This window comes from Ursus maritimus, unplaced genomic scaffold, assembly GCF_017311325.1.
Source record: "Ursus maritimus isolate PB19 unplaced genomic scaffold, ASM1731132v1 scaffold_36, whole genome shotgun sequence".
NCBI lineage: Eukaryota > Metazoa > Chordata > Mammalia > Carnivora > Ursidae > Ursus > Ursus maritimus.
This window is the reverse complement of record NW_024426230.1, coordinates 11,188,649-11,332,827: the sequence shown is the minus strand read 5'-3', so window position 1 is coordinate 11,332,827 and position 144,179 is coordinate 11,188,649. Positions and strand designations below refer to the sequence as shown.

The 144,179-nt window shown below is 37.6% G+C and overlaps 1 protein-coding gene across 4 annotated transcripts; it reads left to right on the top strand.

The window, feature by feature from the left end:
- The first annotated feature begins 43,546 nt into the window (after positions 1-43,546).
- Positions 43,547-136,018, top strand: BAZ1A (bromodomain adjacent to zinc finger domain 1A). Of its 4 annotated transcripts, XM_040620830.1 has the most exons (27): positions 43,547-44,095; positions 44,582-44,752; positions 56,797-57,075; positions 78,088-78,231; positions 89,749-89,850; positions 92,549-92,636; positions 96,943-97,077; positions 98,073-98,172; positions 98,865-99,031; positions 101,164-101,259; positions 101,899-102,037; positions 103,292-103,438; positions 108,264-108,359; positions 108,485-108,709; positions 109,648-109,813; positions 110,077-110,190; positions 113,162-113,286; positions 116,451-117,047; positions 118,677-118,840; positions 119,553-119,707; positions 120,636-120,784; positions 127,846-128,093; positions 128,186-128,412; positions 129,977-130,446; positions 132,741-132,883; positions 134,495-134,582; positions 135,030-136,018. In XM_040620830.1, exons 2-27 carry the CDS (start codon positions 44,640-44,642, stop codon positions 135,224-135,226), a joined length of 4,674 nt encoding a protein of 1,557 aa, XP_040476764.1. In that variant the 5' UTR covers positions 43,547-44,095; positions 44,582-44,639; the 3' UTR covers positions 135,227-136,018. The 4 variants fall into 4 exon arrangements, with proteins under 4 accessions (XP_040476764.1, XP_040476766.1, XP_040476765.1 ...); XM_040620832.1 differs by lacking the exon at positions 56,797-57,075; XM_040620831.1 differs by lacking the exon at positions 134,495-134,582 and having other exon boundaries at positions 135,030-135,208.
- Positions 136,019-144,179: the final 8,161 nt, after the last annotated feature.

The following is a 144,179-nucleotide window of genomic DNA, read 5'->3' as shown; positions in this document are numbered from 1 at the left end:
AAAGATCATCAAATTCGTAGATTTTGCTTCTGTTGACATAGCTTCTTAATCAATAGCTTAAGTAAAAACTGTTAACATATAAAAATAAGTCTTTTTTGTCTGGTAAAGTGATAAACCATGATAAAAACCTATTCACTTGGGGCGCCTGGGTGGCTCAGTTGTTAGGCGTCTGCCTTTGGCTCAGGGCCTGATTCCATGTCCCTGGGATCGATCCCCGCATGGGGTTCCCTCCTCTGCTGGGAGCCTGCTTCTTCCTCTCCCACTCCCCCTGCTTGTGTTCCCTCTCTCGCTGGCTGTCTCTCTGTCAAATAAATAAAATCTTTAAAAACAACAACAACCTATTTACTGTTGGCTGGGTTGGTTGGACATATTTCACTTTGTCTACTGATGTCTGTTGCCAACATGTATTCAATTAAACTCTGTGCTTTCGAACAAAAAGTTTCCTATTGCTCCTCTAGTCACCTTTCAACTTCTTTGTAGACGTCGTAGTCCGGAAGCTCTTACATAAATAAACATTTAAATTGAAAACTATGAAGTGTATTTTGTATTACCTGATACTGCTTCCACATATTCCACCTGCTCCATTCCTCTCACGTGCTGAACGGGCTCTTCGCAACCCTTGCTGTCAGTCTCTGAGGAGGCGAACCTGCCACACAAACCCGCCGCCACCAGAACCTCCAGGCGGCTCCGGCTGGAAGTCCCCGCAGCGATGGAGCGTTGAAGGATTGTAAGGAAGGCGAGAGGGGTCAAAAGACTGCAAATTCAGAACAGCATGCTGTTCAAAGGAAGATAGATTCTGCGTACTGTGTTCTGGCGAACTTAACATTGAAAAAAGTTCAGAAAAAGGAAAAAGTTGAGGATGGATTTTCTTCAGTGATGTGAGCGCACTTAAAGGATAGGACGCGGATCACTCAGAGCCGGCGTGAGTTTACTGAAAACAGGGTAAGCCACGCTAATTTTATTTCTTTTTCAGATGATATTGGTAGATTGGTAGTAAAGGCAAATGCTACATGAAGAGTGTAAAACACTGAACTCCTTGTGGACAAGACGAAAAACTATGGATCAGATCGTAATGCAGTTAGATCTTGCTTGAATGACTGTGGCCCAAAAAAGCAGATAAATGGCCTCTTGGGCAAGTCCTTCAGTTATGCTGCAAGGGTCTGTCATGGACTCTAATTCGCTTCACACTTTTATTAATGGTTTGATAGAAACTCACACATAATTAAATTTGTTGATCACATGTGGTTAAGGATTACTAACTTGTTCATTGACACTAAAGAGCTATTTGATAAACCTTTGTAGATGCCAGCATTTCAGTTAAAAATCAACTCTACAAGTATAGTTCAGGAAAACACGTCCTGAAGGACAAGAATTTTAGAAAACTATAATCTTGGGCTTCATTAATTAAAATTCAGTGTGTAGAATGAGAGGGACATTGGCCCTGTCTATTCTTGCTTGATTAGACAGCATCATAGTTTCAAAAAAGTATTGATAAACCAGAAGTATCACAAGAGGCCAACCAGGGTAATAGGAATTTGAATCTATGTCTTATGAAACTGCTTAAGAAACGACATGTTTTCAGATATCTGAAGGAGAGTTATGTGGCAGATATTAAACTTAGTATTTGTGACTTCAGAGAACAAAACCAGGATTGATATATAGAAACTACATGTAGACAAAGCTTAGCTCAAGATAAGAACTTTCTAGCCATTAGGGTTGTGGGCTACTTTGGGGGTGTGGTAATCATACAAATGATGTCTATATCTTAATCCCCAGAGCCCCTGCGTGTGATGCTGTACATAGCAAAAGGGACTTTGTAGATGTGGTTAATTTAAGAATCTTAATTTAGGGAGATTATCTGATGAGCCCAATGTAATACCAGTGGTCGTTAAAAGACAGAAGAAGGAAGCAGAAGAATCAGAGAAGGAGAAGTGATAATGGAAGCAGAGGGCCAGAGCAAACGGGAGATATGAAAATGTTACATTGCTGGCTTTGCAGATGAAGGAGGGGCCGTAAGCCGAGGAATGCAGGCAGCCTCTAGAACCTGGAAAGACAAGGAAATAGATTATACCTTCTTGCTCTGGAGGGAATTCAGTCCTATCGACACCTTGAATTTGGCTAGTAAAACTTATTTTGGACGTTTGACCTCCGAGACTGTACGATTGTATTTTTGTGTTATTTAAGCCACTAAATTTGTGGTAATTTGTTACAGTGATAAGGGGAAACTAATGTAGGAGGTTACTGAGTTTCCATTACCACAGGTATAGTAGTAAACTGGGATCATTTTATTTTGGGGAGTTGACATTTGTGTAAAGGATTGGACTAGAAGGATCTACTAAGTCTTTTCTACCTGAACTGAGCCCTCTTTTTTCCTTTTTTGAATATTTTTCCTTGGAGATCTTAATTATTTCCCATAACTTCAACTATAACCTCTTTATTATTAACACCCAAATTCGTATTTCTATTCCTAATTTCTCTCGAGTTCTAATTACACGTTTTAGCTGACATATTCATTTGGACATATTAAAATCCCTTTAAATTCAATATGCCCGCAGGGAGGAACAAATGCAGGGATTGAGAGTTTAGGATGCAAAGAGGTAAATGTGGTGTTCCCTTGAAGGAGGGAAAAAAAGGCCAACTTCTCTTCTATAAATGAACAAATCCAAAACTGAGAAAAATCAGTCATGAAGCCTTATGATGACAAAATGTCAAGAGCTTTTGTGCAGCAAACTAGAGGTTTTAAACCACAAAGGGGATAAAGATGTTTTTCCTTAAATTGTACTTCTTTAAGTTTTTTCTTAGATGTTATGTTCTTAACAAGAAAAATTAGACTAAATAATATCTGGACCTGATATGCATGTCTTCAACCATCTCTCTCAAGATTAGGCTGAGCCCAGTAAAATGACAAAATGATAAACATGAGTTCAGATGGCAAAGAGCCATGTAGTATAGTGGTTTAGATTGCAGGCTCTGGAGTCAGGCTGCCTAGAATGGAGTCCCAGCTATACTCAACATTGGATGAGTAACCTTGGACAAACTGGTTAACCTTCTTTGCCTCAGTTTCTTCTTCTATAAAATGCGTAAGATAGATTACCTACTCCATAGAGTTGTTGTAAAAATTAAAAGAGATAATACAAGCAAAGTGCTTAGAAAAAAGTGACGGCACGTAACAAATGCTCAATAAATATCAGATTTTTTAAAAAGAAGATAACTACGGAAAGTTCTTGTCCATCAACCCAAAAGGAGATTCTGGTTTCCAAGAGAGAGATGTTTGCATATAAAAATTCAGTCCAAGGATACACTGGCTTTTCCCCATGGCAGCCTGACTCAGCTTAGTCCCTAATTCCTGCCCTGGTGAGACATCTTCTTTGGTTTCCTAATTCCTGGATCATTTTGGTTCTGACTTAATGTCAATATTTTCCCTGTCATCCCAGTGACTAATTTGGAGCACACCACAACTCCTTTCTGGTTCCTACCCTACCTGCCCTACATTGGCAACTTGACCCACCTGTTCTTCAGGAATGCACCACTCCGGCAGCCCTCTGCTGCCTTCACCTTTCACCCATCCTAATAGGTGCAACATCCCAGCTCTGATAGCTCCAAAAGAAACTTTGGTGATTTTGGTAAGGTGCTATTAAATAGTTGAAGTTGACTGAGGGAGGGGTTTTGTATATGAGTGCTTATGCTTCTTTAAATGTTATTGAATATGACGTTCCACATATGTCATTAGTAATTAGAGAAGTCATACTTAAAGGTTATTATTCTTTTTTTATTTATTAAGTTTTTAAATTTTAATTCCAGTATAGTTAACATACATACAGTGTTGTGTTAGTTTCAGGTATATGATAAAGTAATTCAACAATTCTTTTGTACTCTTAATCCCCCTATTTCCCCCATCCCCCACCCACCTCCCCTCTGGAAGCATCAGTCAGTTTGTTCTATGTAGTTATGAGCCTGTTTCTTGGTTTCTTTCTCTCCCTCTCTCTTTTTTTTTTCCTTTGCTCATTTGTTTCTTAAATTCCACATGAGTGAAATCATATGGTATTTGTATTTCTCTTACTTATTTTGCTTAGCATGATACTGTCTAGCTCCATCTATGTTGTTGCAAATGGCAATATTTCATCCTTTTTTATGGCTGAATAGTATTCCATTGTATATCTATACCACGTCTTTATCCATTCTTCTATTGATGGACACTTGGACTGCTTCCATAGTTTGGCTGTAGTAAATCATACTGCAATAAACATAGGGGTGCATGTATCCCTTTGAATTAGTGTTTTTGTATTTTAGGGGTAAATACCCAGTAGTGTGATTGCTGGATCATAAGGTAGCTCTATTTTTAGCTTTTTGAGGAACCTCTATGCTGTCTTCCACAGTAGCTGCAGCAGTATGCATTCCCACCAACAGTGCACGAGGGTTCCTTTTTCTTTACGTCCTTGCTTACACTTGTTGTTTCTTATATTTTTTATTTTAGCCATTCTGATCTCATTTTAGTTTTGATGTGCATTTCCCTGATGATGAGTGATGTTGGACATCTATTCATGTGTCTGTTGGCCATCTGTATGTCTTCTTTGGAGAAATGACTGTTCATGTTAAGACTATTATTCTTAATAAATAGATATGAAAGAATAAATTAGCTGGGTTATAGACTACTCTATATTCTCTTATCCAAATCAGAGAATAGACTAAACGGTAAGCCCATGCAGCCATAAACCAGGCACCACCATCCACTTGGTGGCATCTGAATTACAAATACCATGGCTCACAGAAAACAATACATTTTCATAAGGTTGGCCTTACCAAAATTAAATCTATAACATGACAAGAAATAGCCATTTTAAAGTGGTGTCCAGTGACCAATATAATGATGTAAAGAAAATGAAAGATGTTGATATTGACTATAAAGATAAAAAATAGAAATAAATGGCCATAGAAGGGATGACCTTTTGTACAAGTTGTTTACAAAACACAAATTTATTGAAAGATTAACATTTGTATAGCACTTTACAATATACTCTTCATACACTCTACCTCATTTATTTCTTGTAACACTATTACAACACTGATGCTATTGCTATTCCTATTTTAAAAATGAGAAAATTAAGGGTGGGAAAGATTAGGTAACTTACCCTAGGTTAGGTTCACACATTTAAAAAGAAGCAGACGGGTGCCTGGGTGGCTCAGTCGGTTAAGCCTCTGACTCTTGATCTCAGCTCAGGTCTTGATCTCAGGGTCATGAGTCCAAGCCCCACATTGGGCTCACACTGGGTGTGGAGCCTGCTTAAAAAAAGAAGAAAGAAAGAAAGAAAGAAAGAAAGAAAGAAAGAAAGAAAGAAAGAAAGAAAGAAGGAAAGAAAGAAAGAAAGAAAAGAAAAGAAAAGAGAAAAGAAGAGAAAAAGAACAAAAGAGGCAGAACCCTAATTCCAAGTCTTGGACTTTTCCCATTATATCCTCCTGCCTCACTAGTGCAAGGGCTCCATTTAAATGTGTATAAAAACTATCTAAATAAGCTTTTTTTTAAAAGACCCTATTTATTTATTTGACAGAGAGACAGCCAACAAGAGAGGGAACACAGGGAGGGGGAGTGGGAGAGAAAGAAGCAGGTTCCCAGCAGAGGAGCCCGATGTGGGGCTCGATCCCAGGACTCTGGGATCACGCCTTAAGCAGAAGGCAGACGCTTAACGACTGAGCCACCCAGGCGTCCCTAAATAAGCTTTTAGAATCTCCATCCTTAGGAATCTTCAAGAAGAGAATACGTTTTAAATAATCTTAACCAGTCCATAAGCAGACTTTTAGGCATAATCATTTTGAGGTTATTCTCCACTTTTCTAGGTTTTCCATTACTATGAGCCCACTTTTCACTTAGTTTACGACTTATATCTACCCCACATGTAACGAACGTATTTACCAAGGTAGCCAGAGCACCTGCTTTGGAAAGGTACCATTCAATCAGAGTCAGTAGTGTGTAGGTGACCAGGTAGATGATTGTCTCACTCCGCCACAACCGTTTGACCAGGGCTCCATTCATAACCTCCCTCGAGGCTGGGTTTGTAAGGTTTCGGGTCCCTTCTGCTTCCCCCTCAGCCCCACCCCTGCAGGGACCCAGCCCCTTCTGCACTCTGCTGGTGGGAAACGCAGACTTAGGCCGCTGTTTTGCTTTTGGTGAGAGCCGTTCAAAATGTTTCCCGCAGAAATTCTGTCCTGAAGCTTAAGCCGTGATCTCAAGAGAGCTGAAGGTCTGTTCAGGTCGGCAGCCATCCTTCAGGGGCACAACCCCGCGGGCTTGCCCTAGGCGAGCTGGCTGGCCTCAGCACTGTGGGGAGGAGACGAGTAGGCGGCCACCAGGGAGAATGCGAGAATGCTTGGACCAGGCCAGAGCCACGTTGGCTCAAGGAGGGTGCACGCCCCGTGGGAGGGTGGTCACCTACCCTGGGTGAGGATCAAGGTCCAAAGGTTAACACTGGGCAGAAAACAAAAATAATCTGCTGGGAAATGCCTCTATTCCACAGAGCTTTAGAAGACCCTTCTGGACTCGGTTTCTAATTATCAAAGTCCGTACTGGTATAACCCTGGGCAGGTTCTCGCAGCTCTCCCCAGACTGATTGCTGAAGCACAGGGCTTATCTTTAGAGCTGGGTCCTTTTGGTAACATCCTCTTTTTTGAAATTCAGCCCCCAGTCCAGTTCTCTTTCCCACACTGATGTCTTTCTTTATAGGCCCCTGAAATGCTGTGGTATAGTAGAGTATACTCAGCCTGTGAAATACAATCAACAACAAGAAAAGGCATTTTATTGAATTAAATCTACTTTTTAAATTGTCCACAGTGTAGTTATCTTATTAACAATAGAATAATAGATAGAATAATTTTTAAAGACAAATATAGGATGTAGCTACTACAATCTTAAGTTTATAAACAAGAAAAATAAATATAACCAAAAGGCATAGGAAAATCTACATGTTAAAAAATGAAGTTGGGTTTTTAACTTACAGCATATAAAAAAACAACTCAAAATGGATCAAAGCTCTACATACAAGAACTGAAAGTATAAAACTCTCAGAAGAAAATATAGAAATATAGAGGGAAATCTTTATGACATTAAATTTGGAGAGGTTGTCTCAAATATGACACCAAAAGCACAAGCAACAAAGGAAAAAGATAAATTGTACTTTATAAAAATTAAAGCCTTTTGCACATCAAAGGACACTATCAAGAGAGTGAAAAGACAACCCATTGACAGAAAGAAAATATTTGCAAATCGTAGATCTGAAAAGGGATTAATATCCAGAAAATATAATGAATTCTTACAACTCAGTAACAAAAAACCAACCTAATTTTAAAAATGGGCAAAGGACTTAAATAGACATTTCTCCAAAGAAGATATACCATGGCCAATAGCACATGAAAAGATATCTGTTTAACATCACTAGTCATTAGAGAAATGCAAACCAAAACTACCATGAGATACTGATTCACACCCGTTAGGATGGCTATTATAAAAAATAAAAGATAATAATAAGTGTTGGTGAGAATATGGAGAAATTGGAACCCTCCAATATAAAATGGTGCATACCATTGGGAATATAAAATGGTGCATACTGGAAAACAATATGGCAGTTCTGAAAGAAAGAAAGAAAGAAAGAAAGAAAGAAAGAAAGAAAGAAAGAGAAAGAAAGAAAGAAAAGCAAGAAAGAGGAAAGGAAAGGAAAGGAAAGGAAAGGAAAGGAAAGGAAAGGAAAGGAAAGGAAAGGAAAGGAAAGGAAAGGAAAGGAAAGGAAAGGAAGAAAGAAAGACAGGAATGGAGGGAGGGTGGGAGGGAATTGCCATATAATACAATAATTCCCCCTCTGGGTATATACCTAAAAAATTTTTGAAAACAGAAATTCAGATACTTGTATACCAGTTTTCATAGTAGAATTATTCACAACAGGCAAAGGTGGAAACAACCCAAATGTCCATCAACAGATGAATAAACAAAATGTGGTATATACATAGCAATGAAGTATTATTCAGTCTCAAAAAGGAATGAAATTCCAATATATATGGTGAAGCTTGAAGGCATCATACAAAGTACAATAAACCAAACACAAAAGGACAAATATTATATGATCCCACTGATATGAACTACCTTGAATAGGCAAATTCATAGAGAAAGAAAGTAGAAAAGTTTACAGGCGGGGGGGGTGGTGAGGAAGGAATGGGGAGTTATTGTTTAATGGGTACAGGGTTTTTATTTGGGGTGATGAAGAGGTTCTGGAATGCATAGTGGTGATAGTTGCACAACATTAGGAGTGTACTTACTACCACTGAATTGTATACTCAAAAATGGTTAAAATGGTAAATTTTGTATTATGTGTACCTTATATCACAACAAAAAATCTATTTTTAAGCACAGGAAACATGAGTCCTTAGCTTTATTACTGAAAGCCTTTGTGACCTCCATGTTTTTGCTATAGAGTGAATGGATAAGCCACCACAGACGGAAACACTAGGAACAAATGCGAATTTAGTTAAGAAACTGTGTGAGTGTAGACAATAGGTGTTTTGTCTACATTAAATATGACTTTTCTTCTAACTGGCTTGTCAGAAGTGTCACAGCCTCTTTGCTTCCTTTCTTCGGTATATTGTGGTTCCGTTTTTACAGGGAGGGATGGAAAAGAAATTGCCAGTGATGCGGCGAGTAACTTACTTCAACTTCTAACCTGGAGATGGGTTGAAGGAAATTTCTTCTTCCCATTAAACAATTTCTGTTACATTTCGTGACAGCGGCTCTGCTGGCCATGCTTCTCAAACATTTAATTCCTCCCAGGGTCAGGCGTGCCCCACAACCACACTGCTTATGGATACTCTAACCGTCATTTCCCCCTCAAGGTTTAGCTTCAATGTTTGAATCCAGCAAACTGGATTATTCGTTCCTGGTGAGTTTTGGCGTATACTGAGGTTTATTGTAGACTGTTGACCTTGAACAATAATTCTACACAAAACCTTCATCATGCTTGGCAAAAGGAAATTTGTTTAGTAAGCACTAAATAAAGTGGTACAGACGTGTATTAAAACGAGTGCCCTTATTTGATTAAAATCTATCATTTCGATCATTGTTTTTGGGAAGCTGGAAAGCATGCATCATTTATAAATCGTGGTGATGTTTATTATAAAGATTGTTTTAAACAGAAACAAACCACAGTGAAGAGAGGGATAAAGATGATAGATAGATAGATAGATAGATAGATAGATAGATAGATAGAAATACATGCCTAACACAAGATAGAGGTATGAAAATAAAATAAACAAGGAATTTTAATGTGGCTTAGTCCTATCCAAACATTAGTGGAAAGTAGCTGACACCTGTAGCTTAACCCACAGTGTCACTAAATTAATGAGACACTATCAGCTATCTTTTCAGGATCCCGTGTTGCTCCAGGGGTTTAGAGTAAGATTAGAATAGGTGTGAGGGACCTAACTCAAGGGAGTGGAAGCAGAGGTACCATATGCCCAAAAGGTCAGAAGCACTATAGATTCTCCAAGGGGTTCTGATCAGTTTCATAAAGTGTGTGCTACCAGGGGATTCCAGTTAGCATAAGCGTAATCAGTGATAGGACCAAACTGGGTTGTTTTGGAGTCACTAGAATTGTTCTGGCTGGGAATTTTTCCAAAATTTAAGAACAACCCCAATGATACATTAGAGAGGCAACTTATCAGATCAAGTGCCCTAAACCTCCTAAATCATCAAGGACTAGAGACTGAATTTCTGGTTTTGCCAACAGTATTAGGTTGTGCTTATGACTGAGATTTCTGATACTAGTATCAGATTCAGATATAGACTTTTTTCCTATCTTAAGTGTTTTATACTTAATTAATGGTAATCATTTACATTTGAGGAAATTAAGGTTCAGATAGGTTACATAATTTATATGAAGTTACACAGACCTGGGATTTCAACCCAGGCTGTGTGGCTCTCGTGTCCCTACTCTTAATCGCTGTACTCTGCCGTCCATGCCACTACGATCGTTTTATCAAATATGGATGTTTAAATTAAATCTTACATGGTTCTAAGACAGGAGAAAATAATGTGCTTTTTCTAAATAAGTTTGTAAGATTCAGGGCCAGAATACATGCATATCCACATACAAGTGGTCAACAAATAATTTTGTATGTTTTCAGGAAAATGTATATGACAGCTGAAAAGTATTGCAGATTATAAAGTTTTCTTTTTATAAAGCACCAAAAGAAGAATGAGAATGCAAATGTGTGGCTCTGCTAGATTAAAAAGTAAAAATTAGAGGGGCGCCTGGGTGGCTCAGTTGGTTGGGTGTCCAACTCTTGATTTTGGCTGAGATCATGATCTTGGGTCCTGGGATCCAGCCCCAAGATGGTTCTACACTCAGCATGGAGTCTGCTCATCCCTCTCCCTCCCCCTCTGCTCCTCCCCCTGCCTGCTCAGCTATGGCCCTTCTCATCCTCTTCTCACTCACCTAAGCTTGAAAGAGTTGAGTATACTTACTAACTACACTTCATTTCCCACTCATTCTTTGGTCCACTGCAATCTGTCTTTGACCAGCAACCTTTACAAAACTACTCTTGCAAAGGACATCAGTGAGAACCTAGTCTCAAAAATCCAGTAAATGCTTTTTAAAAGAGATATAATTAAGATACCAGAGAAAGCACAAGTTTAAAGTGTACAATTCAGTGACCTTTAGTATATTCACAAGGTTGTGTGACCATTACTTCTGTCTAATTCCAGAATATTTTTATTATCCCCAAAGAAAAACCCCACGGCCACTTAGTAGTCACTTTCCATTTCCTCTTCCCCACTGGCCCTGGCAACCGCTTGTCGACTTTCTGCCTCTATGGATTTACTCATTCTGCACATTTGCGATGAATGGAATCATACAATATGTGAGCTTTCGTGAGTGTCTTCTTTCATTTATCATCATGTTTTCCAGGTTCATCCATGCTGGGGCATGTATCAGTACTTCCTTCCTATTTATTGATGAAAAATATTCTGTAGTATGCCACAGAATAGATACTGTGTTTATCAATTCATCAGTTAATAGACATTTGTGTTGTGTCCACTTTTGGCTATTATGAATCTGTTTCTCTGAACATTTGTGTACAAGTGTTTGTGTGATCATATGTGTCAGTTCTCTTGAGTAAATATGTGAGTGGAATGACTGGGTCATACGATAACTACTTAACCTTTTGAGGAACTGGCAAACTGTTTTCCAAAGCAGCTGCACCATTTCACATTCCCACCAGCAATATATGAGGGCTCCAATTTCATCGACTCTTGTTATTATTTGATTTTTTGATTCTAGCCTTCCTAGTGGGTGTGAACTGATATCTCATTGGAGTTTTGATTTGCGTTTCCCTAGTGATGAAAAATGTTGAGCATCTTTTTGTGTGCTTATTGGCCATGTGTCTATCATTAGAGAAATGTCTGTTCAAATACTTTGCTCATTTTTAAATTGGGTTATCTTTTTATTATTGAGTTGTGAGAGTTCTCAATATATTCTAGATACTAGACCATTATCAGATACATGATTTGCAAATATTTTCTCTCTTTCTGTGGGCTGTTTTTTTCACTTTCTTGGTAGTGTCCTTTGACACACAAAAGCTTTTTTTTTTTTTTGAGAGAGAGAGAGAGAGAGAATATGTGAGCAGGGAGTGGGGAGTGCAGAGGGAGAGAGATAGAGAGGGACTCTAAAGCAGGCTCCATGCCTAGTGAGGAGTCCAATGTGGGGCTCGATCTCACAACCCTGAGATCGTGACTTAAGCCAATATCAAGAGACAGACAATTAACCGACTAAACCACCCAGATGCCCCAACACACAAAAACTTTTAATTGTGATAAAGTCCCATTTATTTATTTGTCCTTTGGTTGCTTGTATTTTAGGTGCCATATCTTAGAAACCATTGCCTAATCCAAGGTCATGAAGATTTATACCTATTGTTTATTCTAAGACTTTATAGTCTTAGCTCTTACATTGAGATCTTTGATCCATTTTGAGTAAATTTTTATATATAGTGTGATGTATGGGTCCAAATTCATTATTTTGCATGTGGATATTCAGCTGCCGCAGCACCATTTGTTGAAAAGACTATTCTTCCCCATTAAATTTTCTTGGCACCCTTGTTGAAATCAATTGACCACAGATGTATGGGTCCGATGGGTACTTTTCATACTTGACCTCTCATCAGCTTTTGACTGTTACTGATGATCACTTCCTCCTTTTGAAAATGCTTCTTTTCTATGACTGCTCAGTTAGCAGGCATCATGGGAATTTGCCTGCTTTAGAGATAATACAAAGCATATCCATGGATAACTAGTTGGGAATCAGAATGTCTTAGTTGAATAAGCACATTGGTAGAGGAATCATGAGACGTATTTCTATCATTTTCTGTGAACAGCTTGGTCACATGCTTTGTCCATCTTTCTTGGGGGTTGTTGGTTTTTATTATTATTCTTTTGTGGGAACTCTTTAATATTGGAAAAATTAATTATTTGTCTATGCTACGAGTGGCAAATGTTTTTCCTCAGCTTGATCTTAGTCTTTTGAGTTTCCTATGAAGGTTCTTGCCATGTATTTTTTTTCTGGTTAACTTATTAGTTTTTTTTATGGCGTTTTGGCTCTATATCATGTTAAGAAAGGCTTTCCCCCTTCAGACATTAGCAGCAAAAACAAAAAACAAAAACAAAAACAAACAAACAAAAAACCACTTCTCATAGTTTCAAGGGTTTGGATTTTTTTTTTATATTTAAATCCTTGATTTATTTGAAACTTGTCCTAGAGTTAGGTGTGAAATATGGATCTTAATTTTTTTTTCTGGATGGCTGGTTTTTTTTCTTTTGTTTCATTTCGATTACATGTAATTGAATAATCCTCTCCCAATTTAATTAACCACTTCTATCATGTTCCAGATTCTCCTGTTTTAAAATGTATTTTCTGCTTACTACTCAATTTAATTAGTATTCCACACTGTGAAATTAGTTTGCTTTCTAATGTATTTTAATATCTCCTCCTTTTTTTCAAAATTAGTTTAGATGACAGACTTCACTTATTTTATTTTATTTATTTTATTTTATTTTATTTTTTTAGATGACAGACTTTAAATGGTCCCTGTTAAGGAATAAATTCATCTTGTTTATTTCAGCCTGTGAAAATATTTTAAAATCTTAATTCTGAGGTAAACTGTTTGCTCTCTCTCTTTCTTAAATTATCATATTTAGTAACCATGCCTATAGATCTTAACCCAATATAAAATTTTCAACAGAAAAGGGCTAGAAATAGATTTGTAGCATTGTCTTAGAGCCTCATTACTCTAAGTATGGTCTATGAACCAACTCCACCAATACTACTTGGGAGCTTGTTATAAATTTTGAATCTGAGGCCCCCGCCCAGACTTACTAATTCAAAATCTGCATTTTAACAAGCTCCCCCCAAGTGATTTGTATGCATGTTAAAAGTTCGAGAGCAGTATACAATAGAGATTTCCCTCTAGGATAGTAATCCACAACCTTCACTGCACATTAAATTCATCTGGGGGAGCTTTTAAAAAATACTGAGGACTGGGCTACACCCCTAGAGATTGATTTAATTGGTCTGGGGTTGGGACCCTTAGCATTGTATTTTTAAAAACCCATAATTGCAGCCAGGGTTGAGAAACAGTGCTCTAGAATTACAGTTTGCCATTGTTAGGATCCTGATTCCTCAAAAACCAAGAAGGATGCCTTTAATCTGATGGGGTGTCATTAGAAAACAACCATGATCCATAAGCATTATCTATGCGACTTGCATACCCAGAATGTCTCCCTTTCTTTCTTTCTTTCTTTCTTTCTTTCTTTCTTTCTTTCTTTCTTTCTTTTCTTTTCTTTCTTTCGATTGTATTTATTTGAGAGAGAATGCAAGAGAGAGAGCATGAGCAGGGGGAGAGGCAGAGGCAAAGGGAGAAGAGACTGTCCGCTGAGCAAGGAGCCCAACATGGGGCTAAATCCCAGGACCCTGAGAATGTGACCTGAGCCGAAGGCTGACGCTTAACTGACTGAGCCACCAGGTGCTCCATCCCCAGAGTTTCGTAGGTGTTGCACCAGCTGGGCTTGACTTTGTCTCCCACTCTTTCTTTGGTTTCCTTCATAAATGACTCTTGCTTCCTGATAACCACCTCTTCATCCTTCTGTTGTGATGCCCAATGAAAGTTTCTGACTTGTCTGCTTATGCTAGTAAGAAGCCATTAATTGGTTCCAGCCTGTTTCTGTCCTACCTTAAATGTTCCAGTGCACAAGCCTGGTTTAATTCATCCCTGCCTGCTAGCTCCACTGTTCACTTAAGAGATTTTAGGTTTTTTGTACAGTTAAAATCCTATACTCATAAATAGCTATCACAGTGGCCAGTTCATCTTACTGTGCAGCCATGGTGATTAGCAAAAACAGGCTGTAGAATTCCTCTGATATACCATCCCGGTGGCTTTAGCAAAAGAGGAAAGGGGATCCCTTTTGAATGACATTGTAATGTGTTGGCTTGTAATGATCACTATGTACTTCCATTAACACTCATAAGCCAATGTTTAATAAGCTGCTACAGAATGTTGCAGGCTCCCAGAATCAAGCTTTCCACTGTGTAATATACATTATTGAAAATTTGTAAAGTTATCAGTCTAGTTTCTAGAAACCTGCTCCCCCCACCCCTTTTTTTACATTGTTTCTCAGAGATTACTAACACTGACTCTGAAATCAATGGGCTAATTCTTTCAGCACCTAAGGGTGTAATTCTCAGGAGTCCTGGAGTCTTGAACTCTATAGAAGTAAGAATATAAGAATAGTCATTATTTCTTCTCATATTGTAGGCTTCTTCTCATCTATGTCTCGTTTTGTTTATCTAACATACATGAATAAGCACCACGATGTGCTGAACGTGGATGAAGTTGAACAATCAAGGAGTTTACTCTCCATTTGGAGAAGGTAATATGGATGTCTTCAACCAATACACACTGTGTGAATGAACTGGACTGGATGAAATTCTGTATGTGAAAGTAGCTGGTCTTAAGGTTCTGAATTTTGAACACTGATATTATGGATTTGCAGGTTTTAAAGCTTGTCCCAGTGATGTGGATTATGTTAACAGTTTTATCTTGGAGGGACTGGAGACCAGTTTCCAAGTAGTATTTTGATTTTTCTTTCCAGCTTGAAAATATTCTTGTTTAGAAGAATATTTCTTCTAACTTGATTATGCTATGAAGTAATCAAGTAACCCATCTCTCTCTCTCTCTCTCTCTCTCACCCTCTCTCTCTCTCTCTTTTCAGCTGTTACAATCATACCATTTCTCTCACACAGTGGGCCTATTTTTTGTTCTGAAGTGTTTCCTCCCACAAACTTCTAAAGAAAATCTACAGGTGAAATATATTCTTTAATTATATTAAGATAAAGATTTAAAATGTTTGGTATTTGGGGCATACAGTCAAGAGTGTTAAGGCAGAATTGGCCCCACAAATATTTAGCAGAAAGTCACTCATAACCTATTTTATGATCTGCCTCAAAATCTGTCCTTTTGACTCCAGAACAGTGGTAGAGAAGAGAGTTAATAATGATGACTGTTTAGCTCATTTATGCCAGGCACCTATTTTATTTGATCTTCACAACAAGCGTCTGAGGTAGGCACTATTATTAACTCCATTTATAGATCAGGAAATAAGCACAGGATCAGGAAATAGACTTTTACACGTTGTTTAGTGGCAGCTCTTAAGTGCCAGTGGTAGGATTCAAACCCAAGCCCGCCTGACGCCAAGGCTTAAGTGAGGAAGCGCCACACAAACCGCTCTCTTGTCTGCTGCTGTTCTCTCTACTCTTGGGTAAAGCTTGCCTCTCTGCCTTCCTTAGGTTGTCAGTGGGATATTGAAGCCTCAGACTTGAGATGGTTCTTGGAAGCCACGGACTAATTTCATCTCTTAAGGCCAACCCTATTATGTGTCTGTGGTGATGGGTGGTTTTTAGTTTGCTTGTGCTTTTGTTCGTTGTTTTTTTTTTTTAAGATTTTATTATTTACTTGAGAGTGAGAGCACACAAGGTGGGGGGCAGAAGAGGCAAAGGAGAAGGGGCAATCAGGTTCCCCACTGAGCAGGGAGCCCGATGTGGGACTCGATCCCAGGACCCTGGGATCATGACCTGAGCCGAAGGCAGACGCTTAACTGTTGGAGCCACCCAGGTGCCCCATTGCATTTGTTTTTTAATAAAACACTCTGCTTTCCTTCAGTGACATATGAAAACAAAACAAAAACAACAAAAATGGGAATGGTCCTTTTCTGGCTCCTCTGCCCTACTCTGTGAGAAGAAGTTCGTGGACTCAGTGGTGCCCATAGGGCCCATTTGAATATTTGTTTTCTTTTCTGTCTTTGACAGCCCTGCACATATCTGAAACACCCAGAAACATGGACATACATGCTTCCCCAAATACTTTACCTTATATTACTTTCTCAGATTTTGAACTCAACACCTGATCATAGCCCATCTATTGGAATTGTGCACAGAGAATAAGAAAGGAGGATAAAAATACATGTTTTTTTCAATAATTTAAATGTTCTATAATCTCATATTTCCAATAACAGAGGTTAAAAACACACACATGTATCTTTACTTCACTATAAATTACAATAAATGACCTTACCACTTCAGTATTGACCCAGCTCCTGATTATGGTCAACTTTACGGAATGTTGAGATTATACTACTGTTTTTCTGTAGGTTACTGGTTTTTAACTGCTAGGAGGAGAAAACCAGTACAATAAATAGAATACATTCACAGCAATATGAAATTCAACCTATAACTTTTCAACACCACAAAAAGGTAATTATTTAAGTATTTCTTAGCCATTTAGAACTTTTGTTATCTTTATTCAATATTTAAGATCTGACTGTTTTGTTTGAATACCGCTTGGGATCAACTGTATAAATGAAATACTTTTGATTATTTGAAAAACGGGGAAATATGTGAAGTTTTCCTCCATGAATCCTTGATCTCCTTTTCTGTGGCATCTTTCTGCATTCTCCATTCTTCAGGGACTGGGGTCCTGCTGCTGCTCCCCAAACTGCCTACAGTCTCCACCACAAATTTACTAGCCTGGCAGTTGTCCTTTCTTATCCTTTCTGCACTGAGCTCCTCTTTCGTACAGGTCTTGCACAGGTTGGTAACTGATAAACTAATTCAAACTAACGTATTAATGGCTGACAGCAGTCTTGGGAATTTGGGGAAGAGGTTTGAGAAAGGCCTCTCCCTGTGGCTTTCAAATCCCACCTGGGCAACAGATTAATTAGCTTATCTGCAAGTGTGGTCTTTTTCCTAAACAAATTAATTGACAAGTCCCGGGGTACATTTGGAAATAATATATTGTTTAAATACAAAATAGTTCTGTGCTCGCTTTGGCAGCACATATCCTAAATATAAAATAGTTCTTTATTTAGGGGGCTACTGCTTAATTGTGGCTGGGAATATGGGAATTTTTTTTTAACATCTAGAGTTAAAGTAAGAACTAAGAGACTAATTCCAAAATCATATATCAGAAACTGATCTTTTACCTAGCTTTGTTGCTACCACATATCCTATATGCATTCCTATGTGAGTCATTTATAAATAGGAATGAAATGTCATATTTTATAGGAATGTCACAGAACTCGATGAATATTTACTACATTATAAGTATAAAAAGTAAATAATAATTATGATATTTAAAGTCACAATCTTATACAAATTATAAAATTATGCAGGTATAAATGTAGCATTATAAATTTATAATTTAAAAAGTGTGTGAAATGTTAATTCATATAAACATTAAATCAAGATGGATAGAACTTTTGGAAGCATTAAACATTCAAAATGGATAAAATAGAATTTAATTTTCGTGTGTGAAATTTGTCCCTAATGAGCAAGTCAGAATAAAATAAGAAAACTACTGGCACTTTACATCAGTGCTAATTATAGGTTCTAAATCAATACTGCTGATTAATATAAACTGAGTTATAACTTTTAATTTATACAGTGTATAAACCACATACTATTTCAGTTGCAGATCTCATGGATTCTAGTTTTAAACTATACTACTTAATTTGGATGTCTCCCTGAGGTTTTAGAATTGGGAAAAAGAATTGGCATACCTTTAAAAGCAGAATTGTCTTTAGTAATTATGTTGAAAGGCCCTTATATATGTTTACCATCATCCAAATAGCTCCATTAATTTTCAACACTTTCATGGACAATCTGAATCATATGTATTTCTTTTAATTAAATAAGTCCTTTTGTTTTCACATGAATGTGATTAAATATTATGCATCATTTTAACAAACATTATATTTGCTCATTTATTTTGCTTGTACAGGTAGTGAGTCATAACTTTTTGACTAATCAGTTAACTATAGACTTAAATGTACAGACAGTGATGTTGCTTTTTCATTATTGCATCAAATTGCAAAAATTAAATTGGACCTGTATTTTTACAACTTAATCAGAGATAAAACTCAGAGATAATCTGTGAAAGCTGCTTATTCTTTCTCCTCTGTTTTAAGTAGATTTTTCTGTTTACCTGTGAATTCTTCATGTATTTGCTTTAAACAATCATCTGGTTATTTAACGTAGATATGGTAGGTATCTTTAATAGGCTTAGTACTCAGCTACATGATACTTGAGTATAATAATCCTATTTTCTAAACTAAAAAAATAGGACACATGCTCTGACAAATATATCTTTGGTGACAGTGTTTTCGAATTATAGAAAGAGGACTATCCTGAATAACCTAAGCCACAATGTTGCCAAATACAAGTTACTTGAAACAAATAGACATCATATAAAATAACAATAACAAGTGAGTTCTTGAATACATACTGTGTGTCAGGCACTTTATAGTATACCTGATTTTTACAGCAACTGTGCAAGATCGGTGCTATTATTTCCATTTTATACTTACAGAATTCTGCTGAGGTTTAGGGTGGAAGTGAGGTGGTTATGTAACTTGTCTAAGATCAAATGGCTGGTGTGTGCTAGAGCTGGGTCTCAAACTCAGAGCTGGTCTAACATCAAAGCCTATGATGATCTAGTATCTCTTAGCATACAGATATTCGTGGTTAAGAAAGGATGAGGAGGGGAATCAGGAGCAGACAGATCTGGGTTGACTATTGGCTATATTGTCTCTACCACTCAGTACTTATAAGACTTTAAGCAAGTCAGCTTCACTTCTCTAAGCCTGAGCTTTCTCATGAGTAAAATGGGGTTAATAGTACCTATCTCAAGGGTTTGTGAAGATTGAGTGAGATAATGCATGTATAGTGCTTAACACAGTGCTTATACATGGTAAGCACTCAATAAATGCCATCTGTTATTTTTATTATTATTTCACAGTGACAGTTCAAAAGACAGAGTGACATTGATAGGGACTAGTAAAAATGTTGGTGAAAATTTTTATGACATCTATCTTCTGATTTTGTGCCCTTCTCCATGATCAGATTTAATGATTTAACAAATAAAAATAATTTCTGAAGAGTGATTTCATTTTTTTATGATTCTACTTTTTCAATTCCCTCTTTTAAATCTTTAGTATTTTAGTGCCTGTGGTAAATCTAGACGAAGCATTCATAGAACAGAATTTACAACTATTTATTGTGCATCTGGGTGCCAGGCTCTGTTCTAAGAGCAGAGGATCTAACAGTGAACAATAGTAGTCTATGTCTTCATGGAAGAAGCAAAGTAGTCAAATAATTACACAGATAAAGGTAAAGCTGTGCTTGTGGTAAGGGCTACGAGAGAGAGAGAGAGAGAGAGAGAGAGAGAGAGAGAGAGACGCAGAGTGCTCTGAGAGATTATAGCAAACTGGTATTGAAATTAGCCAAGGAAGGCTCAGTAGGCTTCCAAGAGGACTGCAGGGATGATCTCTGAAATACGAATACAAGTAACGTGCCGAAAACAGTGGAGAGAATATATCTGGCAGAGAAAACAGCTCCCAGAGCAGGGATGGAATGAAGGGGAGTGTGGCTGGAGAAGGTACGGTGATAAGAAGCTGAAGAAGAGATAAGAGGTCAGAATGTCTAGGGTTTTGAAGGCTGTGCTAAGGAGTTTGGACTTTAAGAACAATGGGAAGACATTGAAGGGTTTCAAGCTGAAAATGGCATGGTTAGATCTTATTAAACAATAACAGACCATGAATTTGTACCGTGATTGTGGTGATAGTAGGAAAATTAAACTGATTTGAGTGATTTTTTTTTAAAAAAGGGATTTTTATGAATTAGATACTGGGAATTAAGAAAGAATTAAGTGGTTTTACTGTGAAATATAGTCATGTTTTGGAGATAAAGTAATTTGAGAGCTAATTAGATTAACAACCACCACAATTATCAAAACAAAGACCTTCCTAAAATATAACTGAAGATTAAACTCTATTAACAAAGATGAAGGGGCACCTGGGTGGCTCAGATGGTTAAGTGTCTGCCTTCGGCTCAGGTCATGATCCTGGGGCCCTGGGATGGAGCCCAACATTGAGCCCAACATTGGGATCCCTGCTTGGCAGGGAGTCCGCTTCTCCCTCTCCCTTTGCCCCTATCCCCCTGCTCATGCTCTCTCTCTCTGTATCTCTCTGTCTCAAATGAATAAATAAAACCTTAAAAAAAAAAAAAACCAAAGAGGAAACATTTTAGCTAGAAACAATGGACTAAAATAAGCACTAATAAAAATCTAAATTATTTCTAATTTTGTTTGTAGCATAATATGGCACATTTGCATGTCTTTACAGAATTTGAAATGGTATTTTAGATCTACTTTTAAATTTGTGTGCATAGATTGTGGTTGCACTACTGACGATGATGCATTACTCTTGAACGTCTTTCATCCCCACATGGTAAAAGCCTTTACAGACATTAAAATTCACGACACCTCTGACAGTTTATAGGTAATTAAATTCTGTGATCTACCCACTTGATATATGAATCAGCTCCTAGTTAATATGCTCTTACATATTTAAAATGAAAATATAAATTTTAAATAACAATAATGGCACAAGCCACAGAGAAATAAATACAAATGAATTTAAAATAACCATGAAGACTCCTAAATTTAAAAATAGAGCTCATTTAGAAATACGTGAAATTTTAGGCTTGAAATAATTCAAGGTGGACCTAAAATATTAAAATTTAATTCATTCTTCAAAAAATATTTTTGGAGGTCCACCATGCATTAAACATGTCTAAAAGTGGTTTATCCAATGATACCTAAGATATGTCAACACTGGCACCTGGCCTTGAGGAGCTAACTATTGAATGAGAAAGCATCAAGGAAGCAAATAATTGTGATGCAAAGTGACAAGTGCTATAACAGAGGTGTTTACCAAAGTGGTATTCTGCTAAAGCATGAGGACAATGGCATGTAAAAGGCCAAAGATCTTACATTAATAACAATCACTCCAAAAACTATGTTAATAACACCAATTTTTCTAAAGGAAAAATACATTTCTGTGCTATGGAATAATGAAGGGCCTCACAAAATCTGTAAATAAGCTGGTTCCAGGGGTGCCTGGGTGGCTCAGTCGGTTAAGCGTCAAACTCTTGATTTCGGCTCAGGTCATGATCTCAGAGTCTTGAGATCAAGCCCGGGCTGGGCTCTGCACTGGACATGGAGCCTGTTCGGAATTCTCTCTCTCCCTCTGCCCTTCCCACCCCCTTCTCTCTGTCTCTGTCCCTCTATCTATTAAAACAAAAAACAGAAAAGGCGGATTCTGTGGCAAGCATCTAATTTAAACCTCTTCTTTTATAGATATGTCAACCTCACCCTGAGAAAACTGGGTCCCCTTCACCCCACCAGAAGTTTAGTGAATGATGGTAGAAACTAAACCTCCTGGCTGCTATTGGGGTTCTTTCTATCTTACTTCTTTTTTCCATCCCACTTTTAACATGATTTTATTTCAACCTTATTCAAGATTCAAAAAAAGAGAAACTCTATTTCACATCTCTGTAAGTTCATACAATGGAGTTGAAAAAAAATTGAATCCAGGGGCGCCAGGGTTGCTCAGTTAAGCGTCTACCTTCCTCTCAGGTCATGATCCCAGGGTCCTGTTCTCTGCTCACTAGGGCTCTCTGTTCAGGGTCAGCTTCTCTGCTAAGCAGGGAGGCTGCTTCTCCCTCTGCCCCTCTCCCCTGCTCATGCTTGCACTCTCTCTCTCTCTTTCTCTGAAATAAATAAAATCTAAAAAAAAAAAAAAAATACAATCCAGATTTTCCTTAATATCCATTCATTCATTCATTCATTCATTTAATATATTTAGGATATATTAAATAAGGGACTACAGTGTGTCACCTATTGTCTTAGAGGAGGAAGGGAATGTCTCTGCCTTCCTCCATCCCAGGATTATTAACATAGAAACAAATGGGTACAATGTGTTACAAAAGCTATGTAGGGGAATAAGGGAACCAAGAAAGAAGTATTCAGTGTTTGGTATTTCCGTGTGGGGGTACAGGAAGTGCTTCCTTGAGAGGATATGTGCTTAATCTAGTATGTTTTAAGATTACTAATCTTGATCGTGCAAAACAATGGCTTGGTCTACATAATTCTATCTGACTTGTACAAAATAGAAGTTTTTATTCTGGCCAATTAAAGTTACATAAGAACTTTTGGACCCCTGAAGTTTTTCCCGGGTCCTGCTTATTTTGGAAATTTTCGCACTACTTGTTGCAATTTGTTTTCTTTGACTGTTGAGACACACTAATGAGATTTTGTTCTTGAACGGACTGGTTGCAACAGCCTTGGAATGTGTTTGCAAAATTAAAAGACAAACAAAAACACAAAACGCTACAGTTCAGAATTTGCTTTTTATTAGATCTGCTACTTTGCTTCAAACTTTAAACTGTACACAGATAATACAAGAAACAGATAAAAGCAAGTTGCAGAAAACTTTCTGTGCTGATTGTCTCTTTGGAATCTTAACATTTAAATATACTTCCCAAGGCCCAATCATGCAACCGGGTAGACTCCGGAAGGTACAGGGGTTGACCTAGTTGTGTATCCCCATTATTATGGAGAACAAAATTACAGCATCATTAAATTTTAAGCTATCTTTGAGAACACGCATGGAAGCTATGTGTCACTAACAGTTTGCAAACCTGAAGACATTTAAAAGCCAGAGAAGCAATATTCAGACTAATTCAACTCGCTACTTTGTTAGAACAGAGAGACTATACTTTTTGCTGGAGAGCTAAATCCTAGGAGGGACAGAGACTAAACACTCGTTAGATAGCAAGTCCCGAGCCTTCCTTTCAAAGTGAGTGGGATCGAGCCCCCTGTGACCCAGGGACCTTCCTAGAAAAGCTGAGCGTTGCCCCAGTGTTGCTGTTGCTGTAGCATATAGGCATCAGAGGGGGTTTTTCAGTGAGTTTGGTCAGAAGTCCTACATGGGCTCTAGGGAAGAAGAGAAACAACATAGGAATAGAGGTGAAATGTGTGGGTGGGGCTGTAACTTTCAGGGGAGGCCACTAGGACAGTTTTACAGAGAGAGATGGGCCCAGATCCCATTATACTGGGCGCCCATCCAGCATTTTTATTTTTATTTTCTTAAGATTTTATTTATTTATTTGACAGAGAGAGAGACAGCCAGCGAGAGAGGGAATACAAGCATGGGGAGTGGGAGAGGAAGAAGCAGGCTCCCAGCGTAGGAGCCCGATGTGGGGCTCGATCCCAGAACACCAGGATCACGCCCTGAACCGAAGGCAGACGCTTAACGACTGAGCCACCCAGGCGCCCCCATCCAGCATTTTTAAAAAGGCAAAATCAAGTTAAAATGAACATCAAAACCTAAAAGTAGAAAAGTGGTCTCTCGGGTTATACGGATAGGACATGATCAGTACCACTCTTGGTGGGAGGGTGAATGACAACATTGACCACATTGATTTTGAGGCTGTTTAGAAAGACTCTTGTTATAAATACAAATATTGCTTAAGGAGAAGAGAGAACAATACTAAATGCTTGTTATGGGCAGATACCGTGCTTAGTACTTTCTCTGAAAGGTAACAATTAACTATCTCAGTATAAACAAGCAATTAGAAGACTGAGAAATTATCAATCCGTAGGGTCATCTGAGCTTTGCTAGCCAATAGACTTAATGATCAAATTAATTTACTAGAGCAATAATTTTTCAAAATCCATTTTTCCTTGTGTTTTCCTTCTGTTTTGTGTTTTTTGCCTGTCTCATCAACAGAAAGAATTGGAAAGGAGAAAGAAAGTGATATTGAGTTGTGTTCTATCACCTAAAAGAGCAGTGTGGAGGCAGGTGCAATCAAGCAAATTTTAGGGACTGGGATGGTGTTGCTTGGGGGCATCCATACTTGAATTTTGTATTCTTCATATGTAATAATATTCCCAAAGACAAACTATTTCATCGTGTATTGTAAACACTTTTTCACAAACCCACCATAAAGTTTTCATGATGTATTGTCTTCCAGATGTCATAAAAATTACTGATTTGCAGTAGTTAGAGACATAAAAAACCTAGCTAACCTTATTTTTTATTCTTTTTTAAATTTATTTTTTTTTTAAGATTTTATTTATTTATTTGACAGAAAGAGGGAGAGAGAGAGAGCAGCAGGCAAAGGGAGAAGCAGTCTCTCCGCTGAGCTGAGAGCCCCACGTGGGGCTCGAACTCAGGACCCTGGGATCATGACCTGAGCCGAAGGCAGATGCTTAACCGAATGAGCCACCCAGGCACCCCTGTTTGTTTTTTTTTTAAAGATCTTATTTATTTATTTATTTATTTATTTATTTATTTATTTGAGAGAGAAAGAGAGAGAGGGCACACATGAGTGGGGAGGAGGCAGAGGGAAAAGCTGACTCCCCTCTGAGGGCGGAGCCAGAGGCGGGGCTCTCTCTCAGGACCTGGAGGTCATGACCTGAGCTGAGGTCAGACACTCAACAGACTGAACCACCCAGGTACCACCCCTTAGTTTTTATTCTTTTTCTTTTTTTTTAAGATTTTATTTATTTATTTGCCAGAGAGAGAACGCAAGAGAGTGTGAGAGAGAACAAGCAGGGAGAGTAGCAGGCAGAGGGAGAAGCAGGCTCCCCACTGAGCAAGGAGCCCAATGCGGGACTCGATCCCACACTCTGGGATCATGAGCTGAGCCAAAGGCAGGCACTTAACCGACTGAGCCACCCAGGCGTCCCTAGTTTTTATTTTTATTGTAAAAACAATATATTATTATTATAAAAACAATCCATTCAAGGAGTCTTTTTAAACAGCAGCCAAACCAATGTGGTCAATGTTGTCATTCACCCTCTGCTGATTCCAGAAAAGTAAAACAGCAAAGAAAATATTTAATATAAAAATTAAAAACACCAATTAACACATCAATCCAGAAATAAATGCTGGCCAGTGTTAAAATTTTGATACATCTTTAATACCTATCAAACATACTATTTTGTAACTTCTTTTTTTCATTTGAACCATACATTAAAAATATCTTTCCATGGGAATAAAACACACTTCTACGACATCATGTCTAATGGCAGGCAATGCATTAGTTAATTGTTTGGATATACCATAATTTATTTAATCCCTTTCTGCTAACTATCTGAATTGTTTTCTTTTTCTTTTGTTTTTTTTTTCTGTTTTTACTAATATAAATAGAAATTTAATGGACATTCTTATATATAAATCCTTGCCTACAGTACCCAAAATTTCTGGGGAATGTAATTCTAGTGGGAAAAAAAAGTGGGTGAAATTTATTCCTTGAAGATTAATAAATGAAAATTGGTGTCCACATCTCTAATGTCTAATGAGACAACATCTTTCCCCAAACAGCTAGTCATCTGTATTTCTTCTTTTATAAGGGGCTTCATGTCCTTGGCCCATTCTTCTATTGGGTTTTTTTCCTTTTCTTTGTAAGGAAATGACATTAGTATAATCCGTAGAGCTTATTCAGATTTTATATGCACTCGTGTATGTGTGTGTGTGTGTACGTGTGCATGTGTATAAAGTTCTATGCAATTTTATCATATGTAGATTAATGTAATCACAACCACAATCAAAATATAGAACTGTCCCATCACCACAAAGCTCACACCTCTATCATCCCCATTCCTAACTCCCAGCAACCACTAGTCTCCATCTCTATAATTTTGTTATTTCAAGATGGTTATATAAATGGAATCACACAGTATGTAACCTTGTGAGTTTTTTTTTATGCTCAACATAATTCCCTTGAGATCCATCCAAGTTGTTATACCAATGGTTTTATTGTTGAGTAATATTTAATGGTATGGATGTGCCACCAATGTGCCACATTGGTTTTGTTGAGCCATTCACCCACTGAAGGACATCTGGGTTGCTTCCAGACTGGGCCTATTACAAATAAATCTGTTATAGGTTTTTGTGTAAACTTAAGTTTTCATTTCTCTGGGATAAATGCCCAGGAGTGCAATTGATGGAATGCATTTTTAGTTTTGTAAGAAACCACCAAACTATTTTCCAGAGTGGCTGTACCATTTTACATTCCCACCAGCAATGTAAGAGTGATTCAATCTCTCCACTTCTTTGCCAGCATTTGGTCTTATCATTTTTCATTATTTTAGCCATTCTGATAGGTGGGTAGCAATATCCCATTATAGTTTTAATTCGCATTTCCCTGATGGCTAATGATATTGAACATCTTTTCATGTGTTAATCTGCCTTCTGTCTATCCTCTCTAGTGAAATGTCTGTTCATGTCTTTTGCTCATTTTTCTAACTGGATTGTTCTTTTAACTGTTGAATTTTGAGAGTTCTTCATATATTTTACATACACACACACACACACACACATAAAATTAAAAAGCTTCTGCAAAGCAAAGAAAATCATCAACAGAATGAAAAAGCAGCCTTCTGAATGGGAGAAAATATTTGCCAATCATATATCAGACAAAGGGTTACTGTCCAAAATATTTAAAGAACTCATACAACTCAGTAACAAAAAAACAATCTGATCGAAAAATGACAGGGGATCTGAAAATTGTCTTCTTTTTCTAAAAGCTTCATAGTTTTTATGTTTTAAATTTAAGTCCATGACCCATTTTGAGTTAATTTTTATATAAGGTGGAAGTTTTAGTTTGAGGAAAGTTTTTATTTTATAGCCTATAGCTGTCCATAATCACTCCAGCACCATCTATTAAAAAGGCTTTCCCTTCTCCATTGACTTGCTTTTGCACCTTTGTCAAAAATCCGTTGGGCGTGTCGTTGGGATTATTTATAGCTCTATTCCATTGATCTGTGTGTCTACCTGTCCTGTTTATTCCTTTTTATTTTTAGACATTTGTAATACGTTTTGCTTCTGGTAAGGTAAGGAAGGTCATCTTCATGCCTCTTCTTTTTCAAAAATGTTCTTGCTCTGGTGAGTTAGTATAGCCTAGTGGTAAAGAGCTTCGGCTCCCAAAACAAACAGTGGCCTCACCGCTCAAGTCGCTATGGCATCTTGGGCAAGCAAAGTGAGATGGAAATGGAACTGTGAGAACTAAATCCTGAATGTCTGCAGAGTGCCGTAATGTTTGACACACAGTACATGTATTAGTCTGCTTGTCTAATGTTGTAAGAAAATACCCAAAGACTTCTTACTTAAAAGAAATAAACTTACTTCCTGCTCATGCAACAAACCAACGTGGGTGTTCCTGATAAGGTGACTTCCTTGAGCAATTCTCTTCTAAACTGTGACTCGAGGATGTAGGCTCCTTAATTCTTACTTCCCTCTTGTGGCTCCAACATCTCTAGGTCTTTGGAGTATTTTCGTTTTCTTGGTGGGAAAAGAGAACAGGGAGCAGAGAAGTGGTTGAGAGATTTGGGTTTTTTTCCCCTGCTCCAGAAGTGGCACTTTCTCCCATATGACATTGGTCAGAATTCAGTCACATGGCCCCAACTCACACAAGGAAGGCTGGGAAATGTGTTCTGTGTACGCAGGAGGAAAAGTAAACACATGCAAACACACATAGCAGTCATCTCTGCCTCTGGAAATGAGTAAGAGTGTTAGGGCCTAGAATGGGGAGAAGTCTTAAAAAGAACCGGAAATTGAGAAGAGAAAGGAATGATGAGAGAGTGGCAGACACACAGAGGTGGAGGGGAAATATTTCAAGCAGAAGGACCAAGGCAAAGGCCTCAGTCTAGGCTCTTTTGAATGGGATCTTTCTTACATTTTCCAAATGGCTACTGCTACCTTAGAGGAAAGTTATCTTATAACCAAACATCTTTTTGAACCTCTCTTATTAGTGGTAATAGTTTTTGTAGTTGAGTCTTGGTTTTCCAATTAGACCATCCATACTTAATGACAAATTTCCCTTATTTTAAAATAGCTATATCTTGTTTCTTTGTCTTGTCTCATTTATTAGCTAGCTTCCTGAACAGATATAAATACTAGCAACAATAGTGGGGCTTTTTTATTGTTCCTGATTTTGATGAAAACATAACTGAAGTTTTAATGTTAGGTTTGAAATTTGCTGTTTATGTTTTATTGTGGTTTTGTTTATACTTTTGCGTTTTTACAAACCAGGAACAGACATTGAATCTTACCAAGTTCTCTTTTGTTCTCTCTCAAAGCGATCTTGGATTTTTACTCTTTTGATGCATTTCTATGGGAAATTTATTTGTTGATCTCTTAATGTGGAACCATCAATACATTCTTAAAATAAGCCCTTCCCAGTTAGGCGTGTTATTCTAATAACATACTACTGGATTCGATTGCCGATACTTTATTTGAGATTTTTTTTTTGCATCAGTTTTCATAAGTGATATTAATCTGTGGTTTTCTTTTTTGTGTGTACTAAGTGTCTCAGATTTTGTTCTCAGGGTTATGCTCACTTTGTAAAATGAATACTAAAGCTTTCTGTAGCAGTCTGTTTTCTAGAGTGGGTTAGATACTATGGATTATGTATGCCTTGAAGTTATGAGCCTGGAATCTATCTCCATTCTTTATAGATGAGGAAACTTTTTGTTTCTCGAGCCTTTATAGGCTGAATGGAAACGTAAAACCCCAGTCATGAAAGACATTTGCTTTCTGCAACAGCCTATTGTTTCTCTAGCATGATTTATTATCCCTAACTTTTGTAGAGATGTTTTGCAAATGAGGGATTCTTCTCATTTGATAGAACAGAATTTACAAAAAGCCTCAATAATCTGACATGGAGGGGAAATGAAACTCTTCTATATTTGTGAATTTCCCATATATGATCAACCAGCGGTTAGCTGTCCCTCCCATTTCAGCCCCCACTGCAGCTTCACTTTTAGACTGGGGGGAGGCTTCCAATGTTAGGCTTACAATCTGTCAAAAATATTCTTTCTGGTTATGAGACTCTCTACCGCTGCCAAAACCCACTAGACACACTGGAAACTGATTGAAGTCCATTCTTTGAACTAATGCCTTCTGGGTCCTGAGACCTAGAAGGAAATGTGATAGAGCAGGGTCCCTCTGGTTCTAGCCTCCCTGTTCCTTTAGACTCCACAGAACTTGCACATTATATTGTAAAACATAAATTTCTCCAAACCTTATTGAGAAAATAATATTCTCCCTCTATTTGCTGGCCTCAAGCTCACTCTGTAGGAACAGTAACTCTCCATTGCTCTATGGTAGCTTTTGGTCTTTTCTTGCCTTGCTCCGAGAGCCCAAAAGCAAAATTGAAGACCTTTAGTAGCTGTTCTTTGTCCCTGTTCTACTTAACAAAATTCATTCTGTTTATTTTAATTACTTAATATCAAAATCCTTTAAAATGTAAAGGGGATATCCCCAAAGAAAAAATCTAAATGGCCAATAAACATATAAAAGTTTGGGGCGCCTGTGTGGCTCAGTCGTTAAGCATCTGCCTTTGGCTCAGGGCGTGATCCTGGCGGTCTGGGATCGAGCCCCTCATCGGGCTCCCTGCTCTGCTGGGAGCCTGCTTCTTCCTCTCCCACTCCCCCTGCTGTGTTCCCTCTCTCGCTGGCTCTCTCTCTCTCTGTCAAATAAATAAATAAATAAATAAATAAATAAAATCTTAAAAAAAAACATATAAAAGTTTAATTAACCTCATTAGCAATCAGGAAAATGCAAATTTAAGTCACAATGAGGTATTACTACATAGCCGCCAGAATGGCTAAAATGAAAGGCAATACCAAGTATTAGTGTGGATACACAGTTACTGGAACTTATATAATGTTGTTGGTGGGCGTGCCAATTTGTATCACTACTTTGGAAATTGGTTTGACTATCTGTTAAAGCTGAAAATATGTATGTCCTATGACCCAATGATTCTATTGCTATCTATACATTTGCATGTCTAAGATGCATGTACAAGAATATTCATAGACAAAAACTGCAAACAACTCAATGGTAATTAAAGGAAAATGGATAAATTATGGTGAATGTATAGAATACCACATTGCAACAAAAATGAATAAACTACAGCTATGTGTAACAGCATAGATGAATCTCGTAAATATTTAGGCATACACTATGTTCTCTTTCTTTACCTAGGCGGTGTTTTCTGTAATAATTCCTTAGACTGTGTACTTCTTTTGTGTACTGTTCTGTGTATTTTGCAATGGAAAGGGTAAAAATGTGTGTGTGTATGTTACACATATATACAGGGTATACATTCTCAGACTCCTTAATAGTATATTGAACATAATTTTATTTTTTCTTAATAACTTAGAGGCCCTATAAACACTTATTATGGGGCTATAATACAACTGATTTATGTGGGGCTTTTTGTCCTAATATTAAATTACTTCAAATCCAGGCTTTCAAAATTCTTGTATCTGCTTCTGGGTGTGTCTTGAGTAGGAAATAGTTCTGAGTCATCTTCTGAGTGGTAGAAATTGTGTCTGACTTTCACATCAGTTGGAGTTATCGCTGCTCTTCACTGAAATACACAATACAATGAATATGAATGTGTATCATCTTGTTTCTATTAGAAAGATCTTAGAGGCGCCTGGGTGGCTCAGTCTGTTGAGCGTTGAACGGTTGAGTGTCTGATTCTTGGTTTTGGCTCAGGTCATCATCTCAGGGTTGTAAGACTGAGCCCCACGTCAGGCTCTGTGCTGAGTGTGGAGCCTGCTTCAGATGCTCTTTCTCCGTCTGCACCTCCCCCCCTCCATGTGCATGCTCTCTCTCTCTCTAAAAAAATTAAAAGTTTTAAAAAAAAAGTTTGAAAAGAAATATTTTAAAAACATGGAAAAAGGGGCACCTGGGTGGCTCCGTTGGCCATGATCTCAGGGTCTTGGGATCAAGCCCCACATCAGGGAGCCCGTTTCTCCCTCTCCCTCTTCCCCTCACCCCACTCGTGCTCTCTCTCTGTCAAATAAGTAAATAAAATCTTTTTAAAAAATGAAAAAAAAAATTCCTCTAGATAATTTCAAGAAAAAATTAGCCAATTTTGTGACTTATTCAGTGTATCACTGTGATGGCATTATTCACAGGAGAAGATGTTATTTCTTCTTAAAGATAGTTTTATGGAGTAGAAACACCATTCATTCAAAGCCAGCATAAGGTGACTTCACAGCAATCAAGGAAGGAGTTTCTAGGAGTGGTCAGCCTCATTAAATGTTGTAAACAAATCGAGAGGCATGAGGACTGCAAACAACCTGTGGAAGGACAATCAGGTAGCAGGGGGTTAGAGAGAATTAGTGCTGTGGAATGTGGGGGATGGTGTGGAGCAAGAAAAAAGAATGTAAGTAAGGACAAGTAGAGGCATTTTTCAAGATGCGACCTGTGTATAGTTAATGTAGTTGAATGGATCCAGTGGAAGAGGTAATAACTGATCAAGCCAGGCTCAGTAAAGGTGATAAAATCAACGACCTAGGTAGAAGCGTTAATTTTGGGAAAGTAAATGTGTGTGTGGGTGGGTGGGTGGATGGTTGGGTGGCAAGAGAGAAGACAGAGTTGTCAGCTAATGAGTGTAAACACCAAGAGTGCAGGGATCTTCTGTTTTCTTCCCTAATGTAGCCCATGTCTCTAGAACAGTGGCTGGCATATAGAAAGCACTTAGAGGGGCGCCTGGGTAGTGCAGTCCTTAAGTGTCTGCCTTCGGCTCAGGGCGTGATCCTAGTGTTCTGGGATCGAGCCCCGCATCAGGCTCCTCCGCTGGGAGCCTGCTTCTTCCTCTCCCACTCCCCCTGCTTGTGTTCCCTTTCTCGCTGGCTGTCTCTCTCTCTGTCAAATAAATAAATAAAATCTTTAAAAAAAAAAAAAAAGAAAGCGCTTAAAATATTTGTTGCATGAATAGACTTTGACATCTAATCAATCTCAATTCAAATCCCAGCTCTACCACTGGCATACTGTCGGAACTTGAACAATTTCTTTACTCTGCTAAACCACAGCCTTATTATCTATAAAACAAGAATAACAATATAGAATGTATTTCTAGACATGTTTGTAACACAGACCTTTAAGCTGAGCCATTATGACTTTATAATATTATACTTAAATATTAAGCTCAGTGCTCAGCAAAGTGCTTTATACCAAGTAATTGCTCTCACAATGATTTTTTTAAATATTTTAAGATTTCATTTATTTATTTGACAGAGCACAAGCGGCGTTAGCAGTAGAGGGAGAGGGAGAAGCAGGCTCCCCACTGAGCAGGGAGCCCCATGAGGGGCTCGATCCCAGGACCCTGGGATCACAACCTGAGCTGAAGGCAGACATTTAACCATCTGAGCCACCCAAGCACCCCTAAATGATTTTTTAAAAGGTTTATTTATTTATTTTAGAGAGAGTGGGGGGGGGGGAGCAGAGGGAGAGAGAGTCCCAAGCAGACTCCAAGCTGAGCGTGGAGCTGGACGTGGGGCTTGATCCCATGACCCCGAGATCACCACCAAAGCCAGAACAAAGAGGTGGACACTCAACCGACTGTGCCACCCAGGCACCCCTCTCTAAATGATTTTTAATTGAATTTTTATACTGAACTGTGAGGAATAAACTTACTTTACTCGCAAATCGCAATCTTTAAATTTTTTTGGAAGTTTTCTAGTTGTGGGGCCTTAATTTTGTTAGGATGACATAAAAGACGTATTTTATTTTTGTGAAATTATAAAAATAACTTTTTCTGAAAGTTGGTTATAAAAATTAATTTAAGTTTTAAAATATTTTGTTCTTTAGCTCTTAGATCCAACTACGTAGCATCACATTCTGGTATTTGCTCTAACTTCATCAATTAGGAAGGCAGCTATAGTGGATCAGGGCTAAAAGCTAGCTTTTTAGGATAGAAGGAGAAATGTAGGTTTATGTATAGAGTATAGAGGGAAAGCACTGTTAACTTTCCTGCTGGAAAGCTCTAAAACATAAATAACTTTACTGAAGATTGATTATATCTAAAGTAATAATGGAAAAATGTAGTGTTCTCATGGTGCCTTCTAAGTTTAAAACAGGACTGCCTGTTTCTCATGAGAACATCTACATTCGTTGCCGTAGGAATTGTCCAAGACTCTTACTTATGGCCTTAAATGAGTGTAATTGCTCTTGTTATAGATATCAGAAAAATCCGGACTTATGACTAAGAGATAACCATTACATGACTACTCTATGTGCATTTACAATTGTAACTCCTTGGAAACAGCTGATGGCAAAGTAGTAGTATATTATTTATTGTTTCTCAGAAGTCAGCATCCTGAATCTCACAACTATTTCTTGATTAGTCATAGCTGAAAACATTTTATGATTAATTTACTATATGCCTTTTGCCCTACAGAAACTCATATTTTCAAGACTCTGACATAAACATATAGGACATATGAACACAAATAGCTCTAGCAAGAATTTAAGCCACTATCAAGACTACACATAGTTGTAAAGTTTATATTACTTAGTAGCACACAAAAAAAGAGTAATAAGGTCATAGGAAGCTCTGAGGAAATCAAAGGGAAGGAAAAAAATTTTTAAACATAAGGTGGGCTTGAGTATGTTAGTAGCCCAAAAGAAAGGAGCAAATGAGGTGGGGAGATCTTGAGAAGGAAGTCAGGGAATAAGGTCCTGGAGGTTGAAAGAAATGTGATCAAAGGCACAGATATAGCCTTGGAAAAGAGGAGGCAATGGGGAAAGAAAAAAGGGTGGGTTGGAAACATAAGAAAATTTGGGTTGAGAACAGAAGTAATATTGAATGGCCCAGATTTAAATTAGGAGGCAAGGTGAGTGCCAAAATCCAGGTAAGGCTAAGAAAGAAAGATCAGGTTGGAAGCTTGAGAAAAATGAAAAAAAGTTTAGAAAACCTATCTTAGGGTCTTCAATAGAATGTCAACATGAGAGGACTTACAAGGAATTTAGTGTGTCTCTGAAGGCCCCTAAAGTCAAACACCACGTTTTTGTAATACCTTGCGACGATCAATCAGGAAGAAGCAACAGAAAAAGCAAATGCTGGGGGCTATTCATGGTAGGACAGTGAGATATTTTGGAGAGCTGGTGAGTGTCTTGGGCATCCTGGTACTTCGGATGGGTACTTGAATAGAGGAAATAACATCAAGAGATGTATTTATTTAGCAAATATTATTTACATATTAATATTTATATACAAATATTATATAGTAATATAGTAGTCCCCCCTCATTCACGGGGGATATGTTCCAAGACCTCCAGTGGGTGCCTGAAACTGTGGATAGTACTGGACTCTATATATACCATGTTTTCTACTATACATACATACCTGTGGTAAAGTTTAATTCATAAATTAGTCACAGTAAGAGATTAACAGCAATAGTCATAATAATATAGAATAATTATGACAATATACTATAATAAAAGTTATGTGTATATGGTCTCTCTCCCTCAGAATATCTTGTTATACTGTACTCACCCGTCTTGTGATGATGTGAGATGATAAAATGCCTACCTGATGAGATGAGGTGAGGTGAATGAGCGAAGTTGGCATTAGGCGACTACTGAACCTCTGATGATTCATCAGAAGGATCATCTGCTTTTGGACCACGGTTCACTGTGGGTAACAGAAACCGTGGAAAGCAAAACTGTGGATAAGGGGGGGGATTACTGTATCCATCAACGTTAGTAGCCTTTGTTATCCTGTTTCTGGAAACTGTTCCTTGATCTGTAGCCTCAATCCCGATTTCTCTTTTGATTACAGAGCCCAGTCTTCCCCCTATGGGGCATCTCTCAATCTTCCATACCTAAAATTAAACGCTTCACCTTCCTCCCAAACCTATTTCTATACCCGGTTACCCCATTTCTGTTAATGAGGTTGTTACCTTTCTAGTCTCCCAGACCTGAAATTTCTGAGTCATCTCTGACTTTTCCTCTCCTTGCTTAATGTGTCATCAAGTACTGGCCTTAAATACTTCCACCGAAATATTTCTCCTGGCTTTTCTTCCTTTCCATTGCCAGGGCAATAATTCAGGCTGTTGTCATTCCATTCTGGTACTTCTATGCCTTCTCAGCTGGTTTCCCTGCCTCCAGGCCTACTCAATCCCTCAGTCCTACATATCCCACCCAGATTAATTTTTATAAAAGGTCAATTTGATGAGTCATTCCTCATCGCAAAAACCTTCAAGAGCTATGGTAGAGTCTCTAAGGAAACAAGAAGACCCTAGAAGACATCATAATTGCAAAGAGAAAGGAGCAGTTTCTGTAGCCAGGAGGAGATACTCATTTGGAAGAGGCTTCCCTGAGGAGTGATGAGAGAGGAAATGTATGCAAGAACGATGAGATATATCAGGGTTTAGGAAGTAGGTTGAGGAGGAAGAGGTGATGCCAAGGAGACTCAGGGAAGTTAGAGGGGTTGGAGGGGAACAAGGGGGAGTGTGTCACAGAGACCAAGGTAGGAGAGGATGTCAAGGAACAGAGTGAATAAAGTGGATTCTTCCCTGGGGAGAGTCCATTGGATTTGGCAATTAGGGTTTCAGAATCAAGAGCAGCTTTAGGGGTTCAGAGGGAGACTACGGAGGGTTGAGAAATAAAGAAATAGAAATGAGGAGCATAAGCTTCCTTTTTAAATGTTGGTTAAGCAAAGAGAAACAATGCTGAAGATAAAGAGAGGTGAACTTAAAAATTTCCCCCCAAGGGAAGAGACTTGCACTAGCCTAAGGGTAGAGATCTCAGTAGCGGAGAGCTTGATATTAGATAGAGGGAAGGTGATTGGGCGAGATTCCCAAGGAGATCTGGAGAGATCCAGTCTCATGAGGAAAAAAAGTCTTTGTCCGTTTATAATCATTCCCTTGCTATATACATAACTCTTGACTGTATGTATGTTATGGCTGTATATGGTTAAGGTAATGAGGCATTATGAAATGACGACATGAATTTTTGCAACTTGAAGGGGTAGAACTGGATGAATCATTTCAGAAAACTTAAGGAGTTGCTAATAACCTCACCTTGAAAGAGCTAATCATTCATGAAAGTTCAAAGGTGTCAGTCACTATTGCCATGAAAATCAGCTGAGGATTAAGAGTGTTTCCAGACTGAAAAGTGGATGCATCCATTTTCTGTCGCTGCTCTCACAAACTACCAGAAACTTAGCGATAGGTCAGAAGTCCAACACAGGCCGCACTGGGCAAAAACGTGGATGTTGGTGGGTTAGGTTCCTTTCCGGAAGCTTCTAGGGGAGAATCTGTTCCCTTCCCTCTTCCCACTTCTAAGGACCACAGAGTTCCTTGGTTTGTGGCCTCCTTTTTTCTATTCCAAACCAGCAACATCTCTCGAACCTTTCTTCACTTCCATCATCTGTCTTTGGCCCCACTCATGAAAATTTCTTCACTTTTAAGGACTCGAGTGATTTGATTGGACCCACCTAGATAATCCGGGCATACCTCCCCATCTCAAGGTCCTTAACCTTAATCACAGCTGAGAATTTCTTTTCCCTTGTAAGATAACACATTCACAGTTTCCGAGAAATAGGCTGTGGGCTTCTTTGGGGGCTATTATTCTGCCTACAACGCTGTAACTGAGAGTGAGGTCTTTATTTTAATAGGGAAATTTGAAATGGGAAAAAGAAGGATGTTTAGTATTTGTATTTTATTCTCGAAATAGGGAAAATGCTTGCTCTGGTAGATAAACTGGTTTCTAGATGCCAGGTATGTAGTGTCTAGATGCTAAGAAGTTATTGAGAACAGTTTGCTGGTAGCTTAGAGTGAATTTCCAGTTGTGCTAAGGAAATAAGAGATGGGTGTTTTGACCTAAACATTTAGACTAGAGAAAATAAGGTAGTAACCCGTCTCCTGGATCTGAGGTCTTATGATGGCAACAGAAATAAAAGGAAGAAAACCCTAAATGTGTTCGTTTATAGGCACTGTAGCATTAGAACATGCTTCAGCAGGACTTGTTAGATTAGAATTTAGCAAACTATTCAGAATTGGATTCTGAATTGTAAGTCTTAATCCTCTTTCTTCATCCATAATTGCTAAGCAGCCTATAGATACATGAAATACGGTGTTAGTTATTGGTGTCAAACTTGCAGTATTTACAGTGCTAATACCATGCTTCAATCACATAAGGTAATTGGTTAAAAAAAGATATGGTCCTGGGGCGCCTGGGTGGCACAGCGGTTAAGCGTCTGCCTTCGGCTCAGGGCGTGATCCCAGCGATCTGGGATTGAGCCCCACATCAGGCTCTTCTGCTATGAGCCTGCTTCTTCCTCTCCCACTCCCCCTGCTTGTGTTCCCTCTCTCGCTGGCTGTCTCTATCTCTGTCGAATAAATAAATAAAATCTTTAAAAAAAAAAAAAAAAGATATGGTCCTAAAAAACATGGTTAAGGTTCTAAGTACAAATATTACAAATTCATTATTATAAATATTAATTATTTAAATATTATAAGAAATAGAAACATGTGTAGTATATTATCTGCTATTATATACTATTATTATTATACTATTATATCCTATATATATTAATATAATATATTAAATACTATTATATTTTGAGGGCCTGCTGTATTCCGGGCATTGTAGTATATACATTTTTAAAAGATTTTAAAAAATATTTTTTTAAATTGTATGGTTATACTTACAATGATATCTGAGAGTAGGTTATAGCCTGAACACTAAAGAAAAGGTAAAAGAGAAACAAAATATATTCCAGTATTTTATACTCCAGTACTAACAGAAATTAGTCAGTAAATGAGATGATAAATATTAGTGCAACTTTTATCTGATGGCTAGTTTACAGATAAACTCAAACTTAAAAATTAGTATTGCAGTTGGTAAAAATAAGAAAAAGAGCCCTCTATTTCACATTTTAAAAACTTCTACTTGTTCCTTATATGTCTTTTTAAAAACAATAATAAACTATTTGAACATAGTATGATTTGGTCTGTAAATTGGTATATAACTCATTATTAACATAAACAATCTAGAGAGACTGTTTTTGGTAACATATAATCTAAATTCTATCTCCACATTAAGATGAAAGCAGCCATCCATCTGACTCTATTTCTTTCACTGTAATCAAATTAAATTTGTATTTTATATATCCCTCTAACCATTCATTCATCCAACAAAAGTGTGTTGAACTCCTGTCATGGGAAAGGCACTATAGTAGGCCCTGTTAAACACTGTAAAATATTTAACATAGACATTTGTACTTTTTATTTGCAGTTCTAAACTTATTTCCAATTGTGAGTGGAAGACTTTATTAGCTATCTGTCCTGACCTGCCTCTTTACCATCTAATCTCTGTATCTTACACATTTTTATTCGTCTTTCTACTGTGAGAAGTCTCCCTTCTATTCCTGTCCCCTAGCAAATCTTCTCCCAGAGGGAATCAGTGTGTTATTTTTCTATATATCCTTCCAGATGTATTTTATGTATCAAGCAAATGCATATACATATTAAACTCCCCATACATATTTTTCTACATCTTATCTTTTTGTCCCCTCAACTTCCTCATTCTCTTACATGGACATATCATTTATTTAATTATGGGCATTCCATTAATTTTAAAATATTTAATTTTAATATTAGTCTATTCTTAACAAAGCCAAATAGTCTTATATTCAAATATATTTTTTGATATCTTCCTAGAGATTGAACTTGTAAGGTACTTACAAGTATTTACTTGTAATGTAATACATTCCTAGAGATGTATTTGTAATTTTGAATAAATATTGTCAATTTGCCCTTCAGAGAGGTTGTACCTGTTTCCCGATACACTTACCAACAAATGATGGTGATCTTTGCAAATCCGAAGGATGAAATATGTCATCACAGTGTTGTTTTAATTGCATTTCTCTTATGATGAGTGAGGTTGGGAATCTTTTTATATATTTTAAACCATTTGTATTTCCTTTTCGGTTTCTCTTGGGTTGTTATACAATAAGGCAATAGGAAATTACTTATATATTAGGGAAATAAGCCCTTTGCCACTGAGTTGGAAATAGGTAATTTTACCCCAGTTTGATAATTGTCTTTCAACTTTGTGGTACCTTTTATCATGTAAAAATTTTTCATTTTTATTTTAGAGAATTATTTTTATAGATGGGCTTTGTGTTATACTTAGGCTTTCCCCACTCTGAGACAATTTTTAAAATTCTCCATGTACTTTTTTTTTCCTTTAGTACTTTTTTTTCCTTTAGTACTTTTATGATTAACATACATTCTTAATCATTATAAGTTCTAAATTGTTTAGTGCATAGGATCAAGTTCCCTGCTTCAATTTATATCTGAGCTAGATTACCAAATCAGTCCCATGAAATATAGAACAGTAGTAAGGAGCGTGGACTTTGGAGTTGATAATTCGGGGTTTTCTGCTTCTGCACTGTATGATCTTGAGTATGCTACTTAATTAACCTCTCTGAGCCTCAACAGCTTCATCTGTAAAATGAACATGATAAATAGTACTTAGTTTGTTGTGAGAATCGTGAGATGATTCATTTAAAAGCCCTTATTTAGCCCAATGCTTCACAAGCTAGAATCATTCATTAAATGTAAACTATTGTGATAATGATGATGGCCACACACTCTTCTTTCAACTGCTAATTCCATCCCATAATTCATGACTTTGATCACGAAGGTTGAATAAAAAAATGCATCCCAAATTTGCCAATGTTACCACTTTGGCTTCAACAATCCAATCGCCTCTAAGCATAGTTTTCAAGTCCCAGGGCCTGGGTCCCTAGCCCAGATATTGTTTTAACTGGTCTGATGTATGCCTCAGGCATTAGAATTTTTCAAAAACCCCTCTGGTGATCTCAATGGGCAGCTAAGATTTAGAATCATTATCCTAACACTAGGCCAATGGTTTCAGATATTAAGGAAAACATGTTCATTGCTCCTAAAGAATAATACATAGTGAGGAAGACATTAAAAAGAGAATATGAAGAGTTGAGACTGATGTCAGATACAGATGTTAAGGAGCTACAAAGTTAAAGATATTCCTTGTATATACTTCTAAGACCTGTTTCTCAGAAGAGCTCAGGGCAGCTATACTTAAGTACTGCTCCTTAGGGGAAAGGGATATAAAATGTTTATATTTGTTAGATGTTTTAACCGAAGCAGGGAGACAGGACTCGTTCGTTGGCTCTTCAAATTTAGGATTCTCATTATGCCCATTCTCAAAGATAAATTCCTGGATAATTCTCAAAAAAAATTATTGTCTCTGATCATGAGTAATACAGCTTATCCCTTTATACATAGTAGCAGCTTGGGAAGGATTTGGAATGGTATTTTAGCTCACTTATAGATACAGTGTGAGATGGGTATACAAGAAAATTAGATATTATCAAATCCAAGGGGGAAAGCAGTATGGTCTAAAGAGACTGGACAGAGTCAAGGGCCTAGATTTTAGTTCCTGAGCTTAAGTTTCCTCAGCTGCAAAATGCAAGAATTGAGAGTTCCCAAACGTTTCTTTCAGCTCTAAATAATTACTGTGTCACCAAGCCACCTAAGTAAAGCCTTTCTTAGTCAATACAAGATAGGAAAAGTATTCTAGCTCAACCTTTAAAATACGTATTTCATAGATTTGTCTTGTTTTACATACATAAGGCAGTATGCTTTTTCAAATATTAAACTATGCCTTGATGATATTAGGCTAATATATGTCCTGCCTAACTAGCATATTTACATTTTACATTTAAGCGGGGGCATTTGATGTCTTCACCCAGAGGGGTGACTAATGGAGGGTGGGGGGCTGCATCCTGAGACCTGTGAGGAAATGTTGGAACACAGGCTTTCTGTTGCCTTTCAAATCATGCCCTGTGGATGACTTCATTTGGGACAGATCATGGGTCCTCCTTCTATATTTTCTTCTAATCTTTTCTACTTCTCTTTTTGCATTATATTACTCATGATCGTTAGTACTCACGCAATTCTTGTTTTCGTTGTCTTTACATCATCTCTTTCCTGTAAGACTGTACTTTTTTAAAAAAGATTTTACTTGGTTTATGTGAGAGAGAGTGAGAGAGTGAGAAAGTGTGAGTGGGGTCGGGGGGGTGGCCAGGAGAGGGAGAGGCAAAGAATCCCAAGCAGACTCCACGCTGAGCCCAGAGCCCCGATACAGGCTCGATCCCACGACCCGGAGATCATGACCTGAGCCAAAGCCAAAAGTCTGACACTTACCAGACTGAGCCATCCAGGCACCCCAGATTGTATAATTTTTAAAGGCCAGGATACATTTATAGTGTATCCCATAAGCTAGTAGTGTCTTAGCACATAAGAAAAGCCTGATAAATGTTTAATTAAGTTAAATTATTAAAGAATTAAATGATTTTAATTTCATTGTTTTCTCTTTTTTTATGTAATACTTTAATTTTCAGTTTAGTTACAATATTTCCAATTTTTTCCTTACACAAACTCTTATTTCATGGCAGTATCCTTAACTACTTCCTGAAATAGCAATGAGCTTTTCATTCTCAAAAGCCTAGAAGTAGTAATAAAGAAGTAATCATGGTATCAAAATATTGAAATAAATACATTAGGCAAGCTTTCAGTAATAAATGTGTAGGATAACTTTAAAAGAAGTATTATTTTGAGGTAACTTAGAAAGGCTATCAATTTGATCAAGAAGTATAAATACATCAAAACTAAACTAACATGTTAATTATAATTTACTAAACTTACATTATTGTGAATTAACAATGAACAACTATATAACATTATTAAATATCACAAATCATTAAAATAAATCCTATGTATGTAACTCAGAGAATTGAATTATGATAGTATGATAGTATTGAAATGTGCATATGGTAGTAGGGAAATAGTATTCTGATAAAGTAGAATAAAATTTCAATTTGAAGTCAGTACTAAAAAGAATCCAATTGTTTAAAACTTTGTATTTAGTAAAAATAAAATCAACAGTTTTGATCATGATTTTAACAAAATTTTAGCACCTTATCAAATAGTGAGCTCTAAGACTCCAGGTGATGTATGGAAGTATTGAATCACTATATTGTACAACTGAAACCAATATTACACTGTATGTTAAGTGGAACTTAAATAAAAACTTAAAAAACAGTGAGCTCTAAGAAATACAAATATTATATATTCAGAGAAAACGTCCTCTGTTTTTAGCTTAATAGTTAAGTTGGGATTTTGAATTGTGAGAGTGATGCTTCATTAGCACTTATAAATTTATCCATCCTCCATGATCCCTTTTGAGATTACCTTTATGGGTTCTAAATTTTTCACCTTGAAAATTAAATACTTTCTAGGTAGGGAATTCTAAATTGTCACTCAAGTACAAGGTCAGTTTAAATGAGTGCATAATTTTTTGAAGAGTTTATCCAGACTAAAGACTATAGTTAGTACTGAGAACATTTCCAAGCCTCTGTGACTTCTCTATTCGCACAGTAAGGTGCATTACTTTTATTAATGATTTTTTAAATACTCAAAGTATATTGTGTCTTCCACAAAATTTTATTTTGCTAGCTGCCACAAAAGTATCTTAAATGAAGTTTAAAAATTATAACTCTTGCAATTGGAATAGATTCCTTACATTTTCTGCTCCAATGTACGCATATACTTAATTTGAAGATAAAAAGATGATCCTACATTGTTTCTATAACTGTGATCATTTCACAATATTGGTACTTGTATCCTTCGTTGAATGACTGTTCTTCAAACTTACCGTCTTATACACTCATTCTTACATGTTAATCCCCAAATAAGCAAATGTCAAGGGCAGTAGCAAAAAAGACCATTTAAAACAAAGCTGGCAAACATTTGGAATTACTTGCAGTTTCAAAAATTCCTTTTAATTCAAAAGTCACATGTATTATGTGCATTAAAATTAGTTTCACAAATGGATATGGTAAAGTTGCTTTAGGGGAAAGTTCACTAGTAAATCCATAACCTTTAAAATTCTGTGATTGAATTGAATATTGATACTTTGCAAAACATTTTCAGCGTTGTATAACAAATATTACTTTTTAAAGGTTAGTTTTAAATATGTGGGGGTCCTATTGGCACGATGACATTTTCTAACATACTTTTTTGGTCTTTTCCTCTGCTAAGTCTTTGAGTTACCCTCTTTAAATGTTAACGAGAACTGCTGTCAAGAAAGGTATTTTCTTTTCAAGGAGGATGTTTACACAAGCAAAGTATTTTTTTAGACATGAAAATTTTTTAGAGGAAAATATCAAAATACTTTCTATTTTTTATTCCTCACTTCTCTTCCCATCTTTCAAATAAAAGTTAAATCTTAATTGGAATCCTTTTCCCACCGTGAAAAAAAGGGATGGTGCCAGACTTGAAGATGAAGGTTTTACTTTGTTAGCCATGTGTTTACGAAACCCCAGCGTCTTCCCTAGATCTCTTGGCTGATAATCTCAAACATGGAGGATGCTTCTGATTCTACACAAGGGGTTGCTCCATTAATTAATAATGTAGCTCTCCCAGGCTCTCCGCCGTCTCTTCCTGTATCAGTGACAGGCTGTAAAAGTCATCGAGTAGCCAATAAAAAGGTAGAAGCGAGAAGTGAAAAGCTCCTCCCAACAGCTCTTCCTCCTTCTGAGCCGAAAGTAGATCAGAAACTTCCCAGGAGCTCCGAGAGGCGGGGAAGTGGCGGTGGGACGCGATCCCCCGCGCGGAGCCAGGCCGTGGCAGCGGGAGAAGCGGCGGCCGGCGGCGCGGCGGGGCCGGCGAGAAGCGACCCCCAGGGAGGACAGAGACTCCCCTCGCTGCCTTTGTAGTTGAAAAGGTGGAGAAGTGGCAGTCGGCGTGCTCGCAGGTGAGGGGCTCCGTGTGGTCGCTCGGAAGCCGGCCGGCGCCGCCAGGGAAGTGTAGGCGAGCGGGGGAACAAAGCGGAGCGGCGCCGGGGTCCGCCCGCAGCGAGCTCCTCGCGGCGTCGGGCCGGCCGGCTGCGCGCCAAGCACGTTGCGAGCCCGAGGCGGCGGCGGCGGCGGCGGGCTGGGAGCCGGCGCTGGGGGAGGGGGCCGCCGCCGTTCCCGCACCGCCCGCCCGCGGCGGGGCGTGCGGCCCCATTGTGAGCCGGCCGCGGGGCGTGCGGAGGTGGGGCGCGCGGGGAGGGCAGAGGCGGCGGCTCCTCTCGCTCAGTACCCCAGTAGCGGCAGGAGCGACCTCGGCTGCAGTGGCAGCCCGCGGGCGCGTCAGTCACACAAAAGGCAGTCGAGCTTCCCCCGGCGCGCGGACTGGCCCACGCCGCCGCCGAGCGCTCCCCACCTTACCGGCTTTCCTTTCCCTCCAATTTTGATAGGGAAGCGGGGCCGGCGCGGGCGGCCAAGGGTCCGGGTGAGCCCGCGGGCGGACAGGAGATGCCGCTGCTACACCGAAAGCCGTTTGTGAGACAGAAGCCGCCCGCGGACCTGCGGCCGGACGAGGAAGTTTTCTACTGTAAAGTCACCAACGAGATCTTCCGCCACTACGAGTAAGGGCCGGGCCGGGCGCGGGGGGTGCGAGGGAGTGTGGGGACTCCCTCCCCAGCGTCCTTTTGTCTCTCTCCTTTTCCTCGCCTTGGGCTTCTGGCGGGGCGACTTGAAAGTGACGGCTTGCCGCGGGCCCGCGTTTCTCTGTCCCCCGAGCCCGACCCTGTGACTGCGCGGGGTCCCCGGGCGGCGCGACCGGCCGTGGCGCGCGTGGGGAGAGCGGGCCGGGGCCCGAGGAAGCTAGGGTCCTCGGCCGGCCGTGGGGACCGCTTCTAGCCGCGGCTGCCGCCCGGCCGCCGAACAGCGGAAACTCCCCGCCTCGCCCCTCCCCGCCTCGGCCACACGCGCACTCCGGGGCCAGTTCCGGGATCCCCGCCCGGCGGCCGAGGGGATCCCCGCTCGGGTCAGCGGCACGGGGCCGCCGTCCCCCGGCCCGGAGAGGGAATCCCCGCCCCCGGGAGCAGGAAACGGCCGGGCACGGCTCGGCTCCTCGGTCGAGAGTGGAGCCTGACGTTGGAGCTGCCTAAGGGAGGGGTGAGGAGGGAGGAAGGGAGGGAGCGGAGTTGAGACTTGGGCAAGGAGGGGGCTCCTCGGCTGGCCGGGGAGCAGTGGGGCCCGGGACACGAGAGCCTCCACCGGCGGCCTCTGGTCCGGTGCGGCTAGGCCTCGGAGTGTGCGACGCGAGCTGAGTGCTCTGTCACCACCTCTTCTTGGTGACTAACTCCCGGCCCCGGAGAACTCAGCGTCTCCGCCTGCGGGAGACCTTGGTGAGGAAGAAGTCGGGTTCGGGCGCGGGCGGGGCTGGGGGAGGGTGGAGAGAAGGGGGAGAGAGCGGGGCACTGGGCGCCCTTAGTTATCACTTTCGCGTAGCCCCAAGGGCGGCGGTGGCTGATGGGGGAGGGGGTTAAGACAAGTTCAACTCCAGCCTCAGCCAGTCTCCTCTTTTTATCCGCTGCGCATGTGGGCTGCCTGACATGTGCCACTCGCTATTGTTTTGAAAAGAACCCGGAGCTGCTGCGTGTGTAGTTTCAGCTACTAAATTTTCAGTACCTCGCCTGGTTTATCCCAAGAGATCCCCTTGTCCTGTGACACCAAACACTGGGGTGTTTTAGAGACGTGTGTTTAAACAGGATCTCCAAGTGAGAACCTGAATTGGTCGATCAGTGAAACAGTCTGATCCTCCCTTTTTCTTGCGCTTTATCCTCTCCGCTCAGAAGCAATCCCTTTGTGGCTTAGAAACCAAATGTTACAGCAACGAAATAAATTGTGTGTAGCAGGCACCTTTTCTGAGTGGGGGCTTGATCGAGGGAGGGCTGTAGGCAAAGTCTGCACCTGTCCGAGAAATGAGCAGTGAGGTTAGAAAAGTCGGTTCCTTTGAGCTTTTAAAGTAAGGCTTCTTTTTCTTGAGCTCCACAGAGAGTTACACATAAACGTGTTATATCTGGAGAAGTTTTTCAGCCGACTGTACTTTTAAATAGGAGTGCACATCTTAACTCTGTTCCTGTACAGACTTGTTTTGTTACTCAAATAGAGTTCACTCTTTTAACTACTTAAGTGAATTTGGATTAGGTAACTTGACAAGGATGATGTCTTTTTTCTTTTTTAAGTTTAAGTTAAAATCCTTGGTAATAATTCCCAATTTATATTTAAGAATGCCAACAAAATAGAAAACAGGCTTGAGTTTCAAACTTTTCCCCTTTGATATAAGCAATCTTATCTTTTTAAGAAACTTTTCTCACTTTAGAAGGGAATATGAATATGGCTGTTTCCTTTTTGAATTAAACTTTTTATGTACTTTGGTTCTTGATAATTTACTATAATCATGGAGAAATCTGAAATATCTGAAATGCCAAAATAAAGAGATTTTTGGTATTCCAAACCTACTACCTTCCACTAATATTAAGGAACTGTGTCCTTTGTGGTCTTATAACATTAACAAATTTTAAAAAAATAGTTGGTTATTTGGTTTTTGTTGTTCTCTCTGTGATGAAGTATTTGGATTTTTGGAATTTACAAGCAATTCAGGAAAGGCAGTTGGTTTGGGAGCAAAGATATTTACCCTGAACAAAGCAGAGCTACTAGTGTTCTTAGGTATTAATTTTTATGATTTTGAGTTGGCAAAAATAGAAGAAGACTGACATTTAATTGTGTTAAATTTTGGATTACTTCCTCTCTCTTAGATGATTACAGAGAGATCTTTCCAAAACTGCATTCATGGTGTATGGTATATGGTGATCCTTAGTATTATGATAATGTGACCCTTTGCCCGGTCTGGAGAAGGAAACCCCTTTGCACTCATTAAATCACCAATTGGTTTGTGTGAATTTGTTTGAAAATTATCCTTTAAATGCATTATATGAATATTTGTCTTTTATACTGGTGCGAAGACCACTATGCTCACTTATTTGCTCAGGTTTTGATTTCTCCAATATAACCTTTTCTGCCTTAATCAATCTCAAAGAGATTTTCTACACCTCCTTGCCTTGTTCCCTTTGCAACACAATGCAAAGTAACTTTTCCCTCTGACTCTGGTTAGTAGAAGTTGCCAGTGACCTTTTAATTGTTAAATAGTTGTCTGTCTTTATCTTACTTGATGTAATAGCCTAACACTTTCTCCTTTGTCCTAGGCAGCAATGATCCTCTCTCCATTTTATTTAGTGTAAGATTGGCTATTATTGCATGGTAATGCAATACATTTGTTGCCTCAAATTTTCTCTTTTTCTAGACCCTGAATTTTTTGAAAAAGGGACTGTGACCAGGATGGATCCTTAGCGATTATACAGTACAAACTCCTTTTTCTGTTTGTTTGAAATACATGCTCTTTAATTACTAACTCTTGTTTGACCTGCTTTCCATAAGTAAAGAAGACTCGTTAAAAATAGCACATTAACTGTAGGCAGATGCATACACTAAAGTATAAAAGAATAAACTGGACCCCTGTTTTTGTGTTATACACAAAAATAAACTCAAAACGAATTAAAGACTTGAACGTAAGTCCTGAAACCATAAAACTCCTAAGCGGTAAGCTCCTTGACATAGTTCTTGGTGATGATTTTTTTAATCCAACACCAAAAGCAAAAGCAACGTGAACAAATGTAAACAAGTGGGACTGTATGAAACTAAAAAGCTTCTGCAGAGCAGAGGAAAACATCAAAATAAAAAGGTGACCTACTGACTTGGGAGAAAATAATTGCAAATTATTTATCCAATAGGGGCTAATATTCAAATTATAAAGAACTCATACAACTCAATAGCAAAAATAAAAAAAAACCAATCTGACTAAAACATGGGCAGAAGATCTGAATATTTTTCTAAAGGAGACCTATAGATGGCTAACAAGTACATAAGAAGACTCTGTACATCCTTAATCATCAGGGAAATGCAAGTCAGAATCCCAGTGAGATCCTGCCTTACACCTGTTAGAATGGCTGTTTTCAAAAAAACTAGCGTAACAGTTGCTGCCTTGGATGTTGAGAAAAGTGAACTCTTCTGCACTGTTGGTGGAAATGTAAACTGGTGCAGCCATTCTGGAAGACAGTATGGAAACTTAAAAACTTAAAAAAAGAGAACTACCAAATGATCCAACAACTCTGTTTCTGGGTGTTTATCCGAATTGCAAAAGCCACTAATTTGAAAATATATATGCCCTCCCATGTTCATCGCAGCATTACGTACAATAGCCAAGATATGGAAGCACCCTAAGTGTTCATCAGTGGATGAATGGATAAAGAAATTGTGGTATATATACAAAAGAATATTACTCAGCCATAAAAAAAATGAAATCTTGCCATTTGGAACAGCATGGATTGACCATCATTATGCTAAATGAAGTAAGTCAGACAGAGAAAGGAAAAATACCAATGATCTCTCTTATATGTGGAATCTAGGGAAAAAAATGTTAAAAAAAAAAGTACTAAGCTCACCAAAAAATCCTCAACTGTATAGTCAATGATGTTGTAATAGTGTTATGGGACAGATGGTAGCTACGCTTGTAGTGAATATAGCATAATGTTTAAATTTGTCAAATCACTAAGTTGTACACCTGAAACTAACTTAATGTTGTGTGTCAACTGTACTTTAAAAAATATTTTATTCCCCCTCCACCTCCAAAACTACAAAAAAATAAAAAACTAAGCTCATAAGCAAAGAGAAGAATAAAGCATGTACGTTGATCTCTTAGAAAAGATAAAATTTGGGGCGCCTGGGTGGCACAGCGGTTAAGCGTCTGTCTTCGGCTCAGGGCGTGATCCCAGCGTTTTGGGATCGGGCCCCACATCAGGCTCCTCTGCTGTGAGCCTGCTTCTTCCTCCCCCACTCCCCCTGCTTGTGTTCCCTTTCTCGCTGGCTGTCTCTATCTCTGTCAAATAAATAAATAAAATCTTTAAAAAAAAAAGATAAAATTTATTCTGTAATTTGGTTAGCTGACAGTTTTGTTTTTATTTATTTATTTAGGATTGGATTGTTAAAAAACAGGTCTGAATACTGGGAATTCTAGAGTTGTGGGATAAGGAAGGTGATTTGTTGTATTACTGAATGACTTAATTTCCTAAATAAAATAACTTATTTTTTTAGCCATTTAGACCCTTGGAATTGGAATGTTTTTACCATCTTTGAGTGAGTTACACTTTTCATACAAAATGTAGGAACCTCTTAATTACTTATAGGCCGGCTTATGTTTCAACCTGGCTTTCTAGTGAAAGGTGTTTAACCTGATTTTCATGGTTCATTAGCTCCCTATTTGTTAATTCAGTCCTTTCAATAGCCCTCTTTTACAGATAAGGAAACTGGATTGGGGGTAAAGAGTGTAAGTCTGGGATCAATGTCAAAAACTACTTATCTAGCAGTTGGTGACACTAGACTACTCACATACCTAAGACTCTAGAGTTTATGTTCTTAATTTACTACCCACATGGTACATATTATGGAGAATTTTTCCTGATATTTGTTGAAGCTTTCAGAAATGTGCACCAAGAACATAGGGGGCACTGCTTCAAATGCAAGCTCTCTGCCTAGATGTTTGGGTAAGCCCACTCTGTTGTCTTCCCAGACATTTGACTTCTTTACTATATGACCAGTGATTAAGCTCTAGATATTAAATATACAAACTAGAATGCCATCAGTTTACAGTGGGGGAAAATGTCTTTCACACAGACCAGTTCTTCTACTGATAATTAGGTATGTATGAAATCTAATTATTATCTGAAGGCCATTTGGTGAGCATGGAATTTTTAAGGAAAATTGGATAATCTTCATAGCTAATGTCTTCAAATTAGGTTTTCAGCTCCTCGTTATGAATCAGTCTGCTACATGGTCCTGATATTTAGGTCCATGAGTCTTTTTTTCTTAGATGGTATAGCAGAGATTCATAAATGCCTTCCCTTTACTTTTTATCCACTTAGTTAGGCTACCATGTTTTGTGTTAATACATGCTTTCTTCAGACAGAATAGGTGTTATCAGTTGTTGTGTAACAAGCCATCCTAAAACTTAATGGCTCAAAGTAATCATCCATTTTATTTGCTCACTATTCTGCAGATTGCCAGTGTGGTTTTTCCTGGCCTGTGTGCTCGCTCATGTAGCAATAGTCCGCTGAAGGCGAGGCTGAGGCTGGATGGAATAAGAGGTAGCCTCAGTCATATGTCAGGGACCTCAGCTGGGGTGGCTTTTCTTTCTTTATGTGTATGTGTTATTTTTTTCAAGCTTTATTGAAGTATAATTTACCAATAGATTAGTAAAATATTTAAAGGGTACAATGTAATAAATTAATACTGAGATGACTTTTCTTACCATGTGGTTTTTCATCCGCAGAAGACTACCGTGAGCTACTTCAGGTGCTGGTCCCAGGGTTCCAAGAGGGTGAGAGCAGAAGTCTCTCAGTGTCATTTCTGTATTATGTTGGTCAAAGCCAATCTCAAGGCTAGCCCAGATTAAAGAGGTGGTAAAATATAAACTCCATCTCTTGCGAGAAACAAGTATCAGTCATATTTCTAAGGAGACTGCATACCTTCGATTCTCTTTGGAGATAGTCTACCACCGAGCAGCTGGTAGGATTTTATGCGTGGGTCATCCTGATTGGATTTTGGGAGTTCACTGGCAGTCTCGCTGCAATTCATCCCTCTTGCTTCCCTTCTTCCCAACGTCAAACTTTTTCTTCAGAGATGCTCAGGTCTTTCATGAGTTCCTCTGACATTGTTCCTGTACCACACTGGTTGTTCTATGTATTTTTCTAGGATCTCTTTGCAAATAGGGTACCTGAACAGTTAGAATTGATGTGCACACACAGTATGCTGGGCATACAATATTACTATCTTATTTCATTTTCATATTAAACTGTTCATGGAAGATATCCCCATTTTATAGAGGGGAACCAGGTTCGGTGAGGTGTAATTTATCCAAAGACACATTGTACAAGTGGTAAGCTGAGATCCAGACACTCGTTCACATGTGTACTTTCTCTGTTCAGATACACATAAAAATAAATGTGGGCTGCCAATGGAGAATATGTTTGTTTATTTCTCTTGACACGATGCTTTGGAGAGTCTGGAGATACTGAGATAATCTGCCCCTCTAGTGAGAAATGAATGTGTAACACAATGGCATAAATCACGTGTGCTATGGAGCCTGTGTAAAGGTACCATAGAAAATGGAGCTGATAACTGCTGGGGAGTTGAGGAAGCCCTCGAATAAGGAGAGAACATCTGAGTTGGGTCCTGAAAGATGGAGCTACCAAGACCCAGAATGGAGAAAAAGGACATTCTAACCAGAGAATGCTCTAAATACTTTCTAAGCTAAGGAAACTACAGAAAGGCATAGAAGTTTGAATTTGCAATTTCACTTAAAATTTGCCTTTTTCGTATTCATTATTGTTAAGCTAGGACTTTTGTTAAGCTACTATGATGTTTTACTTTTGTTGATTTCTATTTAGGGTTTTAGTCTCTAGATTTAAAAAAAACCTTTATTGCTATCCCCCACCTTAGCGTCATCTGCAGATTTTAGGAGCCTGCCTTATATGTCATTATCTAAATCTGAGGCAGCACTAAGTAAAGTGCAAAGTAATATGTCATTAAATTGTTTTTAAAACTAAACATTATATTTTTAGTTAATCTAACTTTCCTTCTGACCATTTATAAATAAATGTAATGTAATTTTCATCTAGCTGATTTTTCTCTAAATAACATAAGGCATGTTAAGTCAGCCTTACCCAAGATCTCCTAATCTCCTGCTTTGTAATCCTCTCAGGGAGGGAGTTATTAGAACAATCTATGCTGTCTTGTAGCAATTAACTACTTTTCTAAGTTTATAAACTATATTTTTCCATCTCTTGGTATTATATGTTGTTAAAGTCAGAAATTATGTTAATTTTTTGGAGCGCCTGGGTGGCGCAGTCGTTAAGCGTCTGCCTTCGGCTCAGGGTGTGATTCCAGCGTTCTGGGATCGAGCCCCACATCAGGCTCCTCTGCTAGGAGCCTGCTTCTTCCTCCCCCACTCCCCCTGCTTATGTTCCCTCTCTCGCTGGCTGTCTCTCTCTGTCAAATAAATAAATAAAATCTTAAAAAAAAAAAGGAAATTGTTAGTTTTTAACCTGTGGCTGCATTTCTAGTTATACTATTTAGTATAAAATATAAAATATATAAAAAATATAAATAAATAAAATATTGATTTTATGGACAGAGGACTCTGTTTGCTTTTATATCCTTTAGATCTTTTCTGCAGTATTGTGCTGGGTCTTTCTTATAAGTTTAGTTGATAAAGCTTTGGCCCTTAAGGAGAGTACACTTTGCATTTATCTTTTCTAAATTGTAATTAGCTTCTGGTTTTTATGTCACTTCATTCTTTTTATTTGTTTTGGTTTGGTTTGGTTTTTTTAGTTCCAAGTTTTTATTGAAACTCCAGATAGCTAACATTAATATTAGTTTCAAGTGTACAGTTTAATGATTCAGCACTTAGATACAATACCCAGCACTTGGCACAAGTGCCCTCCTTAATACCCATCACCCATATAAACCCATCCCCCTGCCCACCTCCCTTCCAGCAACCTCTCAGTTTGTTCTCTATAGTTAAAGAGTTTTATGGTTTGCTTGTCTCTTTCTTCCCCCATGTTCATTTATTTTGTTTCTTAAATTCTACATATGAGTGAAATAGCGGTATTTGTCTTTCTCTGACTTATTTTGCTTAGCATAGTATTCTCTGGTTCCATCCATGTTGTTGCAAATGGCAAGATTTCATTCCTTTTTATGGCTGAGTAATATTCCTCTGTGTGTGTGTGTGTGTACACATACCATATCTTCTTTATCCATTCCTCAATTGAGGGACATTTGGATTCTTTCCATGATTTGGCTGTTATTGATAAGGCTGCTATAAATATCAGTTAGTATCCCTTCGAATCTGTATTTTTGTATCCTTTGGGTAAGTACCTAGTAGTGCAATTGCTGGATCATACGGCAGCTTTTTGAGGAACCTGCATACTGTTCTTCAGAGTGGCTGCACCAGTTTGCTTTCCCACCAACAATGCAAGAGAGTTCCCCTTTCTCTGCATCCTCGCCAACACCTGTTGTTTCCTGTGTTGTTAATTTTAGCCATTCTGTATGTCATGTCATTCTTAATCTTATTCTACTAGATGTTTAGTTTTCCCGATAACCCTGTAAATTAACACTATATTGCCCTTTGTTCCTTCGTTTGTTCACCAGAGTGTTGGTTGACTTTATATTAATTAAAGGTGTGTTCTTGCCGGCTGTTGAGCTGGTAACTCAGAAGCAATTTTTTCCTTAAGAAATGATGATAAAGAGCAGAAGTCATCAACCTTTTTCTTAAAGGGCCAGATAAAATCAAATTTTAGACTTTGTAGGCAAGAGTGTCTACTGCACCTGCTCAACTCCACAGGACATAGTGAGAAAGCAATCACAGACGATACCTAAAGGTGTGGGTGTGGTGTGTCCAATAAAACTACAAAAACAGGTGGAAGGCTAGATTTGGCCTCCAGGCCAGTAGTATATTCATTTCTGGTAAAGAAGATAGTTGAAGGAATGTAGTAATAAATTGAGCACATAATCTGTATTAGCCGAAACATATTCATATAAAACAGTATTTTGTTTTTTTAAAAATTTTGTTCACAGTAGTAAAATGTGCTTCTTGTAAATTTTTCATGATTCTTATATTCTTATAGAAATTGAGGAGGCCCTGTTACCTAACTCCCAGAGTTCATTATTATTAACAAAATCCTGCATGTTCTAATGTGTGTGGCAAATGGATGAAGAGCAGAATTACAGTAGTATGAGAAAGTGAAGGTATAAAATGTTACAGATGGTGCCATGATGGTAGGAGGTAATGAATCAGGAGAAATCTTCCTTGGGCTTTTTTTTTTTTTTTTTTTTGGCTTGCTTGCTTGCTTTAAAACGGCCACAGGCCACGGTGGTAGTGTGGGTGGTAGTGTCCCTGTCTCCCTGTCTCCCTCCTCCTGAGGGTAGATCTTTGTACACAGCAGGGCTATAATATAACAGCTTTGCAGAGTAGCTGGACACAAGGGAAACAAACAGTACAAACACTTGGCAAGAGGAAGTAGAAACCTGGGTGTAGAAGGAGAGCCACATGTACAACAATGGTTACTGACTATCCTATTTTTCTGCATAGTAACAGATGTTTAATGGAGGTTTGTGTGTGGCACTTGTGCCATTGCTCTTGGGTATTTTGAAGAATGTCAACACATCCAGTGTTTATTGCAGCTCAGTATAAAGTCTGTCTCCCTGACATGGCACGAAATACCCTAGGCTACCAAATACCAAATAACTATGGTTAGAGCTGTGTTGTCCAACACAGGAGCCCTTACTTGGCCCCGGGGGTTATTAAGAACTCAAAATGTGACTAATACAGAATTAGGATAGGGACAATAAAGGTAAAATACATACTGGAATTTGAATACTGAGTACCCCCAATAAAGTAAAATATTTACATATTGAATTTAAAATTGATCACATGTTGAAATAAAACATTTATGGATATACTGGGTTAAATAAAATTTGTAAAAGTAATTAATATATAAAATTAGTGTTTCTCTTTAAAACTTTTTTAATGTGGCCACTAGAAAATTTAAAATTGTGTGTGTGGCTGGCATTCTGTTTCTGTTAGCACTGGCTTAGAGACTAGTTAATGTAAGATATATAAATTTGAAATATATTTTTCTTAAACAGTATTAAATATAGTTTAAACTATTAGAAGTACACCTCACATATATCATGTGCTGATTATGTGTTGGCTTGTTAAGCTAAGTCTACAGATATGTTTGTTCCAATAACAAAAAGTTTAAAACTTACAAAGCTTTCTAAGTGAACTGCAGTTTCAGGCAGTAAAATTTAAGATCCCTTTCAAGATCCATCCATTCATTCATTTTATTCTGCACCACTGATAACCACCTATTGGGTATATCTGTTGTCAATCTCTTAACTCATCAATTGTTTATCTGACATAGATTTTCTTGCTTATGAGACCCATATTACGTTCATCTTTTCTCTCTCTGACATTTCTTTCTTCAACCCTACTTTTCCTTTATAACCTAACTCTTAACACCACTTCCTCCAAAAAACTGTTCTAGTATTTCTTGATCATTTTTGCCTGTCTCTCCTCCTTCCCTTTCTCTCAACTCCCAAGGATATCTGCCTATCTTTTAATTACTTTGTAATTTTAATTTTAATGATATACATCCATTATCTCCTCTACTAAAAGGTACTTACTTCACAGGATCTTCTTGGTACTGAATTAGACTCATGTAACTTGGCATATATGCATCTACCTCTTTAGATCTCATTTATGTTAGGATATGATTGATTTCTCTTTATTTCCATAGATTTCATTTTTGTTGTTGTTCGTTCTACAAATATACAAATGAAACTATGTTAAAGTACACCAAAGTATAGAGGAAGGAAAGACATTTACCCATATCTTACCACTTAGAGGCAACCATTATTACCCTTTTTTCTATGTCTAACATTTTCTAAAATTTGTTGATTGTAAAAATAATACAAGTAAATGTTCATTATACAAATTCAAGCAATATAGACATATTCAGAATAACAAATTTTACTTTTCCTTCCTTGGCAGTCCTTCCCTTTCTCCTTAGAGAACATCTATTTATAGTATTTGTATAAGTACACATTTTTGTTATTCTAATTAATGAATATGGGATTGTGTTATTTGGTGATTTGAGTTTTTTTCTATTTAACATACCTTAGAAGTCTTTCCATGTTAACGATCTCTTGCATTTTAAAAGTGACTGGATAGAATTTTTGAAAAGAAATAAATGCTCATGGTAAGAAATTCTAACAGTCAGAAGAGCACTCAGTAAAATGGTCCCCCAGGCCCATCCCTACTCTGTAGCTATTGCCTTGATTTTTATATAACATTGTAGAAATCTATTATGCTTCTTAGGCTGTCTTTCTTTTCCTGCCTTCCTTTCTTTTTCTTTCTTTCAAGTGGGACCGTATTATGTATATTGTTTTGGTAAGCTTTTACTTTCAAAAATGTAGGAAGGAATCAAACCAGGAAGTTTTTTTTTTTCTGTGAGCATGTTATTTAAGAACTCTCCTTATACTGTTTAATGAATATGATTTTTCATTGTATCAAGTACTGTAATTTACGTAATCTTTCTCATCGTTAGATGCTTAGATTTGCCAGTTTTTCACTATTATGTTAGAGCTTTTTAAAGTTCATAGTTAAGTGCTTAAATTGTCCCTCGTGTTTTTGCTGCTTTGGAACAAAAAGCTTTAAAATTAGAAGAAAAAAGAAAGGTTGCATTTATTTTCAGTTTCACTCCCAATTTCAAAAGTGATGGAAATCGAAGTCCAGTTTTAGCTGAATTGCAAAATATAAATGTCTCGTTTAAATATACTTTTTCTTAGGTTTGTATTAATGTGTAAGTTGACCAGTTAGTAAACCCTTCTTTGTTCTGTGATTCTATGTAAAATTTTGCGATGAAGGCACAATCCTTTATCAGCTTCTAATGTAAAATTTGTGAAATGAGAGGTAATGAATGGATTTTTGTTTTTGTTTTTTAATCAGTGACTTTTTTGAACGAACCATTCTGTGCAACAGTCTTGTGTGGAGTTGTGCTGTGACGGGTAGACCTGGACTGACCTATCAGGAAGCACTTGAGTCAGAAAAAAAAGCAAGACAGAATCTTCAGAGTTTTCCAGAACCACTAATTATTCCAGTTTTATACTTGACCAACCTTACCCATCGTTCACGCTTACATGAAATTTGTGATGATATTTTTGCATATGTCAAGGATCGATATTTTGTTGAAGAAACTGTGGAAGTCATTAGGAACAATGGTGCAAGGTAAAGTACTTTTAATTTTTTCTTTTGTCGCGCATACATTCACATTACTCAAAATTCAAAGTGCACAAAAAGATGAACTGAGGAAAGCTTCCCTTCTTCTCTCCTCCCACTACTCTCTTACCCTTCCCACAGATAGCCCTGATGTTCATGTATTTTTCCAAAGCTTATGTCTATGCACACCACCGAAGACATGTATATGCATAGGTATTTGTACACATATGTGCACGTGCACACACACAATCTCCTGTCCCTTTTAATGCAAAACGTAACATACTTGATACCTTTTTCATTTAAAATATCTTGAGGATCAGTCCATTGCTTTATGAACCACCTTCTCTTTTTTGTTTGTGTATAGTAAGTCCCATTGTATGGAAGTTGCATCTTTATTTTCAATTAAAAAAAAAAAAAACCTTATAGATAATCTATTTTGTCCTCATTATGTTACCTGATAGTTTAAATATGTATGTATTTCTTGCTGGGTTTTAGTAGTTCCTCTGATAATATGAGGACTGAGTTTTATATACTCCACTGAGTTCTCTTTTACCCAGCTCTTCAAGAAAAAAATCATTTTTTCATATGCAAAAATTTTATTATCTATGGCATTAAGTTAAAAATTATTACTGCTTTCCTGAAGTCTTAAGTATTTGTGATTGGCTAGTCACTAAGATTTATCATAATAATCTTTATTTGCATTAAAACTTTTTCCAGCTTCTTGGAATCATACAGTACATAGTACTGTCTCTCTCATTTCTTTCACTTACTGTATTATTTTCAAGGTTTATCCACATTGTAGCATGTATCAATATTTTATTTTTATTGGTAAATTCTACTTTATGGATCTGTCACATTCTGTGACAGACATTTAGGTTGTTCCCACTCTTTGGCTATTATAAATAATGCTGTTACAAGCATTCACGTACTACCGGTTTTTGTGTGAGCTTATGCTTTCAGTTCTCTTGGATGTATACCTAGAGGTAGAATTGCTAAGTCATATGGTAACACTCTGTTTAGCGTTTGAAAAACCTCAGGGCAACTGCACCATTTTACACCCACTAGCAGCGTATGAGAGTTGCAGTTTCTCCGCCTCCTCACCAAGTCGTATGTATGGACAATTTGTTGTTGTCCATCTTTTTTATTTTGCCATCATACTGGTTGTGGAATGGTATCTTGTGGACATTTTCATTTGCATTTCCCTAACGACTGCGTCAAGCATCCTTTCATGTGCTTACTGATCATTTATATATCTTTTCTGGAGAAATGTTTGTTCTGGTCCTTTGCCCATTTTTAAATTGGGTTATTTATCTTTTTTATTACTAAGTTTTAATAGTTCTTTGTGTTTTTGGATACAATCCCTTATATGATTTCCAAATATTTGCTTCCATTTTTTGAGTTGTCTTTTCGCTTTCTTGGTGGTACCATTTGCAGTACCATCTCCCTTTGCTTGTAATTTTTGTTTCTACTTATTAATAGCATATAGCTTTTGTTTCAGTCTCTGGTAGTACTTACCAGTGGTCCTAAACACTGCTTCATCCACCGGAATTAGATTTATTGGAAAGAGCATGCTAAATTACAGAGAAATGGGATAGAGGCCATTCTTAGGTTGAATTAGTATAAGTACTCTGGATCTTCTCACCTCAGTATTCTTTTCTTATTGTCTCATTTACCTTTAGGTATTCCTCCCCTCTTTCTTGTTGCATTTTACAAGTATAGATTAGGTCCTTCCCTCCTTACCAAGACTTTCTGTATTGAAATAAGCAATCAGCTAACAGATTCTTCTAGAAGATCCTTTGTCATTGCTATGGCAGAATAGCAAAGACAACTGACTACTTGGCTGAGGCAACAGTTTAGCTCTTTATCCTCCCCATCCTGATTATCACCACCAGTTGTGCAGACATTTGTTCTCTGCTACTTCCTTAGAGCCTACAGAGGAAGTGAGAGAATTGGTGGTCTTATGTAAAGAACACTAAACTAGGATTATATTATATTACGTTACGTTACGTTACATTATATTACATTATATTATGTTATATCGGCAGATATGACCTCATTGTTTCCATTTACAGATGAGGAAACAGAGGTCTAAAGAAGTCAAGTGATTTTTGTGGTAATGTTTATCATATATTACTGATCTCCTGCTCTTTACTTGCAGTGTTCTAGGCACTGGAGATACAGCAGTGAACAAAACAAAGTCATGGAGCTCCCATTCTAGTCTTACAAGTAGTAAGTGATAGGATTTAAATTCAGGTAGAGCTGACTTACAAAATCATTTCTTTCACTGTATCATTGTCTCCTTAGTTTCGTATTCTGCCATTTATTTGCTCTGAGCAAGTAATTTAAACTCTTTAAGCTTTAGTCTTTTATCATCTGTTAAATAGACCCCTGCCTTACAGATTTGCCACAAAGGATGAAATGATATAATGAATGTGAAATTTTTTAAGCTGTATTATATAATATTGCCATTTGATACAGGTGCCTTGTTAGTATTTGAGTGTGGATAGTGGGGCCATGCAGTTTGATGGGATTTTTTTGTGTGTTTTTTGAGAAATATCAGTAGTCATGTGGAACTAAAATAACTGCTTGGGCCACTGTAACTAGGGGTCAAATTTCTCTACTGTAGCTCTGAAAGGAAACCCCACAGTTAACAATTTCACTGTCTAAGAAAGACATAGTTGTTTGTTTTTGAAGATAGTTATCCCATTTTTGTACACGGTCTTCTAAAAAATGCTACACAAGCAGTTTTAAGGCATCTAAGTTTCAGTGAACTTTATCTTCTATTTTGACAGCCTGATTATCCCTGTTCAGTGAAGGGTTGGGAGTATGGTGATCTAGAACTCAGTGCTTACATGATAAACCCATCTTCTGCACTCCCTGCCCACCCACCCCCACCCCCCCACACCCAGCCTGGAATTGGAGAATTAAATCAGGAAAAAGAAGGTGGGAATCACACAACAGATACACATTTGGGATTGTTGAGTTGTCTCTCAGTTGAAGGATAGGGCTAGAGTTTGAGAGAATCTGAAAAACTGAGTCAGAATGTAATTGTGTATTTGGTAATTTTTAAAAATTAAAATGGGCTTTGGGCAACTTGTTTTCAGACATTTTACAGGCACAGTCAAGATATTCTTGGAGTTCATAGGAGATTTGAGGCAACAAATATGAAGAGGTACCTCTAAAAAAGTAGGTATACTGCCAGCAAGAAGTGGTACTGATAGGAAAGAAGGAGATGGAATAAATATTAACTACTGTTACTGGTTAAGTATACTGGCCTGGCTTAGTGTATAATTTGGTAGCATTAGAAGAGTTGCAGAATTGAAAGTATAATAGCATTTATTGAACCTTTCCTATATGCTAGGCACTGTGCTAGATGCTTTCATTTTAATTCTTATGATATTAATAGGTAACCTAGAATTCTCCAAAAGTCGTATGCTCCTTGGTATTTACTCAAGGTAGTTAAAATTTAATGTCCCCACAAAGACCTGCAGGTGAATGTGTAAGGCAGCTTTATTAATAACGTCCAAGATTTGGAAGCAACCAAAATGTCCTTTACTAGGTGAATGGATAAATAAGCTGGTACATCTAGGCAATGGAGTATTACTCAGTTCTGAAAAGAAATGAGCTATCAAGCCACAAAAAGACATGAGGACTCCAAAGTGAATATTACTGTGTGATAGAAGCCAATCTGAAAAGGATACCTATGTATGGTTCCAACTGTAAAAGGCAAAACTATGGAGACAGTAAAAAGATCAGTGGTTGCCAGTAGTTGAGGTGGAGTTGGGGAGATGTGAACAGGTGGAGCACAGAAGGTGTTTAAGGCAGTGAAAATACTCTGTATACTCTAATGATGGATACATGTCATTATACATGCGTCCAAACCCATAGTGAAACATACCAAGAGTGAACTGTCATATAAGCTATAGACTTGGAGTAATGATGGTGTGTCAGTATAGATTCATCAGTTGTAACAAATGTACCTCTGGCCGGGGGATATTGATGAGAGGCTATGAATGTGAGGTGGCAAGAGGTATATGGGAAGTCTAAAGATCTTCCTCTCAATTTTGCTATGACTCTTAAAAATGCTCTGAAAAACTAAAGTCTTTGCATTAATCATAAAAGTTATGTGCTCTGCTTATTAAGACTGAAGTTTATAATTTTTTAAAATGTGTTTTTTCTATGAAGATTTATATATAACAAAGAAAATTACGAAATTATGAAAATTATGAAGGCCTAGAGTGCATTTCCCAAATGCTCCTTTCAGAGATAATCATTGTCAAAAAATTAGTACATTAAAAAAAATTAGTATGTAGTTCTTTTTTCTATACTACACTAAATTAAAAAAATAGCGAGCAGCTTTTTCACTTAGTAGTGGTTTGGATATCTTCTTATATCAAAACACATAGATGTGCATTTCTTTCTTTTCTTTTTTTTAAGATTTTATTTATTTATTTGACAGAGAGAGAGACAGCCAGCGAGAGAGGGAACACAAGCAGGGGGAGTGGAAGAGGAAGAAGCAGGCTCCCCGCAGAGGAGCCTGATGCGGGGCTGGATCCCAGAACGCCGGGATCACGCCCTGAGCCAAAGGCAGACGCTTAACTACTGAGCCACCCAGGCACCCCTAGATTTGCATTTCTAATTGGTTTTGCATAAACTGATTACAATATTGGTTCCTAAAAAGCTTACTTGCTTTTTCTGAGGCTGGAGAAAGTTATTCCTTTTGCTAGCCTTATGTGAATTTTCCCTTTGAAAATAAAAAAACTGCATTTTTTTCCAAATAATCTCTGACCTGGGTGCCTGGGTGGCTCAGTTAGTTAAGCATCTGCTTTCCGCTCAGGGTCCTGGAATGAGCTCCAGGTCTGGCTCCCTGCTGAGCCGGGGCGTCTGCTTCTCTCCCTCCTTCTTCCCCTCCCTGCATTGTGTTCTCTCTCCTCTCAAGTAAATAAGTAATCTTCAAAAAAAATAATAATAATAATCTCTGACCCTTGACTGACAGACCTTTTGCCCAATGTAGTTTAAATCAGTGAAATAGCAGAATTGGAATTGTACCAAAGAGTTTCAGTTATGGCCAGATTTTCCCAAATATTATCCCCATACTACTTAGATTTAAAATTTACAAAGTGTTACCTAATTAAGAAGCATAAGAGATTACAGTTCAATATTGTTTTTAGAATTGTCCTGTAAAATAAAGATTATGGAATTCTTTTTAATCTTAGAAACTGGTATTGGTTTTGGCATTAAGCAGTGACCAACCAACTAGAGATTTTAATTATTCAGCTGTTAAAGTATGTTCCCCGTAGCTTTCTATGTTTTATTGGTGGAATGCTGTAAGCACTTTAGTCTAATGAAGTAAGAGAAAATTAGCATTTAAACTTATAATATAGAAAGTAGGCACTTAGTATTTATTAGAACTGGAAATAAGAAAATGAACTTTTAAATCTTCGGGTTCGTTTTTTATGTTTCTGGCCTAAATGGTATTAGTGAATCATAATGAAACTGCATTAATATTGAAGACAAAGAGAAATACTAAATATATTGAGAAGATAGGAGGAACATAAAACTTGTGAGGACCAAATCTAGTTATTTTGATTTAAACATACATGCTTGAATGTTCGTGACTTGATCCAGGTGGGATTAATCAAACAGAAGTTTTTGGGAAAGGGGTTGACTAGAAATTTGAAGGCTGAGAGAGAAAAATATAGATTAGTAGAAACGGATTAGAGGAGAAACGCTTCTTATTTAGATGTAAAGATCGTATAGAACTTTTAGCAACATGTATTAGTCCAATTTGTATCATAACTCTTTTTCTTAAGATTTATTTATTTGAGAGAGAGAGCAACCATATGCACACAAAGCTGGGGGAGAGGGAGAGAGAAAGAGACTCTCAAGGAGACTCCCCACTGGGTGGGGAGCCTGACTTCGGGCTCAAGCCCAGGATCCAAGAGCACAACCAGAGCCAAAATCAAGAACTGGTCACCTAACTGACTGAGCCACCCAGGCACCCATGTATTATAACTCTTTTTCAGAAGGAAGGCTTTCTATTGCTCAGCTTACACTACTTATCTTTTTTTTTTTTTTTTTAGGTAGGCTCCACACCCAACACGGGGCTCCAACTCATACATGCTCTACTGACTGAGCCAGCCAGGTGCCCCACTACTGATATTTTAAGGTTAAAATTTCTGGTTCTCAGCCAAAGAGAGTCCTTAGCAACATCCCCAGATTGTTTTCAGTGACCCTAGTATGTTGATATAATTTCTAATACCAAAAAAAAAAAAAAGGAGGCTATTTGGGACAACTGTTCTTTCTTTGGAATTCTGAGTTAAAGTGGAAACCACCTTCTTTAGATATATGTTGTGTTTGTTGTATGTACCAAAGACCCAGACTTACAACCTGATGTGCCTGGTTTGTCATTGCAAGTTCAACAGTTGAAATTTAGAATCCTATGTACTTGCATAATAAAGTAAAGTAGGAGGCCATCCTGAGGAACCTTTTTATACTCTAAAAATCCCTAAATAGTCACAAAAATAAATGAAAATGATTTTTTTTAAAAGATTTTGTTTATTTATTTGTCAGAGAGAGAGAGAGAACAAGCAGGGGGAACCAGGCAGAGGGAGAAGCAGGCTCCTCACTGAGCAAGGAGCCCGATGTGGGGCTCAATCTCAGGACCCTGGGATCATGACCTGAGCCGAAGGCGGACACTTAACTGACTGAGCCACCCAGGTGTCCCTGAAAATGATTTTTTTTAACGATTTTATTTGAGAGAGAGGGAGAGAGTGGGTGTGGGGTATAGAGGGAGAAGGAGAAGCAGACCCCCCTGAGCAGGGAGCCAGACGTGGAGCTTATCCCAGGACCCTGAGATCTTGACCTGAGCTGAAGGCAGACACTTACCCGACTGAGCCACCTCCAGGCACCCCTGAAAAATGAATTTTTTTTCTAAACAAGTTTAGTTTAAATCACCGGTAAAGCTTATGTTGTATTTCTGCGTGGACTCAACAAAATAGTTCAGCTCAACAAAACAATTCAGTAAAGTTTAGACTGATGATACAAACTTAACTCATTTTCTTCAGTGTTGTAAGGACCTTCAAATTGCATTAGCCATTAGGAGCCTCTGCCTAATGCGTTTCAAAAGTCTTTGAATGTTAAATGTTGCTGTGAGGGTGGTCTCTCTGGCAACTTGTTTATTGATCCTGTGCGCTAACACCAAGTACAGGCAGCTGAATCTTCACCGGGACTTACAGCCATTACTGCGGGGGTAAGAAAAAATGATAAGAATGGGAAGTTGGCAAATAAATTGAGGTTCGCGTCTTTCTTAACGTAAAAGGAAATCAAATGTTGCTTGCTTCAATTTGTATCTCATTATAAGCGGTTAGTAGCAGGATGGTGAAGTAGAATGATAGTTCTGAAGTTCTTAGTTCCCTTAGTTCCCTAGCAGAATATTAGAGACTGATATCACAAAAGCGGGGACACTGTGTATCGCAACTTCTGACCTGAGGTCACTGCTAGAAATAAAAGGGAAGTTCATTTCTACATGGTTATTACACAGGTTCAGGTCTGAGAAATTTCAGCGTCTTCCGAATAAAATCTCTCTCCTACATCTTTTCCTACCTACTTCGTGCTGTTTCATGTGGCCAATATAAGATCAGTTTTAATGAACAACTTACCTCATAGATACATTGAATTTTTTTGAGAACAAGATAAAATTATAGTTTGTTTAATTTTCTGTGCTGTCTTGGAGGCCAGTAAAATGGTATGTAAGTGGAATTCATTCAACCTGTGGTTCTGAATTACTATTTTAAAAATAGTCTGCCTTAGACAAAGTCAGAGACCATCCAAAGATAAAAGTTAAAGGAGAAATAGGAGAAATGACATAAGTTAAAATAATTTTCGATGAAAGGAAAAGGAGTGGTAAAAATACAAATAGGGGGCACCTGGATGGCTCGGTCGGTTAAGTGTCTGACTCTTGATCTCAGGGTCATGAGTTCAAGTTCCACGTTGGGCTTCACACTGGGTATGGAGCCTACTTTAAAAAAAAAAAAAAGTGCAAGTAGAATCTACTCATCACTAAAGACCAGACGAAATCCTTTATTTAAATTAAAAACATATGCCAAGAGAATAATTCTGAGCAGAGTTCAGTATATTTTTTTTAAATTAAGGGCCAGATAGTAAATATTACAGACTGTGTAGTTCATATGGTTTCCGTCACAGCGACCCAACTCTACTGTTAGAGTGCAGAAGCAGCCGTAGACAGTGTGTGAATGAGCATGTCTGTTTTCTGTTGGTTCTTTATTTATAAATACTGAAATTTGAAATTATTTTCACATATCACAAAGTAGTCTTCTGATTTTTATTTTAAACCATTTAAATATGTATAAATTATTCTTCACTTGCAGACCATACATACAAAAAACAGGAGGTAAGTTGGAGCTGGCCTACAGGCCATATGTGCTGGCTCCTGGAACGGGGAAAAGTTACTGCTTTAAATGTTATAGAATAAAATCCCCAGAGATACCCGTTTTTGTTTAGAACCTCAGAGTTTGGCATGCAGAAGTGGCCTGGTAGGGTAGAAAAAGCCTTTGGAGCCAAACTGACTATTGTTTCTGGGAATCTTCTTTCATAATCTGTAAAACTGAAATAATATCTATATTCATATGGTGGTTGTATTAGCTTTTGCTGCATAACAAACCACCCCCAGAATTTAGTGGCCTAAATCAATAAACATTATTCTCACAATTGGTTGGCTGGAACGTTCTTATGGTCTGGACCAGCCTGTCTGGGGCTGGATTGTCTAGGTCCTCTACTTTAGAATAGCCTTACTCACATGTTTGGGGCCTCAGCCTAGGGTGGCTACTTTCATGTGGCCTCTCCTCCTTCGGGAAGCTAATCCAAACTTGTTCCCAAGGCGATAGAAGGGTTCCCAGCAGCAAGAGAGGGCAAGCTCCACTGTGCAAGCACATTTCAAGCCTCAACACGCTTTGTGTTTACTGGTATTCCGTTGACCAAAGCAAGTCACATGAACAAGTCCAGAGTTAATGTGGGAGGGATCGAAGAGGTATGATTCAGTGGGGACCATACTGCAATAATCTGCCACAACAGTTAGTATCTGTTAGTAGGCCAGCACATAAAGCACTCAGTCAATGTTAGATCCTTCCTGTAGTTGTCAGAGATGAGTGAAGAGTCTGCCAGCTGTGATGACTCATCTTTTTTTAAGTCAGTCCCTAATTTTCTTATATCATAGTCACTGTTCTTGAGAGTTTGCTGCATATCATTTTAGGGAGATGATGACAATACCTGTAAACTTTTGAGAGCTTTGTATATGCCACACAGTGTTCTAAGCTCTTTATTTATATGATCTTATTTAATTCCTGCAACAGCTTATGTAATAAGAGCTCATGTGCTCATTTTACAGTTGAGAAGCTCATACACAGAGGTTAATTAATTAAAACTTGATCAAGGTCACAAGTGAAATTTCCAAGCGCAGGCAGTGTCAGAATCACTGTTTCTGTTTGGGAGGAATATGTATATATATATAAAAGGATAGTACTTAAGCAGGATTAAAAGATTATACTTGAATGTACTCATTGATCACCCACTATTTACTCTTCCTTTACCTTAGCATTTTATAATTTGTCTAAGTGTGAAGAGAGGTAGGATTATACATATGTGGTTAGATTATCTTTTGATCATTTGTTCTAAGGGTGATTGATACAGATCATAAGGTTGAGTGTCTGAAAATCAGCCTCATCATTTGATCATTGATTTAAAAGGAAAAAAAGCTCTCAATATTTAAAGAGGTTTCCTTGTTCTTTAAATTCTTCGTCATTGCTCTTACCACAGGGTACCTTAATTTTTCTAAGATTTTTTTAAAAATTTATTTGAGACAGAGAGACTGAGAGCACAAGCGGGGGGGTAGGGGTGGGGAGGAGCAGAGGGAGAAGGAGAAGTAGATTGCCCACTGAGCCTGATTGACCTGGGGCTCGATCCCAGGACCCCAAGATCATGACCTGAGCCATAGGCAGACGCTCAACCAACTGAGCCACCCAGGTGCCCCCACAGGGTTCCTTAATTATTTTACTTCTGTACTCTGAGCTGTTTAAGCTTTCTTCTTTTCAAATATTTTGCTTGCGGATGGAAGAATGTTATTTACTAGCAACAAAAAGTGACTGCAAGTATGGGGAAAACTGTAATTTTTATTTATTGATTTTCTGTCTTTTAGCATAGTTACCAGGAATGAAAAATGTGATTACTTATGTCTTTTTTCTTGGAGGTAGTAGGAAATATTCTAATTTAGTGCTTAACGTATACTCAAAAGCCAAGCTGTATATGGTTCATTGAATAAGCATTGTGTGCTCAGTTGTTACTCTTGTACGTTTCAAAAAGAGGGTAGTGACTAAGCCAAGAACTAGGGACTTATGTCCAAGTGCAAGAGAGGGAAACACTCAAATTAACATAATAAAGATTCTGATCAGTGTTGTAAGGAAAATAAAACTTGATGGGATAGAATCTTGAGTCATATTTTTTTGTTTTAGCCAATTAAATTCAATATTTTCTCCATAAACCACTGTGTTGGATGCTATAGGATAATCCATTATGAGTAAAGCATTAGTACTTATTGTTCTCAAGCAGAACATAGGTAATAGAGATAGAGTGTGCAGGGCAAAGATAAGTGAAGTAAATACATATGACCGACTAATAAAGGATTGAATAAGAAATGCCGTGAGGTACATAGAGGGGAGGGAGAATTGCAGGAAAGTAGTCAAAAGGTACAAACTTTTAGTTACAAGATAAATAAGTGCTAGGGATGTAATGTACAACATGAGTGTAGCTAACACTGCTGTATGAAATATAGGGAAGCTGTTAAATGAATAGATAAATCCTAAGAGGTCTCATCTCAAGAGAAGATTTTTTTCCTTTCTTTTTATTGTATCTGTATGTGATGATGGATGTTAGCTAAACCTATTGTAATCACTCACAGTATACATAACGTCAAATCATGCTGTATGCCTTAAACTTCTACAGTGATATATGTCAGTTATTCCTTAGCAAAAGTTGGGGGAAAAGAGACATAGATAAGTTTTATTTTGTTAGTGAATATATCACTAACATTCAAACAGAATGAATAAAAGATTCTGTAATGCCCAATTAATTTAGCACTCCAGTAATAATTTGCTATGATTAATCAGCCATTAGAAAGGGCTGATGTTTACCTTTTAGTTATTTTTATGAATGTATGCTTGCATCTTCATCTGCTTCCGGTCAGTGAGTCAGTCAGTGTGTTGCTTTTCATTGTTACCATATTAAGAATGTTACTGACCTGGGACGCCTGGGTGGCTCCGTTGGTTATAAGCGTCTGCCTTCGGCTCAGGTCATAATCCCAGGGTCCCAGGATCAAGTCTCTCACATCGGGCTTCTTGCTGAGTAGGGAGCCTGCTTCTCCCTCTGCCCCTCCCCCTACTTGTGTTCTCTCTCTGACAAATAAATACGTAGATAGGAATGTTATTGACCTTAAGGATAGTAAAAAAAAATATTCAGGTTATTTCCTTTGAGCTTCCAGCTAGAATTTGAGAACGTAGGGAGTAATTGTTATCTTAATTTGTTAGTTGTGTATATAATAATTTCTTTGCCAGTTCTTATTTTTTATGCACTGTATTTTGATGTGCAGAAGCCATCTGACTTTGATTCGACTAACTCAAGTTGTAAGAGAGAATATCCGTATATTGAACTTCTTTTTTCATGAAGAATGGATTTTTAGATGAAATTTCATAATGTTTATTATGGTTGAGGTAGAAATAAACTATAGAATAGGTCTCCCTTGACATAGTTTTTGCATTACACAGAACTCTCTGGCCTTTCTTCTAGTTAAGTATCGCAGGACTGACTAGACTATACTTCATTGAGATCTAACAAGTAGACCTACTTCAGTTAGCCTTTCTCATGTCCATTGATGTTTTTAGAAAAACAACAAATGTTTTTCTTTTAAGCTAAAAAATAAATTAAGGGGCACCTGGGTGGCTCAGTTGGTTGAGCATCTGCCTATGGCCCAGGTCATGATCTCAGGGTTCTGGGATCAAGCCCCTGATTCTCTGGTCCATAAAGAGTCTCAGAACAGTTCAAAATGAAACATTCTTGGAACTACTCTGATCAGTATGTCTAAAAAAGTGAGGAGTTAATAAAGCAACCTTTTCTGACCTCTTCTTCCCACCAACAAGTAATCAACATAATTCAGCCTTGTTTGAAATAGCAGACTTGTTGTCAGACCTTAATTTGAGGTGTTTTTTTTTAAACTCTCAACTTCAAATTAAGCATGTATACTCTGTTTCTACTTATAAAGTTGAAGTAAGTATCCAAGCACAGCATTTTTAAATAAATGTTCTTGACACCTGTATTACAAGAAAATAAAAGGTTAATGAGGCAGCACAGGAGAGCAGGCATAAAGTATGCCATAAATTCATCATGCTCCATTTTTAGAGACCAAACAGAGAGAGGCAGTGTCTTATGTCAAGTAAGTCTCCCCAAGTTTCTAGTCTTCTTTCCTTCTGCTGTTAACTGTTTGTCTTCTACCCCAAATGCCTTGTAAAAACTCTGCATATGTTTCAATTCTAGAGTGTTTTATAATTTTGCTTTAATGAATTTGTATTTTGAGATATAAATTGAACTATGACTATTAAAACAAATTACCTTTAAAACAAAACCAACTTCTGGGGGGAAGAGGTATATACCATATTCTTATAAAAGGCTGTTTCCTTGTTTAGTCCGTCACCGTTAAGATTTATGGCTAACTTCTGCTATGTCCTCATTCTGTGCTTACTGCTGTTCCACAGACTTGCTTTCACTCTTGAAAGTGTTTAAGTCATTAGCACTGTCGGAGCCTCTTGACTGCCTCGGCTGAAAGCTCTGAAATACCATTAGGTCAATACAGTGTTTCTTTTCCCCTTCAACTCCGGTAATAAAGTGGAAGATTAGAAAATATATGGGCTTCAGAGTCAAAGCTAAAGTTTTGGCTGTATCATTACTGATTGTATGATCATGAGCGAATGATTTAACTTTTCTGACCCTAAATTTTGATCTTCTGGAAAATGAATAACTGTGGAGTTGGTATGAAGACAGAAACATGTATAAGTCATGTACTTATCTGGCATACAGGAGCTCTAATAATAATAAGGATCATCTTTTGATTGCCAGCCTCCGCTCTGTCCTCAAATAATGGAGCATAACTTTAGAAAGTTTCTGTATCCTAAAAGACCCACTAGCTAGGTGTGGATTCATGATTCTTTAACCTTTTTTACGTTCCAGTCTTCTTTGGACTCACTAGAACCAAGAAATTGTGGCAAATGGATTTGAAAGACATAGACTAAACCTATTTAGAAATCTATTAGAAGGTGTTGACTTAACATCTTGAAAAGTTAACTGAAGTTGAGCTTAGCACCAGCGAGAGGCCTGCCCTTGATTAGATTAGCAAGAAATGCTAAACCTGTGGTTTGTGCAAAGTTAATGGCATTGGTAATAACTAGTATATATAAAACATTTCTTACATTCTCAGCTATGTCTCTATATTTTACTGGTTTGCTTCTCCCTTATTCTGTCAGGAATTATATTTCTATGTTATTTTTCTGTTGGTTTTAAATAAATTAGTTGTTGAATTATTGTAGCTCTGTGGGCCCTACTGGGAACATAGACTCTTCCCTTCAGTAGACTGTCAGACCATTTTAGGCACCACACCAACCATACCTGAGCCTGGAGCAGACCCATTTCTTTGTTTTTCCTTCATGACTACCACGACGGTCACAACTTAGGGGTATTGATCTGGGCTCGGCCAGTGAAAACCATCTCTTTTTGTAACTTGAAGAACCTTGTCATAAGTTCACTGAAGAGCTTCCTTCATTACCACAGGGAACTCTGAGCAAATCATCCCTAAATGGTACCCAGGCCCTTCAAAGTGGGTCCATTTGAGGTGGGGGGGGTGTTAAGAGACACAAACTTCCAGTTATAAATAAGTCACGGAAATGAAAAGTGTAGAGAATATAGTCAGTAATGTTGTAATAGCGTTGTATGGTGATAGATGGTGACTATACTTACACCATGGTGAGTCCTGCATAGTGTATAGACCCGTTGAATCACCATGTTGTACACCTGAAATGGATATAACGTTGCATGTCAGCTGTACCTCAATGATACATTTTTTAAAGTGGGTCCATTTGATCGATTCCTTGCATATTTTTGTGCAGTTCAAGTCACTAGCATATTTTTGTGCAGTTCAAGTCACTAAATTACAGAACCTTTTTATTATTAGGCTACATAATTACCTAACATTTTTGATAGGCCTTCCTGTAGTTGTTCCTCTTTAGAAATACTGGTTTATTCCTGCCAACCAATGGTGAAAGTCAGCCTGCAGTTCTTTTTACACCATTTACATTTGCTACCAATTTAGGTTTGATAATTGAGCTCCTTAAACTTTATTGTTAGAACAGAAAAAAATTCTTTAAAAAAAAAAACATAGTAAAATAAACATAAGATTTGCCATTATAATCATTTTTAAATGTATGATTTGGTGTCATTAAGTACATTCACAGTGTTACGTAACCATCACTACTATTTCATCATTCCAAACAGAAACTCTGTACCCATTAAGCAATAACTCCCCATTTCTCCCTCCCTCCAGACCCTGGTAACCTTTATTTTATTTTCTGTCTCCATGAATTTTCCTATTCTAGATATTTAACATAAGTGGATTTGTACACTATTTGTTATTTTGTGTTTGGCTTATTTCACTGAGCATAATGTTTTCAAAGTTCATCCATGTTGTAGCCTGTATCAGAATTTCATCCCTTTTTGTGGCTGCTGAATATTCCACATTTTGTTTCTCCATTTACCTATTGGTAGACATTTTAGTTTTTTTCCACCTTTTGGTTATTGTGAATAAACCCCTTATGAACATTGGTATTTGCTGAGTTCCTGTTTTCAGTTCTTTTGGGTGTATAGCTAGAAATGGATTTGCTAGGTCATATGATAATTCTATGTTTAATTTTTTTTAGGAATCACCATATTGTTTTCACAGCAACTACACCCTTTTATATTCCCACCAGCAATGCACACGGGTTCCAATTTCTCCATATCCTCACTAACACTCGTTATTTTTCATTTTTGTTCTTTTAATAATAGCAATCTTGGTATAAAGTAGTATCTCATTACAGTTTTGATTTTGTATTTCCCTTACGATTAATGATGGGTGAACATCTTTTCGTGTGCTTATTGCCATTTGTAACTTTCTTGGAGAAATGTCTGTTTAGGTCCTTTGCCTGTTTTTGAATCGGGTTGTTTGTTTTTTGTTGAGTTATAAGAGTTCTTTATATGTTCTGCCGTGTCTTTGTCTGGTTTGTGTATCAGGGTAATGTTGGTGTAATAAAATGAGTTAAGAAGTGTTATATCCTCTTTAATTTTTGAAAGATTTTGAGAATTTGTATTATTCTTTGAATGTTTAGTAGAATTTGCCAGTGAAGCTGTCTGGTCCTGGGCTTTCCTTTGTTGGAAAGTTTTTTTGATTACTGATTCAATCTCCTTTTTTTTTTTTTTTAATAATGATTTTTTATTATATTATGTTAGTCACCATATAGTACATCCCCGGTTTTCGATGTAAGGCTCGATGATTCATTAGTTGTGTATAACACCCAGTGCACCATGCAATATGTGCCCTCCTTACTACCCATCACCGGTCTATCCCATTCCCCCACCCCCCTCCCCTCTGTAGCCCTCAGTTTGTTTCTCATAGTCCATAGTCTCTCATGTTTCATTCCCCCTTCTGATTACCCCCCTTTCTTTATCCCTTTCTTCCCCTACTGATCATTCTAGTTCTTATGTTCCATAGATGAGAGAAATCATATGATAGTTGTCTTTCTCTGCTTGACTTATTTCACTAAGCATTATCTCCTCCAGTGCCGTCCATGTTGTAGCAAATATTGAGAACTCATTCTTTCTGATTGCTGAGTAATATTCCATTGTATATATGGACCACAACTTCTTAATCCAGTCATCTGTTGCAGGGCATCTCCGCTCCTTTCACGATTTAGCTATTGTGGACATTGCTGCTATGAACATTGGGGTGCATATGGCCCTTCTCTTCACTACGTCTGTATCTTTGGGGTAAACACCCAGTAGTGCAATGGCTGGATCATAGGGTAGCTCAATTTTTAACTTTTTAAGGGACCTCCACACTGTTTTCCAGAGTGGCTGTACCAACTTGCATTCCCACCAACAATGTAGGAGGGATCCCCTTTCTCCACATCCTCTCCAACAATTGTTGTTTCTTGCCTTGTCTATTTTTGCCATTCTAACTGGCGTAAGGTGGTATCTCAGTGTGGTTTTGATTTGAATTTCCTTGATGGCTAATGATTTTGAACATTTTTTCATGTGTCTGTTAGCCATTTGTATGTCTTCATTGGAAAAGTGTCTGTTCATATCTTCTGCCCATTTTTTGATTTGTTTATTTGTTTCTCGTGTATTGAGTTTGAGAAGTTCTTTGTAGATCTTGGATACCAGTCCTTTATCTGTAGTGTCATTTGCAAATATATTCTCCCATTCCGTGGGCTGCCTCTTAGTTTTTCTGACTGTTTCCTTGGCTGTGCAGAAACTTTTAATCTTGATGAAGTCCCATAAATTCATTTTATCTTTTGTTTCTCTTGCCTTTGGGGATGTGTCATGAAAAAGGTTGCTTTGGTCTTTTTTCCACCGGATGTTTTTTCCTGCTTTATCAAAGATTAGTTGCCCAAAGAGCCGAGGGTCCATTTCTGGGTTCTCTATTCTGTTCCATTGGTCTATGTGTCTGTTTTTGTGCCAGTACCATGCTGTCTTTGTGATCACAGCTTTGTAGTACAGCTCGAAATCCGGCATTGTGATGCCCCCAGCTTTGTTTTTCCTTTTCAACAGTTCCTTGGAGATTCGGGGTCTTTTCTGGTTCCATACAAATTTAAGGACTATTTGTTCCAGTTCTTTGAAAAATGTCCTCGGTATTTTGATCGGGATAGCATTGAAAGTGTAGATTGCTCTGGGTAGCATGGACATTTTAACTATGTTAATTCTTCCAATCCATGAGCATGGAATATCTTTCCATCTTTTTATGTCTTCCTCAATGTCTTTTAAGAGTGATTTATAGTTTCTAGAATAAAGGTCCTTTACGTCTCTGGTTAAGTTAATTCCAAGGTAACGTATGGTTTTTGGTGCTATTGTAAATGGGATGGATTCCCTGATTTCTCTTTCTTCGTTCTTGTTATTCGTGTGCAGAAATGCAACTGATTTCTGAGCATTGATTTTGTATCCCGCCACGTTACTGAATTGCTCTATAACTTCTAATAGTTTGGGAGTGGCTTCTTTTGGGTTTTCCATATAGAGTATCATGTCGTCTGCGAAGAGAGACATTTTGACTTCTTCTTTGCCGATTTGAATACCTTTGATCCCTTTTTGTTGTCTGATTGCTGTTGCAAGGATGATTACTGATTCAATCTCCTTACTACTTAACAGATCTATTCAGATTTTCTATTTCTTCTTGGGTCAGTTTTGGTAGTTTGTGTATTTCTAAGAATTTGTCCATTTTATCTAAGCTATCCAGTTTGTCAGCGTACAATTGTCCATAATCTTTTATTATAATCTTTTTTAGTTCCGGTAAAGTCACTAGTAATGTCCCTACTTTCACTTCTTGTTTTAGTAATTTGAGTCCTCTCCCTTTGTTCTCAATTCTTTAAGAGCAAGTTGTAAAGGAATCACATATGGTACTTTTCATTGAACCTATATAACAGTCAGAATGAGGGAAAATGATCAAAGAAAGATGATTTGAGAAGATGATTTGGATTCACCTACATAGTCTACATTTTGTGGATTCCTTAAACCTTGGGGTGCTGTAAAACCAATTGATTCTTCAATTTGGGTATAGAGCAAAAATTTTCTAGCAGGAAATCCATGGTCCTGGTTTTCTCTGTGCCTAACAGCAGTATTAGATATTTTAGGATATACTAAAGATGTTCTTCTAATGGAGGGTTAATAGGCACATGGTAAAATGTACACTAATGAAAATATGTGCTATTATTTTATAAAAATTCACCAGCTTCCCAAAATGAGTCTGCTCTGAATATACTGTTTGTCTTTCTGTAATTGTATGATTCTCTTTATGTTGGGAGTAAGTGACAAAAATTAATTTTGAAAAAACAGAGACAAAGGGGTCAGTTATCAGTTTATTGAATCAAAGGAAAGATTAAATAGCTAAACCTGAGATGAGATGAGCCAAGTTGGAGGAAGAACAGGAATAAGAGAATTGATTGCCTCTAGTACCTTTGCCATCTCTCCTCTCTTCTCTCTTGTTGGCTTCATCTTCTCACTGCACAGTTACCTGCTTCTTGTGGCAGGAAACATGGCTGCCAGCACCACCAGAACTTTAGATCTTATAAATTCCGTGATGAGAGAGGGACTGATTTTTGCTTTCTAGATTCCAAATTTAAAATCTTGGAAAAGATTGGGCTGCAGGGGTGGCTTAGTTGGTTAAGTGTACGACTCTTGATTTTGGCTCAGGTCATGATCTCTATGGGTTGTGAGATGGAGCACCATGTCGGACTTCATGTTCAGTGGGGAATCTGCCTGAGATTCTCTCCTCTCCCTCTGTGTACCCCGCCTTGCGCACATGTGCTCTGGCTCACTCTCCCTCTCTCTAAAAGTAAATAAATCTTTTAAATATATATATATATTATATATATATCTCTTGGAAAAGATTCATTAGCTCAGCAAAAAGGTGCCTGCCCAGTATCAACTAACTCTGGCCGGGACCTTGTGGGAACATGACAGCTCTACTAGTAGCCTTGTGGAGGGAGGTAGGTTATGGGAGGAATGAAGTTCATAGGAGAATGGAGATGGTGAATAGACAGGCAGTTTTATGAGTGCCCACAATATATCAAAACTCGTTTATGGTATGTAGGATGACCAAATGAATGATAAATAGTGAGTGAATCATCTAATCTTGAACTACTTTTTCTCAGAGAAAAGGGGTTTACCCTATTGGTAACTGTAGGTGTATATGTACTTAAGATATTCTTAGTTATTAATAAAACCTCCCCCTGGATTGCCTAGGAATTGTTTTCTCTCACCCTCTTCCCTTTCCTGCCCCCAAGATCCTGGCAACCGATTATCTACTTTCTGTCTGTGAATTTGCCTATTCTGAATATTCCCTATAAATGGAATCATATACTAGGTGGCCTTTTATGTCTGGTTTATTTCATTTGGCATAATGTGTTCAAAGTTCATCTATACTTCATTTTACTTTTTGCATTAAATAATATCCCACTTGTGTGGATATACTACAGTTTAATTATTACTTGAAAATTGGCATAGTAAAAATGGGATTGAGAAATATTTCCATTATGGTGAATATCTCTGAAGTTGCAGCCCATAAAATCCAGATAGAGTGGGCATAGGCTAAGGAACTCAAAAGAGAGGCAATAAAGAAATGGGCAGAAGACATGAACAGACATTTCTCCAAAGAAGATACCCAAATGGCCAACAGACACATGAAAAAATGCTCAACATCATTCAGCATCAGGGAAATACAAATCAAAACCACAATGAGATACCACCTCCCACCAGTCAGAATGACTAAATTAACAAGTCAGGAAACAACAGATGTTGGCGAGGATACAGAGAAAGGGGAACCCTCTTACACTGCTGGTGGGAATGCAAGCTGGTGCAGCCACTCTGGAAAACAGTATGGAGGTTCCTCAAAAAGTTGAAAATAGAGCTACCCTAGGACCTGACAATTGCACTGCTGGGTATTTACCCCAAAGATGCAAATGTAGTGATTGGAAGGGGCACCTGCACCCCAATGTTTATAGTAGCAATCTACAATGGCCAGACTATGGAAGGAGCCCCAGATGTCCATCGACAGATTAAAGGATAAAGAAGATGTCGTGTGTGTGTGTGTGTGTGTGTGTGTGTGTGTGTATACACACACACACAATGGAATATTACTCAGCTATCAAAAAATGAATTCTTGCCATTTGCAACCACATGGATGGAACTAGAGGGTATTATGCTAAGTGAAATAAGTCAATCAGAGAAAGACAATTATCATGTGGTTTCACTTATATGTGGAACTTAAGAAACAAAAGGGAGAATCGTAGGGAAAGAGAGGGAAAAATAAAGTAATAGGAAAGCAGAGAGGGAGACAAAGCATAAGAGACTCTTAACTATAGGAAACGAATTGAGGGTTGCTGGAGGGGAGGGAGTTGGGGGGTGGGGGTAACTGGGTGATGGACATTAAGGAGGGCATGTGATGTAATGAGCACTGGATATTATATAAGACTGATGAATCACAGGCCCATACCTCTGAAACCAATAACACATTATATGTTAATTAAAAAAAATAGAGGCAATAGAACTAGTGAAGAGGAAGTTTTATAGAGATCAGAAATGCCAACAAAAGCTACAGTGAGAATGAAAAAGGTTATGATCAGGAGAATTTCAGAATTTAAAATGTTGGATGCTTTGAAAAACTTTAAGATCCAATCTCTATAATGACATATTATGCCAGTATTTGATTTTCTAAGCAATAACTTTAGTTAAGAATGTAATTGTTGGGATGCCTGTGTGGTGCAGTTGGTCGGGTGTCTGCCTTCAGCTCAGGTCATGATCCCAGAGTCCTAGGATGCAGTCCCACATTGGGCTCCTTGCTCAGTAGGGAGCCTGCTTCTCCCGTCTTCCTGCCTGTCTCTCTCTCTCTCTCTCTCTGACAAATAAATAATAAAATATTTTTTTAAAAAAGAATGTAATTGCTAAGAATCTTGATAAATTGACCTTTCTATTATTTTAAATTATAGCTAACCTTTGCTTAAATTGGATGTTACAGATTTTCTGTTAATTTGGTTATGTCAATGAGTCATAGTTTCTACAAAACAAAATATCTTTTCAGTTGTTTAAAATAAGTAGATTGTTCTTAAATGTTTGATTATAAAATATTAAATAATTTGCATTTTTTAATGTATCATTTTCTTTCAGGTTACAGTGTAGGATTTTGGAAGTCCTCCCTCCATCACATCAAAATGGCTTTGCTAATGGACACGTCAGCAGTGTTGATGGAGAAACTATTATCATCAGTGATAGTGATGATTCAGAAACACAAAACAGTTCTTTTCAAAATGGGTAAGTGATACTTACTAATTTTTAAAATGTATACCAGATTAGCTAAAGATACCCTATTGAAATAATTTTCTCTTTAATCCTTCCCTTTTTCCTTTGTAACCCTACAGTGTAAAATCCATCTAAGTGATGGGGCTCAACAACACGTGTTAGAATTTGCAAAATTGAAAGCACCTAGTTAACTCTAGTGAGCTGCTTAGGAACAATTGAAATTCACCTCATTCAGATACACTTATGCGTTCCAATTTGGTTTACTTGGAAAATTCATTCTGTACTTTAATTATTGTACTTAATCACTTTATGGTGCATTTGGTAAAGAAACTAACCTTCTGAAATTCAGTCAGTTGACAGCCTAGGTCAGCTGAGTGCTCCTGGAGAAAAATCACACAAGCACATGTGGATTGGCATTGTCTACAGGTAAATTTAAAATCTCAGCTAAGTCTTCAGTTGATTGAAAGTCTTCTTACTTCACTTAGCATAATCCCCTCCAGTTCCATCCATGTCGGTGCATATGTGGAACATAAGCAGTGGCACGGAGGACTACAGGGGAAGGGAGGGAAATCTGAAGGGGGAGAAGTCAGAGAGGGAGACGATCCATGAGAGACTGTGGACCCCGGGAAATGAACTGAGGGTTTCAGAGGGGAGGGGGGTCGGGGGAGGGGGTAACAGGGTGATTGGCACTGAGGAGGACACGTGTTGTGATGAGCACTGGGTGTTATACGTAACTAAGGAATCACTGAACACTGTATCAAAAGCTAATGATACAGTGCCTAACTGGACATAAAAAAGTCTTTTTACACGCTTTACATGCTCCATTCTCATTAGTAACTAACCTGGGGCTGCTTTTTTTTTTTTTTTTTTTTTTTTTTGAGCATTGTTGGCACACAGTTTTATATTAGTTTCAGGTTTAAAACAGCAACTCAGGGTTCCTGGCTGGCCCAGTCAGTAGAGTATATGACGCTAGATCTCAGGTTCGTGAGTTCAAGCCCCACATTGGGCACAAAGCCTACTTTTAAAAAAAAGACATAGTGATTCAACATCTCTCTATACTTATGCTATATGATGTAGTGATTCAGTCTCTCTGTAGTTACGCTCACCACAAATATAGCTACCATCTGTCACCCTACAATGCTATTACAATACCATTGACTATATTCCCTATGCTGTACCTTTGTATTCCTGTTACTTATTCATTCCGTAACTGGAAGGCTGTATCTTCTACTCCCCTTCACCCATTTTGCACATCCCTCATCCCTCTCCCCTCTGTCAACCATCAGTTTGTTTTCCGTACTTAGGTCTGATTCTGCTTTTTGTTTATTTATTCATTTGTTTTTTAGATTCTATGTATAAGTAAAATCATATGGTGTTTGTCCTACCCATGTTGTCACAAATGGCAAGATCTCATCCTTTTTGTGGCTGCCTAATATTTCAGTGTGTGTGTGTGTGTGTGTGTGTGTGTGTGTCTTTACTCATTCAATGGAGTAAATTGAGTTGCTATTGATGGACACTTGGGCTACTTCCATATCTTGGCTATTGTAAATAATGCTGCAATAAACATAGGGGTGGGGTGCATATATCTTTGTTAATTTATGTTTTTGTTTTCTTTGGGTGGATAGCCAATACAGGAATTATTGGATCATATGGTATTTCTATTTTTAATTTTTTGAGGATCCTCCATACTGTTTTCTACAGTGGCTGCACCAGTTAACATTCCTATCAACAGTGCACAGGGGTTCTTTTTTCTCCACATCCTCACCAACACTTATTTCATATCTTTTATATTTTTGCCATCCTGACAGGTGCATTTTCCTGATTACTAGTGATGTTGAGCATTTTTTTTTAAGTAGGCTCCATGCCCATGGTGGAGCCCAACGTGGGGCTTGAACTCATGACCCTGAGATCAAGACCTGAGCTGAGATCAGGAGTCAGACTGCTTAACCAACTGAGCCACACAGGAGCCCCAGATTTTGAGCACTTTTTTTTTTTTTTTTTTTAAGAATTGTTTATTTTTAGAGAGAGTGTGCATGCACGAGTTGGGGGAGGGACAAAGAGAGGTGTGAGAGAATCTCAAGCAGACTCCCTGCCAAGCAGGGAGCCTGACTTGGGGCTTGATCCCATGACCCATGAGAACATGACCTGAGCCAAGATCAAGAGTTGGATGCCCAGGTACCCCTTGAGCATTTTTTAGTGTGTCTTTTTGCCGTCTATGTATATGTGTTCTTTGGAAAAAATTTCTCTTCAGGTCCTCTGCCCATTTTTAATTGGATTATTTGGGGGTTTTTGGTGTTGAATTGTATCAGTTCTTCCCTGAGGCCGCTCTTAACAACTTCCTTTATCTTATTTGCATCTGAAATATCAATTACTATCAAATTCTGTCATTCAGAATTGTCATTGTAATTCAACTTCTTGTTTTGTCTGATTTGAACTATTGTATCTATAACTAGCGTTTGAGCCTTTGCTGTCCAGGCACTGTGCTAATTAGTCACTCCTGGGAGAGTGGTATTATCCTTATTTAACAAAAAGAACCTGAGCCTTAGAAATGTTAATTGGCGTTGCAAAAGGTCATCTAGCTAATGCATTGCCTGACATCAAAAATGATTTTTAGGTGAGTGAATGAAGCATGACATGGTCCTGTGTATTAAGTCTTTTGATACATCTCATTTTTTCTTGAGTTGCTACTTTATTAAGCAGAAAAAGATATTTATAGGTCATTTGTGTCGCTCATTGAATATAGGGTTTATGATGCAAAATTATTGAGTATTATGGTAGTTAATGTATATACTTTAGCAGCTCTGACAGTAGTAATTCATGTGTTTTGTTTAAAGTGTATGAAAGATTATAACCCTTAAATGGGGTTAATTATATATGAGTCTTGAAGGGTTAAATATAGATTTGTATATAAAAGACATTATTTAAATTGATGTTTAAATATGGTAAGCATTTATTTTTCTTAATTTTTTCATTTTAAAGTGATTAATCATTTAAGGCTATTTTGTAGTAACTTTTTTTTTTAAGTTTTAATTTATTTATTTGAGAGAGAAAGCACGAGCGAGAGAGCACAAGCAGGGGGAGGGAGAGGCAGGCTCCTACCTGAGCAGGGAGCCGGATGTGGGGCTCAGTCCCAGGACCCTGAGATTATGACCTGAGCTGAAGGCAGAAGGACACTTAACCGACTGAGCCATCCAGGTGCCCCTATTTTGGAGTAACTTTTAACCTAATCTTCTAGTTCTTGCAGATGCTGTGAGGTACTTTAGGATGAGGAATGTCTAGACTCTTGGGGTCAGCACTCTGTTATTCAGCTTATTAATGTCCTTTCTCTTCCTTTTAGATTTGAGTATGAGCTATGTGCATAATTTGTAGCTAATTTGTTACCTTTACTACAAATCAAATAAATTTATAATCCCAGTTAGTAAATATTTTACCTGTTATATGTGGCAATCAATATATATTCCCATCGGTTCTACTTCTGCCGCATACAACAAGCTTATCACAGAGTGTTATTGAATTTGACCATAATTTCCTGCCTAAATAGGTTGTGCCTTATTCCATGAATGTAGGTACTTGGAATAGACCCCGGGTATAGTAAAAGTGAGTAAGCTAATTAATTACTTTATTCACAGATATTTTAACCTGTTTGTGATTCTCAAAGAATCTGAGCCTTCGCTATACATCAACATCATAAAATGCCTACCTCTTTGTAGATTGCTACCACTGTATCCTAATATACCAGGAAGAGTGAAACATAATCATCTTTGGACCTTTGTTCTGTTATTTCTATTAATTCCCTAACCTGAGTGAGTAAGAAATTTACTTCTTCTAGGTTGCTCCCTAACATCAAAACATAATCTGGAGTTTCTCATGTTTCAGTAGGTGGGTTGAAGGGATGAGAATGGAGTTACTTATTGGGCATTTTCCATTAGTTGAGCTGTATAACAGCACCCACATACGTTCTCTTATTTATTTTGTTCCTCAGAACCATTCTATAAGGTAGATGATCATACTCTTTTATCATTGAGGAGAAATGGAAGTTCAGAGTTAGAAAATTTTTCCAGCATCATCTAGTTCATAATATCTGTGAGACATACTAAGGCAGCATATTTAAAATTAAGTCTAGGTGCTTAAAATGGGCACCAGTGTTTGGGAGGGGGTGTTTAAAATATATATAATATAATATTTTCTGTTTTAACCATTTTAAGTGTATAATTCAATGGCATTAATTGCATTCACAGTGTCATACCACTATGACCACTATTCCCAAAACCTTTTCTTCACCCCAAACAGAAACTCTGTACCTGTTAGGTAATTATTCTACATTCCCTTTTCCCCCTCCATCACATGGTAACCTCTAATCTGCTTTCTGTCTCTATGAATTTACGTATTCTAAATATTTCATATAAGTGGAATTATACTGTGTTTGTCCTTTTGTGTGTGGTTTATTTCACTTAGTACTATTTTTCAACGTACATCCATATTGTGGTATGTTGAGATTTACAATGGAGCTTTTAATATACCTGTCTAAATATACTTTAGAAAGAGATGAGGCTAATTTTTGTAATCATTCCTTTTTATGGCTGAATCTTCCATTGTATGTATATACGACATTTTGTTTATCCATTCGTCTGTTGGTAGAGGCTTGAGTTTCCACCTTTTGGCTATTATGAATAATGCTGCAATGAATATTGATGTATGGGCACCTATTCAGGTCCCTGTTTGAAATTCTTTTGGGCGTATACCAAGGTGTAGAATTGCTAAGTCATATGACAGTTGTTTAACTTTTTGAGGAACTGCCGAACTGCTTTTCACAGCAACGGTGCCATTTTACATACTTACCAGCAGTATGTAAGGATTCCAGTTTGTCCACGTTCTCACCATCACTTACTATTTTTCAAGTTTTCTGGTTAAAGCCATCCTAGTGGGATGAAGTGGTATCTCATTGTGGTTTTGACTTTAATTTCTCCAATGATTAATGATAATGAGTAACTTTTCATTATTTGCCATTTATATATCTTCCTAGATATACAAGTCCTGTACCAATTTTTAAATTGGGTTGTCTTTTTGTTCAGTTATAAGAGTTCTTTATATATTCTGGTCATCAGAATTTTTAAAATAGGATATTTTGATACATTTGGGGGAGCATATTGATTATTTTTTCAAAGTCAATTTTAATCAGTAAAAGTAAGAAATTGAAGGCTTGACTTTTGATAGAGTTGCATTCCCTCAGAACAGCATATTATTAGCTTACTCATCAGTCTGGGCACTGACTGCAGAATCTGAGGGAACTAAACAGTAACTATGTATTTACCTTTATAGGTCAGCTTTTGTTGGTGGGCAGCAGTCAAGGTATTAGGAAGCAGGTCACTTACATATTTTGAGGATGGGTATTAACACCTTAAATGTGTGCTTCCTAAACTAAGTTAGTGAAAGAGACTGTAAGAAAATGTTATTTTTCTTATCACAAAGCCATGGACAAAGTCATGGACATAGCAGCCTTGGACATTTTAGTGTTCTCTGAATCTCAGCTTAGCGTTCTTGCAGAACTCTCCAATATCTTTGCCAGAACTGAATTCTAGAGTAACAGTGGGAAGTATTTAGCTGTTTACCATGGGATTTATGACAGAGCCTTTGATATACCAATCTAAATATACTTTTTTTTTAATTTATTTGGGAGAGAGAGAGTGAGCACAAGTGGGAGGGAGAGGGAGAGAGAATCTGAAACAGACTCCACGCTGAGTGCAGAGCCTGACTCGGGGCTTAATCCCATGACCACGAGATCATGACCTGAGCTGAAACCAAGAGCCAGATGCTTAACCACCTGAGCCACCCAGGCGCCCCCTAAATATACTTAAGAATGAATGAGGCTAATTTTTGTACCACTAGAATACTTTGTGTAAATTGTGTAATAAGGAATACTTTAAATTTAGAATTGCTCATTTCTTTTATGTGTGTACAAGCAAATTTTACTTTTAAAATTGACTTGCTGGTATTTATAGCACTAAATAAAAGATCAGACTATATTTTAGGGAAGATAATTTGCATCATATAAAATTGAGGTAAAGAGATCTAGGGTTTTGCCTGATAGTCCTACTCTTTGAAATACACATATTGTGTATCTGCTCTTGATGTTCCTTTCTTTACTCATCGCTTATGTCTGCCCATCAAGAATGGGTTAAGTAGGGGTGCCTGGGTGGCTCAGTCAGTTAGGCAGCTGCCTTTGGCTTGGGTCATGATCCCGGAGTTGTGGGATCGAGCCCCACATCAGGCTCCCTGCTCTGTGGAAAGCCTATTTCTCCCTCCCCCTCTGCTGTTCCCCCTGCTTGTGCATGCACGCGCGCTCTCTCTCTCCCTTCTGTCAAAATAAATAAAATCTTTAAAAAAAAAAAAAAAAGAATGGGTTAAGTAGTTACACTTATGTCTGCTGTTGTTCCTTTCCCTCCAGAGTTACTAATACATTTTAAGAAAATTTCTATTTGAAAATCCTCACAACTTGTTGAGACCATAATCTGTGTAACTACTTCATACAAGTGTCGTTTCTTTTTTTCCTTTTTTTTTTTTTTTTTGAAGATAGATTGATTGACTGATTGATTTATAAATAAAGCAAGAGAGCATGAGCTGGGAGAGGGGCAGAAGGAGAAGCAGGTTCCCCACTGAGCAGGAGCTGGACGCTGGGCTCCATCCCAAGACCCTGAGATCATTACCAGAGTTGAAGGCGATGCTTAACTGACTGAGCCACCCAGGCGCCTCACAAGTTTCCTTTCTTAATGAAAGCCAAATAGTGAAGTTCATTTGCAATCAAAAAATTCTCTGAAAATTTAAATTGATAGGCAGTGCTGACTGAAAGAGTCCTGAGAGTCCTGAAAATATTCACTAGTTTACTGTATGATTTCAGTATGATTCAGGTATGCCAAGTATATAGGTGAGTGTGTTTAGTTGCTTTTAGGATTTGTAGAAGAAACTAAATATGGTATTTGTAGCAACTCAGATTCGTAGGTAAATAACACTTTGTAACAATACACTCTGCTGTTGTGGTTTAAGGCTATAAAAATTTAAGGTCAGGCTGCTTTTATCCTTTATGTTTATCCTCCAGAGTTTTATGGAGTCATGTCTAGGCAGATATTACTTAAAGTTTAAAATATCATAAAAATATTATCCTAACCTGAAAATAGTACATGAACAAAAATACATTTTTGGTAACTTCTTATATCCTGGTGGTAATTTGCAAGAGCAGAAGGAAAAACTAACTATTTTTGGAACCTTGAAGAGTATATTGTGTATCCCGTTTCGAAATACTGTGCAACTGACTTCCTTCATGCAGTGTCATCTGGCTGTGATGATAACCTGCTTAATTGTTAGTAAGATTATGGAATCTGAGTGTGTTTTTTAAAGAAGTAGATCTAATTGTTTTGCTAATTGTAGTTCATACGTGAAATTTTTATATATGAAAGGTCACGTTAGCATTTTAAATTCCAAAAATAAACAAACAAAACACCATAAGTAACCGTTTATGCTGAAGCTTAATTATTTGATCTTTTGCCATTTCTATTGTACTGCTATAGGAAAAAATTTAAATTGCCTCTTTAGTATCAAATATTGTCCACGGGATAGCAACAAAAACAATTGCCATTATGAGAAAATCAAAGTAGAACTAAAATTATATATATATAGATATGTTATATATCGATAGATAGATAGATAGATAGATAGATAGATAGATAGATAGATAGATAGATAGATAAACTATAGCGGACGCAGGCGCCCCAATCAGTTAAGCGTCCGACTCTTGATTTCGGCTCAGGTCATGATCCGCAGGGTTGTGAGATCGAGCCTAATGTCTGGCTCCACAATAGAGCCTGCTTGGGAGTTCCTCTCTCCCTCTGCCCCTCCTCCCCAAAAAAATATATATAACTAGACATATTGAAATATGGTATATTTATAAAATAAATAAGTGGTAAAATGTTGTGAATAAATCATTGGAATGGCGATCTAATTTCTATAAACATAATATTTGATGTTAATATGCCAGTATAGAGCTCGTAACAGATCTGCACTTGTTGCTAATAAAACAGTCTCTTAGTCACAGTCATGGCTAAGATCACTACATTCAGTTTAGTACTCCAGCTATTTAGGCCTAGGCTATAGGAAGCAAGGGAGAAAAATTATTAAAGTGGGGTTTCTTTTTGTTATTATCTTTTAATTCCTGTCTTATAGGTGAATCCATATGATAAGAAGCAGTTTCTGGGGGTGCCTGGGTAGCGCAGTCGTTAAGCGTCTGCCTTCGGCTCAGGGCATGATCCCGGCGTTGTGGGATCGAGTCCCACATCGGGCTCCTCCACTGGGAGCCTGCTTCTTCCTCTCCCACTTCCCTGCTGTGTTCCCTCTCTCTCTGGCTGTCTCTCTTTCACATAAATAAATAAAATCTTTAAAAAAAAAAAAAAAAGAAGCAGTTTCTGTTGGTCTCTAATATCTGTACTTCCTTGGAAATAACCCAGTTATGATTTTATTCTGTGTAGAATTTTGTGTAAGAGTTACAGCAAAACGTCCCTAAAAATATTTTCACTGATTGGAAAAAATGATTTTAATTCTAGTATGTTTTATCTTCAGAAATGAATTTAATGATATAGCAAGAAAAAACAAAAAATAATTTTTATACACACAAAAAAATCACATTTTTATAGCCTCAAATCCATTAAGATAAAGTTCATAAACAAGTTTTCTATAAACAAATAATATATAAATTAAATAAATATATTTATGCATTTATAATTGTGACTTAAAATATAATTATATACTGCAATTGGTGGTAATCTTTTAAGTGCAATCTATATTATACTTGATCAACCCTTTATACGTATAAAATGGTGATGATTAATTGCTAAGTTAGCACCAATTCAAAAAACGATATCAAGATAAAAAATCAACTGCCGCTGATTCATTAAAACCCATTTTTCTTTTTCCCTCTTTTCATTCCAAGAAATTCCTTTATTGGGAACTCACATCAGTATTGCTCTCTGAACACTTAGACTGTTGTTCTTTTGGGACAGTGCTTTTCAAGCTGCAGGTGATAGCCTCATGTAGGTTGTGAAATTAATTTAATAAGGAATTTTAATAGAATAGAAAATATTAGACTGCATTCCATATATTCAGGCTGAATGATTAAATATATCTCCTGTGTATACTGGTCTCTATACTGTGTAAAGATCCTTGGCCCTCCAACTAGGAACTTAGTGCTGTTAAAGGTAAATACTTCAGTTTTATGTGTCTGATTGTCTCATACATTCCTTCCGTGTTGAGCCTCTCCCCACCTCCCCCCACCTTGTATGTACTGTATCTGTATCACTTTGGCTGTATCTGACCTTCATTGCTAAATGCTTCCTTTATCATCCTTTCATATTATTTTCTTTTCTGTAACCCTTACTTACATGCCAGTTACGTATGCACTTGCATTCACAGAGGCAGCTTTTCAAGAATCCAACCACTTGTCTCTCTACTGCCACCACTACCACCATAGTCTGGAACTGCCATCAGTTCTCATTTGGTTCATTTCACTAGCTTCCTTTTTTTTTTATATAATGCAAATGTTTTATCATTTATTTATATTGCATTTTATCCTAAAAGGTTTTTTTTATTTTAATGTTTTTTTATTATATTATGTTAGTCACCATACAGTACATCCCTGGTTTCTGATGTAAAGTTCAATGATTCATTAGTTGCGTATAACACCCAGTGCACCATGCAATACATGCCCTCCTTACTACCCATCACCGGTCTATCCCATTCTCCCACCCCACTCCCCTCTGAAGCCCTCAGTTTGCTTCTCATAGTCCACAGTCTCTCATGTTTCATTCCCCCTTCTGATTACCCTCCCTTTCTTTATCCCTTTCTTCCCCTACCGATCTTCCTAGTTCTTATGTTCCATAGATGAGAGAAATCATATAATTGTCTTTCTCTGCTTGACTTATTTCACTTAGCATTATCTCCTCCAGTGCCGTCCATGTTGCAGCAAATGTTGAGAACTCGTTCTTTCTGATAGCTGAGTAATATTCCATTGTATATGTGGACCACAACTTCTTAATCCAGTCATCTGTTGAAGGGCATCTTGGTTCCTTCCACGATTTAGCTATTGTGGACAATGCTGCTGTGAACATTGGGGTGCATATGGCCCTTCTCTTCACTATGTCTGTATCTTTGGGGTAAATACCCAGTAGTTCACTAGCTTTCCAATAGATGTCCCTGTTTGCACTCTTGCCCCACAGTCTGGCAGCCAGAATAATCTTTCTGAAATGTAAGTTACATGGCAGCCAGAGTGATCTTTCTGAAGTGTAAGTTAAGTCATTATCTCCCCATTATTCAATAGCCTCTAGTGTCTTTTCAGAGTAAAATCCAAAACCCTTATTGATGGCCTATAATCTGGCCTTTCTTCTTCCCCTCTGGATCTTCTTTTGTTCTTCTTATTTATTCCACTTCTTGTGCAAACCATGGCTACTTCCACCTCAGAGCCTTACACACTCTCTTCTCTCTTCCTTTAAACTCATTTCAATCAATCAATCAATCAATAAACAAACAAACACACTCATTTCCCCAAGATACTCTCTTGAGTTGCTCCCTCTTTTCTTTCAGATCTCTGCTTAAATGTTAACTTCTTATCAGGCCAATCTCATCAGTTTATCAGGACTGTCGCTTTGTAAAATAGAGGACCTCCACCCTGCACTGTATTCCTTTCAAATCATTTACCACCCACCCGGTTGTAGATTTTTGTTTGCTTGCCTATATCTCCCCACCGTATTTCTATTTTGTTCACTATTTAATCCTACTGTTTAGTTTTTGGCACAGTGTGGGCTCTTAAGTATTTATTGGACCGATGGATGAATGCATCCTCAAAGGAAAGACAACATGAGTTGGTGGAGACAAGGATTAAATGTATAGCCTCTGCAAATTTTTTTTTAAAGATTTTATTTATTTATTTGACAGAGATAGAGACAGCCAGCGAGAGAGGGAAACAAGCAGGGGGAGTGGGAGAGGAAGAAGCAGGCTCATAGTGAAGGAGCCTGATGTGGGGCTCGATCCCATAATGCCAGGATCACGCCCTGAGCCGAAGGCAGACGCTTAACCGCTGTGCCACCCAGGTGCTCCGCCTCTGCAAATTCTTAAAACCCGGCAAACTACAGTATCTCCACTTTGCTCTTGCTCTATATAACTATTAAGAAGAAAGCTTATAAGCGAATCCAAGAGCTATTTGTTTACAAATTTATCTCACCTAAACTGGGTACTTCGTGCTTACTCATCTTTAGTTAATTTCCTCACACAGGAAAATTTATTGAACAAATAAAATACCTAACATAAAATAGTGTTTTGTACTATTTTGGCTAATAGAATAGTGAGGGATGTCAATAACTTACAAAATCCTAGTTAAACTAAAAATGCATTAGATTCTGTTACAGTGTGTTCTTAGAAACTATGTTTCTATTTAAAATCTCAGATTTTCAAACAAGTTATTAACTGATTTGTATCTTTGTTCTTTTTTAGGAAGAAAAAAGATGCAGTTGATCCCTTATTATTCAAGTACAAGGTGCAACCCACTAGAAAAGAATTGTATGAGTGTGCTATTGTTAAAGCAACACAAATCAGGTAAAACTCGGCATCTCATCTATGCTGGTTTAGAACAGAATGATTGTATTCAGTTAAGATTTGCTATAGAACAGTGTTGCGTGTGATTGTTTCTCTTTTTACAATACATGTACACTTACAGTCCTGGTGGACTCCAGGAGCCCTTTGTAACAAACCCGAAAGGATCCTGTTTATGAGGTACTTCTCATGAGAGAACTCCCGTTTTCAATGCTGAGACGTCTGATGGTACTTACGAATACATCACATTCATAATATTTTATTCATTAGACACAAACATCTCATCAGTCTCTTCCCATTCCTTAAAGTTAAATAGTAACAAATTAGTATCTTTAAAAACTCCTGTTTGAGGGGCACTTGGGTCTTGCAGTCAGTTAAGCATCTGCCTCTTGATTTCAGCTCAGGTTGTGATCTCAGCGTTGAGAGATTGAGCCCCCAAGTCAGGCTCCCTGTTAAGCATATAGTCTGCTCGGGATCATCTCTCTCTCCATGTGACCCTACCCCCACTCAAGCATGTGCTCCCTCTAAAAAAATAAATAAAATCTTTAAAAATTAATTAATTAATTAACTAATTCCTGTTTGAGTCCTGATCAAAGGAGGGGTAATGAGTGGTTAATATTTAAAGGAATTGACTTTAGGTTACACAGAACTATTTTAGGACAATCCCTATTGTTGCCTGTTGAGGTTAGGCCCTTAGTCATCTGAAAGTAAATTGACATTACCAGCCAGTTATCAGCTTGCCAGCCAGTAGTCAGTCTTGCATTTCACTTGATGTAAAATGATTTTACTTGGGGTGCCTGGGCTGGCTCAGTCAGTTACACATCTGCCTTCTGCTCAGGTCATGATCCCAGGGTCCTGGGATCGAGCTCCCCATCAAGCTCCCGGCTCAGCTTGTCCCTCTCCCTCTGCCTGCCTTTGCTCTTGCTTGTGTGCTCATGCGCTCGCTCTATCTCTCTCTCTCTCTCTCAAATAAATAAATTCTTTTAAAAAATAAAATAAAATGATTTTACTTATTCTCATGTACCTCTTGCCTCATATATACTCATGAGTCCAAAGAAAAGTGATAATAATGTAAGTGTTGAGTGAATCCTGAGTCCGATGTATTACTTTCTTTTTTTTTTTTTAAGATTTTATTTATTTATTTATTTGACAGAGAGAGAGAGAGACAGCCAGTGAGAGAGGGAACACAAGCAGGGGGAGTGAGAGAGGAAGAAGCAGGCTCCCAGGAGAGGAGCCTGATGTGGGGCTCGATCCCATGATGCCGGGATCACGCCCTGAGCCGAAGGCAGACGCTTAATGACTGAGCCACCCAGGCGCCCCCCGATATATTACTTTCTGTAACTATAAGGACGTGTGTGTAGTTTTTTGTTTGGTTGGGTTTTGGGGATCCATCATTAATTTAAGATCTCTGGAGCATTCTACATTTTATTATATGCTGAAAAATAGTATTCTCAAAGTAATGCTCATAGATTATTCACACCTTTTTTTTGGAGCGTTCTTTATTTTTATAAGTAGGCCAGCGGGTGCCATGTAGGACAATACAATTCTTGAAGACTAGCATATTTATTCAATAGTCAGGAGATAATTAACCTTCTTATTGTCATCTACTCTGTGTATGGTGCTGGGATAGCACAGTAAGCCAATCCTTTCTCTCATATAATCCTTTCTGTAAGAAATGAATTTTTGGGGGCACCTGGGTGGCACAGCGGTTGAGCGTCTGCCTTCGGCTCAGGGCGTGATCCCGGCGATCTGGGATCGAGCCCCACGTCAGGCTCTTCTGCTAGGAGCCTGCTTCTTCCTCTCCCACTCCCCCTGCTTGTGTTCCCTCTCTCGCTGGCTGTCTCTATCTCTGTCGGATAAATAAATAAAAATCTTTAAAAAAAAAAAAAGAAATGAATTTTTGAGGAGGCTAATACTTTAAAACTCCCATATTGTTTATTCACTCTTAGAAGATTTTAACTTGACTATTTCTTGGAAGGAATACATAGAATTCAATTAAAATATTTACTTTCTTTCCAGAACTTTTCCAGAAATACTTGGATGTTTTGGGGGGTTTTTTTGTTTGTTTTGATTTGTTTTTGGTGGTGTTTGTTACCATTGTGGTGGCTGTTTTTAAATTTGGGGGCAAGGGAGAATCAAAAATAGCATATTTTTGGAATCTTAATTCTAATTCTCTTTCATCTTAATCCCATGAATTTGTTGGCTGCCACATGAAGTTTAAATACAAAATGTTTTAGAATTTGAAACAACCTGTGTTCAAGAATGCTCACAATATCTATTTGAATGTTGGCTTACTTAAGTGTTATGTGATATCTTGTAGTCTGCTGATTTTAATTTTTTAAAGAATTTCAATGGTGATATTTGTAGGAATTATCATCAAATTTTCTAAGATTAGGTTTACTCTGTAGTATATTTTCCTTGAGGTTTATTTGATTTCTAAGTGATTCTTATGCAACAAATGCGTATGCTATGTTTGTACTGGACATTTATAATAGATCCGTTTGAGTTGATCTTAAAACATTCTACATAAATACGTCTGTATAAAGTTTCTCATAACTTCTACGTAAGTACTATTGAAAAATGAAATATCCTTCTTTTCCTAAGTTTGAAATTGAGGTTATGAATTTACGAAGATTATGGAGTTCAACTTGCATTCTTTGGTACTAAGACTTTACTCTTTCTCCTCTTTTTTCCCTGGCAGCCGGAGAAAACACTTATTTTCTCGTGATAAATTAAAGCTTTTTCTGAAGCAACACTGTGAACCACAAGACGGAGTCATCAAAATTAAGGTAATCAGAACAGTGAAATTATTTATTGGAAGGAAGAAAAAAAAAGAGAGATGGGTTGTGTTATGAAGTTGAAAAATTGCAGAATTATTATTTCAAAGTTGGTTGAAAATATTGCTCTTTTTATCTGGAGCCAGGTTTTAGTAATTTTCTTTCTATTTATTGGATTAAATACTATTTTTGCAATTGCTAGAATTGCTAGATGGCTCAGAAGGTACTGCACTTTTTTTCCCCGTGTAAAAAAGATCAGCCAAGACAGGTAAGAATAGACGGAAAACTTGGAAAAAGAAAATGTCATAGAGGAAGGGAACAACTGTATTTTTCTAAGTGGGGTCCTGCTCACAAAAATAAATTCAAAGAACAATACTAATATAGATCCTACTGGATAGGAAAATAAGTCATATAATAAAAAGAACATCAGAGACCAATACTAAGCAGATGGATTATATTTTATTCATAATCATTAAGAGGGGGAAAAATCAAGTTTAGAAACCTCACGTTGTAAAATAAATAAAAAGTTAAATGGTAAAACTAAGACTAATTTTTTTAACTGAGAAATATTTAACTCTTATTGGGAAAAATACTAAGTAAAAAAACAGCGTGAGTAGAGGGATGTATGCGTGTGTCAAAAATCAGCTACTATTTGCTTAAGATTTGTGTATTTCATAATAAATGTTACATCAAAAGAAAAGAAAAAAAAGAAGATACGAGTTTATGTGAAAAGTTCCATTTCAGGTCTCTACAGACCAAGACAGATTATTTAACAAATAATACTGGGACACCTGGTTAACTTTGGAAAAACAAAGGTAGAACTAATTCAAAGGGAGAAAAAAAGGAAATGAAATAATTCTTAATGCTATGCATGCTAAAGTACTTAGGAGGAGCAAAAGAAAAGAAATACCAAAGATAAGACTTATTTGACAATATAAACTTAATGTAGGTGAAGGGGTGCTTGGTGGGTGCCTGGGTCGCTCAGCCAGTTAATCATCTGACTCTTGATTTTAGCTGGGGTCATGATCTCAGAGTAGTGAGTCTACTTGAAGATTCTCTCCCTCTGCCCCCCCCACTTGCACGTGCGTGCACATGCGTGTGCTCTCTCTCTGTGATAAATAAATCTTCAAAAAAAATGAAAATGAAACACCGTGAATAGATTTAAAGGGCAAGTGCCAGAGGAAAAATACTTTCAGTGAATACAATGAGGAGCTCAAATCAATTAGAAAAACATAAATATCCTAGTAGACAAATAGGAATGATCAAAATTTACAGTGGATAAAATATAAAAACTTAAAAACATAAGATAGAATCATCTGAAATGTCATTAATGTGAGCATGTTTATGTATTTGTTTTGATAAGAGGAAAAAGCTTAAATTGTGCTCAATCTATAGCACTGAAAATCATAGATAGCCATGTAAAAAGATGCTTTCAAAAAGTTAATGATTCAAATACTTGTGAGAAGTGGCTAGAGCAGTGCTGGCACTGGTAGGCAATCAATCAGTATATGAAATGAGTTATAGTACATGTATCATAAATAGGAAGTTGACCAATTTCCCTAATTTACAAAAATTTCCTACATATCAATGAATAAAAACAACCTAATTGGGAATAAAGTGGTAAAAAGTATCAGCAGTTTTCCACCAAGGAAAATAAAGTCAGTAAACATGAACAGAAGTTCAACTTTACTTAATAAATAAGTGAAAATTGGGACACGTGGATGGCTCAGTCAGTTAAGCATCTGCCTTCGGCTTAGGGCATGATCGCAAGGGTCCTAGGTTCGAGTCCTGTATAGGGCTCCTTGCTCAGCGGGGAGCATGCTTCTCCCTCTGCCTGCCACTCCCCCTGCTTATGCTGTCTCTCAATCTCTGTCTCTCTTTCTGACAAATAAATAAATAGGATCTTTAAAAAATAATAAATAACTAAATAAAAATTAAAGAGACAGGAAACATTTTTCTCTTAGAGTATAAGAAAAAAATTATTAGTGGATAGTCTAGTGTACTTGCACACAAACCCAAAAACAACAGAGTTTAATACACAATGTGGTGCGTGTAGTCTGCTATTAGGAGTACTACAAGAACACAAAGATGTATTTGTTTATTGTGTTATATGTGTATGAATAAGGAACATTGGAAATTTATGTATTAAAGCCTATTTTGACCTTTTTTGAGCATGTATATTTGAGAAGAAATCACCTGTATGTTTTATATTCATATTTAAAGGACAATTCTGTATATTCATTCAGGGGTTATTTATGTGAGATAGTCGATAACCATCTTAATAGACTTTAATATAAAATCTTAATAGATTTTTGATTTATTATGATGGCCAGAACTGATTGAGTTTTAAATGTTAAAAGTTATGTTCTACCACGATTACAATTATTACACAGAAAATTTAATTCCCAGTTGAAGTGTTTTTGTTTTGTTTAATGATTTAAATTTTTGTATCATTATTTTCTTATACATTTTCTGAAAGAGACTTCTGTAAATGGCATGTTTTCTTCGAGAGAAAGAATGATGATCTTGGCTATTAGACCAAATAATCTTCAGATTTGCTAACCAAAAATAAAAAGTTTAGAGTTGGACATGGATGAAAGGTGAACAAGTTTTGAAACTCTTTTGGATTTAGCAATTATCCTAAAACCACACAACTTCTGGTAAAAATGAGGTTGACTTCTCTGAACTTAAATTCTGAATTGAAGCTTGATAAGAATTTATCAGATTTCTCCTTTTTGCCAGATCAGCTTTATTTTATTTTTTTTTAATTTTATTTATTTATTTGAGAGAGAGACAGGGGTAGGGAGAGAAAGCACAAGCTGGGAGGAGATAGAGAAGCAGGCTGCCTGCTGAGCAAGGAGCTTGGTGTGGGACTTGATCCCAGGAACCTGGGATCATGACCTGGGCCGAAGGCAGACGCTTAACCGACTGAGCCACCCACGTGCCCTGCCAGATCAGCTTTAAAATTTGGTACATAAAGTCTTTAAGTTAAAAAGTCCTTATCACCCCCAATTGGGGAAATCTAAATTTTCAGCAGTTAGGAAATGGTTGAGAAAAATTTATTGGGTTAATACAGTGGACTTGTAATATTAAATATATGGATTATTTATTTACGTAGAAAATTCCATACAAAATTAGTCAAAAGCAATAGACCAGAAAAAAAAGATTATTGTATAAACATAATTTTGAAATAGTTTTAGAATTTAAGAAACTGTTGAAGCATTCTTGCATATTTTATTGGGGAAAAATCCTTTGAATTATGGTTTTCTTTCTGATAAAGCTGATTAATAATAGATCAAGTAAACCAGCTAAAGTGTGTATTACTGGATAAAGAATATTGGCATGTGTATACACACACAATGGAATATTACTCAGCCATCAAAAAGAATGAAATCTTGTTATTTGCAAGACGTGGATGGAACTAGAGGGTATTATGCTAAGCAAAATAAGTCAATCAGATAAAGACAAACATGATTTCCCTCATGTGGAATTTAAGAAACAAAACAGATAAACACAGGGGAAGGGAAGGAAAAATAAAATAAGATAAAAACAGAGTGGGAGGCAAACCATAAGAGACTCTTAACTCTTGGAAACAAACTGAGGGTTGCGGGATGGGAGGGGAGTTAGGGGATAGGGTAATTGGGTGATGGGAATGATGGAGGGCATTTGATGTAGTGAGCACTGGGTGTTATCTGCAACTGATGAATCAGTCAATTCTACACCTAAATCTTAAAGGGAAAAAAAAAATGACATCTGGGTGGATCAGTCAGTTAAGTGGCTGCCTTTGGCTCAGGTCATGATCCAGGGTCCTGGGATCAAGTTCCACATGGGCCTCCTTGCTCAGCAGGGAGCCTGCGTCTCCCTCTCCCTCTGCCTGCTGCTCCCCCTTCCTGTTTCTCTCTCTCTGACAAATAAATAAAATCCTTTTAAAAAATAAAATAAGGGGCGCCTGGGTGGCACAGCGGTTAAGCGTCTGCCTTCGGCTCAGGGCGTGATCCCGGCGTTATGGGATCGAGCCCCACATCAGGCTCTTCAGCTATAAGCCTGCTTCTTCCTCTCCCGCTCCCCCTGCTTGTGTTCCCTCTCTCGCTGGCTGTCTCTATCTCTGTCAAATAAATAAATACAATCTTTAAAAAATAAAAAATAAAAACCATAAGGGAAAGAAAATTCAAAAATGTGTATTACTGTATATTAACACATGAAATTCTAATGTTTTTGACCTGGTGTTTGACAGCAGTCATATGACATTTTAGAGCACATCTATATATGGTTTCCTAATGGTGTTATTACTGTTCCCTATGTCTTTCTTTTTATGAAGGCATCATCTCTTTCAACATATAAAATAGCAGAACAAGATTTTTCTTATTTCTTCCCTGATGATCCACCCACATTTATCTTTAGTCCTACTAACAGAAGAAGAGGGAGACCTCCCAAACGAGTATCTCTTAGTCAGGTAAGTAGAGAATGGATGAAAAACTACACTGTAGCTCTTAATAAAGCTGTTCAAAATCAAGAGCATGTTTGGCTCCCCTCGTGCACATAGCCTTAGGAAGGAACACATTCCTTTGTATACAGTCTGTGTTACTGTAGGTTGGTAACTACTTAGCAATGAGGCTTGTAGAAGTTTGCAGTGTGAATTAGACATAGCTTTAATGCCACAGGGATACCAAAGTGGAAGCAAGCATATAAGCAGTTACTGAAATGTAAAGCAGGAGAAATACAGGGGATAAATTATGGGATTGAAACATGAAGCGCATTTAAAAGATAAAAGATAATAAAAATATCATACTAAGCAGGTTATTACAGACCATTATTCTCCCGAGAAATAGAGTAAAAAAATCTTTTGGCATTATTTAACATTGACCATTAGAATGCTTTCGACATGTGCCTCTTTCACATTTGATGTCTACACCATTTAGTTTATAAGGTACCTTGGAATATTTTGTTTTTCTAATGCATATTTTTAAGATTCTCCTTGTAGGGGTGCCTGGGTGGCACAGCGGTTAAGCGTCTGCCTTCGGCTCAGGGCGAGATCCCAGCGTTATGGGATCGAGCCCCACATCAGGCTCCTCCGCTATGAGCCTGCTTCTTCCTCTCCCACTCCCCCTGCTTGTGTTCCCTCTCTCGCTGGCTGTCTCTGTCTCTGTCAAATAAATAAATAAAATCTTTAAAAAAAAAAAAAAAAGATTCTCCTTGTAAATCACCAGTTGTTTTTCCTAGGTTTTTGTACTAATTTGTAGAGCTATAGAACTAACTTATATTTTCTATGTAGCTATGATTTAAGTTATTAAAAGTTCAGTTATGCTTAGAATAAAATCTTATTGTAGTATAAAGAAAGTATACTTGATAAGAGTTTTAAAAATTTTATTACTATAAAAACAAGGCAGACCATCAGTTTGTAAAGGCTGTGGTGTTCTCCAACTTTAGTTTCTTGGTTTTTTTTTTTAGGAGGACAGTGTTGCTAATAAACAGACTATTGCAGGTTATAGGAACAAAGCTATTAAAGAAAGAGACAAGCTTTTGAAACAAGAAGAAATGAAGTCACTGGGTGAGTTTAACATGCTCTCCAAAAACTGTTTACATACAGGAAAGAATATTTCTGTATGCTTGGGGGGGGGGGGTTTCCGAAATGGCATATTTCTTTTATTTGGGTTGTTTTTTTTTTTTTTTTTTTAAGCATAGTTTTCTCCCCTCCGGGATCTGTAGATTTTTTATGGTAAATAAGAACTGTGTTCATCTCTTGAAACAGTATTTCAGAGTATAGCGTATCCCCTGTTAAACCGACCTAATGGTAGATTAAGCACAAGTTGGAGTTTCTGTGGCTTACAGACTGTTGGGGCCATTGTTTGATTCACACAGCTTTATAAAACATTGCTTTCCAGGTTTGACTATACATATGAATCACTTGGGAATCTTATGAAGATTCTAAATTAGTAGGTGGGAGAAGAGATTCTGCATTTCTGTCAAGCTGATACTTTGCTCCTGGTCTTAGGACCACACTTTGAGTAGCAGTGCTTTGAAAGGCAGGTGTATGTTTGTCCCAGTGCAGTCGTTTGTCCTAAACCCAGCCAACTTGCTCTCCCATCTTAATCACCTGCTGACTCCCTCCAGCAATTTACAACCCCTGTGAGTCTCTACTGATCACACTTAACCATAAATTATTTCAGGAATTCTTTTGTTACATTAAAAAATGTGTTGTTTTCTGTCTGTGAACAGTTCTAAGTTTGACCTTCTCCACAGCTTTTGAAAAGGCTAAATTAAAAAGAGAAAAAGCAGATGCCCTAGAAGCAAAAAAAAAAGAAAAGGAAGATAAAGAGAAAAAGAAGGAAGAATTGAAGAAAATCGTTGAGGAAGAGAGACTGAAGAAAAAAGAGGAAAAAGAGAGACTTAAAATAGAAAGAGAAAAGGTATTCATTCCAGTATATTAGCTATGCTCTCTATATAATAAGTAGTGTGTTTTACGTATTTAAATTCATGGTTAATTTTCAAATGCTTTTACCACTTTGATTCATGTTTGTACATAGAGTGCTGATAAATAGTTATTGGTTTATCTCTCTTTTGCTTTGGAAAGTTTAATGACTAATTTAAGGTTCAACATATATATATATATACATGCCTTTACACCCCAAAGCCTGCTAAGTACAATTCTAAAGTTAATTTTCTTCATTAGACTTCTAAATTTAGGGAAGATGATAGGCATAAAACTTGCAAAAATAAAATATATAATTAGAAAAATACAATAAAGTCTACAAATAACAAGAATTATTAGTGTTCTTATTCTCCTTGAAGAATAAAGTATCTGTAAAAATAGGTTTTTTAGCATATCTTTTATTATAATCCTTAGCAGTAGATATTCCTTAGAGAATTTTGCAGCTGGTTTTCTCCAGAGTCAGTAAGTGTCATTGGTTTTCTGGGATATTCACAAGTAACCCTGCTGATGCTGTTATACTCATTTAAATTGCTCATTTAAATTGCCTGTAGTTTCTTGAACTATTTCAGATAGGCCATTGGGATGGGCCGGGAGGTATCTAATACGTGTACACTCCAGAAAGTGTAGAGGATAAGAAAACCACTTGTAATCTAAATGTGGTAACATTTAGAGATAGCATTTTTTTTTTTGAAGATTTTGTTTATTTATTTGAGAGAGACAGACAGACAGCACTAACAGGAGGGCCAGAGGGAGAGGGAGAGAGAGAATCCTCTACATGGAGCAGTAGTGGGGCTTGATCTCACCTCCCTGAGATCATGACCTGAGCTGAAAATCAAGAGTCAGACGATTACCAACTGCGCCACCCAGGCACCCCTAGAGATAGCATTTTTTAACACTTTATTTCTGATCTTTATTCTGGGCTTTAAAAAAAGAGATCCAGCATTTATAATTTTGTAAATTGTTTTGTTTAACATTATTGAAATATTCCTTCATGTTATTAAGTAAACTAAATAAGGTGGGATTTTCATGACTGCATAATAGTTAATCGAATAGATACAGGTAAGTGCTTTATAATTTTTTGCTCTTAAATAATGATACCCTGTTCAAGGGTATTTTATTTATGAATAAAAGTCTTCACTATTTTTGGATTACGTCCCTGGCTAAATTTGTAGGAAGTAGAATAATAGGTCAAAGGCTAGGAACATTTTTAAGAAATTTATATACACGTACATAGGTATGTGTTTGCTAAACATGTGCTTATTTACACTCTTAGCAACAGTGAATGAGAATACCCATCTTATTACATGCCACAAGAATAATTTGGAGCAGGGAGGGGAAGACTTACTATAGCAGACTATTTAAAGCACAATTAATAAGTTCTATATCTCATTTTATGTTGAAAATTTGTTAAGTGCCTATGTTACCTCCAGTGGTCCTCAATTTCAAAGGAAGAGAATAATATTAAACATTTGTTGGAAAATTATGATAAACTATAATAAATTTAAAATATTTTCTTTATACTCTGCTTTATTGGAGACTTTTTAGGGTCATTATTTATCTTCCAGTGTCAAATACCAGAACCAAGAAGTAAGTATAAGTGGCCTGGATTAAAAGAAAAAGAAATCCACCAACTGTGTTGTGATACTGCTTTTACTTACAGGTCCCTCTGTCCCTAGGCTGTTAGGCTTAAATGAATCTTGAAAATAACAACTATATTACGAATATAGGGGAAGGTTTTATTTTAGGTACTCAAATAATTTATTATCTTACTTTGTCAGGATTTAATTGATTTGAAATAGGAGAGCCCCTATAGTCAGGGTCAGATTGAATTAATATTTATCCACAGGCTACTACGTGTGAGACATTTTCCATCTTTGTAGCAGTTGTGTTAGGTAGACATGGTTTTGATCAGTAGTTCTAACACTAGCATGTATTAAAATCACCAGGAAGACTTATTAAAACATCAACCGCTGGATCTCCACCCCAGAGTTCCTTGTTCAGTAGGTCTGGGTTAGGGCCCAAATATCTGTAATTCTTACAAGTTCCCAGGTGATGCTGATGCTGCCTTATAAAATTCTTATTAAAAATTTTATTAACCTTTTGTTTTAGGAAAGAGAAAAATTACGTGAAGAAAAGCGAAAATATATGGAATATTTAAAACAGTGGAGTAAACCTAGAGAAGATATGGAATGTGATGATCTTAAGGTATAAGTATGTTACGTGGTGTTTCACACCTATGCTCTATGTGCTCTATTTAGCTTTGCTGATGAAATTTTTTTTTCTTTTTAATAGTGGCTTCATATTTAACTAAGAGGAAATAGCCAATTAAGCAAATGCCGTAGTTAGAGTTCCAGAGCGGCACTGTTAATATTTTATAACAGGCTTTGAAAGTGATTCTCATTCTGCAGACATAATTTGTCATTTGTGTGATTGTTGATAATCCAATATTATCATGCATCTCGGTTTGTAAGAAACCACTTCTAAGTTCACTAGATGGTGGATTAATTCTATTCCATATCCTAAGGAGATCCTGCATTGAGGATAATCCTGACGCAGCTAATGCCTTGATCTCAGAATCTAGGTTAAAAGTCCCTCTTAACTAGAAAATGTAGTCAGAAGTATCATCAGCCCAAAGTTGTTCTTAGTGACTGTAATTTAGTAAAGCTGGAATAAGGCCAAGACATCTATAATTTTAAAAGTTCCAAAGGTGATTGTGATAAATATCCAGGGTTGAGAACCACTAGTCTACCTGAAATAAATCTTATTTAGCAAAGAGTATATATCTACCTTTTACAGTTTTCTGTACTTGGCTCAAATAGTTATATAAATTGTTTAATCTTTCAGGAACTTCCAGAACCTACTCCAGTGAAGACTAGACTACCTCCTGAAATCTTTGGTGATGCTCTGATGGTTTTGGAGTTTCTGAATGCTTTTGGGGAACTTTTTGATCTTCAAGATGAGTTTCCTGAGGGAGTAACCCTAGGCAAGTGCTATTGCTGTGTTAATAGTTCACCCTAAATTAGTGGTTTAAAATAAAAAATTAATATCTCTCAGAGTTCTGTAGAATCACTGGACCTAGCTGTCCAGCCCTTTCTCGGAGTCTCTCGTGTAGTTACAGGAAGTGGCTGGGACTAGAGTCATCTGAAGGCTTACCTGAGTGGATGTTCAAGATGGCTTCCTCACACACGTGCCTGGTGCCTCAGTGCTCCTCCATGTGGCATCCCACTCCATCAGGGTAGCCTATACTTCCTATGTGGCAGAAGAAGAGGACAGAAACTGCCAGTCTTCTTAAAGGCTAGGCTCGGAACTGGCAAGCCTTATTTCTGTCATATTCCATTGGTCAGACCTGCTGGGATTTAAGGGAGTGAAGAAATTGATTCTTCTTCTTGAAGGTGTCGTGGTTTATGTAAGTGCGGGGAAGGAAGGAATTGACATCGGCGGTATTTAGAGACAAGTTACTGCTTACCTTTAATTTGTGATTCTGTATTGACTCTGTACGTTTACTTTGTATAAGCATTGTAAGAACTCCATTAACTGAGATGGGCTTTGGATCTCATTTGGGATTTTTAATTGTCATATAGCAAAATAATTTTATTAAAATCAAAATAAAGATCCTCAAAGACAGAATTATAATGCCACTGTTATTTTAATAAAAGTATATTCTTCAGGAGGGCTTTCACATTCCCTCAGTTTCTCTTTATGAGCTGGGTGAGGCATGAATCACTGTGCCTTACAGATCAAGAAGGTCTAGATAATGCTGGTTTAGGTAAGATGAATTAGATAACATTTATGACTTGGATACAATATTAAGATTACACCTAATACTGATGATTACCTCTCCTATGCACTACTTGGTAAACAGTAATGTCCCACATAGCTCTTGAGAATAGTGGGGCAACAATAACAAATACGCAAATTAGAATAAAATGATAATTTTTAATATGTGCCTTAATTTGCACCTGAAATTTAAACTTAAGATGAAATATGGTATTGATCTGCTGAGGCTAATTTGACTTCCTTGAATGTAATGATTTTGGCTTATGATTTTATTGTACTTTATTGTAATCATTATAAATTGTTTTTTGATTTTGCCTTGGATAATACTCTACTTTGATAAATGGACACTTAAAATAATTACACAGGCTGTTGTTTGATTAAAATGTTTATTATTCCAATGGAGTTGTTTTTTCAGTACATGAACAGAACTTTAAATTCATTTTAAACATTTTATTCACAGAAGTGTTAGAGGAAGCTCTTGTAGGAAATGACAGTGAAGGCCCACTATGTGAATTGCTTTTTTTCTTCCTGACTGCCATCTTCCAGGCGATAGCTGAAGAAGAAGAGGAAGTAGCCAAAGAGCAAATAACAGATGCTGACACCAAAGGTCAGAATTCAGTATTATTGCTGATTGATAGTAGCTTTGTAGCTTTGGAACTGGTTTTTTTGAAGGTTATTTTAAAATTAACCTCGCTTTTACAGTTACCAAGTATAGCTGTTCAAGTCCCCCAGTTCTTGAGTCATATATGAACAATACATTATCAGTTGTTTTATAAAAACTTTGTTTTAATGTATCCTGTTTCCGATGACCTTAAAATATCTACCCTCCCCCCCCCCAATCTATCTTGCGTTTTATTCCTTTAGATTTCTCCTCTGATTTAGGAGTGTTACAGATGTCATTGACCAGTATCTAATTCCAAGAGATTCTGCTAAATGGCACTGATTTTTTTTTTGCCCCCACCTGAGGAAATACTTTAATAATTACTGATACTTAAATTGAAAATACTCTTGCTGATTTCATTTGAGATGTGACAGTTTGTAGATCAGAGTCAAGTAAAATTTTTTTATTTCACCAACAGTTTGAACTAGAAATTTTGCTGTTTTAAGTTCTATGCACTTAAATATCTAAAGTCAGCATGTGGTACATATTAACATACGAATAATTCTTAGAGGAACCCTTTTTTATTTTTTAAAACAGAGTATGTTCTCTATTTTGTCCAGGACTTAATCAGAGGAATTGTTCAGCATGTGTAGTAAGAGATTGATTTGGCTTCCTGAATTATACTCTCCGTGAACTCTGTCACATAAGAGATTTAGGATCAGAAAACTTATTAAATAATAATAATAATAAATACTTCAGAAGCATAAAAATTCACAAAAAAAAATAACTTTTGGGAGACATTTTGTTAGCAGTCTTGATACAAAAAGATGGGACATTCCTGCATTTAGATAGTGTTGTTGACCTTAGATCATTTGAGCTCTTTTTTTTTTATGCATGGTCCCTGAAGCAACAGGATAATGAAAAGTATGCATCTGATGTTGGTTTTCTTTTTATTTTACAGCCTGAATTCAAACAAAATATATTCTCTAGCTTGAGTACTAATCACCATAGGTCCCTTATCAAAGTCATTTTAACAGTGTTGTCCCTTTTGTCATCTTAGATGACTTAGTCCATAAAATGATACTCTACCAAAGGGAAGATAGAAGGCAAACCATTTATAAAAGCCTAAAGATTTTCTAAGATAACAAGTAGCAGCACTAAAGATGGATTATCTAAGACAGAAAATGTGGCAAATACTCATTCGTTTAGCCATTAGATTGTCTTAATGACCAGTAACATCACAGGGTTATGGACAAAGTTCTGATGTTAATATAAGACATAAATCTGTATTTAATTCAGGATTTGAAGCAGATGAATTTTATAGTTTTGTACAGATGACAAAAAGTAGAATGACAGGGAAATTATGTTGGAAAATCAGCTAGTGTAAAGAAAATATATGTGACTATTGATGTTTGTATTGGCATTGTATTTTCCTTTCACGATTGGTTTGATCTGTAATTTTTATAGCTCTAATCCTGCAGAGGACTAATCTATACTTACTAATACAAGGTCTTCCTCTGAATAAAGTATTGGTCATTAATTGAAGGTTTTAATGCTCCTTTCGAAGATATTTATATAACTGTTAGGGGGAAAATATGCTTTGGAATTTTTCCACCCTTCCCCACTTCCCTTTGTATTGACTACACTTTACATAGTTATTTCAGTTACAATAAGGATCCTAGGCTCTTCTCCCAGGTTATTTTACCCATGTTCTCCTATCTTCCTAACAAAAAAGCTTTCCCACAGTTCTTTCTGAAAGCAAGTGATGTAAGACACTATATATACGTTATTTCGTTTGATGGCCATACCATCCTTCTGGTATAGATAGGTAGGTATAATAGATTAGTAGATTATTAATAATTGTTTTCTGCCTTTACGTAGAAAAGACCTTAGACTTAAGGAGTTTAATTAACTTGCCCAAAGACACATGGCTAATAAGAAAGTGATGGATACAGACTCAGGCTGTCTGCGCTGGAGCCTCATACCGGCTCTGCTATATTGCCTCATGATAAGGCAAAATGTTGAAAAGTTGAATATTTGTTTCCATAACATTGCCTTCTTTGGCCTTTGGTCTCCCTTTCTTTATATCAAATCTTGGAGCTTTTGACCAACCATTTTTTAAATCTCACATTAAAAATTTCAGTTCCTCTCTTTAGTCTTACGTCATGAACTTATAAAGCCCTTCAAAGTATAGGAAGAAGAGTATCCTCCTTACATAGCATAGTTTTGTGTATTTGCTAAGATATCATTGTTTAGTGTTGGAATTGTAGATTCTAGGTTACTATGATGATAAATGTAACTTTCAGATAATCATAACATACAGTTCAGCTATACAGGTAACTCTTGAAGAACACAGGGGTTAGGAATGCCATCCCTCCCCTCCCCCACCCAAAAATCCACGTATAACTTTTGGCTCCCCCAAAACTTAATTACCAGCAGCCTACTGTTGATTGGCAGCCTTACTGATAATATAAATAGTCAAATAGCACATATTTTGTATGTTGTATGTACTATATGCTATGTTCTTACAATAAAGTAAGCTAGAGAAAAGAAAAGTTATAGAGAAAATACATTTACAGTATTATATTGTTTTAAAAAAAAAACAAAAACCTACTTATAGCGGCACTTGGATGGCTCAGTCAGTTAAGCCTCCAACTCTTGGTTTCAGCTCAGGTCCTGATCTCAGGGTCATGAGATCAAGCCCCACATCAGGCCCTGCACTGAGCATGGAGTCTGCTTAAGATTCTCTCTCTCCCTCTCCCCCTGCCCCTCCCCCTGCTTGCTCTCTAAATCTGTCTCTCAAGTAAATAAATACATAGAAAATCTTTTTTTAAAAATCTACTTATAAGTAGTCCCGCACAGTTCAAACACATGATGTTCAAGGGTCAACTGTATTCTCTTGGTATGATGTACCCAAGTGACTGTTTCTAAGCAAATCCTAGAGTAATAATAGTTTCTTGAGAGTGCCATTTGGTAGATAATTGAGTTAAAGAATACATATTTTGGGGCACCAGGGTGTCTCAGTCAGTTAAGCATCTGCCTTCTGCTCGGGTCATGATCCCCGGGTCCTGGGATCAAGCCCCGCATCAGGCTCCCTGCTTAGCGGGGAGCCTGCTTCTCCCTCTCCCTCTGCCTGCCACTCTGCCTACTTGTGCTCGCTCGCTCTCTGTCAAATAAATAAATAAAATCTTAAAAAGAATACATATTTTAACATGATAGTTTACAATTAAAAGTAAACCGTCATTTTGTTCCTAAGGCCTTTATAACTTTGTCCTTAAAAGTTACTACAGATAAAGTAGGTTGAATGTGGTGATTGCTACAAAGGAAGAGGGCCAGTCCACTTTTACAGCTCTGTAACTAGATTGTTGTTCATTTTAGAGTGCCTATTAATTTTCTTTGGCTTTCCATGTAAAATGAAAATTGAGGAAGTTTTAGGTCTAGTATTTCCCTGGTAAAAAGGAATATCATGTCTTGGACTGGATTCATGGCCTAATAGGAATAACTTCTGCATATATGTAATGTTCAGTCAGATGACTTCTCCCGTGTGGTAGTGTTTATGCTTTAACTGCCATGAGATTGTCAATGATTGTAATCAGACATTATCCCAGAGCTTCCTTTTTCCGTTTAGTAAAGGACAGTAGTTCTGTTCTCTGAGGTTCATTTTGTCAGCTTTTGAACTTCCGGAAGGGAAACACCGTAGAAGGTTAAGGAACCGCAGAACCAGTTTCACCCAGTGATTTTCCAACTCTAATCCATGGAGTACTATGAGTTGTACAGGGACTCCTCGGTGCCACCGCAGGGGAGTTGGAAAGATGAACGGGCAGAATTATCATCTCCATATCCCACTGAACAAGGGAACTTCTATCTCTTTTGTATTGGACTCCCAAGACATATTTGAAGAATTTAAAAACTGCTCATCGAGACTCACTCCGTTAAGAAAAATGAAGCCGGTTGAGCGACTTGTCTAAAGGCTGCACAACTAGAACTAGGGGACTGGCAGTGCCAGGACTAGGATATATATTATCTGACTCGGTCTGAAGTTACTCCCACCGTACTCTGATATAACAAGAGGCTTTTTTGTAAGCGTAAAGTTTTTTCATAGTTGACACTTTAATTTTTTTAGTCATCTACATATGATAATTAGGAATAATTGCCTATGCTAATATTTTAAATACAATTTGTGCCAGTAGATTCACCCTGGAGTCTTGTTTGTAAGCTACGCGTGATTTTCGGAGTTAAAGCAATTTACTTAGAAAGTGCAGGGAAATCTTCCTGTTGTTTCTTAGATTGGAGAGTTTTCAAAATAAAAACAGGAATTTTAAATGAAGAGGATAAATCAGTGGTTAAGAGACAGCAGTGCTATCTTTAAGTTGTTTTGGTTCTTTTTCTGTGCTGGTTTTGTGATGATTATAACCCATACTTTGTTATGATTCGATCTTAAAGTGTTTATAAAAGATTGGGGATCTTCAGTTAGATTCTGATTTTCGCAGTAGACTTTTCTAAAGTTATATTGAGTGAGGAGATTTGTTTTTAATTCTAAAGTGCATTTTACCATTTGGGGGGAACGTATGTGTGCACCTTGTTGGTAACTTGGAAATTGTCTTCTCTGTTAACGAAGGGAAATAAGAGTGTGCGGTACATGTGTTAGGATTTCTAGTTCGAGGTGGACACTGGGCAGAATGTGAATGATGCTTGTTGTACCTAGTGTTGGTTCTTTTGAGGTTCCCGAATGTTAAGCTGTTTGCTGTTTCTTTCATCATTTTAGAAGGGCATTATTCCCAAATATTCCAGTTTTGATTTGCACTAGAATGAAGTATTTATTTCCTTAAAGATTTAACAGAGGCTTTGGACGAAGATGCAGACCCCACAAAATCTGCACTGTCTGCAGTTGCGTCTCTGGCAGCTGCGTGGCCGCAGTTGCACCAGGGTATGTGTGGGCTTTATTTTTTTTTTGATTGGCTTTTATTTTTAATTTTATAAAGGTACATTTTATACTGTTGAGGATTTACTGCTTGTATTCTAAATGACAATTTCATTTTTTAACAACTATAGGCTGCAGTTTGAAAAGCTTGGATCTTGATAGCTGCACTCTTTCTGAAATCCTCAGACTGCACATCTTAGCTTCAGGTGCTGATGTAACATCAGCAAATGCAAAGTACAGATATCAAAAGCGAGGAGGATTTGACGCCACGGATGACGCCTGTATGGAGCTTCGTTTGAGCAATCCCAGTCTCGTGAAGAAACTGGCAAGCACTTCAGTGTATGATTTGACGCCAGGTAAACTTTGCCAGTTGGAATTTGTATACCCTGCCCACTTCCTCCACTCTTCTACCTCTTTAGCCCAGAAAACTCGGTGCCGATGAAAAATTTTAGATGATAGCAGTTTTAAAAGAAAAGGAGAACAGTCCTTAAAAAAAATGGTTGGAATACAAATCGTGACCCAAATGGAGACTACTGTCGTTATTCATATTAGCTCTGTTTCTGATTTTCTTTTCTTTTTCATTTGGATTTTCTATTACTTTAAAAATTTGTGGTTAATCTGCTAAATTTAGAAGGATAAGTGAGAATTAGCTAGCTTTTATTTTATTTGTCAGTATATCAGAAATTTAAGGTGTAGCTGCTAAATTCTAACATTTGCTTGAATAATGTTTGAGGTATGAGAAATGGTATATAAAGTTAAGATGAAGTTACTTTTCACTTCCTTTTTTAAGTAAAAAATTACAATGCACAAATAAATAGAGCTTAATTTAATATGCTTATTTAAGAGTACATATAATAAAAGTAGAGCGCCTTCGTTCCTAACATTCACATAGTTTTTATAATTTGTAGTAGTGTTTTTTTGCAGTATTTTCAGAGTAGCGATTTGTTGCCATTTTTTTTAATTCATATGGTAATAATTTAGTTTTTATTTGAACTTCCTAAGTGAGCCTCAAAATTAAAACTTGAAAAAAATTCTTTGTCATTAGAAAATTTTTGATGTCTATTTATCTGGTCTATATGGCAGTTATTTGTATTTGAAATGCCTTGTATGTCACATACCTGTTAATTTGGATTCAGAGGTGCTTTTTTCTGAAGACATGCCATTGGCATGTTTGATCTTGAGACTTTTTCCTTTTCTTTATTAAGCATTTTCACGTTGAGCCACAAATCAAGATTTTTCAAACAGTTCCTTTTTGTCATTGATGATACAGAAGTTATTTACCAATTTTTGACAGGAGAAAAAATGAAGATACTTCATGCTCTCTGTGGGAAACTACTGACCCTAGTTTCTACTAGGGATTTCATTGAAGATTATGTTGATATATTACGACAGGCAAAGCAGGAGTTCCGGGAGTTAAAAGCAGAACAACATCGGAAAGAGAGGGAAGAAGCAGCTGCTCGGTAAGAGATAATTATAGTCAGTTGTGCTCATGAAGGTTGTTTATTTCCTTGCATCTGAAACGGTATTTCACATTGGGCTGTAACGCGATATTGGCTCACACTGATATTCGATGGCTTAACTAAGAGGTTATGAATGAATTACTACATTATAACTTGTGATAAATTTTAGAGCACTTTCCATAATTTTATGATTGAAAGCAATATGCCAAAAGTTAAAAGTATCTTCCATCAAATAAACCATAACATTTTATGTTAACTTTCAGAATTCGTAAAAGGAAGGAAGAAAAACTGAAGGAACAAGAACAAAAAATGAAAGAGAAACAAGAGAAACTGAAGGAAGATGAGCAGAGAAATTCAGCTGCAGATACATCTGTTGGGTATGGTTTGAGTTACAGTGCTCATTAGGCTTTACATAAAGAATAAAAATCAGCACCTTAAACTCTAAAAAGCTTTTCGAAAGTTTTAAAAACTAGTTTTCTAGTTTTTTTTATTTATAGGTACATAATAATTATACCAGGGACCTATGAAATTTTTATATATACAGTTCTCAAGTACACATGTGTTATGTTAAAAAATACTTTCAGGGAATCTAGGATTCATTTTCTCATAGAATTAATGTTATAAATGATAATTGCCCAGAAGACCTTTCAATAGGCTATTTTTAACCAGTAATACATTTCTAGCATTAATAGTGGTATCTGCCCCCACCACCATCACAGTTGTACACTGTGTTTCACAAAGCTCCTCTGAATTTATTGAGGAACAGGGATGAAATTGGAGGTTTTAATAGGTATAGGGAGAAGGTGGAAGCACGTTAAGTTATTTAGTGACTCAAGTACTCTGTTGCGTTTGAAAATATTTGGGATGAAAATTGGCTATGAAGACAAGTGGGAATTTTTGCATATTGTAGATGGCTAACCATATTCAAATTTTGCAGAAATAATTCTTTTATGAAATCTGCAAAAGAAGGTTCTAAAAATCTCAGTATTCTGAAATTCGTATATTGACTTTTAGTTATCCTTGCATATAAAAATACCTATTAGTCTTAAGGTCATAAGTCACAAACTTGTAACAGCTGCATTTTATATGGCCATCAGTAATACCTTAAGAAATGGAATTTGGACAGCACAGGAAAGTTAATCTGATACCTAAAGCAGAAGCAATCAAAGAAAAAAATAGATAATTGGATTTCTTCAAAATTAAAAACTTTTGTGCTTTAAAGAACACTGTTAAGAAAGTAAAAAGACAACCCAGTGAATGGGAAAAAATATTTGCAAAGCATATATCTAATAATGGTTTAATATCCAGAATATATGAAGAACTCATATAACTCAACAATAAAAGAACAACCCAATTAAAAAATGGGCGAAGGATTTTAATAGGCATTTCTCCAGAGAAAATAGATATACAAGAAGCACATGAAAAGACACTCAATATCATTAGTCATCAGGGAAATGCACATGAAATCACAATGAAATATTACTTCACATTTGCTAGGATGGCTGAAATACAATTAAGGGACAATAAGAAGCGTTGGTGAGAATGTGGAGAAATTGGAACTCTCATGTATTGCGGGTAGAGATGTAAAATGGTGCAGCTGCTTTGGATAAGTTTGGCGTCTCTCAGACAAGCAATTTGTTACCGTATGACCCAACAGTTTCACTCCTAGGTATATACTGAAGAGAATTAAGAGCATATGTTCACCCAAAAATGTATATACAAAAGTTCATAGCGTTATTGTTCTTAATAGCCAAAAAAAAAAAAAAGTAATAACGCAAATGTCCATCAGTTGATGAATGGATAAACAAAATGGTGTATTTCTTTGTTGGTATATCCATACAGCACAATGTTGTTCAGCAATAAGAAGGAATAGAATTCTCATACATGCTACAGTGTTGATGGACTTTGAAAACATGCTGAGTAAAAGGAGCCAGTCACAAAAGGCCATGTTGTGTATGATTCCATTTATATAAAAAGTCCAGAATGGGCAAATCCACAGCAAAAAGTAGATGAGTGGTTATCAGGGCAGTGGGGAAGAGGAAATGGAACGTGACTAATAATGGCTATGGGGTTTTTGTTTTGGAATGATGAAACTGTTCTGGAATTCGATAGGGATAATGACTCCGCAACCTTGCGAATATACTAAAAACCACTGAATTTGTCCACTTTAAAATGATGATTTTAGGATATGTGAGTTATAGCTCAATATTCTTTTTACATTTTATAAACCTTTTCCAGTTCTATTGAAATATAATTGACTTCTAACATTGTATTAATCATTTAGGGTGTACAACATAATGATTTGATATATGCATACGTTGTGAAATAATTACCACAGTAAGTTTAGTTGCTATTCATTACCTCCTATAGTTACAGACTTTTTCCTTGTGATCTCTTAATTTGGAAAAAAAGAAAAATAAGCACATTATAGATTCTGCCATTTCGTATTTTTTTAATCCTTATCTAGCCTCACTCATTTACGTTATCTCTCTGGCTCCTAAACACATTTGAGTTTGCAAACCTCTGTTTGGATAAAGAACATAAATGGTGGAACTTATTTCAAGGTTCATTACAGTTTTAGTTTTAATTTGGACAGTATAATGAATTAGATAAAATATCCATCTTGTGTCATTCAGCCTACTTGCTATATCTGAAATTCACCTGCTCTCCTCCACCATTTGTCTACTTTCTACTCTGAGCCAGCCATCACCTCCCAGCCAGCTACCTGGACTGTTACAGTGGCCTCTTGTCTCCCCTCATCTACTTTCTCTCCCAGATCATTTTCCACATAGCAACCAAAGTGCTTTCTAATCCTATCATTTCCCTTTTCTAAACTCTTCTAATTTTTTTTTTCCCATTGCTTTTTGAATCATGCCCTATAAAGCCCAGTATGATCTAACCCTGCCTTTTTCTCATCCATATCTTGGATTACTTCTTTTTGTTTTATATTTTTCTCAAAATGATAAGCTCCTTCCTTTTCTCAAAGGCTCAGAGCCTTTGCACATGTTACCCCCGCTTCTAGAAATGGAGATTTCTTCTCACCTGCCGCTTTGCCCCTCCTCAGTCTCCTTAGTCTCACAGTTTAAATGCCACTTCTTCAAGCAAGGTTTTCTTGATCCTTGAGACTAGATTTGGTTCTCCTTGAAATGCTTTCATAGCAACTTGAACTTCTCATTTTTTAATGGTTACTATATACTTTAATTTTATAATCGTGTTATTACCTGTTTTCTCTGCAAGAATATAAACTCTCTGTCATCTTGTCCACTACTTCCTAAACATAATGGCTAGCACTTCATAGGCAGGCAATATCTCATGAACGGAAAATAATCTCATTTTTTTTTCCTTAAGGGAGGAAGAAAGGGAAGATTTTGATACTAGCACTGAGAGCAAAGAAATAGAGCAAAAGGAACTTGATCAAGATACAGTCACTGAAGATGAAGATGACCCAGGATCACATAAAAGAGGCAGAAGGGGTAATACAGAAATTTCTTAAGGGCGTGCCTTCTTGTTTTTAATTAATAAGGCACTTTATAATTCAGCTATTCTGAAATATGTATTAGGTTACTTCATTTGTGATTGCAGGGTGTGTTTGTTTTTTAAATGCCCAAATCATAGCTGTGGTAAGTTTTTTAAATGGTGACCATTTTGTTAAAAAATGCTGTTAGAAGTTACATTCAGTCTTTATTCTCATGTCAGTTATACTTGAGGGAGGAGTGACAGTATTCATACTGTTTTAATAGGTCAGTTTCTCATAACTTCAACTTTTGGTTAGCGAGTTCTATTGAGTTTTGTGTTTACTATTTGATTTTAGGCCAAATACAAATTTTTATTCTATAGCATACTCAACATGCATTAAGTGCCTTTTAGATGCTAGAAATACAAAAGTCAGTAATCCTTATAATTGGTACCATATGGCTGAGAATGGAAGTCAACTACCTTGGAACAATTTCATGAATTGCTGGATCAAAGGGAATATATTTTTTGAAAGTTGTTGATAGAAATTACTTCTGAGGATCTTTAACCGTCTTCATTGACAACTATTGAAGGAGATTTTTAACTTTATTCTGTGCCTGTAATTTCAATGGTATCTTTTTTTTCTACATTATTTGCTAAATAGTTATAAGTAGACGGAAGATCTGTATCATGGAGGCTACATTTTCTGATTATAATGCAATTGATTTAGAAATCCAAACCAAAAGGCCTCATTTGATTAGTTTTAAGACATACTTCTAAGTAATAGGTCAAAGGAGAAACCATAAATGGAAACTAGAAAATATTTAAAACTAATCTATACTGAAAAAACTAATCAGTATTGTACATTAACACTTGTTGGATACAGTCCCTCTACTTAGAGGAAAATTTCTAGTTTTAATACATATTAGGAAGGAAGAAAGGCAAATTGAGCTAGGCATTCATATAAGAAGTTAGAGGTAGAAAACAGAATAATCCCTCCAGATAAAAGGAAACAATAGATGCAAGTAGAAATTAATAGAAAGTAATAGAAGAGAACAGCAAAGCCAAAAGTTTATTCTTTGAAAAAGTTACAAACTAGACAAATCTTTCTTCTGAAATCAATTTGGGAGCAGGGGGTGGGGAGTCACAGTAAGGTTAAGACTCAAAAGGGAAGCAACATAACTACAGATAAAGTAGAAATTTAAAGGTACAGGGATAGCATATACAGTTTTATGGAAATTACTTTGAAAGTGTAGGCAAAAATAAGCAAAATCCTAGAAAAATACACATTATAAAAATGGATTCACAAGAAATTTTAAAATGTGAATGGTCCTAAACCATTAGATCTTGAATCAGTGTTAAAAATCTTTCTACAGGGCACCTGGATGGTTTAGTTGGCTAAGTGTCCGACTCTTGGTTTTGGCTCAGGTCATGATCTCAGGGTTGTCAGATCAAGCCCTATGTTGGGCTCTGCACTGGGCATGGAGCCTGCTTAAGATTCTCTCTCCCCTTCTTCCTCTGTCTGACACCTGCTCTGCCCCCCTTCCAGAATTAAAAAAAAAAAAAAATCAGGGGCGCCTGGGTAGCGCAGTCGTTAAAGCATCTGCCTTCGGCTCAGGGCGTGATCCCGGCATTCCGGGATCGAGTCCCACATCAGGCTCCTCCACTATGAGCCTGCTTCTTCCTCTCCCACTCCCCCTGCTGTGTTCCCTCTCTCGCTGGCTGTCTCTCTGTCACATAAATAAATAAAATCTTTAAAAAAAAAAAAAAATCTTCCTACAACGAATACTTTGTTAAGTCCTGGACAGCTTTATAGGTGAATTTTCCCAAATTTTAAAGCAGCAGATAATTCTAATCTTATACAGACCCTTTCAAGCAAAAGAAATAGAAGAAATAACTCCCCAGCATTCTAAGCAATCTGTCAGTGATTGAAACGGGAGAAGTTTAATTCTTCAACACATCATAAAAGCCCAGGCAGGTCACCAGGAATCCAGGCTCTTTCTGTCTTGTTTGTACTGCCATCCTTAGGGTTTTGCTGCCATCCTCATATTCCAAAATGATTTATCCCCATGGCTCCATTCTGGCTAGTTGAAAGAAGGAAAATGAAAGAGGTACAACCCAGAGGTTACATATAATGCTTCTATTCCCATCTCTTTGATCAGAAGTTTCTCATGTAGCCGTACCTCCTGGGGAAACATTTCCTGGTGGGAAATGTCCTTTTTTTGAGTTGCTAGGTACCCAACTAAGCATTAGGGGTTCTGTTACCTTAAATCAGTGATTAGTAAACTACAGCCCATTGGCCAAATCTACCCTGCCTGTTTTTATATAATCCAGATAAACTGGTTTTTACATTTTTACATTTTTTAATAGTTGGAGGAAAAAGAATGATATTTTGTAATATGAAAATTATATGAAACTCAGATTTCAGTGACCATAGTTTTAATTGAACCCAGTCATGCTTGTTCATTTACATACTTTCTGTGGCCGCTTCCATGCCACAATGGCACAGTTGAGCAGCTGTGACAGAAACCATATGGCCCACAAAGCCTAAAAATACTTACCAGCTAGCCCTTTACAAAAGTTAGCTTGCTCACTCCTGCCTCAGAAAGGACTGAATGTGTGTGGCAGAATAACGGACTCGGGCTCACTCTCCAGTATGGCGATTGCAGTTTTTTGTGTGTCCCTTGTATTTAAGTGCACCGGTTTCTTATCAGCACAGTGTATTAGCCTGTTCAGGCTGCCATAATAAATAAAATACCACAGACCGGGGGCTTTAAACAACAGAAATGTATTTTCTCACAGTTCTGGAGGCTGGAAGTCCAAGATCAAGGTACCAGCAGGATTGATTTCTGGTGAGGCCTCTCTCAGGTTGCTGTAGCACCTTCTCGCTGTGTCCTCACACACAGCCTTTCCTCTATGCCCACAAGTGAAGAGAGTAAGCACCCTAGTCTCTTTCTCTTCTTAAAAGGACACCGGTCCTGAATTACTGTTTGAACTCATTTAACCTCAATTATTTCCTTAAGGCCCCTGTCTCCAAATATGTCAAATTGGGGTTTAGGATTTCAGCCTATGAATTTGGGGGGCATTCAGTTTGGTCCATAATACATAGTAACTTGGGATAGCTCTGTATTTTTCTGATGAAAATTTAAAATATGATGGTGATGATCAAATGTTTAAACTACAGGAAAAAGGGGACAAAATGGATTTAAAGAATTCACAAGGCAAGAAGAGGTCAACTGTGTAACAAGAGAGCCTCTTACTGCTGATGAGGAAGAAGCTTTAAAACAGGAACATCAACGGAAAGAGAAAGAGCTCTTGGAAAAAATCCAAAGTGCCATAGCGTGTACCAATATCTTTCCCTTGGGCCGAGACCGCATGTATAGGCGATACTGGATTTTCCCTTCTATTCCTGGATTATTTATTGAAGAGGATTATTCCGGTCTCACCGAAGACATGCTGTTGCCTAGACCTTCGTCATTTCAGAATAGTGTGCAGTCTCAAGAGCCTCAGGTATCCACTAAAACTGGAGAGTTTTTGATGTCTGAATCTACCTCCATCATCGACCGAGGTCCGTGTGATGCTTCTGTGCGGCTTCCAGAACCAGTGCGTAGGCCAAACCGGTGGTGCTTTTACAGCTCTCGTGAGCAGCTGGACCAGCTTATCGAAGCTCTTAATTCTAGAGGACATAGAGAAAGTGCCTTAAAAGAAACTTTGTTGCAAGAGAAGAGCAGAATATGTGCACAGCTTGCCCATTTTTCTGAAGAGAAATTTCATTTTTCAGGTAAATTTTCACTGAAAACTGTTTCTTTTCTTTTTCTCTTCCCATAGTCTCTGGTTCAGGTTTAAGCATTTGTCAAACTATTACAGCTGTATTTAAAACACCTTCTCTTTCATTTGGACCGTGCCCTCGGTTTGCAAGTTAGAGAATGTTTACCAGTTAGAGAAACAAGGTTCTCTAGATTTCACTGGGTTCCACTTGGATTATGAGGAATGACAGTGTGCGAAGCTCCGTGCTCTTCCGGATCTCATTCCCTGATCAGTAGACCCAATACCCAGGGCACTAAGGTTAATGTTAGTTTTAGACATTCGACATGATAGTGAGAGTTCAGTCGCTAAGGGTTTTGACTAAGGGTCCAGGGACAGGTTCCCTTAGTGATCACTTCGTTGGAGATGGGCAGCAAGGGCAGATCACATGGCAACATCTCCTATGTGATGCCTGGTTCATTGGTAACAGATCAGAGAAAGCAGGAAGGCGTTTTGGGGTATAAGTTTTCGTTATTACTAAACGATATTCTCTAGGTAAAGAACTCTTAAATTTAGGGGCATATTGTCACGACTACTTTAGTTGTCTTCAGGATTAAAAACTGTAGATCACAATTCTTTATTTAGCAGGTTTATTGGGATTTAGTTCATACACCATACAATTCACTCATTTGAAGTGTACAATTCAGTGGTTTCCATTATATTCACAAATGTGCAGCCATCACACAGTCAATCGTAGAACATTTCTATCACCTCAGAAACAAAGCCCAAATGTGTTTTCTGTCTCTGTCAGTTTCCTTGTCTGAACATTCTGTATGAATGTGATCATATAATATATGGTCTTTTGTGACTGGCTTACACTTAGCCTAATGTTTTCAAGGTGCATCCAGGTAAATAGCACATGTCAGTACTTCATACCTTTTTATAACCAAAAGATGTTCCATTATACAGACAGATAGATAACACATTTTATTTAACCATATGTTAGTTGGTGGATGTTTCTGTTGTTTCCATATTTTGGCAGTTATGAATCATGCTGCTGTAAACATTTGTACACAGGTTTTTGTCTCAACATAAGTTTTCATGTCTCTTGGGTATATACCTAAAAGTGAAATTATTGGGTCATGTGATAATTTTGTGTCATCATCTGAGGAACTGTCATACTGTTTTCCAAAGCAGCTGCACCATTCTGTATTCCTGCCAATAGTGTATGAGTTTTAAAAGTTTTCCACGTCCTTGGCAACACTTGTTATTGTCTGACTTTTAGATTCTAGCCCTTTTAGAGGTATGAAGTGGTACTTTATTGTGGTTTTGATGTGAATTTCCCTAATGACTAATAATGTTGAGCATCTTTTCATGGTCTTATTGCTATTTTTATGTCTTCCTTAAAAGTCTATTCATATCCATTCATTGCCCATTTGTCTTATTGGAATACCTTTTTATTGAGTTGTAAGAGTTCTTCAGATATTCTAGACAACAAGTTCCTTTTCAGATACCTGGTGTGCAAACATTTCCACCCCCCTGTTTTTTTCACTTGAGGATTTACTAAGTGGTTTTATATCAATTATCTCACGATCATACCATCACATTGGGGAAATTATATTTTTTAGTAAGAAAATCATAATAAAGGTATTGATGACTATTTCAGACAAACCTCAAACTGATAGCAAACCTACCTACAGTCGGGGAAGATCTTCCACTGCATATGATTCAGCTCAGATGTCTGCAGAAAGACAGCTTGAATTGAGGCTTAGAGATTTTCTTTTGGATATTGAAGACAGAATCTACCAAGGAACATTAGGAGCGATCAAGGTTTGTACCTGTTCCCCTTTTTAGTTTATCTAATTACCAAAGTTTTGGACATATTTGTTAATTTATTTGGTACAGGCAAGGCATGTGTGTTTTGAATAAATACCTGGGAGTGGTATATTTTTTATGAAAACTAAGTTTGTTCCCCTGTATCAAAATATTTATATATGGATAGAGATCTTTCTTAAATATACTGTATGGCTATCTGCTTTCTTAAACAGAATTTAGTGAACTTAATTCTTTTTAATTCTAATTTTTAGTATTTTTAAAATATCTGTTTTATGGTATTTTCATCCGAGATATTAAAATGTGTAAGGATATTTTCTTCTTCCTTGACTAGCTCCTGCCTGCTCTGCTGAGTCTGGTTTGTTTATTGGTTTCTTTGTTACCTTTTTAAAATCTGTAAGTAATTCATGCTTGATATGTGTGTTCTGTTCATTCCTTTGCTCTCATCTGTCACTTTTTTGCTACTATCAGGTGACCAATCTTAGAACTGTTTATGACTTCCCTATATAAGAGTGAGGTACTAAAGCTTCCATCTACGAATGATATGAATTTCATTTTGGCCACTTAGTAACCTTATTTTTAGATCCCTTTTTGATTCACAATCTGTTCTAGAATAGTCATGAATTTTTCATATGTACATTGAATGTCATACTTCTTAGGAACAACATATGCCATTTTTCCAGGTTGGTAAATTTGGGTTTTGTTACAGGTTACAGATCGACACATCTGGAGATCAGCATTAGAGAGCGGACGGTATGAGCTGTTAAGTGAGGAAAACAAGGAAAATGGGGTCATTAAGACTGTGAATGAAGATGTAGAAGAGATGGGAATCGATGAGCAAGCGAAGGTCGTTGTAAAAGACAGGTACAAAAAGGAGTTTTCTAAAATAACTCGCTTTTCCCTGCCATTTCAATTGTATGGTTCTTTTTAGTAAATGTTTCTTTTTAAAATCTTATCATGAGGACTTTTAATACTTGTAACCACTGACATGATCATTTTCCTCAACCTCAGGCTCTCTTTTAATCTACGTTATGCTAGTGCAGCCAAAAGACAGTAAATTAGGATAATGATAATTCTCAAGTTTAAAAAAAAAAAGTCTTTGAACTTAAGGTTTTTAAAGTAACTTTATACTATCCATTTTTCTTTTTCTGTAGGATAACTTAGTAAATTGTGGTAGGCTTAAGTATTATTTGAATTATTAATCAGAATGTATATCTGTAGATAGATACTTTGACTTTCAGAGTTATTTTTGGGTAACTCCCCTTAAGGAGTTTATTATTTAGAAGGAAAGGAAGATACGATACTGGGAGGGAAGACGTAGTACTGAAGGCTTTGAGCGAATAGGTTTGCGCATTTAAATGCTCATTTTAGCAGCAGTATGGAGATTTATTGCAAAGGGAATAAGACTGGAGGCTAAGGAACTACGTAGGAGGCAGCTTTCAGTGTCCCCGCCAGTAAAAGTTGAAGCAAGAGAAAAAGAGAGATAGGTAAGCTGCCTGGGATACTTACCGTTAAGGCCCATCACTGGGTCATCTACCTAGAACCTTTTCCCTAAGCCTTGTCTCATCCACTTTCCCCCCAAATAGTTGCCCTTCTGACCTCCTTAAATGATTTGGGATTTAGTTTAGCTCTTGATTCATGTATTTATCTCCCTTTCCTACTGGCTTATGTGATCTCCTGTGTGATTGAGGAAACTATTCCTTACACAGGTGTAAGTAAGCATTTGGAGGAATGCACTCAAGTTTTACCTAACAGTTTAAGTACCATAAACTCTTCCATGTTTTCATTGTAGACTTTTGGGCATAAAAACAGAAACTCCAAGTACTGTCTCAACTAATGCAAGTACCCCACAATCAGTGAGCAATGTGGTTCATTATTTGGCAATGGCACTTTTTCAGATAGAGCAGGGCATTGAGCGGCGTTTTCTCAAAGCTCCACTTGGTAAGTACCAGTTCTTACTTCCAAATACTAGTTATATTTTAAATGATTCTGAAATTGCCCTTTAATAGAAATTTATGGGCTGACACAATAAAATTGGCTCATTTGAAAAACTTGAGATTGTATTTTCATTTCAAAACATGGGTTCTTTCAGGTGAGATTTTTTTTAAAATAGCACTTAAGTACTTTTTATTCTAAATATTCATCTTAATGACTGTCTTTTTAACTATTTCTGTCAATCTTTTCTTTGGTGTTTCATCAAAAGAAAGATTACCAAAACCTGTGACTAGCCAGATCCTGCATAATCAAAAATTGTATGTAAATATTATCTAAAACAGAGCCCCAAAGAAGCTACTTAAGTGTCCACCATTAGGGATATGGTTTAATAATGTGGGTCACTGGGGTCCCTGGGTGGCTCAGTTGGTTGAGCAGCCGACTTTATTTCAACTTAGGTCATGATCTCAGGGTCGTGCGATCAAGCCCTGCTTTACGCTGCGTGCCCAGGGGAGAGTCTGCTTGAGGATTCCGTCTCTCCCTCTCCCTCCACTCATGCTCTCTCTAAAATGGATAAATAATTCTTTAAATAATAATAATAATTGGATAACTAACTGAGCACTGTGTAAGAAGCACTAAGTCAGAAATACCAAGTGTTAAAGGGTACATAAATGAGGAAATGCTCTATAATTTATGGTAGAATGATAGAAGTAATACTATCTGGATTGTGTTTTAGCAATTTATGAAATTAATATGTTTTTAGGGACTAATCTAGGAACGTAAACACTATGTCTTTAGGAAAATATGTTTCAAGTTCCAGATCAGTTTTGTTTTTTTTTTAAGATTTTATTTATTTATTCGACAGAGATAGAGACAGCCAGCGAGAGAGGGAACACAAGCAGGGGGAGTGGGAGAGGAAGAAGCAGGCTCATAGCAGAGGAGCCTGATGTGGGGCTCGATCCCATACGCCGGGATCACGCCCTGAGCCGAAGGCAGATGCTTAACCGCTGTGCCACCCAGGCGCCCCATGTGCCACCCAGGCGCCCCCCAAATCAGTTTTCATATCATAACTGCCTCTACTTCCCTGTGCTCTTTCTGATATGTTAATTAATAATTCATCATATTCAAGTTAGTTTGTATCTCAGTGCTGGGGTGCTAGAAGAAACAGTTTTTAAAAACCATATCTTGGGGCACCTGGGTGGCTTAGTCGGTTAAGCATCTGCCTTCAGCTCAGGTCATGATCCCAGAGTCCCGGGATCGAGCCCTCATTGGGCTCCCCACTCAGCACAGAGTCTACTTCTCCCTCTTCCTCTGCCCCTCCCCCGACTCATGCTCTCTCTCTCTCACTCGCTCACTCACAAATAAAATCTTTAAAAATAAATAAATAAAACCATATCTTTTTGGTCTCATATTGAGAGCAACTTGAATAAACTAAAGTCCTTTTTAAATTATTTGAATATTACCTTGTTTGAGTAATAAGAACAAAGTTTTAATAAATACATGGTGCTATCAAAATGTGAATATATTTTGGGGGTGCCTGGGTGGCTCAGTCTTTTAGCGTCTGCCTTCGGCTCAGGGCGTGATCCCGGCGTTCTGGGATTGAGCCCCACATCAGGCTCCTCCACTGGGAGCCTGCTTCTTCCTCTCCCACTCCCCCTGCTTGTGTTCCCTCTCTCGATGGCTGTCTCTATCTCTGTCAAATAAATAAATAAAATCTTTAAAAAAAAAAAAAAAGAATGTGAATATATTTGTAAAATGTCTGTTTTGAAATTGAAGAGTTTATGGCCAGTATCTCATTGTTCTTATAAGCCTATTCATATTTTTATAAATTGATAATTCCACCATGAGCTCAATGACTCACTTTTCAGATGGGAAAGTAGCAGTTGTAGAAATAAATATGTATGGTCATAGCTCACAAAAATATTAGTTTGTATTTCCTATATCACTCTTATTTCCCAGTCTTCAATATCTCTTAATATTTTCTGCATCTTGGGGCACCTGGGTGGCTCAGTTGGTTAAGTGTCTATCTGCCTTGGGCTCAGGTCATGATCCTGGGGTCCTGGGATCGAGCCCTGGGTCAGGCTTCCTGCTCAGCGGGGAGTCTGCTTCTACCTCTCCTCCCCACTCATGATCTCTCTATCTCTGTCGCTATCTCTGTCTCTTTCTCTCAAATAAATAAAATCTTTAAAAATATGTATTTTCTGTGTCTAAATTGAATTACATATACAAGGGATCCCTCTCTATTATTTCTTACAACCACATGTGAATCTACAATTACTAAAATTAAAATTTCAATTTAAAGCTATTTGTAAATTATGTAGGCCTTATAAATATTTCACTATGACTCACTAATTCTGTGATTCCAAAAGAGATAAAATGCAGTTCTGCTGATTTTTCCATTTCTGAAACTGACATCAATTAAAGTTGTTTATAAATTCAAGGGGAAGAAATCAGATTGTTTATAGTGTGTCCATATTTCATCAGTACATCTTATTGAATATTTAAACAAAGGGGAAAAGTTAACGCTGGGAGATGTTACAACTTACGTCTAGTGGGTTATCTGAGAGCTGTAGTGTTCTTTATGCTGGTTTGTATACAGCGGTTTTGGAACATTCATTTCATCCTAAGGGATATAAAAGGAACAATTTGGATTTGAGGACTTAAAAAAAGGTGAAATAAGGGGCGCCTGGGTGGCACAGCAGTTAAGCGTCTGCCTTCGGCTCAGGGCGTGATCCCAGCGTTATGGGATCGAGACCCACATCAGGCTCCTCCGCTATGAGCCTGCTTCTTCCTCTCCCACTCCCCCTGCTTGTGTTCCCTCTCTCGCTGGCTGTCTCTATCTCTGTCAAATAAATAAATAAAATCTTTAAAAAAAAAAAAGGTGAAATAAGAAAAGTTCGACTTACTTTGGTGGCAAATGTTGATCAAAGTTTAAATGTTGATCATTTATAATACGGATCTTATCATCTACCATTGTTGTCCCATAAAAAGTTAATAATTGGTGTCTGTACCTTTTTATATTATGTTTAAGCCTTTGGATGATCTGTTTTGAATGGGACAACAAGAGATAGAGGTGCCTAAGGGGTTTTAAGATAATCTAAATATTTAGAGCAAGGTAATCAAGAATATCCTTAATCTGGGAGAGAAATGGGGATTCCGCTTTATGAATGTTTGAGATAGGATATGTATTAAAATTCTCTATTCTTCTGATTATTTTTCAGCATAGCAAATTAACTGTGGTAGGAATTTTCCCAGTTTAGCTTCAGAGATTACTTCAGTTTCTTGAGGAAGCCAGTAAGAAATAAAAATTCTTCTATTCCACATTCCTTAGGATGTCCCTTTTATTCTAGCAATTAATCACATTAATAAAACTAGGCTTTTTTTAACTTGAGGAAGATATTCATATTTGAATAATTTTAGGTAAGATATGTGAGAATTGTTTGTTTAGGTTGGTAATTTCATCATTTATAAAGTCATGCTTATGGTTACACCCTTAAGCTATGAAAAAAATCCTTGAACTAACTTTATCAATTTGAAATTAGGTAACACAGAAATTAATAAAGATCAAAGGGGAGATAGAAAAAAAAAGGACAAGAGAAAAAGAGAGGAAGATTAATCTAGTGTGAGAGATGGTAAATTTTTAACTTTTTAAAGAATTTTTTCTTTTTAAAGAATTATGATTTTACTTTCTGTGTTGCTGAGTACTGGTTTGAATATTTAGCTTTTGACAGAAAACCTTGAATTTAATTTTTTTTTGGAAAGGAGTGAGGTTAGGGACAAGCTTATAAAACAGTATCATCTTCCTCCCATTTTTCTTCTACACTGCCTACCTCAGCTAATGAAACATTTAAAAATTGGTATATAAAAAGTTGACATCGTGAATCTTAGTATACTTAAGTTATTAGTGAAAAAGATGAACGGTGATGGAAGGTATGTTTACTTACTTTGCATATAGTATTTATTTACAGCTTTTTTTTTCTTTTCTTTTTTTTTTACTAGCATAGGAAGAGTTATAGGGTGGGAGTTTTTGTGTTGTTTTATCTCCGAGAAAAACTTACATAGCATGATCACACGGATTACTGTGTAGTGGCAGTTAACCATATGAGATCTCCCAGTGTAGTATTTGATCATATTGACTCTACCTTTATTTCGTATTAGTAAAATCCTAATCCTAATTTCTTGAGGAATTTATTTGTGCTAGCATGGTGAAAGATAAAAGAGAAGCAAGACATTTCTGCCCTTGAGAGTTTTATAATCTGGAGAAGCAGCAAGACAATTAACAGAAAAATGAAATCAATTGTATACATTGTTTTTTATCCTTATTTAGGTACTATATAAAATGTGAAAATGTCAACATCCATTTAAAAGTAATGGGCTAGGGGCGCCTGGGTGGCACAGTCATTAAGCGTCTGCCTTCGGCTCAGGGCATGATCCCAGCGTTCTGGGATCGAGCCCCACATCAGGCTCCTCCGCTGGGAGCCTGCTTCTTCCTCTCCCACTCCCCTGCTTGTGTTCCCTCTCTCGCTGGCTGCCTCTATCTCTCTCAAATAAATAAATAAAATCTTAAAAAAAATAAAAGTAATGGGCTAAAAATTGGACCTTAAGCTACCATTGATTTAATTTTCTTAAAGCACCCTCTTTGATCAAAACCCATAATGTTTCACCAACTTTTGAGTTAAAAATCATTCAAACTGACTTTCAAGGTTCCAAAGGCTCTTCACAGTTTTGTCTTTTTCTTCCACTCTTCCACATTGGCCTGTATCAGCCTTATCTCTTGCACTTACTAATAAGAATGTCCTCTGAGTTATCCAGAAAAATCTCTTCAAGATCTTTGAACCAGCAATTTTTGTTGCCTCCTTCCATAGAGGTCCTGCTCAGGCCAGAACTTTTCATGAAGCGTCATATCAAAAAGCCATGGTAAATGGAAAACCCAAAATGAGAGGGTGGAAATAAAGCAGATGGGCTGTATTATTGCATTTATTTCCCACTTCGCTAATATTTCTCTTTAGCTTTGCCTGAAGAGCCATTCGATCCATTCATTTTTTCCCTCTCCCATTGAGTTATCACTCAATTATTTTTGGAGGTTCTTATGCTTTTTCAAACTGCTTGGTTACTTGTATTTTCAAACATTTATTTCTTAAAACGTATTAAAATAGTTATTTTATATTCTGTGTCTAATTCTAATCCTTCAAGTCTTTATGGGTCAGATGCTGCTGGCTCTTGCCTGTAGTGTTTTATTTCCACATGTGCATTGTGGGTTTTGACTATTAACTCTCATTCCTCAGAACTTGATCTATGGAAATTTCTTCAGAGAATCTGCAAGGATTTGTACTTGTTTCAGTCATTCACCTGAGGTCACTACCAACCTGAACCACTTCAAAAATCTTACATTTTTTCAGGTTTTAAACTGTTTAACACATTGCTTGTAGTTACATGTTCTCGGGGTAGATTTATTTTCCCTCTCCACCCAACTTAAAGGTGCAGATAAGCAGATTTCCTGGCTACTTCTTTCTTTTTTCATGGTACCTTTGTCCACCCTGAAGCCTGAGGGGATAGCCTATTGGAGTTCTAGCTTTTCAGAAAGTATTCAGCACATTGGGTGAGCCCTAGATTGCATATCCTGTCTCTCTCATCCTGCCCAACAAACAGAAGCTCAAGACTTCTTAGTATTTGGCAGGTCTGCTCTTTTGACTTCAGCTCCTGTGTATATCTTCCCTCTCCCAGCTATATAAAAAATTTCTTAAAGGTGTAGGGACCATAGAAGAGACTTGTTTTGTATCTTCTAAACTGTTGCACACAAGAGGAACAGTATAATGCAGGAATATTGGTAACAGTAACATTATTCACTCCATGACAGGCATTTTACTTGTCTTGTGTATATTATGCCACTTAATCTTCCCAACAGCCCTCAGAGGTGGATACTATCCACATGTTACTGTTGGGGGACCTGAGGCACAGAGGAGTTAAGTAACTTGACCCAGCTCACATTGGGGAGCTAGTATTTACCTCAAGGCTGACTGACTCCAGAGCCTGCATTCCCTTAACCATTATGCTACTGCCCAAGAGGACTTTTTTTGAGGATAATAGTAGGAAATTTGTCATAAGAGAAACAAACTATATATGGAGTCTTATATAACTTGTAGAATTTTGACATTATGTGGTAGTCCCTTCATAATTAAGTATAATGTCAGGAAAATTAAAGTGGTAGTAATAATTGAAGATTAATTAAAGGGAGAAATCACATGCCAATGTAAAATGATAGACTGGCTAGTTAGTGCCATCTAATCAAATGACTCTTAATAAATTTTTTAGTCCAGAAGACAAAAGAATGACATTATTAATGAAAAAAAGTTTCAAATGTTCCTATGTAAATATTGGTGCTGAAAGTTCTTGTGGGAAGTGTGGGGTATTAGCACTTTTTAATTTACCTCATTTAAAAAATATTTTCTTAGAGATAGAAGACAACAGTTGGCATTTCTACAAAATTGATATTTTAATAGCTTTATTGAGATATGATTCACATACATAAAATTCATCTTTTTAAAAAGTGTATAATTCAGTGGGTTTTAGTATAGTCACAGTTGTACAGCCATTCACCACTATCTAATTTCAGAAAATTTTCATCAGCCCTGAAAGAAACCTCATATATGATTGATATTTAACTTAGAGAGCAGTCTGTCTTTTATCCGAAAAGAGGAAGCAATGTTCTTGATTCAAATGGATAGTAACTGACTTGTAATAATATTTAGCTCGTTCTCTAAGTCAGGTCAAGAACTGATAAGAAAGACTAGATTGAGAACACATTGCCTAAGTTATTTTTCTCTTTTTAACTATTGGAATCTGAAAGCTTTTGATTTCCGGATTTAAGGAATTCCTTATGTCACAAACAAGATGTGGCTCAGCAAATACCTTCTTTAACATGAGGTTTTTGTTTTTAATATCAACGCGATCTTTTTGTTAAGTTTTAGAAGAACTTTAAAATCTAACCCGTTTAAAATACCAAAAAAATAGTTCTAGGAGATACCTAAGGGTTGCCTAGAAACTTAAATCACTTTACCTTTTCATTTAAGATGCCAGTGACAGTGGGCGTTCTTACAAAACAGTCCTGGACCGTTGGAGAGAGTCTCTCCTTGCTTCTGCTAGTCTATCCCAAGTCTTTCTTCATCTCTCCACCTTGGATCGTAGTGTGATATGGTCTAAATCTATACTGAATGCTCGTTGCAAGATATGCCGAAAGAAGGGCGATGCTGAAAACATGGTACTTTGCGATGGCTGTGATCGGGGTCATCATACCTACTGTGTTCGACCAAAGCTCAAGGTAGTTTTTCCCTCTTGTACTTCTTAGATTTGAATGGAGCGATCGAGGTTTTGAGTGACAGATGATTAATGATCATTTCTGTGATTTGTCAGACTGTGCCTGAGGGAGACTGGTTTTGTCCAGAGTGTCGGCCAAAGCAACGTTCTAGAAGACTCTCTTCTAGACAAAGACCATCCTTGGAAAGTGATGAAGACATGGAAGACAGTATGGAAGGTGAGGATGATGACGTTGATGATGACGACGAAGAGGGTCAAAGTGAGGAGGAGGAGTATGAGCTGGAACAAGATGAAGACGACTCCCAAGAAGAGGAGGACGTCAGGTGAGTCCTAACATGCAATAACATGGGAGCTTGTGTCGTAACTGGACAGTCTTTGACTACTAGAATACCAATGGAATGATTGGGATCCATAAATTTTAAAAAACTGGTGTGTAATATAGTGGCCTGAAGTTATCCTTGCTTTAGTATTATAAGCATTCGAAGTTATTCCTGAGGGAGTGTAGTACCTACGTGAGTTTAGCCAGATCACAAAGTCAAATACGAGTTCACATTTGGACAGGAGTACCAATTCAGACCCCCGTTAAGTTTGATTTTACTTAATTTTATTCCTAAAGCAGCAAATAAGCGTTCCAGAGAATATTCACGAGCTAAAGGTGAATGCAGCTTCCCAGTGCCCCTCTTGCTTTTTCAAGGAGTTAGACTCAAATATTGATGATCTTGGCATCTACAGAGAGGGAGATGCCAGGAAGCACGTGGTATTGTTACACTCCTTCCACATTAGCACCCAGAAACAACTGCTATACTACCATGTAACCAGGTGTTCTGCAACTTCGCAAGCTGTGTCACCCAGGCCTAATGAACGGGTAACCTGAGGTAACCTCAGTCAAAGTAGGCCCTAAACCTGTGGTTTCTGAATTCCATGCTAAGAATCTCTTTGCCATCTTCTGATTCTTACTGTAAAATACAAAACCAGGTTCAGCCTTTTAGTAAACTCCACCCCCAACACGGGGCTAGAACTGACGACCCTGAGATCACAAGTTACACGCTCCACTGTCTGAGCCAGCCAGGCGCCCGGAGGTTTGACCTTTTAATTGCATTATTCCTGCTGTGGCAGCACTAGAGCATTCTCCCCTTATTTGTCCCTGAGACCTCCCCACCTTTTTAACATTTGAACCCCATTCATGTGGAATCAGGGAAGTGGATATAAAGAAAGGGCAGCTTTGAACTGACGAAGTACAGAAAGGCCCATCTGCGGAGGACAGAGCAAGCCACCCCATGTGTGGTAAGCAAGTCGCTAGTTTTTACCAGCTCAGCTAGCAGAAGCCGTTGTCCCTGTAGATTATAAGGGCAGTATTTGAGTTAAACATAAAAATGATAAAGAATTTGGAAAATTCTTGGAAATATTTTAGGTAAACTGGAAGTCCAGATATGTGGGGAGATGGATAAAAAGAGGCTTAATGGGGTTGTCTCATCCTTGTCTACCACTTAAAGGCAATTAAAAGATCGAACCTCGGGGCACCTGGCTGGCTCAGTCAGTGGAGCGTGTAACTCGTGATCTCAGGGTCGTGAGTTCTAGCCCCATGTTGGGGGGTAGAGTTTACTAAAAGGTTGAACCTGGTTTTGTATTTTACAGTAAGAATCAGAAGATGGCAAAGAGATTCTTAGCATGGTATTCAGAAACCACAGGTTTAGGGCCCACTTTGACCAAATCTGTAGGTTACCTCAGCATCAATGGTAATGAAAAGTATTGGTCTCTTGCAGCATAAGGACACCAAAGAAATGTACGTAGAACTCATTGGCCGAATAATAGAACAAGGGGAATAGAAATAATCTTACATGCATCATTTCTTTGTACAATAATTATGTTTTCTAACAATATTTACAGCCCACCAAAACGAGGAAGACCGCAAGTTAGATTGCCAATTAAAACAAGAGGGAGACTTAGCTCTTCTTTCTCAAGCCGTGGCCAACGACAGGATCCTGGAAGATACGCTTCAAGGAGTCAGCAGGGTACACCCAAAACAGCTGTCTCCTCTAAAACCACTGGTCGAAGCCTTAGAAAGATAAAGTCTGCTCCTCCGACAGAAACGAAATCTTTAAGAATTACCGGCCGTTCTACTCGCCAGAGTTACGGCCCACTGCAAGCAGATGTATTTGTGGAACTCCTTAGTCCTCGTAGAAAACGCAGAGGCAGGAAAAGTGCTAATAATACACCAGAAAATAGTCCCAACCTCCCTAACTTCAGAGTCCTTGCCACAAAGTCAAGTGAGAAGTCAAGATCACTAAATGTTACTCCAAAACTTTCTCTCCAAGATAGTGAGTCCAAGAGAAGAGGAAGGAAAAGACAATCTACAGGTATGAAGAAGTCTAATTTAAGTTATTCTTACCTAAGAAAATGGAATAATTTGGGAAGGTTGGGTGTTGAGATATTTTGCATCATCTCCTAAAGGCTGCCATAAGACAGAGTGACTAGGGAGCAACCTGGCCTGAAGCATAATATTCATCGAAGGGGCAGCTATTTGGGGAATAAGGTAAATTATATGATGAGTATTTTTCTAGTAGTGTAGCAGGGTAATTGTGAGAAATTCGCAGTGTGCTGTTTCTAATGCGGAGATTTGGCCAACATTTCAGTAGTGCCAGTAGAACACATTATAACACATTGCATTCTCTTCTACCCTTTCCTCCTTTAAAATACACATACTCGGGGCGCCTGGGTGGCACCGCGGTTAAGCGTCTGCCTTTGGCTCAGGGCGTGATCCCGGCGTTATGGGATCGAGCCCCACATCAGGCTCCTCCACTGGGAGCCTCTTGTTCCTCTCCCACTCCCCCTGCTTGTGTTCCCTCTCTCGCTGGCTGTCTCTCTCTCTGTCGAATAAATAAATAAAATATTTAAAAAATAAAATAAAATAAAATACACATGCTCATCATCACCTAGACAAGCTACATTGGGTTATTTGGGAAGTTTCCCATCTGACATACTAAATTTGGGGGCAGGGGAGAAATGGAGTAATATTACTAGGGAGTGATCACTGGCTATCTTTTTAATTCTGATAATTGTTGTTTATAGTCATCTTTATCCAAATAATAATCTCTTTATTCATTTCCTCAATTCTGTTATATTTTTCCTTTAATGTCAGTAGTAATAAAACTTTGATAGTTCCAAAAACTGAAGTTAGACATAGAAAATGATACTGTTCCTTGAAAACTATAGTTCGGTTGTATTGCATTATTCAAATACATGACAGGATTAAGTAGTTCATTGGTGAAAGAATGGAAGACAGTTAGTCTGTGTATGCAGTCACCAGATTGTTGGGGTGGTAGGAGGGTGTTGTATCAGGTAACTTGGCACCAAGATCTAATTTAGCTTTTCCTGTCCCCTTATCTATCTGTTTTGCTGTTCTCCAATTCTGAACTTTAAGCTATTTGGAAACATAGTATACCTAAAACGTTTGTATTCTAAAAAACTCTGCTAAGGAAAAAAAAAATTAAACTGGTGTATAAAATTACTAACCTGGTTCCAATGACAAACAAAGGGGGAAATGTATGCATTTACATTTAAGAGAATTTAAACATCTGAATTCATAATATGAACTATGCTACCCTTTTATACTAATTCATATACTTCAGATTTCATTATATATACATTAGGTTTTATGAGAAAGCATTTTGCTTTAAGAAAGTCTCCATATAAAATTAAGATAAGAGGGGCACCTGGGTGGCTCAGTCAGTTGAGCAACTGACTCTTGATTTTGGCTCAGGTCGTGATCCCAGGGTCATGGGATCGAGCCTCACCTCGGGCTCCAAACACAGCATGGAGTCTGCTTGTCCCTCTCCCTCTGCTCCTCCCCCCTACTTGCTCCCTTTACTCCCTCTCTCTCTCTCCCCCTCAAATAAATAGGAATATTATCTTTAAGATAATCTTTTATTTCGTTGTTGAGCATTACATTTCTATTATGCAAGGTAATTTATGAAGTGGCCTACTTGCTAGATCTGAAGAGGTTGCTTTCCTAAGGATGTGTTTCAGGATATTCTGGAGAATTGCTTGCTTTCTTTTTATTATAGTTGAAAAATTATTTTTAATAAAATGGGCTAAAAAATAATCTATAAACTTTGTGTTCTAGGAATTTTCTTTTATATTACAGTGCTTTTACAACATGTTCCCAATGAATGTTTAATTAATTTGGAAATTTTATGATCAAAAAGTAAATAGTGGGGGCACCTGGCTGCCTCAGTTGCTGGATCATTCAACTCTTGATCTTGGGGTTGTAAGTTTGAGCCCCACATTGGATGTAAAGATTACTTAAAAATAAAATCTTTGGGGTGCCTGGCTCGCTCCGTCAGAAGACCATGTGACTCTTTATCTTGAGGTCGTGAGTTCAAGCCCCCACGTTGGATGTAGAGATCACTTAAATAAATACATTTTTTAAAAATTAATAATCATAAAAAATAATAAAAATAAACTTTTTTAAAACAAAAGAAAGAGTGAATATTTGGTCCAGATTTTCATGTTTCAGAATATAAGTTAATTTATTTCAATATATATAGAATGTCAATTTTCTGTTTGAATTAGGTTGTATTTATATACCCATTTAGCTTGTAGTGATCAAATATTTTGCTTTGTCATCACCTGAAATTAACTCTTTGTTTAGAATCCTCTCCTGTGACTCTGAATCGAAGGAGTTCGGGCCGACAAGGAGGAGTTCACGAGCTGTCTGCTTTTGAACAGCTTGTGGTGGAACTGGTACGGCATGATGACAGCTGGCCTTTTTTGAAACTTGTTTCTAAAATCCAGGTAATATTATTAAACTTGATAAAATGTATTCACGTATATTATCTGATTTAGTCTGCATGGCAACTTGAAGAAAGTCAGAACACCCGTTAGTCACTATATACTTTGTTTTTTAAACACTTGGAAAGTTAGCTTCCACACTGAAAAAAAGGGCATTAGAGCGCATTCTCTCCCCAGTCCCTTCCAATCCTATGACTGATTCTCATGAATGATGACAGTGGGTTGAAATAGCTTCAGTGTGTTTATTCTGTGTAATGAGTATGAGTATATCAACTGTGTGCTATTACTGGTATTTCTGTTATGTGAAACAGCTGTTCTCAAACTTCAGCATACACCAGACTCACCTGGGCGGGCTTGTTAAAACACGGGTAACTGGGCCTCACCCCAGAGTTTTGTTTTGTTTTTTTTAAGATTTTATTTATTTATTTATTTGACAGAGAGAGAGAGAGAGACACGGCAAGAGAGGGAACACAAGCAGGGGGAGTGGGAGAGGAAGACACAGGCTTCCCACCAAGCAGGGAGCCTGTCACAGGGCTCAATCCCAGAACCCTGGGATCGTGACCTGAGCCGAAGGCAAACGCTTAACCGACTGAGCCACCCAGGCCCCCACACCCCAGAGTTCTTGATTCACTAGGTCTGGAATGATGCTGATGGGGCTGGTCCAGAGACTACTGCAGGAGAACACTAATGTGAAAGATAGGTACTCTTGGAAAACAGAGAGGGCCTAAAACTAAGGCATTTGAGATGGCGCTGGAGTTATCTGTATATGTGGGGCAGACTGATGTGCCACAGCAGATAGGACAGTGTTACAGCGCTGTAATAGGAGTTCTTCTAATGGACTTCCAGAAGTAGAGAAGAAAAGGAAATTGATTTGAGCATTTCAGAGGGAGAGAATAGCAGGAATGTGAAAGTTTTTAATGGAAGAACTGTGTGGTCATTAAAGATAGGTGGAATTTCAACAGTGCGAAATAGAATAAGGACATTTCATGAAAAGGGCATGAAAAGTTAAAGACCCAGAAGTGAGAATATGGGAAATGATGGGTAGTTTGAATGGAACGGTGGGTGTGTTAGAGAGGCACAAGTAGATTATAAAGGGTTTCACGTGTCAGGTGTGTTAGGTGAAGATTTCTGAATGCAAACGTGACACCTTCCAAATTCTCCTTTGAGATTTCTAGAGCAAGAATGTGAAGGATTAATTACCATTGAATAACACCCATAAAAATTAAATCTCCATTTGACTCTAAGTCATTTTTCCTGAGTAGTTTTTGTGCTGAACTAAGTTTTGTTACATACATTTTATTATTTATTACAAATGCAATAATGCTCATTAAATAACTTTATAGATACATACATGTATCTCTTTGAAGAGAAACAGAGACACAGCACACAAGCAAAATCATAAGCTTTTTCTTTTCACAATAAGTTGTCATTTTTTATGGTATCAAATAAGCTTCTACAACATTATAGCGACTGAAACATATTAAGCGGTTTTAATGGAATAATAGTATTCGGAGATTAATATTCAGTTGCTTTTAAGTGCAGAACCTTCACATATTTGACCACTTATCTCTGATAAATTTTCTATAGGAGAGATATATTTGAATTATTTTACAGGTCCCAGACTATTATGACATCATCAAAAAGCCCATTGCCTTAAATATAATCCGTGAAAAAGTGAACAAATGTGAATATAAATTAGCATGTAAGTAATTTATGTTTTTTCCTGATAATTATTTGTGTTTAAAGAGGTAACGGCTGTTTTCCTTGTGATTTAAATGATGGATATTAATGTGATTGTGTAGATGGCATCCCAAGAGGTCTAAAATGCTGGTCTGTGTAGATGAAAGATGGATAGGGATTTGAATGAGTTAGATATTTCGTAGAGTCTGATCCTAGCAGAAGTTCTGCGTAATTATGTAACATTCCTAATTACGTCATCACATAGTTTCAGTCGAACAATGTTACAGCATCTGTGGTTAAACAGTTTGAAGCTTTGGACCTGCTACCTTGTTTCCGAGGCTTCAATTTCTAAAGAAAAAAGGGGGCTTCCATTTTCTTAACGACGTTTCCAGATATCACGTAAACAAAAAAAATTGTGTGTATAATTTATGTACTTTTATTCTAATCTCATTTGGTTTTTTCTTCCTAGCGGAATTTATCGATGATATTGAGTTAATGTTTTCGAACTGCTTTGAGTACAACCCTCGTAACACAAGTGAAGCAAAAGCTGGAACTAGGCTTCAAGCGTTTTTTCATATCCAGGCTCAAAAACTTGGACTCCATGTCACGCCTGGGAATGTGGATCAAGTCAGCACACCGCCAGCTGCAAAAAAGTCACGAATCTAATTTTGTCCTTCTAAAGGATATATTTGAGGAAAACAGATTGTTCATGAAAATGGGACATTAAATCATGCTCTAAAGCAGACATGTATATATAAAGCGATAACAGCTGATCAACCGCACTGAAGTGTGGCCTGCACTATATTCTCAATTTTAATATTAAGCACTCAGGAGAATGTAGGAAAGATTTCCTTTGCTACAGTTTTGTTCAGTATCTAATAAGTTTGATAGATGTATTGGATACAGTACTGGTTTACAGAGGTTTTTGTACATTTTGAGATCATTCATGTGTCCCAATATCTTTGAAAACATTTTTTCACCTGTGATTTATTTTGTCATTGATTTCTTTTTTAGCAGTGGTGTTAAGGAAGATTTATCTGTATACAGATAAGTCTGTTACAGCACAGCTTAGAAAAGTATGTATGTCTAAGAATTGTTTAATGAACACATTCTTTCAACACTACACATGAATGAATCCAATTTTATATCCTTGAAGTGCTGTACCAGTGCTGGCTGGAGGTATTAAGTCTGAGTTTATTAACTAGATATTTATTTAGCATTCAAAATAATTTGTGAATTTGTTTTGTATTTATAAAATTTGTACCTGGAAAATGTTCTTTAATTTTTTAAACATTTTACTGTGTTTTTGTTTTATTTCTCTAACTTCCTTAATGATCAATCAATAAAAGGTAATACCCTCCCTTTTCCCTGACAGTTCTTTCAGTTTTATAGAACTGTATTACAAGTTTCTATGTACAACTTTTTAAGTGTACAAATAAAATGATACATGTTTTTCAAGTATTCTGAATCTGGAGTTTTTACAAATCAGAGTTGAACTATTACATGTGATGCGTACTGGCCATGGGAACTAATGCGTTCTTGCACCTGAGTCTCTATGGCAGTGATTTGCATCTTTTTCGGCCCAAACCCTTGGAGGAGTGAGATGCCTCCCATTAGGAACAGTAACAGTCTGTGACGAGGATTCCCAGTAAAGGGAAGAAAGAAAGTTTGGAATATGACTACCTGGTTAAAGAACACCACTCAGAAATTGTTAAATAAAATAGCAAGTGCTGTTTCTTACGTGTGGAAGATAGACAGGGGCTTCAGTTCCATAGGAGTAGCTGTTCCTTTTCAGGATGCAAAAGGCAGATGTCTTCTCCGGGACTTTTTGGGAGGCAGTAGAGTCATCCCTCTATCTGCACGGCTAAATCTTGACAATACTATATTCTCATTTAATTATGTTTCTTTGGGTAGTTACCCCTCTTTCATGTCTTTTTTTTTTTTAAGATTTTTTTTTATTTATTTATGTGACAGAGAGACAGCCAGCGAGAGGGAACACAAGCAGGGGGAGTGGGAGAGGAAGAAGCAGGCTCCCAGCAGAGGAGCCCGATGTGGGACTCGATCCCGGAACGCCGGGATCACGCCCTGAGCCGAAGGTAGCCGCCTAACGACTGCGCTACCCAGGCGCCCCTCATGTCTTTCTTTTATGCTGTGAGATGATCCACCCTCTGGATTCTTTGCATGAATATGCAAACTGTAGCTTTTGGTAAATTTGTAATCACTTCATATGCCAATAACCGAATTTCTTAGAAAATTTTATTTTAGGGGCGCCTGGGAGGCTCAGTCAGTTGGGCATCTGCCTTAGGCTCAGGTCATGATCCCAGGGTCCTGGGATTGAGCCCCACATCAGGCTCCCTGCTCAGCAAGGAGTCTGCTTCTCCCTCTGCCTCTGTCTGCCCCTCCCCCTGCTTGTGTCTCTCTCACTCTCTCTGTCACATAACTAAAATCTTTTAAAAAGATGAAAATTTTACTTTAAAATAGGAAATATTCAGGAAAGAATTCTAAAATATAATTGTATTTTAATAGTAAATTATCTGATTACTTAATATTCTTCACTTTTTAATATTAATTAACTTTTATATATTTGCTTTTCTTCTAGACTAAATACTAAGAAGGAAAATTCTGGCCAATTACTTACTGAATTACTGAGTTTGAAAGTCTGTCTTAATGTCTTAAAACTTGGCAATTTAGGGGCACCAGGGTGGCTCAGTCAGTTAAACGTCTGTCTTTGGCTCAGGTCATGATCTCAGAGTCCTGGCATCGAACCCCCCGATGGGCTCCCCCCACTCAACAGGGAGTCTCCTGCTCCTTCTCCCTCTGCCCCCCTCCAACTCGTTCTCTCTGTCTCAAATAAATAAAATCTTTAAAAAATGTAGACTGGAGGGGTGCCTGGCTGTCTCATTCGGTAGGGCATACGACTCTTGATCTCAGGGTCATGAGTTTGAGCCCCATGTTAAAAGATTACCTTAAAAAAAATAATAAAGTCTTTTAAAAAAAGAAAGAAAATGTAGACTAGGGGAAAAATTTTCCAAAATGTCCAAAAACCTTTAAGGAGAAAAAAAAACTTCAAAAATAATCTTTAGGCAGACTTCTACTTCTGGGATAATGAAATAAGCATCCTTTTCCCTAATCCTCCTGCTATAAAACTAAAAACCCTGGATGTTCTGTATAAAGCAAACTTAAGACTGAAAGTTGGAGAGGAGGCAGACTGACTGGGGACCTTGTAATCTGAGAAAAGAATGATGAGTTCCCTGGGTTTTCTTTTTTTTTTTTTTAAGATTTTATTTATTTATTCAACAGAGACAGAGACAGCCAGTGAGAGAGGGAACACAAGCAGGGGGAGTGGGAGAGGAAGAAGCAGGCTCATAGCGGAGGAGCCTGATGTGGGGCTCGATCCCATAACGCCGGGATCACGCCCTGAGCATAAGGCAGATGCTTAACCGCTGTGCCACCCAGGCGCCCCCCTTTTTTTTTTTCTTTTTTAAGATTTTATTTATTTATGTGACAGAAAGACAGCCAGCGAGAGAGGGAACACAGCAGGGGGAGTGGGAGAGGAAGAAGCAGGCTCCCAGCAGAGGAGCCCGACGTGGGACTCGATGGGACTCGATCCCGGTACGCCGGGATCACGCCCTGAGCGGAAGGCAGACGCTTTAACAACTGCGCTACCCAGGCGCCCCTCCCTGGGTTTTCTTTTTGGCTCATATATCCAGACGATACTGAAGAAGCTGGCAACTGGAAATTCTAAATGGCACAAACAAAATAAAAGCCACACAAAAGCTTTTCCTAGCCAATGGACCAGCAAAGGAGAAGCCTAGTAAGACAAAGCATTTAGACAATAACCACTCCATTCCAGCCAAACACCACAGACAAAAACTGGCCTTACCCACACACCCAGCAAAAATCAAGTGGGGAGCCTAGACTTCCACCCTCATAAGGATAAAATGAGGTGCCCCAACACTCCCACTGGAGTGGTGTGAGCGAAGACCCAGTAGAGAGCCTGGACTTTCATCCCTACCAGTCAGTAGTGATGTATTTCCCTGCTCCCCCACAGTGTCAGTGGACACCAGGAGGCCCCTAGACTCCCACCACTGGCCAGCAATAATGGGAACCCCATTTCTGTTGTCTAAGAGGCTGAGTGGGAAACTTAGATTTCTGCTGCATCTGGCAATTACAAGGGAGCTCCCGGTCTTCTCCTGCCAGAGGGATCAGAGAAAGCCAGTGGAGAAATATTTAAATAAGTCAAATCTTATAATACGAAAATGTCCCATGTTTCAGTCGAAAATTATACCACAAACGAGGAAGATCTCAAACTGAATGAAAAAGAGAAAGATGCCAAAACCAAGATGACACATTCGAATTGTGTGACAAAGATTTTAAAGCGTCCATGATAGGGGTGCCTGGTTGGCTCAGTTGATTAAGTGTCTGACTCTTGGTTTCTGCTCAGGTCATGATTTCCTGGTCAGAAGGTGGAGCCCCGCATGGAGCCCTGTGTTGGACTCCATCCTCATCGGGAAGTCTGCTTCTCCCTCATCCCTCCCCCTGCATTCTCTCTGTCTCTGAAATAAATAAATCTTAAAAAAAAAAAAAAAAAAAAAAAAAGCAGCCATGATAAAAATGCTTCAGTAAGCAACTACAAACACACCTGAAATAAACAGTTTCAGTTTTCTATTGGTGCTGTAACAAATTACTACAAATTTAGCCTCTTAGATGATGCAAGCTTATTAGCTGTAGGTTAGAAGACTGACACAAGCCTCAGGGGCTAAAATAAAAGTTTTCAGAGAACTGCTTTCCTTTCTGAAGTCTCTAGGGAAGAACTCATTTCTGTGCTCTTTCCAGCTTCTAGAGGTCACCCACATTCCTTGGCTCATGGCCCCCTTCATCTTCAAATCTACCAACATAACATTTCTCTGTGCCTTTCTTCAACAGTCACATCTTCCTCTAACCACTGCCAGGGAATTTTCTCTGATCTTAAGGACCCATTTGAGTAGATTATATCTGCCCAGACAACTCAGGAAAATCTCCCCATTCAAAGTCCTTGAGTCAATTGCAGTTTAGAAGTCTCTTTTGCCATGTAAAGTAACATGTTCATAGGGATTCCAGGGATTGGGACATGGACATCTTTGGAGAAGGAACAGAAATTTTTTTAAAAAGGTAGACATAAGCCCTAACAAATCAGTAATTACATGCAACTTAAATAATCTATACCAGGGGTGCCTGGGTGGCTCAGTCGGTTAAATGTCTCCCTTCAGTTCAGGTCATGATCCCGAAGTCCTGGGATCGAGCCCCACATCGGGTTCCTTGCTTGGCGGGGAGCCTGCTTCTCCCTCTCCCTCTGCCTGCAGCTCCGCCTGCTTGTGCTCAATCTCTATATAAAATAAATAAATAAAATCTTTTGATAGATAATCTATACCGATTAAAAAAAACAGAACAACAACAACAAAAGAAATTGGCCAGGGCTGGGAGGGAGAGAGGAAAAGAGGGTTGAATGGAGCACAGGGGCTTTTTAGGGCAGTGAAACTATTCTGTATGATTCTGTAATGGCGGCTACATTTCATTATAGATTTGTTAAAACCCACAGAATGTACAACACAAAGAGTGAATCCTAACAAACTACGGCCTTTAGTTAATAATGTATCAATATTGGTTTATCAGTTATAACAAATGTAGAACATCAATGGAAGATGTTACTAAGAGGGAAAACTGGGGATGGGGGTTAGGACAATTATGATAAGAGAACTCTCTGTACTTTCTGCTCTAGTTTTATGTAAACGTAAAGTGTTCAAATAAATAGTCTACAAATTAAAAAGAGATTGACGAAACGGATTAAGACACATGACCAAATTATATGCGATCTACAAGAAACTCATTTCAAATTTAACTATATGGGTAGCTTGAAAGTAAAAGGATGGAAAAAGATACAGCAACAGATAAAAAGATACGCAACCATTGATTAAAGAAAATCGGGAGTGGCTATATCAATATCAGGTAAAGTAGACTTAAGAACAATGAAGGTTACCAAAGACAGGAAGGGACGTTACATGGTAATAAAAGGATCAATACACCAGAATGGTAATTCTAAATGTGCATGCACTTAGGGATGCAAAAGATGTGTAATGAAAACGGACAGAACCGGAAAGAGAAATAGACAAATCTACAGTGACAGGTGGAGACTTCACCCCTCCTCTCTCAACAGTTAATAGAAAAACTAGGCAGAAAATCAGCAAGTATATAAAACTAAACACCATCAACCCACAGGATCTACTCAACATTCGTGGAACCCTCTGCCCAGCAACAGCGGAATACACATTCTTTTCACATACTCAACATAGACTAAGATAGATCATATCCAGAGCCATAAGCCTCCATTTCAACTCAGCTTTTTTTCTCTCTAAAGTCGAAACCAACTATGTCAGAGTCTGCAAAGTACTCTATTTGTTTAACTTACTGGGCAGTCTAACAATGCCATCTTTTAGGACAAAGATAAAGGGTCCACCAGTCCAGACCATCTCTTGACAATTTCTTGGAGAGAAAGGAGCAAACTACAAATCAAAAGAACATCTGGAAATCCATCCTGCATAATAGAAAGAAAGAGATCTGTAACTACAGCAAGCTAGAAGTTAATGGGCTCACTATGGCTACATCTGGTAGAATTAGAGAAAGTGTGTTGAGAGTTCACATATGTGAGGAATCCTGGCAGATCAAAGACTCTTAGCTTGAACTCTTTTCTATTGGATCTAAAAACATCTACCACTGCCCCCACCCAAATGTGAAAGAAGCCCTTCATCTCTAAATGTGCATGTTACTTTGAAGGTAGGAATCTCAAAGGCAGAATCTTAAAGACCTAACTTTTTGAGATAAAGCTTTAGCAAAAGTATTTTACTTAGATAAATAATGCAATTATCACATTTTTTTAAATGTTCTGACCTATAGCCAAAAAATAAATGGCCAGGAACAGAAGGGTCAAAAAATCTTTTAATAAATGTAAAATACTCCTTTGGTTATTCCTATTTTGTAGAAGCTAATAGGCCTCATTCTTCAAATTTAGGTTGAAAAATATGCTTCCACATAGCCAAGGCAAACTGTCCTCACTGGTTTGGAAAGAACTTTCCTAGGATAAAAATTGCCATAGGACACAGCCAACCACACAAGCATTCCTTCTTGACCATCTTTGGATAGCCCAATAAAAGCCTGTTCTCTAGTGCTGTTCTATGGCATTCTTTCGGAGTCACCCAGGGATTAGAAGCCTAAATGCAAAGAATAAAACTTTATAATTATTTGAAGAATATATAGGAAAATATTTTTATACCAAGATTGAAAAGGATTTCCTATCTCTCTCTCTCTGTTTATTGTATATATGCTTTTTATTATGGACAAATTTTAACACATACAAATTAGAATAAACTTCTGTGTGGGACACCTGGGTGGCTCAGTCGGTTGAGTGTCTGCCTTCGGTGCAGGTCATGATCCCAGCGTCCTAGGATCCGGTCCCACATCGGGCTCCTTGCTCAGTGGGGAGCCTGTTTCTCCCTCTGCCTGCCACGCACCCTGCTTGTGCTCTCTCTCTTTTTCTCTCTCTCTGACAAATAAGTAAAATCTTTAAAAAAAAAAAATTTGCAATGCATATAACAGACAAAAATCTGGTATACTGAACATATAAAGAACTGCTACAAATAAGGAAAAGAAAAATAACCCTACAGAAAATTTTATAAAGTCTGTGAGCTGGCATAAATATGTAGACGGAGTTTGCGGAGGGAGAAACAATTTAAAAGTCATTGAAAGACGTCTGCCTCTGCTTTGGTTCTTGATTGGCCTCTGGGCATGGGGCAAACTTGTCTGTTAGGGAGGAAAGCACTGGAATCCCTAATTAATTAGAGTTTCAAAATTTAAACTTAAGACATTGTGATAATTAAACAAGTAACGGATAGAATCACTTTAGGTTAAGATGTCTAGATAACTATCATTTTACTAGAAGATATTAAAGCCTCCATGTCACTCTCCCTATTTTAAACCTTTTATTAGCTTCCTCTAACATTTGGAATAAAACCCAAAGATGGGGCGCCTGGGTGGCACAGCAGTTGAGCGTGATCCCCCCATTACGGGATCGAGCCCCACATCAGGCTCCTCCGCTATGAGCCTGCTGCTTCCTCTCCCACTCCCCCTGCTTGTGTTCCCTCTCTCGCTGGCTGTCTCTCTCTCTGTCGAATAAATAAATAAACTCTTAAAAAAAAAAAAAAAAACCAAAGATCCTTAACAGAAGCCACCAAATTTTCTCTGTTCGAGGTGCCCTTAGTATCTCAGTAATTGTTATCAAGGTGCTCTTAGGCCAAAGAAATGCCTAACAGTTCTGTTTATTAAGTAGTCAAGTCCAAACAACTTAAAATTTATGTCCTAACAGCGCCTGCTGGGAGCTACATAACTTCTCAAACCTTGGAATCAGCTTGTACACAACCACCTTCATTTCCTGCTGCACACGGACTCTGTCGAGGGAGTAGCTTTTTATCACACCAACAGCGGAAAACTCATCCAAACAACAGCGGGATCTCAAGTTGAAAGTGTAAACCAGCCCGAGTTGGTAAGTTCCCGCGGTGTCCGAGAGATGTCGCTGTGTTGCCCTTAAAACCGAAAGCGTCCGCAGCTCCCGGAGGGAGTTTTGCTGGGGCACGCGGGGGGAGCCTCAACCCAGGGTTTGGGGCAGGTTTACAGCTCCTGCAGTAGTTGGCCCCGAACCACTTCAGCCGCATTTTCTTGTGCTGCCCTTCTTGTCTGCTACACTGTAGCTTCACTGGCTTTTTCTTTTCCCCGAAAGAAACTGTTCATACCCTCAGTTCAGGGACGCCTGGATGGCTCAGTCTGTTGTCCTTGTTTGGAATGCGCTTCAACAAGAGAAACCTTCCTTAAGTCCCCTGCTGTTTTTTCAACAGACTATAGGCTGCATGAGGGCGGGGACCATGTTTGTTTTTTCATCTTATATCCGGTGCCTAGCACAGTTCTTGGCACATAATGGGAATGCAAGACTTTGAAATATCAAAATATACAAAAGTTTTTTTAAAAACTGTGTTATGTTTTATTGATATTTTTTTAAGATTTTATTTATTTATTTATTTGAGAGAGAGAGTGCACAAGCAGGGGGAGGAATTGAGGGGGAAAGAATCTCCAGCACACTCCCTGCTGAGCCCCAGGTCCCCACACCCTGAGAGAAGGACCTGAGCCAAAACCAAGAGTCCTCTGCTTAACCAACTGAGTCGCCCAGGCGCCCCTATTAATATAGTTATTTAGAGTTTAATTTTAAGACATGCAATCAAGGTGTGAAAGACAAGAGAAATTCCTTTCTTATCAGTTTGATTTGTCAGTAAGCAATTATAAATCTAAAAATCAGTAGCGTTTTTTAATGTGATTGCGAGCGTACCTATAATGGCATTTTAAAAAGAAATTTGAGGGGGAAAAAAATCTTTTCAACAAGTGCTGGGACAACTTGATAGCCACGTGCAGAAGAATGAAGGTGGACCCCTACTTTGTGATAGTAAGAAAGTAACTCAAACTAGATCATAGATCTGCATGTAAAGCTGGAATTACAAAACTCTTAGGGTTGGGGCGCCTGGGTGGCACAGCGGTTAAGCGT

What these genes read in the sequence shown, in the direction of transcription:
- BAZ1A (XM_040620830.1), top strand. Translation starts at nt 44,640, where the DNA reads ATGCCGCTGCTACACCGAAAGCCGTTTGTGAGACAGAAGCCGCCCGCG. An exon ending in AGAGAAATTTCATTTTTCAG is followed by an intron (nt 117,048 to 118,676) that starts GTAAATTTTCAC and finishes TGACTATTTCAG; the next exon opens with ACAAACCTCAAACTGATAGC. An exon ending in AACTTGTTTCTAAAATCCAG is followed by an intron (nt 132,884 to 134,494) that starts GTAATATTATTA and finishes ATTATTTTACAG; the next exon opens with GTCCCAGACTATTATGACAT.